Here is a 144,179-nt window from a genome sequence, read left to right as displayed (position 1 = left end):
ATAGAAGTCACTAGCTAAAGAAGGAAGCCTTCTGTGTGCCAGAGTGCCATTAAAGCAATCCAAAACGAATTGCAAGTCCCCTGCCCTTCCCCTTAGCCCTACTCTTGCCACTGCTTCAAATATTTATCACCTTTCTCATTTGAATGCTCCAATAGTTCTTATCTCAACTACTTTGATTGGGAAGAAAAGAGCATATTAAGAATTTTTGAAGCCCGAGGCAAAAATAAAGATAGAAATTTTTAGTTAATATGCTCTTGAGCTGGTCTGTTTTCTTTGAATACAACCTATAGCAAAATCAGAGACTGAAACAAGTGCAGGCACACATTTTGTTTAGCTTCCTGTGGCTTATCTCAGCAACTTTTGTCACCTTCTCATTTTGGGTGGTTCTGAAATGACCTATAGGTGTCTAACCGTCTCCGAGTTATTTTTGAAGCAATTGTATGCTTCCTTGTCACTAAAAAGTGTACTACATTTTGACAGTAAACTGAATTCCTGATCTGTAGTATGTGGTTTGTTTAGCTCCAAGCATCTGTGTTTGGATTTGAGAATACTGATTGGGTCCCTGCCAGGGGCATGGAAAGGTCAAGTCGTTCTTTTACAAGAATTTTTTTCCCTGAGAGTTCAGGTCATTAATCAGGGTGAAAAAGAGTGGCTTGTAATCATTTGGTTCCTTTTGAGGGATCTTTTTAAGCAAGGATTGTGGCTTAGTGTTAGAGGTTGAGTAAGCGTTTGTTAGGATCACACTGTCATGGTAATGACAGGTGACTTGATACTCCTTAAACTGACATTAGTTGTTATGGAGATGGATAGATTAGTGGCCTCAGCGAGTGTTTTGATGACATTTTAATTTTTCATCATTGTAGAGGAAAATAAGGCAAACTTGATGAAAAATTCCTGCCAGATGCTGAAAATAAAATCAGGGTTGTTGCCACTGACTGGTTTCCCTTTGATGCAACTCTGATTTCAGGATTGGGTGTCAAACGGCACTGAAAATACTGCTTTTGACAGTTTAAAAGAGTTTTTTCAACACTAAGTGGTTTGTGTTTGTAAAGTAAAATGTGGCTTCTTTGGTAGCTAAAAGCCATGCCCAAAGATTAACTACCTATAGCAGGAAAGTTCCTGACACACACTCTGAATTAACTTCCCAACCAGGCAATTACCTTTGGGGTCAAATTTTCACCACAGGGTTGGGAACCCAACACCTGGATGAATCCCATGTTCCAACATCGTGCCCAAGTTGCGTCACTCTCACAATGTGATTTTTAAATGTAACTACTCTGATCAGGCAGAAGGAGAGCAATTAGAGGTGCAGGCACCAACATATGGCGGGAGCTGCCTGCCTGACACAGCTGGAAAGACAGACGGTGGCCATTTTGGAACTTCTGTTGCCGAGCTGATTAGAGCAGGCAGCTCCTGGGAAGGCCATGGAGGTCGAATGAGGCTTTGCATGACAAGGTATCAATATCCTGGGAGGTACTATTGACCACAAATTAAACAGAACTAGCCATATAAATACTGTGGCTACAAGCGCTCATCAGAGACTAGGAATTCCATGGTCTATAACTCTCCCCATGACTCCCCAAATTCTGTCCATCATCTATAAGGCACAAGTCAGAAATGTCATGGAATACTCTTGACTTGCATGGATGGGTGTAGCTGGAACAACACTCAAGAAGTTCAGCACCATCCAGGGCAAAGCAGCCTGCTTCACTGGTATCTCTTCCACAAGCATTTAATCTTTCCACCATTGACGGACAGTGGCAGCAGTATGTACCATGTACAAAATGCTTTGCACGGACTTGTCAAAGCTTCTTAGGCAGCACCATGCAAACCCACAATCACCACTGCCTAGAAGCTAAAACCTAGAAACACCTGCACCTGGAGGTTCCCCTTTAAGCCAATCACCATCCACCATTGGAAATATATTGCTGTTCCTTCACTGTCACTGGGTGAAAATTCTGGAACTCCCTCACTAACAGCACTGTAAGTGTACCTACACCTCAGAGACTGCAGAAGTTGAAGAAGGCAGCCCCCCTCCCCCAACGCCTTTGCAAGGGCATTGGCAATAAATGTTGGCCTAGCCCATGATGGCCACATTCTGTAAATGAAGATAATTAAAGGGTAAAGAGCTAACATTTGTGTCAGTGCTAGTTGCCCCCACAGATTTGCTTCCAAGACAACTGCAGAGAAATGTATTTGGGTGCCATGGTGAATCCTACAGCTATGCACAAACATTTATAAAATGGACCTACCGTAAGAAAAAATGAAAATTGTATCTGGGAACAGAGAGCCCACTTATTAAGCTCTTAAAGGAGCATAAGAGGCCATTATTGATGGCATGTGCTTTCCCAGCTCCCCCTGCCACATTGACCTTTTCAAAATTTGGAAGTGTCCCAGCAGGTTCAGGATCTGAATCAACCTCCAGAACAATGATTTTAGCAGCCCACCTACACTGAGCCCCGACCCTGCGGCCGTTTGATAATCCCAACCTTGGCATCAGTGTCTCATGCTAGAGATAAGGGAAAAAAAATCAACCAGCACTGCTGCTGTCAAATTCCAAAACATGTGGCTATCAACTGAGGCCAGAATAAGGCTGATCTGTAATATTCTCTTAAGTTATGGTGCAAGTGTTCCTCATTACCGGGTTTCTAGTGTCTGGATATACACCCAGGAATAATAACACATATTTATGACTGGTGTGGTGAGTTTTCATGACCATTAGCACCAGATATTCATAACAAATATCACAAAGGGAAGGAGATACAAATATACTTGTAAGAATCAGATCTTTGGCTAAGTTGGCTGAATTTTGTGACAGGCTTCAGGATCCTGACTTCTGGACTTAAGTGGGCATCCAAGCTGGCAATTACCAGCAACAAGGCATAGTAATTCTCTGGAAGGCGGCCTCCTGATTGACCATTTCTGAGGGTGCCTCAACATGGAGATGCCCCTGCTGGCCTACACAGCAGTGCAGAAATAAAGGAAATCTGGACCGACAGGTTCCCAGGAATGGAGGGGAGACTCTTCTACTGGATTAGCTCCCACCACGCTCACAGGCTTTTGTGTTGTATCAATGAGGTATGGAGCCTCTACTCTGATAAGCCCTAGCCTGCCATCATTTTCTTGATCCAGCCCAGCCCAACCATCTCCAAACCTACTGGGGCTGAGAACATCCAGCTCAGTAAGTATTAGCTTTGAAAAAAATATATGCTGCTTTTATACAGTGGCAGACTTACAATTTGCAGGCCCCTGCATACACCTTCATTTCTGAGGCATCTCCAGTGATGTCACATCCCTCTGCCCAATGACATCATAGCCCTTCTGACCCCACCCCACTGAACACAAAGGCATAAGTCATAAAAATACACAAATTGATAACTGCTTTAGTGACTTTTAACTTGGAAAAACACACGTGTACGAATAATTGCTGAATTGAAATCCAAACCTTATGAGGATGTTGGTAAAGATGGGCCAATATTGCAATCTGTGTGCCTTGAGACGAGCAAACATGGAATTTGCAGAGAAGCAACAAGATGGAAAAATCAGCCGATGACATCTCTGCAGCACAGGCTATTGCAGGACAGAGTGAGCTGGTCCAATGCAAGAGCAATTGATTGCATCCAATCAACAAGATGCAAATGCTGCTATTCAGTATATTTCAGGGTCTCATTCAGTTTTAAAAGTTAACTTCCTATTTCTGCTCACAAATTAAAGAAGTTATTGCTGTAAATTCACATGAATGGAATGTTCAGTGATTCTAAGTCCAATATCAGTGGTCCTGTTCACAGAATTCCATTCTTTGTCCTGAAGAGACTTTCTAAAGAGCAGTCTTGAGAACAATGATGGTCAGAGCTGCCAGCATGTCACCAACCATTATATCTGATCGGAAATGGCCCATTTTGCAAAACAGGATTTAAATATGGAAGATGGATAGATTTTTAAGATTTTCTTGCTTCATCCTTTGATGGCATGACAATTTAGATAGCTTTTCTTCTGCACTTTTTCTTCACAAAATCATCAATTAGATCATCATAGGTAAAATGTTGTAAAGACACACTGTCAATCATCAATATTGCTGAACTTGTCAAATGTTCCTGACTCATCGTATTTTGCAAATAACTTTTAACTCTTGTCAATACAGAAAAACAATGTTCACTGGAAGCAATTGTGACATGTACTGTTAAAAATATTTTCAGAATGGTTTCCACATTTTGAAAGGGTGCCTACAAACCATCACATACAAGTCAGCTGGTGATCTCAAAGCACAGAGCTCATTATTATTGATTAAATGAATTGTTTCATTTCATCTCCCAAAAAGATTTGTGTCCATGTCCTCCCAGTAGGCCATGGCCAGCACAGCCCTCCTTAGGCTTGGCCTGGGAGTCGAGTTATCACTGGTCCCCTTGATGACAGCTTGCTTTTGGGTCCCAGTTGGCTGGCTGGTTCGCCACCTCTTTCCCATGTGGCTTTTTTTGCCAATTTGCCTGGCCCTAGTTGTGCCTCGCACCTCACTTCAATGGTCTTGCCTCACTGCTGGCTGCCTGGCTATGACCTACCCACCCCTGGGCTGGTGTCCAAGTCACTTCTGCTTCCCATGATGACAGCTTGCTGCTGAGTCCGAACTGGCTGGCTGGTTCACCATCTCCCTCCATCATGGCTTTTTTTGCCAATTTGCAAAAAGGTTAGTTAAGTAAACACAGGAGATCTTTGCCTTGGCTGCAGACTTTCTACCTCCCAGTCATCTCAACATTCACCATTGTTTTCCCGTTCTAAGGGAACTTGACCAAACAGAGTCAATACGGCTCAATACAGAACTATCAGGCTCTGATTGATACCCACAAACATCGGCTGGCACAGCACACCCCCACCTCCCCCCATCTCACCACCACCACCGTCACCACCACCACCACCTTGATCAGAGCCCTGTGTCTAGGCAAGTTATGTTTCATTGTTTTGATTTGATTTGATTTCATTTCATTTATCGTTGTCACATTTATTGGAATAAAGTGAAAAGTATTATTTCTTGTGTGCTATACAGACAAAACATATTGTTCATAGAATGCATATGGTAAAGGAAAGGAGAGGTGCAGAATATAGTGTTACAGTCATAGCTAAGCTGCAGAGAAAGATCAGCTTAATATGTGGAAGGTCCATTCAAAAGTCTAACGGCAGCAGAGAAGAAGTTGGTTGGTACATGATTTCAGTCTTTTGTAACTTTTCCCCGACAGAAGAAGTTGGAAGAGAGTATGTCCAGTGTGCATGGAGTCCTTGATTATGTTGGCTGCTTTTCCCAGGCAGCAGGAATTGTAGACAGAGTCAGTGGATGGATGACTGGTTTGCGTGATAGACTGGACTTCATTCATGACCCTTTGTAGTTGCTTACAATCTTCGTCAGAACAGGAACCATAGCAATCTGTGATACATCCTGAAAGGATGCTTTCTAGGATGCATCTGTAAAAATTGGTGAGAGTCGCAGCAGACATGCCAAATTTCCTTAGCCTCCAGAGAAAGTAAAGGCATCAATGGGCATTTTTTTTAACTATAGTGTTAGCATAGAGGGACCAGGGCAGGTTGTTTGTGATCTAGACACCCAGAAACTTGAAGATCTCAACCATCTCCACTTCATCCCCATTGATGTAGACAGGGGCATGTTCTCCACTATACATCCTGAAATCAATGACTATCTCATTCATTTTGCTGACATCAAGGGACAGCCTATTGTCATTGCACCAATTCACTAGATTCTCTATCTCCGTCCTGTACTCCATTTCATCATTGTTTGAGATCCGACCCACTATGGTGGTATCATCTGCAAACTTGAAAATGGAGTTGGAGTAGAATTTGGCCACGCAGTCATAGCTGTATAAGGAGTATAGTAAGGGGCTAAGGACACCTTAAGGACACCTAAGGGGCCTTGCGTGGGATCATTGTACTTCCGCTTCTGCTTTTGTACCGTGAAAAGAAGTGATATTAACATGTAATCCTATCCTACACTAACAGGCCAGCCACTGCCCACTCTTGAGTGAAATTGGAGGAGTCTGCTGCAGGTGTCTCTTTAAAACTAATCAGGACTATGAAACAAGTTAGTTCTTGTTTAGAAGAACAGCACTGGGTTTCAGACAGCTTTACTTTTAGTTTAGCTAGGACAAATTTGAATTTGTTGATTCCATTTTCGTGGAAATCTCTAAAATGCAAACCTGATTCCAAAGATCTTGTTTTTTTTAATAGAATTTGATATTTTCCAATGACCAGTTATGGTTTGGAGGCATTAATAATGATAAATCTGAATTCACTTTAATCAACAATGAAGTTAGTATCAAGCTATAATTCCACAGCTTGCACTCCACGTAACAGGTGACATGTTACATTCTGGATTGACAAAACGCAGCAGCAAATGGATTCCAGTATTTAAACAATGCCTCTGCTCTTTAAAATAAATGTACTGGATGTACTGTATCCTTGTTATTTCTTAGCATGGTGGTGACTGAATTGCTCGATTAAAAATGAAAGCATTTATGACATAGGGACTGTATCATAAACTTTTATTCCCCGATCATGTTGGAAAATCAGTAGTGACAGGCTAAATGGACCCAGTGGCAATAACAGCATTGAATGTTTTATGTAAGGAGTCAAGAATGCTTCCCCATTTTGGTAAGTATGAAATAAATGGTTAACCTTAATCTACATTTAGCAGTGATCACACCACATCTACATCATCATAAATTAAAAGTGAAAATAAATATTAGAAATAGTACACGGATGGTGTATGACAACTGAACTAATGTGATGATGAGATGGTAGACATGTTTTCTTTTGCCCGAGGAATTTTAGTGAATTTCTACAAGCATGTAAAGCAGCTAAACGTCTCTGAAATAACATACCCAGCATCTGGCTCATTTCCTTTTTAGTGTGGGAATAGTAAATTTCCACTTCAAGCAACCCTATAACAAGAGGGAGAATAAATAAGAAGTAAAGCTCCAGAGAAGACATCAACCAACATCCTAACCATTGAAATCTTTTGGCTGGCCAAAGTCATGTCCAAAAGGGTGGGGCCGGGGTGGTTTTAGTAGAATATCATATTTATTCAGTGAACATGATCATATTGAATAACACAGAAACATCCAAAGCGAAAAAAGGAAGGCAAAGCAATAGATATTTGCCTTCATCACCTAGCTGTAAAGCATTGCCTGGCAAGCTATCATAAGAAACATAACATAAGAACATAAGAAATAGGAGCAGGAGTAGGCCATCTAGCCCTTCGAGCCTGCCCCGCCATTCAATAAGATCATGGCTGATCTGTCGTGGCTCAGTTCCACTTTCCCGCCCTCTCCCCATAACCCTTAATCCCCTCGCTTATCAAAAACCCTTCAACCCGCGTCTTAAAAATATTTAGCGAGGTAGCCTCCACCACTTCAACGGGCAGAGAATTCCAGAGATTCACCACCCTTTGAGTGAAGAAGTTCCTCCTCAACTCCGTTCTAAACCGCCCCCCCTTTATCTTGAGGCTGTGCCCCCTAGTCCTACTGTCCTTTCTGAGTGGGAAGAGTCTCTCCACCTCTATCCTATCCATCCCATTCATCATCTTATATGTCTCAATGAGATCTCCCCTCATTCTTCTAAACTCTAACGAGTACAAGCCTAGTTTATTCAGCCTCTCCTCATAGCTCAACCCCCTCAACTCTGGCATCAGCCTAGTAAACCTCCTCTGCACTCCCTCCAAGGCCAAAATATCCTTGCGTAAGTGCGGCGACCAAAACTGCACACAGTACTCCAGCTGCGGCCTCACCAGTGCCCTGTACAGCTGCAGCAAGACCTCCCTACTTTTATATTCAATCCCCCTCGCTATGAAGGCCAGCATCCCATTAGCCTTCCTGACCATCTGCTGCACCTGCAGGCTGGGTTTTTGCGACTCATGAGGTGATGGGCTGTGGATAGGAGTGGAGAGGATTTTATGTCCACAACCCATGCCCAAATTGCCTGATTTTCCTTAAATTAGTGGATGAAAAAAACAAATGGCCTCCATTATGGCAGTTCAATCCCCCTGCCTGTATTTCCTCTATGCTATCTGTCTTTTGCTGACGTAATGCTTTGTGTCTCTTGACAGTTGAAAATTGATTGTGTTAAAACTTTCTACATATAACAGTAAGGTCACCAGTTTGTGATTTCCTACTGTTAGCTGAATAGAATGCAAAGTCCTAAAACTAGTAAAATGCACAGAATCCAATGTACTGAAAGACCTATTCAGATATGATAAACCAGTGTCCCAATGTGGCAATGATACACTGTATCACGTTTATAGCACATTAAAGAAAGGGAGCCCATTTGACTGCTTCATTTTAAAGGTGAGTTAACTGGTGCATTCTCCATAGCAACACCCCTCCCAATCAGAGTCCACTTGCCATGCAGCATAAATTGTTGTTTCCTTTACATTTGGTATTTCCATGAATTGTACTGATAAGCGCAAGACGAAAAGCTTCATCACCATGGGCGGGATGTTCTGGCTGTGCTCGCCCGAAGACCAGAAAATCCTGCCTGAGGTCAATGAACCTTTGCATGGGCCTGTCTATGATTCCTGGGTTCCTCAGAGGGGTTCTCAGAGCATCTTTGGATGCCCCACCTCCCCTCACCCAGATACAGTGCCTAGATGCCTCGCCTCACCCAAATACACTGCCTCTGGAGCTCAGAAGCCATGGTCCCAGTTTAACAAATTTCTTTTTGGATATAACAAGTAGGTTGGATAAAGGGGAATGAGCAGATCTAATGCATTTGGATTTCCAAAAGGCATTCACTAAGCTGCCACATATAAGGTTATTGCACAAGATAAGTTCTTATTCTGTTTCTGTGATATATTAGCATGGATAAAGGACTAGCTAACTAACCAGAAGCAGAATACAAGACAAAATAGTTATTTTCAGGATGACCTACTGAGTAGTGATGTGCAATAGGGATTATTACTAGGGCTTCAACTATTTGCCATTCATATCAAAGGCTTGGATGAAAGGACCAGCTGTATTGAAGCCAAGTTTATGGCAATGCAAAATGAGGTAGGAAAACAAGTGAGGAGGATGCAAAGAGCTTGCAAAGGGATATAGATAGGTTTAGAAAGTGGGTAAAATTTTGGCAGATGGAATATAATTTTGGAAAATGTAAGGTTTTCAATTTTGGCAGGAAGGGTAGAAAACCAGAATATTTTTTAAATGAAGAGAGACTGCAGAATGCTGTGGTACAAAGGGAGCTCAGTGTCCTTGTACATGATTCATAAGAAGTTAGTATACATGTCCAGCAAGTCATTAGGAAAGCAAATGAAATATTGGCCTTTATTGTAAGGAGATTGAAGTATAAAAATAGGGCATCTTGTTGCAACTGTGCAGGGCATTAGTGAGACCACACCTCAAGTCCTGTGTACAGTTCTGGTCATCTTACATAAGAAGGGACATACTTCCATTGGCAGCAGTTCAGAAAAGTTTCACAAGGCTGGTCCTTGAAATGAGGAATCTGTCTTATGACGATAGATTGAACAGGTTGGGCCCAAACACTTTGGGATACAGAAGAATGAGAAGTGATCTTATTGAAACATACAAGTCACTGAGGGGACTTGACAAGGTAGATGCTGAAAGGATGTTTCCCTGCATGTGGGAATCTATAAAGACTCAGTTTAAAAATAAGTGGTCTCCGATTTAAAATGGAGATGAGGAGGAATTTCTTCCTTCACAGAGTCGTTAATGTTTGCAATTCTCTTTTTCAGAGAGCAGTGGAGAATGTGTCATGAATATATTCAAGGCTGTGTTTGACAGATTTTTGATTGACAAGGGAGTGCCACAGGAAAAGCCACAATCAAATCAGCCATGATCTCATTGAATGGTGGAGCAGGCTCGAGGTGTCCAGATAACCAACCCCTGTTCCTACTTCTTACATTTTCATGAAACATTAAAATTTCATCTGGACAATCAATCCCAGATTTAATTGTGGAATTGAAAAAAGCACCTGCAGAGAAAAAGATTTGCAAGGCTACAGGCTACTGGGTGACATGGTGGCAGTGCTGCCTCATAGTGCCAGGGGCCTGAGTTTGATTCCTGGCTTGGGTCACTGTCTGTGTGGAGTTTGCACATTCCCCCGTGTCTGTGTGGGTTTCCCCCTAGTTGTTCCAGTTTCCTTCCACTGTCCTAAGATGTGTGGGTTAGGTGGATTGGCCATACTAAATTGCTCCTTAGTGTCAGGGGAACTAGCTAGGGTAAATGCTTAGGGTTATGGGGATACGACCTGGTGGAATTGTGGTCGGTGCAGACTCGATGGGCAGAATTGCCTCCTTCTGCATGGTAGGATTCTATGATTCAATGAAAGGGCATGAGTGGGATTAACTGAGCTATCCTTATAGGAAGCCATCATGGACACAACGGGCCAAATGGCTTCTTTCTGTGCAGCAATCATTCTGTGATGCTAAATTAATTGACATCAGGAAAGTTGAAAATTCAAAATGTGAAAGGCTTAAGATAAACTGAGAAAATCTTCGAATGGTACAGCTGACCTCTGCGTTATGACAAACCGTTCAGCTGATGATCCTTCCTCACCAGTAGAGGCAAATCCCCATTTTGACTAAAAATAGCACAGCCTCTAGCTTTAAGTATATTTATAAACCTGATCCCATGACTTGGGGCTGGTCCACCTCATCCCAGATCTGCTGCCATAAGCCCTTTGTAGAATCTTAGAACTACAACATTCAAATGTTTATTTCAAAATAAGAAGTACATTGGTCTGCTGGACCATTACATGGAACTCTTTCTGATTCTTTTCTCCCTATATTTTTGGTATGTCTGTGATTGCAAGGACTGTTTGGGGCCATGAATTTCTCACAGGTAATAAGTGAATAGTTGCAACATATTCACAAAGGTTCATCTTATGTAATGCACAAATCAATCCAAAGCAGCTGCTTTTAGTATTAAAGTCCATTATGTTCCGTGAAGTGTTTAGGATGGGGGCTTGGGTGTTACCACAAGGGCTGATACAAAAGTACTTACCTGCTTAAGTATCTCACTGTAATTAGCTTCAACAAATTGACAACTTCAAAGCATCATTATTAGTCGAAAGGCTGCTCTAGAGTCTGTCAGAGCAATGGAACCGAACACATGCCCTTGAAGTCAGGAAGGGGATGCTCATGATTAAAGATGAAAAGGAAAACTTTGAATGCTGAAAACCTGAAATAAGACAGAAATACTGGGAGTGCACAGCAGGTTAATCAAGATCTGAAAGATGAATCTAGGTTAGTGTTTTGACTATCATCCTTCATTAGAAATCTAGCTCCTGCCAGATTCCCTAGGTTGGACCTGCTGTGCACTTACTGAATTTTTGTTTTAAGGTGCCAATGAGTGTCAGACACTCAGTTCAAAGACCACTCATGAATTTTGTTTCACACTTTAAAGGAGTCAGGCAGAGCTCCTTTTTAATGGAATGCAACAGGAACTGTAGCACAGTGATAATGTTATTGGGTCTGTAAAGCACAGACTCTAACTAATGATCCGGAGTTATGAGTTCAAATCTAGCCACGGCAGCTGTTTTCCCCCAGGGAGTGGACATTTTCTGCTTAGCACTGCTGTGAGGAGGCAGTATTGCAAACCAAGATTTTAGTCCAGTTCTTTTGTCCATGTTTAGACGAAGGCAGTAATGAGGTCAGAGGCTGCCTGGTGGAGCTGAAAGTGAGCATCGGTGAGCAGGTTGTTGCTTAGTAAATGTTTCTTGATAGCACTGTTCGACCACGCCTTATGTCCCTTGGTTGATGAATGAGGATAGACTGATGAGGCCTGAATTGGCTAGGCTTTGTTTGTACTTCTATTTGTGGACAGGACATACCTGGACCATTTTCCACTTTGGATAGATGCCCGTGTTGTAATTGTACTGGAGCTGCTTGGCTAGAGGCTAATTCTGGGGATCAGGTCTTCAGACTTTATTATCAATGTCAGCAATAATAGTCTTTGCTGTATCCAGTATTTCTTGATATGCAGTGGAATGAGTCATATTGGTTAAACACTGATAGCTGTGATAATGGAGATTACAGGAGGAGGACGAGAGGAATCATCTACTTAGCACATCAAGCTGAAGATGATTGCCAATGCTCCAGCCTTGCACTTTGCACTCATGTGCAGGGGTCTGCAATCACTGGCGAGAGGGCTGCTCAAGGAGCCTGCTTCTCATGTTGGTTGTCTAATTACCATTATCATTCATAATAATAATGGTAACTGGAACTCGCTGCTGGGGGAGGTAATGGAACATATACGATAGTGAGTTTTAAGAGGCATCTGGACAAATAAATGAATAGGATGGGAATAGAGGGATACAGTCCCCGGAAAGGTAGGTGGTTTTAGTTTAGTGGGGCAACATGATCGGTGCAGGCTTGGAGGGCCAAAGGGCCTGTTCCTGTGTTGTAATTTTCTTTGTTCTTTGTTCATGACTGGGCTTTGCAGAACTGCAGAGCTTTGAACTGATCTGTGGAAATGATTAGCTTTGTCTTGATGCTGCTTCACGTTGGCACCTCAGCTCCGAGCATGCTCATCGACGTTGCCCTTGAATCAGGCTTGATCCACTGGCTTTATGATAATAACGGGTTGGACTTTATGCTCCCCTGTTGGTGGGTTTGAAGTGGGTGGGCTGGCATGTAAAATCCAGTGGGTGGGCCACCTGCTGCCTACCCTTGTGCCCTCAACCTGTCTGAAGTTTCATGGGGATTGTGGGAGGTGTTGGCAGCCTGTCTGCTCTTGGACTTATTGAGATCTTTAAGTGGCCATTTAATTGCCTCTTAAAGGGCACATCCCACTACTGCATGTATTTTACCCAAAGTGGGCTGGGGTCTGGCAAATTTAGCTGCCCAAGCTGATATCTGGTAATGGAGGGAACATCCTTACTGGACCCCCTTGGCTCATCAGAAGCTAACTGGATTCTTGAAATGACCCTCCCCCCCCCACCCCCTCCTTTTTCTCCTCATGTACTCTTCCCTCACTCGCCTCGCCGAGATCCTGGAACACAGACTTCCCTGAGCTCCTGGTGTGATGGGACTGCCTCTAGTCCCAGTAGTTTTCCCGTGCTCCTGGGACGACAGAACTGTTGATCAATCAGATTGGCTTGAAAAGTTCTCTAAACCAGAACATCCTCCTGAGATAGGGGCAGAAGTTTCACGTTAAAGCAATTACTATTTCTACTAATGTTGAATCACTGCGGGGAAGCCTTTGGAATAATAGGCAGGCTTGCTAATGAGTGCAAAATATGCTGGGTCATAAGGCTATAGATCATGGCGGAAGAAAGCTCTGCTACTTCTGATGGTTTACAAGATCCCATGGATTCCCAGTTTTGAGTTGCTAGATCTGTTTATCACTGTAAGGATGATCTTGCCTGTGCGGCAGTCATTCTTACCAATGCTGTCAGGAACAGAGGCCTCTGCAACATGTAGATTGATGTGAATTGAGGTCAGTTAGATTTTTCCCTTATGTTAGTTCTCTCAATACCTGCTGCATGCCCAGTATGATAGAAATGCACTTCTAAAATCAGCAAGCTCTGTCACTGGTGATACAACTGAGGCACTTTTGGTGATCAACATTAAAATTCTGCCCCATTCTATGCTCTTGTGACCTTCAGTGTTTGTTCCAAGTGGTGTTCAACATAAAGGAGTGCTGATTCATTAGCTGAGAGAAGGTGACATTCAGCAGGAAGTTTCCTCACCTGTGCTTGATCTAATGTCCTGAAAATTCATGGGGTCCAGCATTAATTTTGAGGACTCCCAGTCCATGCCCTCTTAACTGTGTACCACCCTTCTGCCACCGTATTTTGGTTTGTCCTGCTGATGGGGCAGGACATGTCCAGAATAGGTGATGGAGGAATTTGAAATGTTCACTGAAAGAAACAATGCTGTGAGTATGATTAGGTCAGGTTATTGCTAGATTAGTCTGTGGGACATCTCTCCCAATTTTGGCACAAGCCCCCAAATATTAGTGAAGAGGACTTTGTGAGGTCATCTGTAGTGTGCATTTATGATGTGTGCCTTTGTTGACTCTAATGCCTAGGTTGCTGCCAAGTAGTCATAGAATCATAGAATCCCTACAGTGCAGAAGGAGGCCGCTTGGCCCAATGAGCCCATCCATTTGTTTATTCTGGTTAGATATTTGATACAACTGAACCACTGGCTGAATCATTTCAGAGACCAGCTAAGTGTCAACCACATTGTTATGGATCTGGAATGATATATAGATTAGTCCAGGTAAGGCAGCAGATTTTTTTCCCTGATGAGTATTATTGAACTGGATGGGTTTTTACAACTTTGGTAGTTTCACAAGCATCATTACTCAGACTAGTGTTTTATTCTTGATTTATATATGTAACTGAAATGAAATTCCTCAGTTGCCATGATGGGATTTGAACCAAGATTGCCAACCATTGGACTAATGATCTCAGGCCTCTGGATGGTCTAATATGATAACAACTATCCACTACATACTCCAATCCCTGGAAGTACAATGCCAGGCCAGGAATCTATTATCTACGTGGTCTTGGTAGGTTAATGGAGGTGTCCAAATTTACCAGTAATAAAGTGTACTTTCACTTTCCGACTCCTATGAAATTTGGATATTTCCAAAATGAAGATCTCGATTCCTAATCCAACCAAAGGTTAACCCTGCTGCAAAAGACAAACAGATTTACTACATATTTCCATTAGCCTACCATCACTACGTGGAAAATAAATTTATACCCTTTCACTGCACTGCCGGGGATTGGATCCCTCATTAGACCAGCAGCTAATTAAAAGAAGTTAATTGAATTAAATTAAAAAAATAGAGTCCAGAAAACACCTTTGTTGCTGTGGTTCCATCAGTAGACAGTAACTGATTGGCCACAATCCGCCAGTACAGTCAAGAATTTGTAGTGTATGGAGGCCTTTATTTTATTAAAAGTGACAGGTCAATCTGAAGAGATCGGAATTGGGAAAAATGGTTAGTAGACTGTGCATAACTATCCTCCTGGAACTTGAGTTTGAATCCAGTGTATACTGAAGGCAGATTCTCTCTGCTGACATGTGTATCCAATGTGATATAAGTTGGGCAGCTGACTCGATTCCTCATGGACATGGCCACCAGCACGAAAGTGCACAGATTGGCAGAAAGTAAGCCAGAGAAATGAACGCTGTGGGACTTGAAAAACCAAATAAGAATAACACAAGTGGTGTATCAGATGCACTTCTCAAGTTGGGGTTACGGTGATTTGCTGCAGCAGATTATATGATTCTGTGCTTTGCAGTACTTGGCCTAGCTGTGCTTGATCCAACTATAAGCGCTCAAACAAAATACTGTTTAATTCCCCAAAGTAAATATAAGCTAATTTGATGAATTGTAAATATTAACAAAAATTGTGAAGAAAATAATTTAAGACGGCACGGTGGCACAGTGTTAGCATTGCTGCCTCACAACACCAGAGACCCACGTTCAATCCCTGGCTTGGGTCACTGTATGTGTGGAGTTTGCACACTGTCCCTGTGTCTGTGTGGGTTTCTTCCAGGCACTCCGATTTCCTCCCACAGTCCAAAGATGTGCAGGTTTGGTGGACTGACCATGGTAAATTGACCCTTGATATCAGAGGAACTAGCTGGTGTAAATACAGGGAGTTATGGGAATAGGGCCTGGGAGGGATTGTGGTTGGTGCAAATTTGATGGGCCGAATGGCCTCCTTCTGCACTGTAGGATTCTATGATTGTAAGACAAAAGACATGTGTCAGGTTATCCAGACTGGACCAACATTGTTATCATTCGCTGTGCTCTAATTTTTCTAAGTGGAGATAAGTGTAATAAAAATGCTTTCAAATGAATATACTTTGCCTAGTCTAAGTAGAAACTACAGTATAATTGGGCTGTTCCCCACTGTTTCAGTGAAAACAGTTGTTTAAAATTATTGCTGCAACCTTACACAGGAAGCAAACTTATCAGAGCAGCTCACTGACATCAACCAAATCAGTTTGCAACAAAGGCTTTCATACAACAAGTGTAGGTCAGTGGCCTTGTTGGTTCTGAATGCTGATTTAGAAGCATATGGGATGGGAAACTTCAGTGCATGTCAGATACTTCTGTGATATTACTGATGCATGATTTAAGTCATGACCTAACACAACGTTCCAGGGAGAAGGGGCAATAAAGTAATCCCTGTTTTGCTGTAGAGCCAGACAATCCTGCCCTTTGCCTTAGGTGGTGTGTCATCATGTTGCTAGCCCAAGCACCAGGACAACATCAGTGAGTTGTCATTTCCACATTTGAATATGATTACTAGTGGAAAATATTGCTTAGTGTCAAGTGGGTAGGTATACTTTTGGCAATCATCTATTATCAGAGGAAAAGCCAAGGATCATGTATGAATTTCAATGCCTATTATTTCCACATTTCTGGAAGGAGTGTGAAACAGGTCAGTATCACTGAATCATAGAACCCTACAGTGCAGAAGGATGCCCTTTGGCCCATCGAGTCTGCACCGAACACAATCCCACAAAGGCCCCACCCCCATATCCCTACCTATTATACCCACTAATCCCTCTAACCTACACATCCCTGGACACTAAGGGACAATTTCTTAGCATGGCCAATCAACCTAACCCGCACATCTTTGGACTGTGGGAGGAAACCGGAGGAAACCCACGCAGACATAAACTGCACCTAGACAGTGATCCGAGCCAGGAATCGAACCCAGGACCCTGGAGCTGTGAAGCAGCAGTACTAACCACTGTGCTACCGTGCACAGTTGGTATAATGTTGGTATAGTCTGGATAACCTGCCACGTGAAGTGAGAGAGAGAAAAATCAAACTGTGGCATCACAGGAAGACCCTGAAAGGCTTGTGAGTATTGTATCTTTGTTTCCCTTTCTCCAAAGTTGGAAAGTTAGTCTAAGGATCTCAGAAATTGAAATTTTAGTTTTGTTTATAATAAGATTTAAGGGGCAGGATTTTCCAGCCACACTCACCCCAAAACCAGAAAATGCCACCCGAGGCCGACGGACTTGCCATGATCCGCCCCTCACTTGTTACACTTCCTGTGGTGAGCGGAACAAGAAGATTCAACCCTAAGTATTTCAATTAACCTCCCTAAACTGACAAAGGAAGGAAAGACCAAAGTAGCTGATGAGTCTTTCTTTTAAGGAATATGATTTATTATTTAATAGCTAGAGAAATGGCTAGGCAGCTCCAATCCTTAGCGTGCACATCCTTTTCTATGTGAGAATTCCAGGATATTCCCTATGCCCTGAATGAGTAAATGGATAAGAAGTGTCATTGGCTACAACAGCTCAAACTCCAGATTTCTGGGCTTGAACAGCAACTGGCTGTCCATGAATCTTCAACATCTGCGAAGTTGAGAGTTTTGTAAATAGTATATTAATAGATGTGGCCACCCTGCAGCTTAGAAGTGTGCAGGGAGAGGAAGAATTGGTCACCATCAGACAGCCAAGAAGAAGTAGATAGGTGGTATAGGATTCCCCCTGAGTCCATCTCACTCTCCAACCAGTATTCAGCTCCAAAAAAACTGGTAAAAGTAATGAAGTGCAGCCAGAGACAAGTCCATGCTTCAGCAAAGCGACATATATATTAGAAGATTAATAGTGATAAGAGATTTAATAGTCAGGGGAACAGACTGCATTTTTTGCAATTGTGGACATGAATCCAGCACGGTATGTTGCCTCCCTGGTATCAGGGTCAGGGATATCACTGAATGGCTGCTAAGAACCCTGAGGTGGGGGGGAGGGTGAATAACCAGCAATTGTGGTCCACGTTGGAATCAACAACATAGTTAGAAAGATGAATGTTGTCCCATAGTCAGTCCCATAGGGGGTTAGGTCTGATATTAGCAAGTCCAACCTCAAAAGTAATCATCCCTGGATTACTCCTGGTACCTCTTGCAAGTGACTATAGAAATAGGAGGGGAATGCGTGACTGGAGACATGGCACAGGAGGGAAGGCTTTTGTTTCTTGGGACATTGGGATCAGTTTGGGGGAGAGGGAGACCTATGCAGGTTTGATGGTTTTAATGAAAACAACTGCAAGCACACTCCTTTTGTGGCAATTTGCTAGCACTATTGAAAACGTTAAAACTGAGTGGACAGGGGTGTGGGAACTGCAATAATACTAGAGAGGGATATCAAGGTAAAAAGAATGTTGGGAGAGATAGATAGTGCTGGATTATTAAATAGTAAGGATAAGGTACATTCAGCGTATGAGGGCAAGTAATAAAGTCTAAATTAGGGTTACAGTGCACCTGAATGAATGTATGAAGTAAGGTTGGTGAGTTGCAGGTACAGATGCCGATGTGTAAATATGGAGCAGAATTTTACAGTTCTTAACGGGTGAGATTGCAGACATGGGAGGCCCTTCAAATTCCCTCATGGCCTTCCTGTTTGCCCCGATCATGTCACAGTTTTCAGTTTTACACCTAGGCCGGCCCACCTACCCTTGCACTAATTGAGGCCCTGAAGTGGGAATCTAATGACCATCAAGGGGCCATATTCTTCCTAGCCACAAGTTTGAGGCTGGTGGGAGATCAGGGACAGAGGGGAAGCCCAGAAAGTTCAGGCCTCAACTGGGAAAGGACAGGAAGTGGTGGGGTGAGGGGGGGGGCGTGCTCCTTCAACAGCCTCCGACGCACATTGGACGTGTACCCCAAGATCTGACACCAGGGTTTCTCCCTCCGCCTCCCCCCACTCTCTGGCCTCTCCGCAATTCCCCACACCTCTCGCTACCTCTCTGGGACTCATCTCCCCATTCTGCTATGAAACCACCTGCACTTAGCTGGTCCCAGATTCCGGTGTCAGAAACATTTGTCCTCATTCGCAGCTGGGATTTTCCACTGCCGCTGAAAGTGAATGGAGTTTTGGCTGGAACATCAAATTCTCCGTTCGTACTTGCACGAATGAGATTTGAGAATTCCACACTAGGACTTTGAATGTGGGGACTGCTTTTAGTCCCAGTCCTGACCATTGCTGCTTCTGATAACAGTGAGACTATAGAGCTGTCAGCAATCAGATTAGTTGTCAGGTCTCTGAGACAACACTTCCTCCTGAGTGAGGGGTAGATGTTGTTTCTGTAGATTTTTGTTTCTGTCTTCACGGAAGAGGACGTGAATAATTTGCCGGGTGTTAGCGATGGAAAGGTGGTAGGAATGGAGGGTCTTAATGACATTACTGTTACTAGAGAGGTGGTGCTCGACAGACTGGAGGGGCTGATTGTGGACAAGTCCCCAGGACCGGATGGAATGCATCCGAGGGTTCTGAAAGAAATGGCGGAGGTTATAGTGGATGCCTTCGTGGTTATTTTCCAGACGTCGCTGGATTCCGGGGAAGTGCCGGAAGATTGGAAAACGGCTAATGTTACGCCGTTGTTTAAGAAGGGTGCCAGGCAAAAGGCGGGGAATTATAGGCCGGTTAGTTTAACGTCTGTGGTAGGTAAAATGTTAGAATCCGTCATTAAGCAGGAAATTGCGAGGCATCTTGAAGGGAATTGCTTGATAGGGCGGACGCAACACGGTTTCATTAAAGGGAAGTCGTGTCTGACAAATTTACTGGAGTTCTATGAGGATGTGTCTAGGGCAGTGGATAGAGGAGAGCCGGTGGATGTGGTCTTTCTGGATTTTCAGAAGGCGTTTGACAAGGTACCTCACAAGAGGTTATTGCAGAAGGTCAGGGGACATGGAGTTGGGGGTAGGGTGTTAGCGTGGATAGAGGATTGGTTGTCAAATAGGAGGCAGAGAGTGGGGGTCAATGGGTGCTATTCGGATTGGCGGTTGGTGACTAGTGGGGTGCCCCAGGGGTCGGTGCTGGGGCCTCAGCTATTTACCATTTATATAGATGATCTGGAGGAGGGAACCGAGTGCAGGGTGTCGAAATTTGCTGATGACACCAAGATTGGGGGAAAGGCAAATTGTGCGGAGGGTGTGGAGAGTCTGCAGAAGGATCTAGATAGGCTGGGCGAATGGGCCAGGAAATGGCAAATGGAATTTAATGTTGGCAAGTGTGAGGTGGTCCACTTTGGTAGGAAGAATGGTAGGAAGGACTATTACTTACGTGGCGAAAAACTGCAGCAGGCGACGGTGCAGAGGGACCTTGGGGTCCTTGTGCATGAGTCGCAAAAACCCAGCTTGCAGGTGCAGCAGGTGGTCAGGAAGGCGAATGGGATGCTGGCCTTCATAGCGAGGGGGATTGAATATAAAAGTAGGGAGGTCTTGCTGCAGCTGTATAGGGCATTGGTGAGGCCGCAGCTGGAGTACTGTGTGCAGTTTTGGGCGCCGCACCTGTGCAAGGATATTTTGGCCCTGGAGGGAGTGCAGAGGAGGTTTACTAGGCTGATACCGGAGTTGAGGGGGTTGAGCTATGAGGAGAGGCTGAATAAACTATGCTTGTACTCGCTAGAGTTTAGAAGAATGAGGGGAGATCTCATTGAGACGTATAAGATGATGAATGGGATGGATAGGATAGAGGTGGAGAGACTCTTCCCGCTCAAAAAAGACAGTAGGACTAGGGGGCACAGCCTCAAGATAAAGGGGAGGCGGTTTAGAACGGAGTTGAGGAGGAACTTCTTCACTCAAAGGGTGGTGAATCTCTGGAATTCTCTGCCCGTTGAAGTGGTGGAGGCTGCCTCGCTAAATATTTTTAAGAAGCGGGTTGATGGGTTTTTGATAAGAGAGGGGATTAAGGGTTATGGGGAGAGGGCGGGAAAGTGGAACTGAGCCACAACAGATCAGCCATGATCTTATTGAATGGCGGGGCAGGCTCGAAGGGCTAGATGGCCTACTCCTGCTCCTATTTCTTATGTTCTTATGTTCTTATGTTGTGTCCCTGGCCAATTAACACTCCTGGGAGCATTAAATAGATGCAGGGCAGCCAGTGTTGGTGTGGATGCATTCCCTGCTGACTATTGGGTCAGGAAACTCTGCCATCTGGAAAATCCCACTGATGACGTTGTAACAGAAACCTGGCCAATATGGGTGGGACTGGGTATTAAATGTTCCTGGATACAAGAGTGTCCATAAAAGATAGGAAGGGAGGAGGGGTGGCAGTATTGACTATCGTGGTGCTGGGAAGAGTGTGGAAGGCAGTGGCACAGTGATATTCCAGAGACCCAGGTAATGCTCTGGGAACCCTAGTTCAAATCCTACCATGGCAAAAGGTGGAATTTGATTAATAAAACCTGGAATTAAAAGTCAAATGATTGTCAATTGTTGTAAAAACCCATCTAATTCATCAATGTCCTTTAGGAATGGAAGCCTGTCATCCTTAACTGGTCTGGCCTCCATGTAATCCCACACACACAGCAATGTGGTTGACTCTGAAATGGCCTAAAAGCCATTCAGTTCATGGGTAACCAGGGATGGAAAACAAATGCTGACCTTGTTAGCAATACCCACATCCCATGAAAGAATTGAAAAAAAGGATATCCCAGAGAGGTCAAGGATAGAATCTCTTTGATTGAGTTAAAGAATAAAAAGGTGTCATTATACCACCTGATATACTCTATATGATACTAACTAGCAGGAAAGATGTAGAAGAACAAATTACAGAGAATTAAGAGTTTGATACAAGAATTATAGAGTAGTTATAATAGGGAACTTTAATAGGCTGAATATAGAGTGGGGTAGTAGCAGTGCAGAGGACAGAGAGGGGAAAGATTTCCTTGAACCTGTTCAGGATGCATTTCAACAGCTGTATGGTTCCATTTCAATGTAAAGGAAGAATTTCTGGAGCTATGCTTAGGAATGAAGTGAGCCAAATGGGCCAAGTGTCAGTTGGACAATGCCTAAAGGACAATAATCATCCATATCATAAGTTTTAGTCTGGCTATGGAAAAGAACAATCTAGAGTAAGAGGAACAAACTGAGGGAAAGTCAACTTCAATGTGGCAAGAATATGACGTGGAGATGCCAGCGTTGGACTGGGTTGGGCACAGTAAGAAGTCTGACAACACCAGATTAAAGTCCAATAAGGTTTATTTGGTATTTGGAGCCCTGACATTCACCTGATGAAGGAGCAGTGCTCAGAAAGCTTTTGATACCAAATAAGCCTGTTGGACTTTAACCTAGTGTTGTGGGACTTCTTACTGGGGTAAAAATAGATCTGGCCCAGATAAATTGGAGACAAAGTCTGCCAGGCAGAAATATACTTGTACAATTGGTTGCTTTTATAGAAGAGATGGTTCAAGTAGAGTCAAGGTATATTCCGACAAAGGGGATAAGTAACACAAACAAATCTAGAGCTCCCTGGATGATGAAAGAGGTAGAGATTAAAACAAAGCAAAACATGAGTGCCCAGGACAGATGACAGATAGATAATACAATTAAGAACCAGGCCAAAAATAGACGCTTCAGAAGGGAATTAGGAAAGCAAAGAAACGCATGAAAAGAGACTGAAGAGACTGACAGCTAACATAAAAGGTAAGCCTCAGATCTTTTATAGGTATATAAATATGAAAGGGTGGTAAAAAGAGAAGTGAGGCCAATTAGAGACCTGAAAGGGGATTTATGCATGGAGGCCAGGGGCACGGCTGAGATACTAAATGAATATTTTTCATCTGTTTTTACCAAGGAAGAAGATGCTGACCAAGTTCTGTTAAAAGAGGTGGCAATTGAAATGTTTAATATAGATAAGGATGATATATTGAATGGGTGTCTGTATGCAAAGCTGATAGGGCACCAGGAATGGATGAAATGCATTCAAGGATACTGAAGGAAATGAGAGTGGAAATTGTGGAGAACTGGCTATAATTTTCCAATCTTCATTAGAGGTGGAAACTGGAGAATATTACACCTTTATTCAAATTAAGTGTAAAGGTAAGTCAGTAACTACAGAGTAACTACAGTCAATTTAACTTCCAGAAGCTTTTGGAAACATTAAATTGGGACAAAATTAACAGTCACTGGGCAAATTCTGGTTAAGTAAGGAAAAAACAGAATGAATTTGTTAAGGGTAAATTGTGCACAACTAACTTGGTTGGGAATTTGATGAGTTAACAGAGTTTTTTTTTATTCATTTGTGGGACCTGGGTGTCACTGGCTGGCCAGCATTCATTGCCTATCCTTTGCTGCACCTGAGAAGATGGTGATGAGCTATCTTCCTGAGCAATTGATACAACTGAGTGGCTTGCTAGGCCATTTACAGAAAGCAGTTGAGAGTCAACCAGATTGCTATGGCTGTGGTGTCACTTTTAGGCCAGACAATGTAAGGATGGCAGATTTCCTTCTGTAAAGGACATTAGTGAATCAGATGGGTTTTTCTGACAATCAACAATAATTTCATGGTCATCAGTAGATTCTGAATTCCAGATATTTTTTATTGAATTCAAATTCCACCATCTGCTGTGGTGGGATTCAAACCCAGGTCCCCAGAACATTAGCTGAGTTTCTAGGTTATTAGTCCAGTGATAATTCTATCAGGCCATCATCTCCCCAAGTTGATGAGGGAAATTGTGTTCATATGGTGTACATGGACTTCCAAAAGATATTTGTTACACTGCTGCACAATAGATCTATGAGCCAAGTTATAGCTCATGGAATAATAGGGAAATTAGTAACTGGATATGAAATTGGTTGAGTGGTAGGAAACAAAATGCTGTGGTGCATGGTTGTTTTTTGGAACGGAGGAAGATTTATTTTGGAGTTCCAGGGACCCCTGCTTTTTCTGATATCTATTAATGACACAAATGTGGGTGTATGGGGCACGTTATCAAAATTTGTGAATTATATGAAACTTGGAAGCATTGTGAACCATAAGGAGAATAGTGCATTCTTCAGAAGGACATAGACAGTCTGCTGGAATGGGCAGATAAGTGGCAGATGAAATTTAATGCAGAGAAGTGTGAAGTGATTAATTTTGGTCAGACGAACATGGCGAGACAATACAAAATAAAGGATACAATTCTAACGAGGGTGGGTACATGAGCAGAGGGACCTGAATGTATATGTTCACAAATCCTTGAAGATGGCAGGACAGGTTAAAAATGCAGTTAATGAAGCAAATGGGTTCTTAGACTTTATCAATAGAGATACAGAAAGAAAAACAAGGAAGTTATATCAAACATATATAGAACACTGGAGCCTTGAGCCCAGTTCTGGGCACCACACTTTAGGAAGGATTTAAGTACACAGGAATGATCTCCAAAAATGGTTCTACGGTTGAAAAATTTCAATTGGGTGGAAAGACTGGAGAGTTGGGACTGTACGCCAGGGAGGAGATTGAAAGAAGACTTGTTAGAGGTATTCAAAATCATGAAGATCTGGAGACAGTAGGAAGGGCAAAGCTGTTCTCATTGGTGGAAGGATTGGTAGAATAACCAGGGGCACAGATTGAAGTTAATTGGCAAAAGAAGCAACAGTGACATGACATGAGGAAAAACGTTGTGATGCAGCATGCGGTTTGGATCTTGAATGCATTGCTTGACGGTGTGATGGAAGGTGAGTCAATTAAGGCTTTCCAAAGGGAATTCAATCATTATCTCAAAAGAAAAATACTTACAAAGCTGTGGGGGGAAAGGCAGGGGAGTGGCATCAAATAAATTGCTCTGTCAGAGGGCCAACATAAATATAACAGGCTGAATGTCCTGCTTTTGTGCTGTAATTGTTCAATAGTTCAATAAGATTTTTTAGTCTTTACCAGCTTTATATGCTCTACCAGCTTTTTATATCCTTCTGCCGTCTGCCATTTTATTATTTCCTTCTTGCAGGTGTTTGAGTTTTTCTAATTCAATGAAAATCTGTAATTTATACAGTGGGGAAATAATGGGGAGAATTCTGACAAGATAATATGCAGCAAGAAATAAAACTGGAACTAACTGATTCCACATTCAGAACCATACAGTTTGAGTTTCAGTCACATTGCAGTTCCATGCAGTTTTAAAATTACAATTAAAGTTACAATAAAATTGAAGAAGACTGAACACAGTCACAATTCTTTACAGAATTGACCCATTTACGTCATCATGAGTCTAGTTTGTAATGTGTGGGGTAAAAAACTTCCTGATCCCCTCATCATCTAATATCATAAAGCGTTTAGATGGCTATAGACTCCTGTCTGAAAAAACAAGAATGTTGCTTCTGATTATTTTGTAACCTGAAGCAAAATCACATAGCTTTAGCTTATCCAGCATAAATAATGTTAGCAACATTTATACAGATATTATTTTCCTTTTCTATCTGTACTGTACTTCTGTTTAGGTTCAACTCCACCATGTCATGAACCTCTCTCACCAACAAAAAAAAGGCAGGTAATTGGCTTCAAGTGTGCCTTGGTCATTATTGGAAGAAGCAGAAATGTGTATCTCCATTGTTTTGTTCTGTCCCCATTTATTCCAAGTGGATTAGGAACTTCTGCAGAAGGAAATTGTCACAGCAATCCTATGCAAAACTGTGTAATTATTTTATGATTACCCCACACATAATTTGTTGAAATGAGTATGTGGTTTGTGAGCTGTAGGGTAATGGATAATAGCATTAGAAGTAACAAAAAGAATGCAACACCTTCTTGACCTTGTTTAGTCAATTGACTTTTTTGTGTTCTTACCAGCTGTCCTATATCTTAATGTTAAATGGCCTGGTCAAAGACAACCAGCCTAAGTTGGAAGAATTGTAGCAAAGTTCTTTTGGGAAATGTTGCAATTACTTCTACTAATTATGCAATCATTGTTATGAATAGCAAATGAAAGTACTCATTTGAAGTTCTAATATTTTCCCTTTATCTGGAATGTATTTGCGCTCATTAGTGTTCACAATAAAACTAAGAGCACTCAGTATGCACAAAACATAATTATATTGTTGAATTTTCGAGTATGATAGACTAATTAAAAGCTATGCTTCTTGTCATACCTCTACCTTCCTCTTGAATGCCACCTCAGCAGATTATCCCAAACCTTCTGGCTTTAACTGATAAGCCCCTGAAATTCTATCCAGAACATCTTGCTGCATTTTTCCAGTAATTCCCAGTAGGAAATATCAACATTTATGTTCAAAAACTTGGAGGGTGAACATAAATGCTTTTCAGATGTAATTGAACAAATTGAGAAACATAGGTGAAAAGCATAGTTCAGGACCCAGTCAAGCCTGAAAGGGGTTGGAGAAAAGTCTACATAAACTATTTAGGCTGTGTTTAAATGGTTTTTCTTTTAACTCTGTGTGCTGTTTCAGAAGGGAAAACTGGGGGAAATAAGGAGTTGCAATTTTGAGAAAACATGACCCAAAGTAGACCATGGGACAATGAATAGCCATAGCAACACAGCGAGGATACAGACGTCCATGGAGGAAGATGATTTTGGGATTTAGTACAGATTGCAATGAATACCTTATCTCGGATTAACTTTTAAATGTACTGACTTGAACTCCTCAACAGTCCTTTATATTCTGTAAACACTGACTTGACACTACTGACCAATTAAGAAGAAGTTAAATTGTTTTCAACATGCACTGTCTGTGTTCCAGTGACAGACTATTTGAATGCTTCCAAAATGTATTTAAACCCCAAAAATGATATTCTAAATGAACTGAAAAATAAAATGCTTAGCAAAAAGTTAAAATTTTCTGAGATGTTACTTGTTTATTATTACTTTGAACATGTGGCAGGGAAAAATGGAAAAATGATACCATCATTATCACTAATATCAGTATAAACATTTCCATTTGAGTTAATAGCTCAACAAATGTCTCTCCTATCTTTATGAAACTTGGGTGGTATATTCATTGTGCTAATAGGGATAACATAGGAAGCAAATTAGGACAATTAGATCTAATTTACGTATGTAAAGTAGGTTAGTCCGTGAATAGCTTTTCCCCTGAAGTCAAAAACTCATGTCTTTTATATTTATGAAATGTAGAAGCTATATTTATTCAGCTAAAAGGAAGAAGAATAAATTAAATATTCCAAATTGAATCTTGTATACAATTGATGCCTGTAAATTGGGACATCCCAATGGGAATTTGTATATGCTGATTAGTTTCATTACTAAATAGACTTTCCTCTGTGCTTGAAATGCAGCAAAAATTGTTATACAGCAATGTTTACTTTATCCTGTGTAAACTGGACATAACTGATAGTCCTCAGCAGCAATCTACATCATTAGTAGGGCATAGCATAAAAATATCCTTCCTTATGTACAGGTCCATTCTCATAAATATAGTTTTGCTTCAAGTATAAGTGTTTCTTCTTAAAGCATTTTACACAATTCATGTCATCTTGTTTGCAGCATAATGTAGCCAGTGCCAGCGATTGTATTCTGTTCTGTACCTGTCCTCAGTCACAATTTTACTCTGTCTTGCAACCCATCCCCTAGCGAACTGTACTTTTCAGAACCACTTATGCATTGCAAGTGGCAAAGGAAATATACATATTTGTTCTGCACCAAAATAAGGCACCAAAATCGATTGGAATCGGGTGAATCCTTGGAAATTATGTTCTAAATCTTCATCATCATCAAATATGTATTGCAGATGACAAGTCCACAACAAAATCTGAATAAATATCACAGCTGTGAATACATTAAGCTTTAATTAATGCTACATTAAATTACACTGGCAATTAAGAGCCAATAATCTTAATGTTCATTGCAGTAACCACTAAAATAATTGATAGGTTCGAATAAGTTACTAACCCACAGAGAGATGAATATCTACTGAGACCATAAAGCACTATCAAGTTCAGCTGCTGAGGACCTAAGATGTGGAATTTCCTCCCTAAGCCTCTTAACGCTCCCTAACTCTCTTTCCTTCTTGAAGATGCTCCGTAAAAATGACCACTTTCACTAAATATTTGGTCACCTGCCCTAATATATCCTCAAGTGGCTTGGTGTGAAGTTTTGCTTTATACCAGTCTGTGAAACGCCTGTTTAAATACAAGCTGTTTTTGTTAAACAGAAGCAATATAATATGGATGCTGCAAATCTGAAATGAAAACAGAAAATATTCAAAATATTCAACACACCAGACAGCATCTGTGAAGAGAGAAACGCCGTTAGAGGATGATATTCTCCTGTCTTGCCCACTTGCAGAAAATTCAGCAGGCCATTCAAAAGTCTGTTGAGCTTGGCGAGGTGGGGGGTGCGCGCAGCTGGTGGATCCGCCCAATGTTTCAGGCTGGTGTCTTCCATCCCAAAGCAGCATGTCCTTTACAAATCTTGGGAAATAATTCTTATTAGTAATACACAGAAGAGTTTGGAATGTGTGGCAGTATTGTTTGACAAAATGACAGAAATGTTACGGAGCAGAAGGAGACCATTTGGCCCATCATATCTTGCACCAGCTCTCCAAACAAGTATCATGACTTAGACAGGTGTTGGTTCATATATTTCTCCTGCAAAGTGCTATCTAAATTTACAAATGGGGTTTTGTTTTCAAAGGTAATATGGTTCGGTGACATTCTTTCCACATTGGTGTCATGTTAAGGTCATCACATCTGATTTTCTTTAATGGCTCTGAATAATAATTTGTAATACCATTGCTCAGAGACAGTAGGTGAAAGGCAAAAATCATAAAATACCTAACGCACAGCAGGTACATTTGAAGAGAAAGATGAGTTAATCTTTGTAGGCAAGAACCGACATCAAAATATTAACCTATCTTTCTCTTTAAGATGTTGACTACAAAGAACAAAGAAAATTACAGCACAGGAAAAGGCCTTTCTGCCCTCCAAGCTTTCACCAACCATGCTGCCCAACTTAACTAAAACCCCCTACACTTCCAGGGACCATATCCCTCTACTCCTATCTCATTCCTGTACTTGTCAAGATGCCACTTAAAAGTCATTACTGTATCCACTTCCACTACCTCCCCCGGCAACAAGTTCCAGACACCCACCACTCTCTGTGTAAAAAATTTGCCTTGTACATCTCTTTTATACCTTGCCCCTTGCACCTTAAATCTATGCCCCCTAGTAATTGACTCTTCCACCCTGGGAAAAAGCTTCTGACTATCTACTCTGTCGATGCCTCTCATAATTTTGTAGACTTCTATCAGGTCTCCCCTCAATCTCCATCACCCCAGTGAGAACAAACCAAGTTTCTCCAACCTCTCCTCATAGCTAATGCCCTCCATACCAGGCAACATCCTGGTAAATCTTTTCTGCACCCTCTCCAAAGTCTCCACGTCCTTCTGGTAGCGTGGTGACCAGAATTGAACACTATATTCCAAGTGTGATCTAACTAAGGTTCTATAAAGCTGAAACAAGACTTACCAATTCTTAAACTCAATACCCCGGCCGATGAAGGCAAGCATGCCGTATGCCTTCTTGACTACCTTCTCCACCTGCATTGCCACTTTCAGTGATCTGTCTACCTATACACCCAGATCCCTTTGCCTATCAATACTCTTAAGGGTTTTGCATTTACTGTATATTTCCTATCTGTATTAGACCTTCCAAAATGCATTACCTCACATTTGTCTGGATTAAACTCCATCTGCCATCTCTCTGACCAAGTCTCTAACTGATCTATTTCCTGCTGTATCCCTGATGGTCCTCAGACCATCCACAAATCCACCAATCTTTGTGTCATCCTCAAATTTACTAATCAACCCAGTCACAATTTCCTTCAAATCATTCATATATATTACAAACAGCAAAGGTCCCAGCAATGATCCCTGAGGAATGTCACTTGTCACAGCATTCCATTCAGAAACCTACCCTTCCACTGTTACCCTCTGTCTTCTTTGACCGAACCAGTTCTGTATCCACCTTGCCAACTCACATCTGATCCCATGCAACTTCACTTTCTGTACCAGTCTGCCATGAGGGACCTTGTCAAAGGCCTTACTGAAGTCCATGTAGACAACCTACCCTCTTCAATCACCTTCGTCACTTCCTCGAAAAACTCGATCAAGCTCATAGACACGATCTCCCCTTCACAAAACCATGTTGCCTCTCACTAATACGTCCACTTATTTCCAAGTGAGAATAAATCATGTCACGAAAAATCATCTCCAATAATTTCCCTACCACTGATGTAAGGCTCACTGGTTTGTAATTACCTGGATTATTCTCGCTACCCTTAAACAAAGCAACAACATTGGCTTTTCTCCAATCCTCTGGGACCCCTCCTGTAGCCAGTGAGGATACAAAGATTTCTCTCAAGGCCACACTAATTTCCTTGCTTGCCTCTCTCAGTATTCTGGGATATATCCCATCAGGCCTTGGAGACTATTAATGATTTTCCCTTTTTATTTCCCATAAAAGAGAACACAACCAGAGTGTGTGTTACAAAACAATTGCATATAAAGGGATTAAACTGACGACACAAACTGGGCAAAGGAACATTGAAAAATGTATCATCTTATTTTAGTAAGTATAGTTTGTTAAACCTCCAAAATATACTTAGAAAAAGAAGAGCAGCAAAATTCAGCTCAGTGGCAGCGTTTGACTCTGCACAATGGGAGCTCAGAGATGAAAAAAAAATGGAATTGCTCCTAACAATTTCTTGTGCAGTCAATGTTGACCGCCATGTTAGGAAAGACAATGAGTGCTATTTTCCCATCCCGTGCGAGTAGTGCAGTGGGCCACGACATACCAGTGGGAGGGCTGGAACAGGATGGATACCAGTCACGATTTTCTCAGCCATATTTTATGGTGAAATCAGCCTAGCGCCAGGAGAAAGTGCAAGGCGATTTCTATATTGAAACTGACGGAAAAATATGACAGAAAAATCTCCTGTTGGGTACTTAGATGTTTTGGGTGAAAATTGTCCCCCGAGTTGCGCAGTTGTTCTGTGCATGAATGGACAGTGTTTGAAGTTGATGTGGCCTCCAGCCTTTTGTCCTAGACCTCACTGGTTTTGCAGCTTCCACATATTTCCAAATGCGTGTTTAACTTACATGTAAGCTAAAATGCACATCCAGTTGCATGATGGACTCCTCATCCACCCATTACCCCACCGGATGGCTGCAGTCTGGGCACAGGCACAGCATGGCACTCTGGATTGGCAGTGCATGGAGCATGAAGACTATCATCCTGATGGAGCACATATTGCTGGGCTGCTGTGAAATCCTTCAATCCCTTTTGAGCACTGGTATCGCCATGATGGCAGTAGTCTGCATTATATCAAGCAGGGCTTTCACTGCAGCACTCAGAGGTAGTGTTGCTTCTCCCATGTTGCAATGGAAAGTGAGACATCAGCAACCAGATTCTACATCTGCAAGTGCTGTTGTGGAGTTGGCCAGCACTTTCACACTGGAAAAAGTAGGTTCCAAGTTCTGCACAAAACTATGCATCATGTTGGAGCTGGTCTCCTCCCATGTTCCTCATCAGTGACAATGAACTTTCTGGAAAGCTTGCAAATGCACCAATCATTTTGGTGTCCATGCCTTGACTGAATCCTTTGCTACAGAACTCACTTGCAATCTTGTTTTCCAGGGAGTTAGCACAAGAGCTTTCTCCTAGAGGAATGTCTGTGAATATGTTATAATGTTTTTGGGTGATGTGTCTGCCATAACTGAATAGTTTGAAATAGGCGGAAGATGTAAGGTCTGGATGTGAAGATTGCAGTGGTTGTAAGTGTATGAGAGTGAAGCATATGAATGTTAAACTTGAGTCCTGATTATGAGTGACTGCTGTTGGCTGAGTGATGGTGATGTGTTGCACTGAGTGGTGTGTGACATTGATGATGTGTGTGGTAGTAGATGGAATCTGAAGATGCACTCACTGTCTTGGATCATTCATGTGATGTCCCCACAGCCAGACGCTAGCCATTGAATTCTGGGGTTATCTGCTCCCATTCCCTTCTTTGTGAATGTCTGTAGGTCCTCCACTCCATGGAAATATGACCACCCTACACCTTTCCACCTCCTGCACTAAGGTCTCCAGTATCTGAGAATCTGGACCACCCCCTCCCCACCTTGTTTTCTGCTCCATTGTTCTTGTTTTTTCATTCGAGAAACTCATTCAGACTCTTTTCTACCCTCTGCTGCAGTAAAATGTAACATCCTTTTAACAGGCAGATTTAAGAAGTGCAGTCTAGCTTTAATTAGTGCTAGCCTCTAATGAACCTGGGCCCCCTGTTGAGCATGCATTCATTCAGCAGTGAATTTAGTGCTGACTGCAAGCTACAATCATGAAGCTGAGCATGTAGTAAAAAGTTTGCATGCTATTTGCACAAATTCCATTGGGTGGAGAGCAATTGCTCATCATGATCTTCATGTCTGTTAAAGGGGTCTACCGATTTTTAGCCAACAGAATTTTGCCGGCTCCTAGTCTCTGGTTTACGCTGGAAGTGAATCATGGAAGACAGTGACAGATTGTGGGATTTTTACAGTGTCATCACATGGATTGATGAGCAGTAACACAGAGATCTATTTAATTAAATGTTGTAGAAAAATATGCTTTCTAAATATATACCATAAAGATACTTGGCTTGACGGACTCTACTTGTTATAATCTTTTGTCTACAAGAAACAAAAAGTTTGTCGATTCATTTCATTCCTACGGAAGTCAACTTGATGCAATCTATGGCAACAAAGTGAATGTCCTTTTAAAACTAGCTCTGAAATCCGTACTGTAAATTTTGAAATTCAGCTGTCTGCGTTACAAATGTTGATCTATTCATTGTTTTGCTGAAGAGGTCCACTGAAACATTATATTCAATAGACTTACTGCTTGAATTTCACCTATTTACATACCCAAATCAGCATGCTGCTACCCCGCACTAATGGCAAATTCAACGTGATTACATCAGCTTGGCAATGTGAAGTCACCATGCCAGTCTCCGATAATATAGAAGATGTGCCGGCTCCAAAATTGACAACCCATACACCATTCTGAAATCATTGATGAACAAGCTATCACACTTGCTAACAACCCAATTGTCCACAATTTTTCGTTCCCTCCTGCAGTTTTCGGGCTTGGAACGTGGGGAAGTTTGGGGGTCTTTCACACCAGCTAAAACAAGATGGCACAAGGATGCTAGAAGTAAAATAATGCAAATGCTGAAGATCTGAAATAAAAATAAAAGAGTTCTGGAAAAAAATCAGCAGGTCTGACAGCATCTGTGGTGGGAAAGACAGAGTTAATTTTTAAGTTCAATATGACCCTTCTTTGGAATATGGACAGTAGACAAGGTTGAATGAACCAGAAGAAGGTAGCACTATCTGCATTATTTTTATTGACTTTTTAAAAAATCTTGCCGGCACCTTCAATGGCCAATTTTGAGGGGGTCTTTACAACACTAACATCACCCCTCTGCCTCATGATGTTCCAGCCTACAGTGTCGGTGTCGATTCTCAGCACAAGTTATGTATTCATCAAGGTGTAATTGATTTTACAGTGTGAATGTAGCTGCAATAAACATTCAACATTATATTACTTGTTACATGAGCTCAAAGTCACAAGAGTTGATTATATTGTGGCATCTAAAAACAGACCAAACTGGCCCTGAGGAAAAACTGCAAGGTAGGATGAGAACAAAGAGAGAGATTTGTGGTCAGGAAGCAAGTTTCCCTTGCATCGATGAGTGAGCTCCTTCCCATTAAGCCCATGGTTTCTAATTGGTCCGTTCATTGAAACTATGAAAGGACCAATTAGAAACCAGGCAGTAACTAGTGGGGTGCCACAGGGATCGGTGCTGGGACCCCAGCTATTCACAATATATATTAATGATTTGGATGAGGGAACAAAATGTAACACCTCAAAGTTTGCAGATGATACCAAGTTGAGTGGGAGGATAAACTGTGACAAGGACGAAGAGATCCTTTAGAATGATCTGGACAGGTTGGTTGAATGGGCTAATCAATGGCAGATGCAGTATAATTTGAATAATTGTGAGGTTATTCACTTTGGAAGCAAAAACGAGAAGGCAGCTTACTACTTGAATGGCTGTAAATTGGGAGAGGAAAATGTGCAGTGGGACCTGGGTGTCTTTGTGCACCAGTCACTGAAGGTAAGCATGAAGGTACAAAACCTTTATTGTGAGAGGTATGCAGGTGCAGCAGGCAGTAAAGAAAGCAAATGGCCTGTTGGCCTTTGTTGCGAGAGGTTTTGAGTACAAGAGCAGGGATGTGTTGTTGCAATTATACAGAGCCTTGATGAGGTCACTCCTAGAGTATTGTGTGCAGTTTTGGTCTCCTTTTCTGAGGAAGGAGGTTCTTGTTCTTGAGGGAGTGCAGTGAAGGTTTACCAGGCTGATTCCAGAGATGGCAGGACTGATGTACGAGGAGAGATTGACTAGGTTAGGATTGTTTTCACTGGAGTTCAGATGAATAAGGGAGGGATCTCATAGAGACGAATAAAATTCTAACAGGTCTAGACAGGATCAATACAAGAAGGATGTTCCCGATGGTGGAACCAGAGGTCACAGTCTGAGGATTCAGGTAGACCACTTGAGAAAGAAGTGAAAAGACATTTCTTCACCCAAAGAGTGGTGAGCCTATGGAATTCATTACCACAGGAAGTAATTGGTGCCAAAACATTGAATGCATTCAAGAGATTGCTAGGTATCGCACTTAGAGTGAATGCGATCAAAGGTTATGGGGAAAAAGCTGGATTTGGCTATTGAGTTAGATGATCAACCATGATCTTAATTGAATGGCAGAGCAGGCTCGAAGAGCCAAATGGTCTCCTCCTGCTCCTATCTTCTATGTAATACATCACTGACCATACATGGATGACCATTACAAAGACTTGGGATGAAATGTGCAACAGAATTGATGACTTGAAAAAGATCACTAAAGTAAGGCAAGCACATTTATTTTAATAAGGGGCTTAAGGAAATTCCATCTGCATCCTTCATAGGGTTTAACGATGTCTAAAAAGAAATTTTGTATTCAAGTGTAATTGATGATTTTATCAGCAGCCCAGATAGTCACACTTCGGAAGCATTATTTGGTGAGATGGGAGAGGTAATCCAGGATCATCCATGGATCATTGGTGATGATGGAGATGCCGAGAAGATGTTTATTAGGAAGACAACAGATACAAAATGGAAGTCCCATGTTTCAAATGCTGTTACTATATTGAAATGCTTTGAAGCACACCAGGCTAGCTTCAGAGGCCGCACGACCAATGTTGGGAGAACACAACTCCATATTCGTAATAATGCAAGGGATGGACTAATATTTGGATGCATTGTACTTTACCACTGAGCAGGGAGAAGCATAACATTAGTGGAAGCTGGAGTTCTGGAGAAAATAGACTCAGCAGTTGAAACATCTCTCATCATGCTCCCACCACTACTGGCGATGCTACAAAGTTATCCAAATGGTAACTGACACCAGCTTTGACTTACCTGGACAAGTTTTATAGTCAAGGATTCAAAAGCTTCACAGTGGCCTGTGTATTCCAGATGAAAACAGATTATCAAATCTTGAAAATAGACAACCTTCTAAATGTGAAGATTGAAGGAACAGTCAATAATGTCAACATCTAGTCCTAACTAACAGCTTGCAAGTACTATTTCGAAAGCAATGAGCACTAAATTACTACTTAGTAGGGCATTCTTGGCATTGTTCTAGATCGATCATGTTTGTCCCAGATGCAAGTAACTGGCCTTTTTAATCCAAGGCAGCTTGCCAGTTGGCTGAGCATTTGGCCACAACTTTGGGCCCATGGAAAGCAATACGTTGAAGTACACTAATCACAAATAAAATCCTAAACAACAAATGCTGATATATTTCTACAGTAGCACTCCACACTCAATTACTGAATAAAATTGTCATTCGTTATATATATTAAAGTCTGACATTCTTTTATTCTTCAGATGTGGTTCATTCTTACAAAAAATAGATCTAATTAAACATAGAAAAAAAACAGTTAAAAGTATATAGAAATTTCAACTTGCAAATATGTTCAACACAAACTTGTGCTGCTGAGCTCTCTTAAAAATTTAGACAGGGCAAAGGTTGACTTGTACAACAATTTCTCATTGCTCTTGTTTTTCACAGCATAATTCTTTGATTTTCATGCATTTCCATCTCTCTCCATTCTATAGTGAAGCTTCTGTTCATGGTAATAGTACGAGTCATGCAGCCTATTCCTGCAATAAAATGAAAATGCTCAACAAGTCTGGCAGTAACTGTGGGGAGAGAAACAAAGTTAAGGATTCAGTTTGTTGATCTTTTATCAAAGTTGGAAGAAGTTAGAGAGCATAGAATCATACAATCCTACAGTGCAGAAGGAGGTCATTTGACCCATTGAATCTGCACCAACTCTCTGATAGAGCATCTTACCCTGGCCCGATCCCTGTAACCCCACGCATTTACTCTGCTAGTACTCCTAAACTGCCCATCTTCAGACAGTAAGGGTCAATTTAGCATAGCCACTCCACCTAATCCATAAATCTTTGGACTGTGGAAAGAAATTGGAGCACCCAGAGGAAACACACACAGTCATAGAAGAATGTGCAGACTCCACACTGACAGTAACTCAAGTCCAGAACTGAACCTGGATCCCTGACACTGTGAGGCAGCAGTGCGAACTACTGTATCACCGTACCATGATTCAAACGCATTATTCTTTTTATTACAGCAATACGCTCGCAGACAGAAAACCCCAATGAAGATTTACCACTATCTTAACACCAGGATTTCTCACTTGGGAAAACCCAGTTGCAAATGGTTTTCTTCCGGTGAATTATTAAGCATTCACAAAATGCGTTTTCCCCAGCTGGCATCTCTCCCTGAGATCCCCAAAACCATGTTCTAAATTCAATATTACTTCAAATGCAGAGCAAACACATTAAATCCTTGAAGTTAGCTGCTTTACTCGAGAACTTGGAACTCCTGTCTTCACACTCTGAACTACAGTCTCTGAACTTGTTGTCTTTCTTTCCTTGTGTCTCTGTGTCACTGGACCAGGCAACAACACAATATTTTCTACTTTATGTTTTAAAATGCATTATACAAACAAAACCAGAAAACGTGACCTTTTTACTAGGGGACCCTCCACACCTCCCAGCTCCAAGCTCACAGAAAAATCTAAGTGAAACTGAAACTTTGGGTGGGATTTTTTTTGCCGGTTTCTTCTGGTTCTGCCAATGGTGACCCCTGAGCATGGGTTCTCCAGTAGCTCGGGGTGTAAACAGTGACAAATCCTGTTGGCAGCAGCAAGGCCAGAAGATCTCACCTCCGGCCAGTGGTGGGCTGGCTCCACCACTGCTGCAGGGGAGTGGAAAATCCAACCCAATATTTCACTTTTCTTAACATAGACCATAGGGTGGCACAGTGGCTCTGTGGTTAGCGCTGCTGTCTCACAGTGACAAGGACTGGGTTCAATTCCCTGCTTGGGTCATTGTCTGTGCGGAGTTTGCACATTTTCCCCATGTGCGTGGGTTTTCTCTGGGTGCTCCGGTTTCCTCTCTCAATCCAAAACATGTGCTGGTTAGGTGCATTGGCCGTGCTAAATTCTTCATCAGTGAACAGGCACCGGAGTGTAAGGACTAGGGGATTTTCACAGTAACTTCTTTGCAGTGTTAATGTAAGTCTACTTGTGATACTAATAAATAAATTTAAATATAAATTCAACTTAAAGTTATTCATTGTTCCTAACAAATGGGTGCCAAGAATGAATGTCAGAGGAGAGGTGAGACTAAGTCTAGCACATGGAGCCCAAGCTAAACTGAAAGCTGGAGTCAAAGGAAAAGACTTGAATAGTTAGAGTCATGCTTGATGCATGAGAATATGGTCAGAATTTTTGCAGTCCCAGCTCATCGTTATAGCGATTTCACAGATCGTATCATAAATCCAAATATATTCAGTTGCTTGATCAATAATAAAATGGCATGGTGGCACAGTGCTTGGTACTGCAGTATCACAGAGCCAGAGACCTGCGTTCAACTCCAACCTTGGGTCACTGTCTGTGAGGAGTTTGCATATTCTCCCCGTGTCTGCTTGAGTTTCCTCTGGGTGCTCCCACGGTCCAAAGATATTCAGGTTAGATTCATTGGCCATGCTAAATTGACCCTAGTGTCAGGAGGATTAACAAGGTAAATGTGTGGGGTTATGGGAATATAGTCTGGGTGGGATTGTGGTTGCTGCAGACTCAATGGGCTGAATGGCTTCCTTCTGCACTGTACGGTTCTATGATTCTATGGATTCCCTGAATGATCTTTAGGTTTGCCAGTGATCATGTTCAGCTCAATTTGCAACTTTCTTAATAATGAAGTAGCCCACACCAACCTACCATAGGACTTGGAAAACATCTTGGCTTATTCCAGGAATTGATGACTAAAATTCATGCCACATATTATCAGATAATAGCCTCCCCTTTGGTTTATTCTCTTTGCTGCTGCCATATGCCTTCGGGTCAGCCACTTACATGCAAGTACTGATGAAAAGCTATTCAGCCTTTCTTGCCTGAGATATAAGAAAAAAATGCGTCAAGTATTCATCAGAGAATTGCTTGACACTGAAATTGCCACGTTAGCATTCCAGATCAAGGAACACCTTCAGTGGAAAATGAACAGATTTTCTCTTGCCTTCAAAATGTTTTGTTTGACCGTCAACATCAGGAAAACAAATGTCATGGCCAAAATGTTGCCATATAGCCATCTATCAGCAATGACTGTGTGATGCTGGAGGTTATTGATAATGTCACATATCTAGTCCTATCAATCACCTACAATCTGTCGCTTGATTCTGAAGTCAACATGTACATTGCAAAAATTGTTGTTGTTATTGCCAAACTCAACAAGAGAGTATGAAACAACAGCAGCCTGACTGAGAACATCAAACTTTGAGTCTAACAAGCCTGCACCCTCAGTGCATTCCTCTACAGAGAATTGAACAAGAAATGCAAGGCAGGGGAAAAGGCTGAACAGTTTTTTGCCATCTCTGAAATATCCTTTACATGTGTTGACAGGATGAGATCACCAACTCAGAGGTCCTAAAACATGCTAATTCCACTAGTGTATGCTCATTGCTAAGCCAACAATATTGCATTGTCTTGACTATGTTCATCAGAAGGATGACAGCTATATATCCAAACTCCTGTGTGGTGAACTGGTCACTGGGTCACAACCTCCTGGGTTTCCGTACTCCTGCTGCAAAGACACCTGCAAACAAGATATGAAGATGGTTGACACTGACCAGCCAACTGGGAGACAGTTGCTGACTCTGTGACCTCTGCAGGGTGACTGTTTGGAAGGGCATTGGAAGAAATGACAAGTTAGCTAGCTGAGAAAGGGACCAGAGAAACAAAATCACCAAATCCTGCACCTTTTCAACCCAATGTCTTCATCAACTGTGAATGCAGCAGAGACTGCTCTGCTGGAGTGGGCTGGTGAAACACACCATGCTATTCTTAACACAGAGTTGACACCACGGCTCCAACCATTGTGTTTTGAGATGGAAGGCTCCCACTGTTGTCTCCAGCAAGAGCATTCCCTCATGGCCCAATTGTAAAGGTTGTTGCCTGCTGATTGTGCGTCTGATGTTCTGAATAGAATTCAACTCGGTCGTCCTAAGCTGCATCTTAACTAATTGCACTGAATATTCAGGCCACAGACTTTGTAAATGAAACCGCTACATATTTTATCACACAGTTAGGCCATAAGATGTCAGATGGCTGCATTTTTGACAATCATGTTCAAACTATTTACCCAAGGACATAAATATAAATATAGGTTTGATCAGCTGTGCAGATTTGTAGGAACCAGAATGGTCTTTGTGTAAATCAGCTTCGGAGCAAAAATAAAATTAGGCAGCTTTATTTTAAACTGACTGCTTCTAGTCATTTTTAATATTATTATTATGCTCTATATCGCCTCTGTGAACTACAGCAAGATGTATTTTCACTTGTTAGCATAAATTGTACTTTCCAAAAGTGATATAATGAATTTGATGTAAAAGTGTTATAAAGACTTTGATGAAGAATGGGTTACAATGGACTCTTTTGGATTGATGGCACTCTCTAAATACCTTTAAAATATGCTTGGCTTGTCATTTTAGTGATGTGGTGCATAAATGCTCCAGTAGGCCTTCCAAGGTTAATGCCTGTCCTTGTAGTTGCTGTGGAATCTGTTGCCAGGATGCTATTCATCTGGCTTTGCTATAAAAGTAGCTGAAATTGCTTAGGTGTTACTAGCTGTTACTTGTACCAGTTCATTTATCAAGCTAAAATGAATTATACTTCTAAATGTAAGAAGGAAATGGCCACAATATATGGTGTTCTGCAGCTTTGGAAGCTGGATTCTTCAAATTGTAAAGGCATTCAGTATATTGACGCACAATGCCACAAATTAAAATGTGCGTTCGGAGTACATTTTAGAACAGTTACTCATTTTTTGTCAAGGGCTGTAGTCCTGAGCAGTGATTTACTTAAGGGCCATTCAATGAAAAGCTTCAACATGTCACACCACATAGTAATCAAACCCACAATTCCTCACACTGGGAGCATGTGCCAGCATTGAAATTTCAATCACCATGAAGCGTAGAGTTGCCAAGTGTCAATTTCATTTGCACTAGTAGCTACTTAGATCATCCTTCTTTCTAATTTCATTCTTCTGTTTTTACCAGAATACTAGAATTACAGCTCTAAACATCCCACAGCGATATGAGTGTGAGCAAAAAACATAAGAGCACAGAGCAGCAGGTGAATCAAAGGCCATGGGGCGATATGACCAAAAGAATTCTAAGTGCCGAACATATGTGAAAAAAGGAGAGATTGTGCCTTTTTTTGGCGAGTTAAAAATCGAATCTTACCTCACTCTGAGGAAAAAAGTGAAGCAAGATCTGTTTCTTGCCAGTAGGTGGAGGGGGCAGGGCCTCTTTTTGCCAAAAGCTGGTGAGCTGCAGATTACCTGCATAAATGAAGGTTGTAAATTGAGAGTAACATTATACCATCATAGAATCTGTTTTGTCAGCTCCTATGTGAGACTGAAATTCATCCATTACTACTTAATATGAAACAGACTTTCCTCTATGTCCTTGTCACTAGTGGCTGTGCAAAAGGGGTTGCAATGGCAGAGTGGTATTGTGGCTGGACTATAACGCAGAGACTCGGCGTAATGTCCTGGGGACCTGTGTTCAAATCTCACAATGATGGATGGTGCAATTTGAACTCAATTAAAATCTGGAATGACAAGAACTGATTACTGATTGTCATAAAAAACCAGTTAATGCTCTTCAGAAAAAGAAATCTGCTGTCCTTCCCTCTTTTGGTCTGCATGTGACTCCAGATCTACAGCAAAGTGGTTGACTCTTAAATGGGCCAGCAAGCCATTCAGTTCAAGGGTAATTAAGATGGGCAATAAATGCTGATCCAGCCATAATGCCCAGATTAAAATTGTTATTTCTATCAAACATATGAAAGTCTGTGCAAATCAGCCCCGCATGTTACAACTAAACACAACCCAAATTGACCATTGAACAGGTTAAATTAGCAAATCTGGAAAAGTGAGTTTTGCAGACTTTCAAGGCACCATTTTCATTTACTTGTTTCCTTTACTGGGCTTGGTGTACATTTATTCTGTGATCCGTCTGGTCAGGTTCCAGTTTGTCACCGGATTGTTGTGGAACCAGGCAGTATCATACAGCTGTTGATCATACTCTAATCTGCTCTGACCATCTTGAATAAATTCAAGCTTGCTTTAATATGACATTCTGGGGTAACTTTGCTCAAAACTTTGTTCACCAAGAGAATTGTGTATTCCCACGATTTCCCTCTGTTGACTTCAATCATTTGGAAATCTCAGGGTCTTTGCAACCCAATTCCATTGGAGTGCAAATTTATAAAGTTACCCCTTCTGTTCAATTACCAGTGAGGTCTCAATGCCATTTGGGTTTACCAAATGCAAGAACATGGAACTTTGTTGAAAGATTTGAGACTCATACTGAACACACGAGGCCTATATGTGCCTCAATAACTTTATTTGTATAAGTTCTGTACTAGGTGACAACATACTTATTGGCAGGTAGCAGAAAATGACTATTTCATTATTTAAATCTTGTTATGTTGTATATGTTTCCATATTCCACCTTCAACATCTGCTGTGAATAAAAATCACAGGCTGTATATTGACATTGTTTAACAGAAGTGGAGATTTGCAGTTATTTTTGTTTTGTGCCAAAACAGGCAGTATGCAGTGAAACAGAAATCATGGCTCAGTTGAGGCAAAGCAATAAAATATGGAATTTAAGAAGTCAATGTTTTGTCACGTGTTTGGGGTCGAGATGGGGTTGTTTGTGGTTTGTCCAGAATCCCCAAGTAAGTGACTCAAGACTGTAGTTTGCTAAAACCATTATTATTTATTGACAGCTTAAGAGCTCTGCACTAGGTTGGGCTTCTCCTCTCTCCGGACCTCCGTTGCTTAATGATGTGTCATTACATCAGATGCTTCTGATGTCAACCTTATACTTGTTTTATTAAGCTGCATTTTGTAAATATTGTTTTGTTGGATGACGGAGAAGTAGCCACTAAGGATAACTATCATCACACTGGTATAGAGCAGAAGTGAAAGATATGGGACAAATAGAAAGCAAATTAGACATTCAAATTCAGGTTGAAGTATACAGGTATTTCTCACAGCTTGACAAGATCATAAAAATAAATAATCATAAGTCTTTAGGAAACCGACCAACAGCCTGAATTAGTGGAGGCCCATCAGGGAAGATGACAATCTACTTCTTTGGTTGCAATTGCAGCATTTCCTAGCCATGAGTCTCGAATGGTCTGAGGAGGAAATTAGTTTCAAACATCCTAACACCTAACAAGGAGAGTCACCGGAAATCAATTTAATGGCACTTATATTTCTATAGATATAATTCTTGGGGCTAAAGGGATCAAGGGATATGGGATAAGGGGAGACCGGGATATTGAATTTGGTGATCAGCCATGACGAAAATGAACGGCTGAGCAGGTTCGAAGGACTGAATGGCCCATTCCTGCTTCCAGTTTCTATGTTCCTATCTTAATCAAAAAATGCACTTCAATGTAGTCAAAGTGCAAACAAAAAGCAAATCTTGAAGTCTTGTTGAATCTAAGAGAAGGGCAGTGACCCTATGGCTGTGCTAAAGGGATAAAAAGGTACTCAATTTCCAGCCAAAAATATTGCAAGATTAAGGGTCGATTAGAGACATCCACGTAAACTATTTTCAGGTTCCGCTCTCATTTCAATTTTAACTGTGAGCTGTGGATGCCAAATAGGTGGTTGTGGACAAGTGAAAATCAACCATTCTCTGCAATGAGTTCTTTGAAAGCAGATTGTGAATTTTAATAGCACACTAGCAACAGTTAGCCTGATAGGCAATTATTTTGAAGCAGTTTTATAATTAAATGTATTAAAACAGCAATCAATTATCATTCATTTCCCAGATTAAACCAAAAAGAAAGAATATGCATTTAAATAACATCTTTCAAAATCTCAGGATGGTTAAAAGCATGTCACCAGCCAAATAAGGACTTTTCAAGAATTATCACCGTTTTAATATAGAAAAGGGCAGCCAATTAGCACACAGGAAGATCCTGCATGCAGCAATTAAATTAATAACCACACCATCTGGTTGAGTGATAAATGTTTAGCAGGACATCCTACCTTTCTTCCAATAGTACTATGGAATCTTTCATATCCACCTGAGAGTAAAAATGAGTAATCTATTTAAAAAATATTTGGATAAGTACATGGATGGGAAAGGATTAGAGGAATCTGGGCCAAACACGGACAATTGGGACTAGCTGGGAGGGCACCTTGGTCAGCGTGGACTGGTTGGGCTGAAGGGCCTGTTTCTGTGCATGTTGCTCTTTGACTCTATGAGAGGGGACTAATCCGCACAAATGAAAGGTATGTATTTGGAAGGTCTAATAAAGATAGGAAATATATAGTAAATGGCAGAACCCTTAAGAGTATTGCTAGGCAGAGGGATCTGGGTGTGCAGGTACACAGGTCACTGAAAGTGGCAATGCAGGTGAAGAAGATAGTCAAGAAGGCATACGGCATGTTTGCCTTCATTGGCCGAGGCATTGAGTTTAAAAGCTGGCAAGTCATGTTGCAGCTTTATAGAACCTTAGTTAGGCTGCACTTGGAATATAGTGTTCAATTCTGGTCGCCACACTACCAGAAAGATGTGGAGGTTTTGGAGAGGGTACAGAAAAGATTTACCAGGATGTTGCCTGGTATGGAGGGCATTAGCTATGAGGTGAGGTTGGAGAAACTTGGTTTGTTCTCACTGGAATGATGGAGTTTGAGGAGCAACCTGAAGTCTACAAGATTATAAGAGGCATGGACAGAGTGGATAGTTAGAAGCTTTTTCCCAGGGTGGAAGAATCAATCAGCAGGGGGCATAGGTTTAAGGTGCAAGAGGCAAGGTTTAAAGGAGATGTACGAGGTAAGTTTTTTACACAAAGGATGGTGGGTGCTAGACCTCCCTGCCGGGGGAAGTTGTGGAAGCAGGTACAATAGTGAGTTTTAAGGTGCGTCTTGACAAATACATGAACAGGATGGGAGTAGAGGGATATGGTCCCTGGAAGGGCCGGGGTTTTAATTCAGTCTGGCAGCATGGTCGGTGCAGGCTTGAAGGGCCAAAGGGCCTGTTCCTGTGCTGTAATGTTCTTTGTTTTAACGGGGCCTCCAACTAAACAAAGCCCAGTATAAATGTTAGCATTGTGCAAGAAAAGTACAATTTATTTACTATGATATGAAACAGGAAATGCTGAAAATACTCGACAGGTTTTGCTGTAACTTTGACAAGAGAAACTGAGTTAAGGTTTCAGGAAAACTGCCTTTCTTTAGAACTGAACAATTTATCACTCATTTGTGATACAAAAGTTCCATTGAAGAAACAGACAAGCTACAGTAAAGGGACGCAGCACCTTACCCCAAATTAACACCTACTTTAAACCTGCCAATCCTTCCTCTTGTGGACTGAATAGGGAAATTTAATCCACAGAAGCTGAGTCCACAGCAGAATCCAGTAGCCATGCAGCTGGTGCATCCGTTCGAAAGAAAAGCCATTGGCGAAAACACTGAACACTCACTGGTAGAGCTGTCAAGTAGAAAATAAGGCATTAAATTCTTACTAAAAATTAAGAGAGGGGTGAAGTCTACAAGATCAATGTGCTGTGGTTATGTCATGCAAACAGTGCATTTACCATTTTCAAAACCTGAGTAGCAAGATCATGACCCCGGTTCTGACATTGTGTCTCATGGTTATGACAATGGTTTTACATCCTACCAGGCTTGGATGCTTTTTATAGAAAATCGAGACACGTTTCCACATGATCACAAAAATAGGAATGGTGAGTTGAAATTCTGCTGATGGCTGTTGTTAGCAAACTGATTAACGCACTTGTGTTAAATTTCCACTTGTACTATTTGAACAAAGCTCTTAACCCATTTATTTCAAATAGATTAATTACAGTTAAAACACTGTGCGGAGAATCTTTACAGAATCAAATTAACCAGTGTGCTGAAAATAATGCTCAATGGAATTTCAAATCCCGTATATATTTATTTTATAAACATGACACTGTTTAATTGGACAGAATTGTATAATTTGAACATTTTTAAGATGGGTTATGTTAGTGAGTCATTGTTTGGTATGTCAAGGAAGGAAGATTCCTTCCCATGTGGGGGAAGAGCTATTGACTCAGGAAATTAGAAAAGGGTGGGAAAGCAGAAAGTGCTGAAAATACCAAGGACAGAAACAAAGACCATAAGATGAAAGAGCAGAAGTCAGCTATTCAGCCCATCGAGTCTGCTCCACCATTCAATGAGATCATGATTAATCTGATATGATAATCCTCAACTCCACTTTCCTGCCTTATCCCCATAACCCTGATCCCCTTACTGATTAAAAATGTTCATCTCAACCTTGAACATACTTAATGACCCAGCCTCTACAGCTCTGTGTGGTAAAGAGTTCCACACATTCACTACCCTCTAAGAGAAGAAATCCCTCCTCAACTCGGTCTTAAATGGGTGACCCCTTACTTTGAGATCTTGCCCTCTGATCCTAGGCTCTACCATAAGAGGAAACAACCTCTCATCATCCACCTTGTCAATCCCTCTGAAAATCCTATGGGCGGGATTTCCCGGCCACACTCGCTCCAAAACCGGAAAATACTGCCTGATTTCAACGGACCTATGGATGGTCTGCCCCTCACCTGCTATGATTCCCCTGGTGGGCAGGATGGGAAAGCTCCCCTATTTATGTCTCAATAAGTTCGCCTCTCATTCTTCTAAACTCCACTGAGTACAGGCCCCACTTACTCAACCCCTTCTCACAAGAAAATCCTTTCATCCCTGGATCAACTTAGGATGGTCATTCTCTGGACTGCCTCCAATGTCAGTGTATCTTTCCCTAGAAAAGGAGACTAAAACTGTTCACGGGGGAAGATCTGAATTGGATAGAAGGCAGAAAAGATTAATGGTAAAAATGATGATGCAAGACAAAAGGTGATGGTAATAAAGCATGTAAAGAAACAAGGAATGCAGGCATAAAGACATCCACTGTCCTTTAGACATAAAATATTGATTCTGCACCTCACTTTCAAATTTAATATTGAGAGAGATATGTGGCCTTTGTTAACTCTTTGCCCCCAAGTATTTTGATTGTATAACTTTTCCTCTGTAGAGCTTTTTGTTAAACTTATTAGGACCATTTAGATGAAATTAAGTCAAATATAGAAGCAAATCTTCCATCACATTTAAAAACAAACATAGAATTGGCACTATTCCACTTCATAAACAGCTATAGGTTCAGCAAAATCTCCATTTAGCATCAGTCTTCATAACCCCCTGAACTGCACTATAGTGAACAATGTGGACATAATATCCTAAGGGAGTATTTGAGATTTAAGTCTTTCATGGATAATTTAAAATGTTGCATATGATTGTTGCTAAAATCCATGGGATTAAAGGGACAGTGGCAGCTTTGGAACAAAATTGGCTAAGGATCAGAAAACAGAATGTAGTGGTGAAATACTGTTTTTCAGACTGGGGGAGGGGGATGGAGTTATACAGTGTTATTCCCCAGGGGTGCTATTAGGATCAGCACTCTTTTGCGTAAATAAATATTACTTGGCCTTAAGTATACAGAGGAAAGTTAGAAAATCTGCAGGTAACATAAAACTCAAAAATGTTGTAAGCAGTGAGGAGGATAGTAATAGACTTCAAGAGAGTGCAGACTGATGAAATGTGCAGCAGGCAACAGATGAAATTTAACATAGAAATTGTGAAGTGATACAATGAGCAAGATTCTCCAATCTCGTCTGTGGCCACCCCATGTGAGAACGGAGGATTTGGCATCCCAGCCAAAACCCTATCCACTTTCAGTGGCAACAGAGAATCCTAGCCGCGAACGAGGAAGGAGATTTTCGGTGATGGGGTTAAGAAGAATGATGAGAATAATGTAAACCGGATGATACAATTTTAAAGGAGGCACAAGAACAGAGGGAGCTGAGGATACATGTACACAAATCTTTGACAGTGGCAGGGAAAATTGAGAATAACCTTGTTAAAAAATCATATGGAATCCTTGACTCTATTAAAAGAGCAATGAAAGTAAGGAATCATGATAAACCTTTAGAAAATATTGGTTAGCCTGAAGTGGAGTATTGTGTTCTTTAATGAGGATGTCAAGGTCTTGGAGAAGGTGCAGAAGAGATTGTATAGAATGGTACCCAGGATGAAAGGCTTCAGTTATGTGGAGAAACTGGAAATGCTGGTGTTCTTCTTCTTAGTCCACCACACATCAAGAGGATATTTGATAGAAGTGTTCAAATCATGAATAGTTTTGATAGAGGTAATAAAGGGAGGCTGTTTTCCAGGCAGAAGGATACATAATCAGAGGACACAGATTTAAAGGGAGGAATTTTCACATCCTCCCAATGTGGGTTTCATGGCAGACAGGGGCGATGAATCTAACAGGAGCCAAAACATCAGAAACCTACGGCGTAAAAACAGTTTGCAATTTTCCCAAAGGTAGGCTAATGGTGGTTTGGATATACCACTGATTAGTAAGGTGAATGCCATTTGCATTCAATAATATCTCATGAATCTCCTAAAATCACTGGAAGCCATGATGTGGAGATGCTGGTGTTGGACAGGGGTAAGCAAACTAAGGAGTCTCACAACACCAGATTAAAGTCCAACAGGTTTATTTTGTAGCACAAGCTTTCAGAGCACTGCCCCAAATAGGGCATGTATAGACACAAACCCAATTTACAAGCTAATAGTTGAAATGTGAGCCTTTACAGGTAATCAGATCTTAAAGGTACAGACAATGTGAGTGGAGAGAGAGTTAAGCACAGGTTAAACTGATATGTATTGTCCCCAGCCAATGATATCCCAGATGTCCCGAGGCATGGTACACTGGGTAGACTGTGCTGATGCTACGATGACAGATGAATGAACACCACTAGACAATCACCAGGCAGGAGTGTTCTTTTCCTGTCAGGGATCACTTCAGCAGTCACGGGCATTCAGCCTCTGATCTTCGGGTAAGCATTCTCCAAGGCGGCCTTCGTGACACATGCCAACGCAGAATTGCTGAGCAGAAACTAATATCCAAGTTCCACACACATGAAAGTGGCCTGAACCGGGAACTTGGGTTCATGTCACACTATCTGTAACCCCCACAACTCGCCTGGGCTTGCAAAAGCTCACTAACTGTCCTGGCTGGAGACAATACATATCCCTTTAACCTCAACCCTTTCTCCATTCACAGTCTATACTTTTAAGACTTGATTCACTGTGAAGACTCACATTCCAACCATTATCTTGTAAATTGAGTTGTGTCTATATATGCCCTGCTTGTGAACATAACTCTCACCTGATGAAGGGGCAGTGCTCTGAAAGCTAGTGCAATAAAATAAACCTGTTGGATTTTAACCTGGTGTTGTGAGACTTCTTACTGTGCTCACTGGAACCACGTGGCTCTTTTCAATCTTGCATCACACGAGTGGGAAATCATGTCAATCTGACACATTTGTCAAAGGATGGCACACAGCATTCGAACTCACTTCGTTCACGACTTCAAAGTGAGAACTGCATCCGTAGTCTCCCTGCCACAGCACTGCACTGGCCTCATTGTGAGACTTCTTACTGTGTTTACCCCCATCCAATGCTGGCATCGCCACCTCATTGTGATAACAGTGGAATGCCACATTGTTGGAAGTGTAAGGTTGGTCTGCTCCCAGTGGCAGCCTCTTGGTCCAGAAAGACAGCACTGTACAGCAGTACTCAGTCAGGGCTAAACATTCAGACACAGACCAGTATTTTGAGAAGGATAATTGATGTAATGTTGTTATAGTGACAGAAAGGCATTCAAAGAGGTTGGGGGCAGGGGAAAGTATGGAAGGCAAAGTAATAACTGAGCGATGGGAAGCTGCATCTGACAAAGAAAAAAGAAATGTTGACAAACAAGGGGATGGATGGGATCCCACAAGTATGAATGGTAAGGGAGGTACTCAGACTCCAGAATAGGAAAATGGGAAGATGTGCCTTAGTGTGGCACATGAGTAATGGCTCACACTGAGATTCACAGTGATTCTTTGAATGCCATGATGAGAGTTTGAAATTGGAAAGAGTTGAAGGATGACTTAGCCTGGTGAAGATTATCAAATCATTCATTCGCTTCTGGCACTGGATGGCATTATGGCATTATGGAGGCATTGACTCCTCTGCAGTGGTCTGTCAGACCAGAGTGGTGAGGCTAGTGTGCATTCTGGAGCACATCCCTATGAGCATGCACTTCTCTCAGCAAGGCCTGGAGGGTGTTGTGGCTGAAGTGGGGTGCAGCCTTCTTCCTCTAGCTTTCAGCTGCCGTCTTCTGGTTGGCAGACATTCTGTGTGTTTCTTGGAGGCAGCTGGGCTGGAAAGAGTGAGGTGGGTGTGTGTTTGGGTGGCGTAGAATAATGCCTGGGCATTCTGCTTTGCCAGATAAAGGAAGCATGGCCGACTCAGTTCTTGACTTGTCAGGTGATTCAGACAGATACTCGCTTATGCGTATCTAATGAGATTCCAAGCATGGAATTGGACATGTCACGAAACCCATCCACCACTTCACTTAGTTTCAGAAACGTAAAATTCCACCACAGGTGTTTGACAAGAGACGACAGATAGAAACATTTTTTTACACAGCGATCTGGAAGGCATAAAATGGTGGTGAAAGGAGATTCATTAGTAATATTCCAAAGTGAATTAAAAGGAAAACAATTTACCTCATTGTGTGGAAAGAGCAAGGGAGTGGGGATTTTTGGATAATTTAGCTTATACCTTATGGGAGCCACGGTGGTACAGTGGTTAGCACTGCTGCCTCACTGCTCCTGTGACCTGGGTTCGATTTCTGGCTTGGATCACTAGCTGTGTGGGGTTTGCACCTGGTCCCCATGTATGCGTGGGTTTCATCCGAGTATTCTGGTTTCCTCCCACAGTCCAAAGGTATGTTGGTTAGGTTGATTGGCCACGCTAAATTGCCTCTTAGTGTCCGGGATGCGTAGGTTAGAGGGATTAGTGAAGTAAATATGTGGTGTTACGGGGATAGGGCCTGAGTGGGATTGTTGTTGGTGTAGACCCGATGGGCCGAATGGCCTCTTTCTAGGGATTCTATCCCTATCATAGAATCATAGGGATTCTATGATTCTAACTCTACCCAAAGAGCCAACATAGGGACTGTATATGAAATAGTCTCCTTCTCTGCTGCATCAATCTATCATTCTATAAACTAGTGTAAGGTATTTTGTCCAATATCATCACAAGTTCAATATATTTTCTGAAAATTTCAGTTGATTTAGTTTGCACGATTTGGGAATTGCATTTCCATTGCATAATAAAAATGCAATTTATTTGGTGAAACTTGGATAAAAGCCCATTGGGGATTTGGAATTTATAGATAGACCAAAATGTCCTGTCTTTGCTCGTGGCTGGGATTTTCCAGTGTCGCCGAAGTAAAAGGAGATTTGGATGGAACGCCAAATTTTCCATTCTCGCAGCGGGTCTTGCCACGGATGAGACAAGTCAATGCCATTCATGTTATTAGACTGCAGAATCTAACCACTGAGAACAGATTGAATGTGACGAGAACCCCAGGAATATTCAATTCTGGCCAGTGGCACTTCCTTTTGGTGAATCTAAGGCATGGGCTGCGCTAAATGGGGAAGACAGGAAATAGAGAAATTCCAATTGGCTGTCAGTCTTTCTGAAGTAGGTTTAAAATGGTGGGTAGCTATGCCGATGAATTGTGCAGCTCCCTATCTTACCCACATGAAAAGAGTGGATGCAGAGCTAGTTCAGTCGCAGAAAGCAAATTCAAGAGCCTTACATCATTCTGTATTATTGTTTTAATGAGTTTAGCATATCTGATTCTTGTCTGTATGTATAAATCATTATCAGATATTTTGCCTGGGTTCGTTCAATTAAAGAAAGCTGATTCAGTAAAGTATGGTGCTCTAAAACTGTTACTAATGAATTCCTTCAAGAGGTAAATCTATTCAGCATTCAGGTGTTAATTATTCATGTAAATGTGGAATAGAGATGTCTGCTGTGTCACTCTGTATTGAATCTCTTTCAATTTGTGAGATAAATTCAGATAATTAAATTATTGAAAACTTATGGGTAGATAAATATGATTACAAGGCAGCATTCGCTCTAAGGCGTTCATACAATATTATGAACCTAGATGAGATTACAACCTAAAAATTACTCCCATGGTATCCAAAATGTCTTACACACAACAAAATTCATCACACTGGTTTCATTTCTTTATCTTGTCTAGCTAACAGTCATTTATGATCAGTGAGCATTGTGTAATAACAGTGGGAGGGATCCTCCAGTCTTGGCAGATGTGACTTCCCCCCCTGTGGCGGGATGAGCGAGGTATGCAAAGCACCATAGGCATCAGAGGGACTGGAAGATCCAACCAGCGACCAATGGTGAGCTGCATCAGCTGCTGGAATAAAGACTGCGGTGATTTGAAAATCCCGCCATATGTTAATCAACAGTTCTCTGTTGGGCAAAACTATCAGCAGAATAGAAAATAATTAAAGATTAAATGTTACACCACGAGATGATGTTATGCAATGGATAGCATCCCTGTCTCTGAGTCAGAAGCTCTGGCTGGGATTCTCTGACCTTGCCCGCGGCTGCAATTATCTGGTCCTGCCACTGTGGATGGAGTTCTAGCTGAGCGCCAAATTCTCCATTCTCGCTGGTAGTGGTAGCTGGGTACGCAAAACTAGAGAAGACCAGCCTTTGAGTTTGAGTCCCACCCCAGGACTTGATGGCCAAGAAGGAAATGTTATTAATGTGGTCAAACAGGTTGAGGACCAGCATGCACATCCTTCCAACACATGCCAATGTTTTAAGTTTCCTTTAGTGTCACAAGCAGGCTTACGTTAACTCTTCAATGAAGTTACTGTGAAAGTCCCCTAGTTGCCATACTCCAGCACCTGTTCAGGTCCACTGAGGGAGAATTTAGCATGACCAATGCACCTGACCAGCACATCTTTTTGGACTGTAGGAGGAAACCGGGGAGGACAGGGGAACAGACACAGGGAGAATGTGCAGACGCTGCACAGTGATCCAAGCTGGAAATCGAACCCAGGTCCCTGACGCTGTGAGGCAGCAGTACTAATGATTGTGCCACTGTGGTAGGCAGTAAAAGCAGAAGATATTGAATTATGCAATGGAAGGAAGGTTGGTGGCTCTACCAGCACCATTCATAGCTCCAGACCACAAAACGCACGTTAGAAGTGCATGACACCACAGCAACTCAGGCTCCATGAGTGACCTGTAATATCCCACCATTACCTGACATTATACAACTGAGTCACAAGCCCAGATGAATGGGATATGATTAGAAGTTGTCTTGTCTTTGAGGAATTTTTGAACAATTCTTTATTTTAAAGTTGGAATCATTCCATAAACTGCAAGATGATGGGAAAGCAAATATTTCCCTTTCTTAATTTCTGCAAAAGCATCTTACAGCTATGTAAGCAACAGAGGATGGAGCAACTTTGTCTTCAGGACAGTCAATAATGTTTAATGGAAAACATTGAGCAGATTTTTTTATCCACTTAGACCCTGTTGGAACCTTTTTGGATCAGAAAACAAATTTGCTAACTTTACCAAAGCTCTTTCCCAAAACAACATCATTAACATCCCACCTCTGGACTGCCTGATCAGTTCGAGAGGGCAAGGAGATACATGTCCAACTGTCAAATGAAGAATTTCCAATTAAAGGAACCATGGCATAGGTTAGAATGCATAGCATAGAAAACACATGGTGTTTTGAGTAAAGCATTAATAGGAATAGAGACAAGATCTGGAAGTCTACTCCCCAGGTCTCTCACTTTTACCTGGAGGTCCCACTGCAGAATCCGAAGGGCTGCAGTGCAGTGAGTTTTCCAGAGGATGAGAAACAGAGGACAGTTCTCTCCAACTAAGCTGCTTTGGATGGAAGTGACTGACGAAGTCTGTGGCAGGAATGTGGTTGCGCCCCCACCCCCACCAACCTGGAGACAGGGCACTAAGAAGATGCAGGAGCTCAGGAGGGTGGGAAAGATGGGTGGCATAGAGATTTCAAGTGCCAAATCCCACACTCTGACTTTCTCAGCATTCTCCTACATATCAGTTAACAAACCTTGCAGCTCCACCCATTCCTTTCTCTCTCCAAAACCTCACATTCCCATCCAAAAGGTAAACACTCACCCTCAGTCTTTTGCTCTCTTGCACCAATGCCTCATCCTCCACAAATGGTGTGCTGCCTTCCTTTCCACATAAACCATGACAAACAGTCACACCGCTCTGCTTTCTCTCCTGGCAGGAGAGAAAAAGGGTGTGATTCAAGGGGGTTGCACGGTGGCCCTCCAGTTAGAGGCAAATTGTTGGCCGTTGACAATGTCTGCACACCTGCTCAACTGGGAAGGAAATCTTGTTCCAGGAGGCTGCAACAGGAACTTGCCATGAGAACTAAAGTGCTGGTGCTCAGGCATGTCAAAAGAGCCTGCAGAGCCTGTGCTGGGGGTCTCCTCTCCATCCCGCTGGATCTGAGTCTATACCATCTGCCATTTGGGGGAGCATGCAGGTGCTCCTGCTGGTGTAGCATCTGCTCTTGCCCCTCAGCAGAGGTACAAAGTGGAGCTGTGTAAACCCCTCCAATACCATGGTAACAGGGAAATGGAGCTGAAGATAGTGAAGTACTAGACAGGTACTGTCACCTGTCCAGCAGTGAAAATACACTCTTGGAAAGGCTTTCATCAGTTACACTGAAGAGCTTCAAGCATCTCAATGGCCGTTGATGAAAGCCTTCCCAGCCTATTGAAGAAGTTATTTTCACTGTGTGCTTGCCTCTGTGATCCTGGCAAGGTGCAACCACAGCATGAAGCTGTGTCCTGTTGGAAAAGAAGGAATTGATGATTAAGAAGGCTTTCAATCACCTCAATTGATTTCCTGCTAATCATAGGGGTTTCCAGTGGAACTCCAAAGCTATTCCAGGTAAAGCTGGAAGAGGTCAGGATGATGCTTGGGAATTGACTCTGTGCCATTTGCCAGGGCTTTTCCACTCTGCGTACACCAGAACCTACCTTCACCTGGTTGGGAAAATTCTGCCCATTGATGCCACAGACAAACTAACTCCATTTCTATAAGCAGATTGATTCTGAGATGTGTATCTGTGGATTTATGTAAGAATGATCAACTGATTCCACACATGAGGTTTGTAAGCAAAATGAAACTGCCAGGGATTGGGAGTAATATGTTGGCATGTATTGAGGATTGGTTAACAAACAAAAGAATAAAGAGTAGGAATAAACAGATCATTCTCAGGTTGGCAGGCTGCGATTAGTGGGACACCATAAGAATCAGTGTTTGGGGCCCAGCTACTCATAATCTATATCAATGAATTGAAAGTGAGACCAAATGCAATTTTTCCAAGTTTGCTAATGGCACAAACCTAGGTGGGAATATAGGTTGTGAGGAGGATGCAAAGAGGCTTTAAGGGGATTTAGGCAAGTTAAGTCAATGGCCAAGAACATGGCAGATTAAATGTGAAAAAAAATGTGAAGTTATTCATTTTGGTAGGAAAAACAGAAATGTAGAGTATTTCTTCAATGGTGATAGATTGGGAAGTGTTGATGTCCAAAGGGACCTGGGTGTCCTTGTTCATACATCACTGAAAGCTAATGTGATGGGACAGCAAGCAATTAGAAAGGCAAATGGTATGTTAACCTTTATTGCAAGAGGATTTGAATACAGGGGTAAATAAGTCTTGCTGCAATTGTATAGAACATTGGCGAGACCGCACCCAGAGTATTGTGGACAGTGTTGGTCTGACTGAAGGAAGGATGTACTTGCCATAAAGGAAGTGCCATGAACGTTTACTGGACTGATCCCTGGGATGGTGGGATTGTCCTTGGAGGAAATATTGAAGAGATTGGGCCTGTAGTCTCTAGAGTTTAGAAGAATGAGAGGTGATCTCATTGAAGCATACAGAGTTCTGACAGAGCTCGACTAGGTAAATGCAGGAAGGATATCTCCTCTGACTGTGGTATCTAGAGTAAAAAGTCTGACAACACCAGGTTTTAGTCCAACCTATTTATTTGATAATATACTCACAAGCTTTTGAGGGACACCCTCTTCGTCAGGTGAATGGAGAGTTCTGGCCTCAGACAGAGCATATAAAGCACAGACAGTTTAGAGATTCCTGATTAGAATGCGAATCTTTACACCTAACCTGCTGTTCAAGACCTGAAGTGGCTGATAATGTATCTAGAAACAGGGGACACCATCTCAGAATAAAAGGTAGGTCATTTAGGACTGAGATGATGTCGAACATCTTCACTCAGATGATGGTGGATCTTTGGGATTCTTTACAAGAGAGGGCTGTGGAGGCTCAGTCATTGAGTATGTTCAAAACAGAGATCTATAAATTTCTACACATTAAAGATATGAAGTGATATGATAGTGTGAGAAAATAGCATTGAGGTAGAAGATCAACCATAATCAGTTTGAATGATGGAGCAGGCTCGCTGGGCCAAATGGTCTCCTCCTGCTCTGTTTCCTATGATTGGGAAGCTATCATTGTTATTCTGTTGGCGGATAACGCTGAGGAACTATCAATTTTGATAAAAATAGATGACTGAACAAAGTGTTCTGATATCTTTAAATATTCCATTGTGAAAAATTGCAACATTTAAATCTTAATCTCAAATCCAAGCACAGTGAACATTTTCGTTTTTCAAAGTTGCTGAATTAAATTGTAGCAGCAAACATGACACAAAAAAAACACGCACTATTCCTTCAGTTTTAAAAGTTCAGATCTGGGATCACAGGTGTTAGGGCCAGAGTTGTGCAAAATCTTTCTTCAATCAAATTATTTGAAGTCTCATGGCAGCCCAGCTTGTAATCAATCCTCTATAACAGCCTCTCCCTATTACAAACCATTGTAAGAGTTGTCCAAGCAGTTTTGTCACACAGAAGAGAATTAATGGAAAGCACTCTCAATGTGGAGGTAAATAATCCTGGTGCCATTATGAATGCAACTCTTAAATCAAACTGTGCAGCAAATTGATCATTGAGCAGGGATTTTAAAACAAACATCCCTCACTTAATGAACAATTTACTGAGCAAACTGAATATGCAATTTTTACTGCTCAGAGAAGCACGTGCTTCTTATATTTGCTATGAGGCAATTGTCTGTTGTGTGCCTAAAGAGAATGTGTAACAGTACCATAGTTGAAATTTGCACACACATCTGTGATTTATTCATTGTTTATTTGAATAAAGCAAATTGAAATCTTGGCTTTCAAACATAGTGTTAGTAACAAATTCTGTTAAATACTCTTGCTTAAAAAAAAACTAGCAATGAGTTGCTTATGGGAGTTTGAAAAGTCTATATATTTAACTGACCTTGTAACTTACCCTAACAGTTCACAGATATTACTTCTGGGAGCCAGTCCAGATTAATATCACTGCTAGAAATTGAAGGTTGTCACAGGAACAAAGCAGCCTCTGGTTGAGGGCATGCAGCACAGGCTTTGCCATCTGATTAAATGTTAATTCAAGTCAACAACTGTGCTTCTGATTGGCCAGTGGTATTGCACTCACTTAGAAGCAGTATTCCATGGTCCTGGATGACAAGTTGTAAACTTCTCGAACCTAGTGTCATATTTTGAGCCATTTCATCCAAGCTATTTAGTTGCTAAGATATTTGTTGGAACTTTACCGCCCCTGGGGAGGGTGCGGCTTGCAGAACAGAATTCTCCATTGGCCTCGGGTGGGATTTTATGAGCCTTGCCCGAGTGAGGTTGTAAAATATCGGCCAGGATATCACTAATATTGCACAAGTAATGAGCTCTTTGATAAATCTCAGCTTCAGCTTCTTTCTACAGGGGTGAACCAAAATTGTAATCCTCGTAGAAATTGGCTCAATTAGTCTAAAAAAAAGATTTTCAGCAGCTCAAGAAACATTGTGAAATCACACCTTATGTTTTTATAATCTTTACAGAAGCCCCGAATGCAAATCTCAGGCACATCAGCGTTTTGACTCTTCTATGCATCAGCTGCCAATGTGACATCATTTAATGACAGAGTGAAAAATGTTAGATGATGTGGGCAAACAGGCAATGCTTCAATCACATCATCCTGCCATGCCTTCATTCATGCAGTCCCATGTAAAGCATGACATGCTGTGTTTGCAAGGCTTGTGAAGAACTTTCCAGCAAAACGGTTAGACAGGATTTCACATCTCACCAAATTCCACAGGGATATTTGCTGACACATCCATTATTGGAAAATGAGTCTCCATCAACAATGTCTGTGCAAGTGTCAAGGGGTATGGACGTGAGGGCCCAAAGCACCTCTCAGGGAGCCTGACTGGTCAGGCATTCTTCTCCATGTCGCTTTTACATCCACATATATTCATATAAATGATTCCTGGTGGCAAACCATTTTGTGGCAATAAAGGGAACTTGGGGAAAATGCAATAAATGATTTCACTGGACAATAAAAGCATGAAGGCTGAAATGTCAACTAGAAACAAAGCAAACACAAGAAGCCTTCTAAAAAGCTGAATGCTTTGAAAGAATATGGGCCCCTCATCCTTTCCCCACTGCGCGCCGTCCCCCCCATCACCCCACCCCCATATTTCCCTGGCATGCTGATCAAGGGGTATCAATCTGGAATTAAAATAGAATGGCCAGTCTGTAACTTGTTCTCATGTTTTGCCTTCACAAAGTCCTGATCCTTGTTCTACTACTAACATAAAAGCAAAATACTGCAGATGCTGGAAATCAGGAAGAAAACTGTGAGCCGAGTCTAAACTAGGACATGGACCACCAAGGTAATTAACTGTGCTGGTGAAGGGTGCAGAAGCACTAGGTGATGTACTGTCATGATGCTGCATCCTCTCATGCTTCTGAGTCCTTCACTCTCTGAGCTCAGGTTGGAACTAGTTCTGTACCTCATCTCTGTTGTTGACCAACAATTTTTTTGCTGATAGCTGGAGCAAACAGAGGAAGATTTAGTGATTGACTAAGCAGCTCCTTAGTTAAAGCAAATGTGTTATTCTGTGGGCACAGTTGACAACTGTAGACTGGAGCCATCTTCAATGGCTTTCTGGGGCAGTCCTATCTTGTTTTCCATACAGGCGTAGTCCTTCTGCTTCCTGGCTATCTAGGTATCTTACTCCTCATACAGGGTTTTTAAAATTTAAAATTTGACCTCAGGAAGACAGATTGTCATCCCAGTGGTTATATGAGCATCTCAGGAGCTTGCATGTATATAGCTGCTGCTGAGTCCTCCCCAGTAATTAATTAAGAAGCAGGATGTCCTACAGTTTATGAATGATTGAGGGCGTGAATTGACTAGCACATGTTCAGTACACAGGTCCTATCTGCTGAGTCCTGCAATCCAAACTCCTGTCTGACATCCCTGTGCATGCACAGATTCAGACTGCCAGACTGTTTTATGATAACTTATCTTGGCAGAGCACAGGAGATCATTCATTCTCTTCCTGAACTGCTGGGCATTTGTATGGAGAGTCCGATGGGTGCTAAGCTCCATTGTGCCCTCTGTCCAGGCCGCCATGATCAGATGAGAGGATCTCCTGTTGTAATTCCTGGGAAGCAGCGACTTCTGTCTTTCCTGGATGGCCTCGAGGGGACTCTCCAAGGAAGCTTTGCTGAAATGTGAGGCTCAGGGATATTCTCATTAATGGAGTCTTCAAGGACACCAGACTGATGTTCCTGGGCTGCAGTGGATGAACGGCTGTCCGGGTTTTGGTATATCCTACACCGGGACTTTCGACCTCATGAGGTAACAGCAGGATCAAGGACTTCCTCCCCATTACAAAATTTGGCAAGCTCCTTCCTTTCAGGAAGAGGATGAATGATCTCCTGTGCTCTGCCAAGGTAAGTAATCATAAAAACAGTCAGACAGTCTAAATCTGTGAGTGCAGATAGGACCTGTGCACTGAACATGTACTGGTCAATTCACGCCCTCAATCTTCCATAAACCGTAGGACATCCTGCTTCTTAATTAATTACTGGGGAGGACTTAGCAGCAGCTATAGACATGCATGCTCCTGAAATGCTCATACAATCATTGGGATGACAATCTGTCTTTCTGAGGACAAGAATGCCTACATCAAATAGGAGAGGTCCAAGAACAGAGATGGCATTCCAGATGTTAGTGTCATCACCTCAAGAAGCTCAACACCATTCAGGACAAAGCTGCCCACTTGATTGGCACCCCATCCACTACTTGCAACATCCACTCCCTACAATATTGGTGCACAGTGGCAGCTGTGTACACCATCTACTAGATGCACTGCGGCAAATTATTGAGGCTTCTTTGATAGCACCTTCCAAACCATGACCTCTGCCACCTAGAAGGGCAAAGACAGCAAATACATGAGAACACTACCATCTGCAAGTTCCCCACCAAGCCAAGAAGTGAGAAGTTGAACAGCGCAAGTCACATGTGGTCAACCATCCTGCCCACCCAGCAGAAATCACTCCCACTTCTGTGCCCTCTACCAAACCTAGGCTGCAGGACAGAAGATTCTGGCCTCTCTTTAAGAAACCTGTGTTGAGATATCTCCAATGTTTTGGAAAGCTTTGTAAGAATGGTAGTGTTGGGAACTTTCCAAAAGAGTTGGTTCCAATATCTGTCATATTAAAGCCAGAACACCGAGTAAGTATTGAAGCTCTTGTTACCTCAGAAGGGAATTTTGATGATTAAATCTCCAAAAAAAAAGGAGCGCTGCCAGTGCACCCTATTCAATTTTTCATCAAGATTCTGTACCAGAATGAGAAAATGTTGAATTGGAAGTAACCTGTGACATGAGCCAATAATTAGTTGCAAGATTGGAGACAGACAGTAAGACTAAGGGTAACATCCTCTGACTGGTGAGAGGTAAAATGGTATTTCCCAGGGATGTACACACCAACCTCAGTTTTTCAACCTTGGATCAGAGCATTGTTTAACTTTGTTTGCACATGAAACTTTTATATATGAAGTATTGTTCATAGTCTTAGGATATTCCAAAGCACTATACAAATCAAACGCTCGTTTTAAAGTGTGGTCTTTAGTGATGTAGATAAGAGGAATCAGCCAATCTGAACACAAAATGGCAATGAGAGACATGTCCAGACATCTGTTTTACTGATATTGGTTGAAATATAAATAGTGGCCAAGACAGTGGAAGAATTTCCCTGATCCTCTTAAAACAGTGCCTTGGGATCTTTTACATCCACCCAAAAGGACACATATGACCTTAGCTTTACATGTTATCCTGAACTGTCAACTAGATTACGTGCTCAAGTCCAACAACAATTACATTTACATAGAAAAATGTCTTAGAAGTATAATCAGACAAAAATTGATACTGCGACAAAGAAGGAGATGTTAAGAAAAGTGATTCATGAGATAGGTTTTAAGAAGAGTCTTAAAGTAGGAGTGGGAGGCAGGTAAGATTTAGGGAGAAAATACCGGATTGTAGGGCTTAGAAAACTGAAAGCCTAGCTACCAATGTGTCCAGAACATTGAGATGCACAGGAGCGTTGGACAGTGACAGATTTCCCAAAGTGTTGGCAGATTGAAGGAGTTTATAGGTTAAGGGTGAGGCAAGGTTATGGCAAAAACTGAACATACATGGACAAGAATTTGAGTTTCAAGGGGTTAGAGTGAGCCAAGGCTGTCATCGGAATTAGGTGGCATTGTAGGTTGAACAGATGGAAGCAGGATCTTACAATGGAATATTGACAGTGAGTGGGCAAAGCTCTGGCAGATGGAGTGACATGTAACAAAGTATAAGGTCATGTACTTTGGATGTGAGAAAGACAAATTGGATTTGTTTCTTAATGGTGAGAGGATATGAGCTGTGGAGGAGCAGAAAATTGAGGTGTTCATGCATATCGACACAAAACAAATTCCAATCGTTACCTCAAGAGTCAGGCATCATTTGTGAAGAGAAAAACAGTGTAACTGTTTCAGGTTGATAACCTTTGAAAGGCCATCAATCTGAAACAGTGCCACTGTTGCACTCTCCACCAATTTTGCCTAACCTGCGTGCGGAATACTTCCAGCATTTTCTGACTTCATTTCAGTTTTTCAGCATCCATACGATGTTGCTTTTGTTTATGGTACGAGCATGGGAATCCATAATTGATAAAACGATGCGCATCATTTTAGGTGGATGTATGGGCCTTTGCTCACATGCCACCTAGAGGATCACGTTAAAGTTTAGACACCAAACATCAGGAAACAGCATTGGCCTTGGAAAGTATAGAATCCCTAAATACAAAGGAAGCCATTTGGCCCATCAGGTCTGCACCAACCACAATCCCACCCAGTCTCTATTCCAGTAACCCCAAACATTTATCCTGCTAATCTCCCTGACACTATGATCAATTTAGCATAGCCAATCAACCTAACCCGCACATCTTTGGACTTTGGGAGGAAACCGTAGCACTCAGAGGAAATCCACGCAGTCATGGGAAGAATATGCAAGCACTACATAGATAGTGATCCGAGGCCACTATTGAACCCAGATCCCTGGCACTGTGAAACAGCAGTGCTAACCACTATGCCACCATGCTGCTTTTTTTTTCCACACAGAAGTGTTTGAATCTTAGAATCATAGAATCCCAACAATACAGAAGAAATCCCTACAATACAGTAGGATGACAATGCAGATTCACCAAAATGGTGCCGTGGCTTAAAGGGTTAAAATATTTTCAGTTAGATTACATTTGAATTCTTTTGAATTTGGGAGGTTGAGGAGTGATTTATCCAAGGCATTTAAAATTACAAAGGCATTCAATGAAAATAAACTATTTCCTTGGGTGGAAGAATCCAAAGGGTAAAATCTTACAAGTTAGGTTTATTAGTAATAAAATCAGGAATTGTATTTTTATGCAAAACGTAGTTGAAATCATAGAACTCTCCTCAAAAGGCTGTGGTTGCATGGTCATTTTAAATTGTTAAGACAGCAATCAATATACTTTTTGTGGGATAAGGGTAAGAAGAAATGTAGGGCAAAGGGGTAAATGGGGTTGATGTGCAGATCATTTAAGATACAATTACAGATGCCGTGATCTAACTGAATGGTGGAATAGACTTTAGGGGTTTAATAGCCTGTTCCTGTTCCTACGTTAACTGTTAATTCTTGGGTCATGCTGCACTGCAGAAACAGATTACATATAAAGTACAGTTTCGGGATCATAGGGGACAAGGTTCACTTAGAGGAGCTGCTGTGAAGCTGTTTTGAAAGAAAACAGTTCCCTGCTGTTGATGAAATGCAAAAGAAATGCCACTTTAGTTGCATGCCTCTGCAGTTTGAGTGGTCCGTGGCATCTTTATTATGACCTGAAAACAGCACAGAATGCATATCAATAGAAACAATATTACAACAAATATAGCAACACAGTGCAAGGCCACCAATGGCTGGGGGAAAAAAATGTCAAGAGTTTGCAAGTCAGGCAGCACAGTCCATGAAAAATGTCAAATAGGTGTGAAATGAGGTGAAATTACTAGGGAGAAATTTCTCCTCAGCATTAAAGTGGAGAACGGAGAAATCACTGCTGACACTCCACTAAGCTGCACTTCTAATTTTAAGCCAAATTCATCTCTGACATGCAGCAGCCTATGTGAAGGTGGAAGCAAGCAGCTTTCCACTCTTTTTTCTGCCAGTCAAATTATGTCATCAGTGAAGGATCACTGGTTTTTAATGATATGGCAGCCTCCGACCTAAGTTGTAGGTCCCAAGCAGAGCGTTACATGCCACCAATAAACTGCCCGTCACCAAATTACAATTGACATCTAACATCACTAAATCTGAAATGTAATTCTTTATGACAGGAGTGGTTATATTGGAAGAAAATAATTTACTTCAAGACTGGGGCTTTGCAGTGTATACCTGAAACGCTTTTATCCAAGTATGAGTCATGTCAAATTTACTGTAGTTGAAATAGGCATATATACAGACCAATCATAATTTATCCAAATTATACAGGTAATAGATATCATTGCGCTGCATATAATTACCTCTATTGATTGCTCAAGATATCCAGAATTTCAGATACTCACTACTGTTCAGCAGGCTGCAGTTTTAATATCTTGTTTATTGTCTGTGACAGTCAAATTATGTTTGTGTCATGTAAAACAGCAATTTGTTATTTAGGGAGCCAATGAAGTTGGGATCATTTTGAAATATAGTGGTACGGTAATTGCTTTATTTAAATATGATTTTGCAAGATAATCATGAGGTAGATTTTTTTCCTCTATTCATGTACAGTTGTTGCTACATTTTATGTAAGCCTGCAATCAAAAAAAAATCAGGTTACATAAAGTTCTTCGTCTATAGTACGTCACTGCTGCACCTTGAAAATCTATACCATGTGCGAATGAATTGGTTATCGGAGAGGAATAGGGTAATTCCTGAATATTCTGTTTTTATTTCTGCTTTCCAGCATCTGCAGTATTTTGCTTTTGCATTGCTTAAAGAGCAGACAATCATTTAGACTATCTAATTATGCTCTAATACTGTGTAGGCAACGGTAGGCCAAGATTAAAAGAATGTTTAGAAGTAATTTCTTATTGAGAAAAGCCCAATTTTAAATCCAGTAAATCTGGATTCAATCAGCATCGGGTTCTGAATATTAGGCATCTGCTAGTCTGCAGTAATTCATGAAATAGCCATGGGTTATGTTTCATTTATTTTACAAAGGGATTTTCTTCCCTGAAGTAGCTTTTAGATTCTTGAGACTAGGCTAATTGTTTTTAAACCTGGGTTCTGATCCATTTGCTATACATAATTGTAACTTAGGTGAATCAGACTAAAAATGTCAGATTTCCTTTACTTCCCCAAAATAAAACACAGCACTAAAGCCCAATCATTGCTTGCATGACTAAAAACATTTTTGGTCTGAATTCAAATGACATCCTTCTGATGTCGGAATGCCAATACATTAGATTAAAAGGTAATCTAAAATTCGAATGTTGCACGGTGTTGATTTTCACAATGACAATTAGATGTTGTGGGCTGTGCTTTCACATTTAAGACTTACGGTTCCTTGTTTACTATCCTTCAACAATTGGACACCCATGTCTAATACAGAGTCAGAGGTGTTAGGTTACAAGACTAATTCCAAACTGTCTGAGATTTGTGGTTAGCATTTTTGTACCACAGCCAAAAGTATGACAAATTCAAAATTTGTAGCTGCAACCAGTCACTGAGGAATGTTTTGCACTTTATTCACTTCTCACATGTTTCATTTTATGATTTTGTGAATGTCACAAAAGTGCAACTGGAAGATAATCAGCAAGAGGTGACATTCCAGTCCTGTACAGGGGAATTTAGAAATCAAACGGCTTAGCTTCCTTGAGCCTGTGGATTGTACTCTTGCTAATCACAGTGCTAAGAGTGAATTGGTGACAGTTAATACATGCACACGTTCTAGCCTGCATATTAGAGGACACTTAATACTGACATGTTCTAATAAGTCTTGCAGGTAAGTAGCATTCACTATGAGTGTGTGAGTCAATGAGAAATTTTAAAACTGATTGCAAGCGAGATAATTTTTTTGAATAATGCCACTTCATACATTGGTCCCATATCTATCTGTAAAATATAGGATGTATTTAGTTCTTTGGGTAAGAACTCTGGACGCAAGTGATTCTGCCTTATATTTTTGCATAATACCCACTCTTGTATTTTTCTTCTCTTGGGATTGAGAAGCTTTTCTGAATGTCATTTTATCATGTGAAATGGATTGAAATTACATAAAATAAATTCCTTTGCCTGTTCTAATTTTATTGCTCAAATGCTCTCTTGGAATTTTTCACCAGAATTTGTGCTAATTTGAGTTACAGGTAAGTCTGAACAGAGCAGGACACCCTGATGGCTTAAACATTCCTGCAAGTTTGTATTATGCAGCATGTAAAAATTAATTAGCTTACGTTTATCTACAAAAATTGATTTTCGAACAAGAAGGGAAAATGATTGTCTCTTTTTCCAAGGGAAAAGAAGTCTGTTTTTAGACATTAAAGAGATCAGTACAAATAAGTATTAGGCACCATTCACAGCATATTTGCTTCCTAAACAAATTCCACCATTTGGCAGATTGAATATGGGTGTTTGTGACTGTAAACATAACAGACAAATTCTTTATCAGTATGAGAAAATTGCTTTGGCTTTCTAATTTAGTAAGGAAATTGTTGAGCTAAGAGTTATAATACATAAGTACTGTCAGTTGCTAGTCTCTGAATTTTATTGGTTTATCAAAGATTGGCATTTAAAGAATTGCGCTATGCCAATCTTAGAGTCAGCCACTCCAAACCTGCAGAAGGAGCCACCAACAGTACTTATAAACATATATAACTGTGACAGAGCTAAAAGTGCAAAGTCTTTAAGGAGCTGTGCTCTTCAGAATTATGTGGTTTGACTGCCTTGTGAAATGGGACTGCAAAAAATTCATTTCAACTTTGTCTGCAGGCAATTCACCTTTGGCCTGCAGATGATATGAGTCTCTTTGCTGATGGGTAAAGTATAATAAGTCAGGTCAGGCGGTCTGTGGATGGCGAAGGCCTATTTATTAGTTGAATGAGGCAGGTGTAGTATTCAGCGTGAGATTAGCTCATCTCAGCATGATAATTACCTTACAGGAAGCCCTGAAGGTTACATATCAGATAGCACCAATCCAGCTGAACCACAGAACCCATTCCCGAAAATGGAGTCTGTAATATAATCATATTTTCCAACTCAAAACTGACAAAATACTCCAGGAAATAATCAGTGTTCCGATTTGGACTGCTAATGTAGTGTTAAACAGCAATTGTTCTGTAATTTTTTTTTAACAGCCAGGAGTAGATGTGAAGAAAGAAAGCTTTCTCAGTGTGTCATCTTAATTAAGAATCAGCAAAGTAATATATATTGTAATGTTCAAAATTTATTTTTCATAATGCTTCTTAATTTTTTTAAAAAAATTACAGATACTTATTTTGGGCTTTAAAGAAGGATTCTTATGACTTTTTACTACTAAACATGTGGGGTTTATTTAACATGTAAATGAAATCTAACTGTTCCATTTTGTTGCAATGAAATTATAGGGTGTTATCAAAGTGTGCAGGGAAACTGCAAATCAGCCATCTTGCATACGTTTAAGAAAGAAATACTTAAAGACCCCAACACTTTAACCCCCAAGGGACTAACCTGAGTCTGTTTGCACCACATCAAAAATCCCCTATTAATTTTCCCTGTTTCTTCACAGAGTATTACATGACTAATCAATCGTACATCGCTGAACAAAAAGCAACTTTTGGCAGTATATTGTGTATTGAAAGACATGAAAGGATAAGGATGGTTAACTACTCAGAATTTATTTTTTTCAAACCATCATCTACCGAGTTCTACACAAAACACCAAAATAGAAAACACTGCGGTTTATGCCAGCGCTATTGGCACAAAATAGTACTTATCTAATTCATGTCCCGCACTAGCTTTTTCAATAATTATATCATTATTTGTATTTTTACAGTTGAAGCAGTTTTTGGATGTGGCTTTAACAAAATGACAGTTCCTGCAGTGAAATGTTTTCTGTGTAACTAATTTGGCTCCTTTGTAAGGAAGCTGGCAGAATTATTAAAGCTTAGGGAGCAGTGCCAAAATGTGTCTCGGCAGCCCCTTGCCATGTATGGAGTGGTCTTTTTTGCATTTGTTCCGGATTTGCCGTTGCACTTACTTTGCAACAGCTTAGACCAAGAGATAAATTGTCTATAGCTCTTTATTTGAGGTTGCCTTTCAGTCGCATTTTACTACATAATTGATTTAACCCCTCACCCCCTCCCACCCACTTCTTCCCAGACCGAAAGATCTTTATGGCAATATAGAGCCACAAGTATACTCTGTCCTATAGTATCATAGTAAAGATTTTCTATAAGTGTGTAGTCTTGATTATTTCAAGCCAAATTAAAGAAATACAAAAAGTAAAAAAAATGTTTCTTTTGGAGCACAGGTTTTTAAAATATTTCTACCATTCTTTGAACTAATTAATCTTTCTCGTGTGACCTACAACAGTCATCAAAGCTTAAGAAATTTGATCTGGTAAATTATTATTGGTGAAATCAGCAGATTAATATATTCATAAGGCATTCTTCTGTCCATTCTTTTGACACAGGTATTAGTCCATTTATTTTAAATTAGTGAACAGCCTAGCCAAGATAGTGAACAGTGGAATGCCATACAAACACAATATAGATTTAGCCATTAAATGTCACTCATTATAATTTGTGGATTGTTATGTCAATGTTTAGAAATAGTAGTGTATACAGAAAGAGGCCTGTAAATAATTCAACATTTTCACACAGTGTAATTGTAGTTGACCATTGCATTTTTTTTGATTGGGTGTTGTTGTTTCATTTGACATTTACTAAATTAATTTAAGTTTTTAGTATAAATTAATATCCAGCATCTCTAACCCTCATAGCATGGTTTTATAGAATTTGAATTATTCATAACTAACACTTAAAAAAAATCAAAAACAGATTGTTGTATATGCTACTTATTATAGCAGTATACTACAGATTTCAATATGGTTCATGATAAAAAAAATCCTGTTCAGTCAAATTTATAAGAAACAAATCAATTTTAGATAGATTGCACTTCAACATGGTTGGGTTAAGCATTTTACATTTCAGTAAATACAATCAAATTTTGAGCTTACACATATCTCTGAAGTTTACTGTTTTAGTCTGATTTGGCAGCTTTTTCAATACCAGTAAGAAGCACATCTCTCCACTATTTTCTGAGCATGTCTACATATAAGCCATCAGTTATTACTGATTTCTATCAAGCACTTCAGAACTTATGCGACTGTTAAATCATGTGAATTAGGTAGAGTATCGCATCATGAATAGAGATTATTGCTTTACTTGTACTCTTTGAACAATGACATCCTATTAGCAGTAAATGCAGACTGAATGCACGACAAGAACGAGTGCGCTGTTTATCTGCAGTTTCCAAATTGGGTCCGAGGAATATTAACCGAAACACCCCCTGAGCACAACTTGTTCTTTTTAATCGTTTAAGTGTTTTGGTCGATGTTTTCAAGTCCATAGATGGCAGCAGCATTTCAGGTAACTACAATGTTTAGTTACCATTTTAACTGGTGCAGCGATCAATATGTGGGTGAAGTAGAAAATGTTCCAGTGTAGAATTTAGTTCTCAAGTGCAAGCAAGTTTGGTACGCATTAAGGCATCTCCCTGTTGGCTTTTCAACATGCCTTCAGTGACCCTGAACCTATCCAATGCAGCTTCATATTGTATGCCAGTTCTGGAGAAATTAACTCTCAAAGCCTCCAGCTTTAGTTAACTCTTTTCCTAATTAAAAGTATAACCTAATAATAGGTTATACAGATAGAAAGTAAAATCTACTGCATGTGACTATTGCAAGTTATTGGCTTTCGGAAGCATAGCCGTTACTACTTTATTATTTACAAAAATTTAATTAAGTAGCTATAGTCTTTGAGTGCCGGCCAAGTAAGCAGTTAAGTTCTGAATTCAAAACACAATATTCATGTAATATTCCTGCAGAGAATTAGATGTTTGTAGATTGTATTATGGATCTGGATTTATTGAATGCAAATAAAAACATGTGTCCCTTCACTTCTGAAAGTATAGATCACACAATGTACATTAAAGACTGTGCATTAATAAAATCTGGTGGAGTTCCAAGTATTTTTATTCCTCATGCTCAAAGTTTGTGTCAGCTCAAAAAACATGTCTTAGATGTCCAGTTATTCATTCAAAAGGATCAATTCAGAACAAATATTATATCCATGTGCTCAGAAATTTGCATTGCTAACTGTAGTACAAAACAAGCTGTGTTCTCATCAGGTGGTAAGATGGGTTTATTAGAGATGAGCATGGACCTGGGCCAAAGATTCACGGCAATCTGAATTTGACTGTTTCAATCAGCCTGGCCAAAATTGAATTCTACTGAGAGAGCTTCAAATTATTATTATTATTTTTTAAATGATACTTCTTTCACAGTCTGGCCAGCAATTTGCCTTTCCCTCGAGCAAGCCAGTGAGAGCGCACTGTAACAGGCTCTGTATTTCAATCAGGTGACCTCAGTTCGTAGCATGTACGGGGCCACATGACTTAGAGATTACATCATGATTTGGAGTTTTGCCCTTGGTAGAGACAGCACTGTGTATGGTGCTTTGTACAATTACAATGATTCAACATGATTTCTGACCCAACTTTGAAACACGTTTTTACATATTTTAGGTCAGTAGTTAATGTCCAGCAGTAGATGCTGAACCGATCAATTCAGGTAAACTAATGGTGGAGATAATGGGTAACTCACAATAGTGCTGTCATTTTGAAAACCAGTCAGAGAGCTCATTTAGAAAATGTACTATTTCTGCTCAAACATTGAGCCTTGTGGCCACAAATCAACAGCTAGCATTTTTATCAGTATACATAATAAGTGTTGAATCAGTTTCACTGCTCACTGAAGGCCATAGAGCATGCCAAATGCTTTCAGAATGAAAAGATGGTATCAGTGCATTGTCTGATGGAGAGATGATTACAAGATACTCATCTGAATTTTTCTCACTGGTGCTGCAGGAAAGCAACGTACTCCGTGACAACTGATTACAAATTCAGTGATTAGTGAAAGTGAAGGGACATTTTAAGGAGTTGTCAAATATTTCAGGTGTGGGAAGGAATTCTCCAGCCGTTCACTCCGGCGGGATTCTCCGGTCCCGCAGACAGTGCACCTCCTCCCATGGGTTTCACGGCGTGACATCAATGGGAAATCCTAATGACAACGGCAGTACCAGAGAATCCTGCCGCCATTGAACAGTGCATCACCTCCCGCTGCTGGGGAATACCCGGCTGGGGAGGCTGGAGAATTCCCCTGCATGGTAAACAATTTACTTGAACTTAAATATGATCTTTGATACGTGAGGATAGAATTTCACCCTAACTATCTGGGTATTAAGCTGAAGTGGAGCCAAGACAGGAAAAGATGTGAGGCAGGTTTCCATTCCCCTCACAGAACCTTGCTGATTTTCATTCCATTCTTTTCAAAGGAAGAAAGTTCAGGTGGGTTATTTTAATAACACGTAGTCCTCCACGTTAGCTTTTCAGTTCTGCATTAGACCCAGGTGCTACTTAACATCCTTAAGGATACCAGAACAAAAGTTGGCTATTCAGTGAGTAAACCTATTCCACCATTCAGTTAGATCGTAGATGATCTGTGCCAATTTCTCACCTCCATTTGTCCATTTTCCCAGACTCAACTCAATAAAAATGTATCAATCTCAGTTTGAAATTTGAAATTGACCAAACATCTGTGGCCTTTTGGTCTACAGAGATCCAGATTTACCTTTGTGTAAAAAGTGCTTTCTGATTTCACCCAAAGTGGCCCAGCCCAAATGGTAAGGACTTGGTGGAGAATTCTCTCGGCCTGCTAGCTCCTGGTGGAAATAGTGCTGGCTCCCAGGCTGCAATGCTGACCCCGAATGGGTTCTTGGCATTTTTTCCAGGTAATTCAAATTGCCTCTTTTAAAAGTGATTGGCAGGCTTAAACCCCAATTCAATTCCTTCCTGCTTTTCACCCGCACTCCTCAGCTGGATCTGCACTGACTGTAGTATAAATCCTGACAATCGTGGACCAGGTGTGTTGGACACTGAGGAGGGTCAAGGAAGTAAGTCCAGTGCCCATGTGCCCTCTTCCACTGCCAGGCTGCAGGGTCCTGGGGATTGGGGTGGCTGAGGTTGGGGACAAGAGGTTAAGGTTGTCAGACAACACAGTGATTAGTATATTGCCTCACAGCTCCAGGGACCCGGGTTCAATTCCAGCCTTGTTTGTGTGGAGATTGTGCATTTTTTTAAAGTTTATTTATTAGTGTCACAAGTAGGCTTACATTAACACTGCAGTGAAGTTACTGTGAAAGTCCCCTAGTCACCACACTCTGGCATCTGTTTGCGCACACTGAGGGATTTAGCATGGCCGATGCATCCAACCAGCACATCTTTTGAATTCGGGAGGAAAGCAGAGCACCCGGAGGAAACCCATGCAGACACGGGGAGACCACGCAGACTCCGCATAGAGAGTGACCCAAGCTGGGAATGAAACCTAGGCCCCTATAAGGTAGCAGCGCTAACCACTGTGTCCCCCCCACCCCCTCCATCTATGTGGGTATCCTTCAGTTTCCTCCCACAGCCCAAAGATCTGCAGGTTAGAATTGGCCATGCTCAATTGCCCCTTAGTATCCCGAGATGTGTTGGTTAGATGGATTAGACATTGTGTGGGATTACAGAGATGGTGCGGGAGAGAGGGTCTGGGTAAGACACTCTGTCAGAGAGTCAGTGCAGACTCGATGGGCCAAATGGTTCTTCTGCACTGTAGGAATTCTATGATTCTGTGATCTTAGCACTATCTTCTGGGATGGGAATCCCATGGCTGGACTGCCCCTTCTGATCTTGAAAAAGATGTTCAGTTCCAGGACAGTAAATTCCGACACCATCCTGGGGTCAAGTACTCATTATTGTCTCTGTCCTCTAAAACCATTCAAGTTCCCTGGTCACTTAAATCTCCATGCCATCTGGACAACCAGAAATCACACAGCACTTTATTCAGCAGCAGGGATTCCTCTTTCTCTCTCTCTAGGAAGCTGCAGGTTTGAGAAGACCACTTTTAAGTCCTCTGAATGTTAGAAGTTTGTCACTTTCACTAGGGGAGGAATTCCCATCTCTACAGCTATTCACTCAGCCTCATTACTATAACACGATATTCATTTCAAATCTCTGAGCCTTCATAGAAAGGTAAGAGCCTTTGACATACCTTCAAACCCTCTCAAAACCTTTGTTTCCATTCAATTTCACACCAGTCCTTTGAACTGCCACTTACATAGAACATAGAACACTACAGCGCAGAACAGGCCCTTCGGCCCACAATGTTGCACCGACCAGTTAAAAAACAATGACCCACTAACCTAAACCAATCCCTTTTCGTCCATAAACCTATCCACGATCTCTTAAACGCCCCCAAACTAGGCGCATTTACAACTGCAGCAGGCAGGGCATTCCAATCCCTCACCACCCTCTGGGTAAAGAACCTACCCCTGACATCCGTCCTATAACTACCCCCCCTTAATTTAAAGCCATGCCCCCTTGTGCTAGCTTTCTCCATCCGAGGAAAAAGGCTATCACTATCCACCCTATCTAAACCTCTAATCATCTTATATGTTTCAATAAGATCCCCTCTTAGCCGCCTTCTTTCTAGCAAAAACAACCCCAAATCCCTCAGTCTCTCCTCATAGGACCTCCCCTCCATACCAGGCAACATCCTGGTAAACCTCCTCTGCACCCTCTCCAAAGCCTCCACATCCTTCCTGTAATGTGGGGACCAGAACTGCACACAGTACTCCAAGTGCGGCCACACCAGAGTTGTGTACAGTTGCAACATGACGCTGCGACTCCTAAATTCAATCCCCCTACCAATAAACGCCAAGACACCGTATGCCTTCTTAACAACCTTATCTACTTGATTCCCAACTTTCAGGGATCTATGTACACATACACCTAGATCCCTCTGTTCATCCACACTATTCAAAGTCCTCCTGTTAGCCCTATACTCAACACATCTGTTATTCCTACCAAAGTGAATAACCTCACACTTCTCCGCATTAAACTCCATCCGCCACCTCGCGGCCCAGCTCTGCAACCTGTCTAAGTCTCCCTGCAAACCATGACACCCTTCCTCACAATCTACCACACCTCCGACTTTGGTGTCATCAGCAAATTTACTAATCCACCCAACTATACCCTCATCCAGATCATTAATAAAAATTACAAACAGCAGTGGCCCCAAAACAGATCCCTGAGGCACACTATTCATAACCGAACTCCATGACGAATATTTACCATCAACCACCACCCTCTGTCTCCTATCTGCTAGCCAATTCCTGATCCAATTTCCTAGACTACCCTCAATCCCATACATCTGCATTTTCTGCAGAAGCCTACCATGGTGAACCTTATCAAACTTGATTGACAGCTTAATGTTTTTTATGCAGATGCAGTCAGCTGTGTCTACTTACCTTTCCCTTGACACTTGAATGTATCTCAAGTATCCCTCCATTGTTCTTAACTACAATGTTTATATGAAAGAGGAAATAAAAAGCACATAACTGGTTTGAAGTTGCTCGTAGTTGCATGCCGTGTGAACATGATACCCATGTAATGCATAGGCTGCCTACAGGTGAAGACCGTCAATGTCCCTAAATTTAAATTAATCACACCCTCAGTCCACCTCTGCCAGAACTTCCCTCAATGGCTCCGGTGAAACTAATTTATCTACCTTCAATCCAGGCTGGAGTACTATTCTTCCAGCCTGGGCCTCCCGGAGTACTGGAAAGCCACAGCCTCTGATTGGCTGGCAACTCTCAGAGGCGGAAAAATCCCCCAGGAGAAAATGAGAACACTGACTCCAACCCGGTAAGAGCCTAAGTAACACTAAATTGAATCGGGGACACACAATAGCCATGGAAGGGTTGATACCAACTTTCCAGCTGGTGATTGCCCCACTGCTCTGAGTATTAAATTCTGCGCATCATCCCTCAACCTTCTAAAATTCCAGGGAATGAAAACCAAGTTTATTTGACCTGCGCTCAAAATTTAATTTTTAAGTCAAAGTGTTGTTCTAGTAAATCTACTCAGTATACATTTGAGACCAATACATCTTTCCTACGATTCAATGCTGAAAACCAAATGCTGCATCCCAGGTATCTGAACACAATTCCTACAACTGAAATATCACTTCCTCACACTTGAATTCCGAATCCACAGAGATAAAAATCAATATCCATTAACCATTTTGAATTATATCTGAAGTGATACCCTAGTCATGGACTTGCATCTTTCTCTAGTTTCCTTCCTCGTGTCCTCTCCAAGCTTGCCTTTTCTCCAGTTTATATGTTTGAACATGGACAACGGGACAGATTAAATTACCACCAGCACTAAATTAATAATATGTAATGTGGAAAATGCAGGTAAATGGGCCTTTTGCCAGCTCTCCTTGAGCATAAAAGTTGCCTCAATGTCAGCTCACCAAACAAAAGGTCCCAGCGATTATATTCGTTCAGCTTTTCTTGTTTTGGGGTAGTTTACATCAATATGAAAATTTGAATGAAGTCACTTCAGCCATTTGTATCTTTTGGACTCTTTTTCTCTTTATTTATACATCTACATGTTCAAACATACAAATGATCTGTAGGGAACTGAATTAATTTTTCAAAATATTTCTTCACCATTAACTGATTTCCTGTTCCACCTCATTCTATCCTGGGACACAGTCAGAATGAATTGTCCAATTCATCATCTAGAAACAGCTGCATTACGGTCTGTACAGAAACAAGGATAAAATCAAATGTACTATTGCTTGGCTTTATTGGGAGAAAATATCTATTTGTGAAACTTAGAAACAAGGTGGCAGGCAAACAGGATTATGGTGCTACTTGAGCATTCGTTTATGAGCGGATAAATATACATGAGGGATTTGAGGGATAAAAGACTAAGTCAACATTCCACTGCTCATTGGACTCACTCTGAAACACTGCTGTGACACTGAGTTCCAGTGTAATATTGAGATGACAAATCAGAAACACTAAAGATTGTTATGCCACCTAGATTGCATGTTTCATTCACAGAATACTGCATGGATGTAGAATTTGAATTGCAACTAAGTAAGAAAGGATCAATCCACACTAAAAACAACCAACAGAAGGTGACCATTTAAAGCCCTTCAGGCAATAAAATTGACTTTCTCACCCACTAATAAAATGAAGTCAAATAAAGGAAGCATTTCTCTGTGACTACCTGTGTTCCAGAATGTGCAATAGAAAATTACATAAAGATTGTAGGGAATATACAACAGTCTGAAGGGCCTTTATAAATACTCCAAAAATTATTAATGTGTGTAAAATTCACTGCCATGTTTGCCCACAAGATGACATTGACATCCCTCCAAAAGTAAGAGACTGGCTGAGAAAATCATCCTGTTGGTTCTTAAGGAGGTTTAGCACTCCTATGCACCATTTTCTGTTGCTGCATGGCGTTTTGTCAGGAAAATGGCACACATGACAGCGTTCCCAGCATGTGTTGCAACTCTATGAATCAGTGCCCTTTTGACATTGCACTGCTCAACTGACAGAATTTGGACCAGAATGTTCCAGATAACGTAGTCATACATCACCCTTGTTAACAAACGATACACAGATGCAAGACTGACTCTGTATTTGTGGTCACAGGACCAGATGAACAAATTGCAGATAAGGTCATTTTTAAGAACTTTTGCTATTGCGAAGTGTTTGGACAGGGTGTGGTGAGTTTCTGGATTTGCTGGAGTGTGTTATTTCATCATCACAAGGAGAGTCGTGGATTTAGTGACCTGTCAACACAAAAGCTGACACAGATATGTGGGCAGCAGAGGCAGTTAGTGCAGCATATACTACAGCATGACAGGAAGATAGAGCAGAGGCTACAGACTATATAAGTCCTGCATGACTCTGCCAACTTGGATCAGACTCCTCCGTACTCATTGACAGTGACAGGAAGCTGTCTGACAGAGCAGCCAATGCATCCATTGATGCACAGGCCCACCAGTGCTCTCCTGGATGCTGCACCATTTAGGTCACCATCTGAATCATTTGCAGCAGTACCTGTCTAGATCTTGTCCTCTAATCAGTGGGTAAACAAACTATCCTTTATCTCTGGTTGGCTGCAGCCCACTCATGTCCAGATGACTCACCATGTGCTGATCCCAACTTTGTACTAACCTCCAAGGTATGTGGAGTGCCAGTGTGTGAGCTGGTGGCTGCGAGTGTCAGATAAAGTGATGTTAATTATTGCTGGGCTGTTGATCACTCCCTTCCTCCTTGGGCTGTATGGCTGGGCATGTGGCACTTCTTGGATGTCTGAAAACAGAAAACTAGAAGGCGAAGGTTGAGTTGAGGGGAGAGGAGGTGTAGGGGGAAGCAAGAGGTCCGTGGGCACACCATCCATTAGCAGCTCATATATCATGCCAGATGCTGGATGAGGGTGGATTGGGAGTTGAGGTGGAACACAAAGTAGGAACATACCCAACCTGTTCAGTGTTCTCAGGAACGCCAGATGATGCAGCCCTATCACTGTTAGTTGACAATGCTGATAACTATCTTTCACATAGTACTCAGGAATCAGAGGCATTCTTATCCCCCACCAACTCTGCTCCCTTACAGGCAAACCACCCTGTCCTGCAAGTGAATGGGCAGAAAGTGTGATAAGGATGACTGCCTTTAACATCAAGGCCATATTTCACTGAGTGTGGCATCAAGGAGCCCGAGCAAAATTGGAGTCAATAGGAATGAGGAGGAAAGCGTGCCACTGGTTGGACTCATACCCAACACAAAAGAAGATGGTTGTGGTCATTGAAGATCAATCATCTCATCTCCAAGACATCACTACAGGAATTCCTCAGGGTAGTTTCCAGGGCCCAACCATCTTCAGCCACTTCATTAATGACCTTCCTTCCATCATAAGGTCAGAATGTTGGCATTCACAGATGACTGCACAATGTTCAGCATCAGTCCTCAGCGATTCATGTCCAAATACAGAAAGGCCTGGACAATATCCAGGCTTGGACTGAAAAATGGCATAACACTCATGCCACACAAGTGCCAGGAAATTACTTAAAGTCTCAGAGGCAGGCGAGCTACATATATTGTGTACACGACACCCCCCTATACAATTATGTACCTTGTGGCAATACTCCTCAGATGCTGGAGCTTTCACATTGCAGTGAAGTGATGAGCCATGGTTGCAAAAGCTACTCTTAATTACCCACGAACCACCTAGTTACATGAGATTCTTCATTGAAGAGATCACATAGGGCAGAATTCTTGAGGACAAATACATCATGGTACTGCCAGCAAATTTAGCACTGACATGTAGAATTCTTTTGGGCACATACAATCTATATGTTCCATGAATAGAAGCCTTTTCTATTCAGAAACATAGATTGTTATAGGTGCTCAAATTGCAACCTGATGATCATTTATTGTACCCTGCAGAGACTGATCCATCAACTTGATATAACAATATGGTTCAATTGTAATGCTCCACATCAAACTGAATGATCTCCTGTTGCTAAAAAAACGGTGTCAGTGCATACCCAGATAGCACCTGAGGTGATATTAGGTCCTGCGTGGCTACTTAAAATAAGTCACTGATGTAAAAATTGACTGCCATGGGAAAGTGATGACAGATGCAAATCTTCCTGCAGAAGATGGCATAGCTTTCTGTTGGCTCTTTGGTTGAAGTGCACTTTTCTCACCTCCCAGAGGTTCCCATGAGTGGCCTGTGAATTCCTTGCGGGTGGGAATGTATGGTCCACCTGCTATAGGTTACATAGTCCTCATGCCTTTCCTATATTTTGTAAGTGTTCCTCCGCCAACTCTGTTAAAATAACAAATGAAGGGATTTGTATTGGAAATCCCATAACATTCACTCAATTGAGCAGCATGGTGGCTCAGTGGTTAGAACTACTGCATCACAGCGCCAGGGACTCGGGTTCAATTCCCCCTTTCTCCCCCTGTCCATGTGGGTTTCCTCTGGCTACTCCAGTTTGCTCCCACAGTCCAAAAGACATGCTGGTGAGGTGCACTGGCCATGCTACCCCAGTGTACCCTAAGTGTGGTGACTAGGGGATTTTCACAGTAACTACATTGCAGCATTAATGTGAGCCTACTTGTGACACAATAAATAAACTTAAGCAATCAAAATATTTTACCTTGTGATGGTGAATAAGTTTCTCAGAAGCCTCACAAGCCATCAGGTTTTCATTCTGTTCAGGTGCACAGCAAAAAAACACTGCTTCAGAAACTCTGCTTTCGGTATCAGTAGGTCCACCTCTTTCATCTCATTATGAATTAAGCTTTGTACAATAGGAGAGTTAATCATGGGGTTTGGCCATTTACGTGTACTCCAATGTAGGCAGCATTAGCACATTGATGGTCAGAAGGCCCAAGCCTGATTAAAAATTGCATGACAACCATTGTTTGTAACCTAGCACAGGATCCACTCTAATTTAAAGGCCTCAGCAAGTAAAACCTACAGTCTAGCACCAAAATGTACGTGCAAAAGTCCAGAAAACACATTAGATTAAGTTGGATTGACGTGCTGTGTTGCTCTATGACTCTATGATCTAATGTGGAAAAATCTGAAGTAATAAGACTGTCGAAGACAAAGATAAAACAAATGGTATTCATCTACAGGATAAAATAGAGGAGTGACCGAATATTCATGGATGGTTCATTGAAGCTATCACCATAGTGCATTGGCGCAGTAATAAAAGCAAGAAAACTCCTAGCAATGTAATCAGTGGGGTACAACGTAAATTACTGGAAATAATGATAAACATTAACAAATCACTTGTCTATTTGTATCTAGGACACTATTTAATTCTGGTCAATGAACTACAGTAGGATCAAACAGGTATTTGTAAGGACAGTACACGTGAAGGGACAACTAAATCGACATCTTGAACAAGGTGCCTCAGTTATTATCAGAGGAGACAACCCAAACTGGGAATGTTCACACAGGGGAAAGAAGAACCAGGAGAAATGTTAATGATTTCTTTAAGGGGTATAGGTAAATTGAAGCCTCATAATGTTGAACTTTATAACAAGGGACCACGCACTTAAGCTGAGGAAAGAGAAGGTACACAGACAGTTGTTTAAGTTTGGTAAATATTTCGAACATACCATCCAGGGAGACACTAAAGCTAGCTGTAGTCAGCCAATACAAGGAATGATTGAACTGATAGCTAGCAAAGAAAACAAACGGGGTCTATAGCATTAAAAATAGTGCATTTTTAAAATCATTTAGGTTAGCCATAAATGAGTGAAAAGCTTTCGACTATTCTGTACTTTCCTACAACGTGGTAGATAGCTCCAGCTAGTTGGCCAGCAATGTTGACAGCTACTCTTCACCTATACTCTGTGACTGCTTTCTTATTTCCATTACAACATTAGACACGTAGCAAGGGCTTTCATGTGTGAGAATTTTTTAGAATCATACAGCATGGAAAGAGGCCCCTCAGCCAATCGTGTTCGTCCAGCCATCAAGCACCGATCAAGGAGATTTTCGCCGTGACTTCATTGCAATGTTATTGTAAGCCTACTTGTGGTACTCATAAATAAACTTAATTATTCAAATCCCATTTCCGAGCATTTGGCCTGTGGCCTTATATGTTATGGCATCTCAAGTGCTCATCTAAATACTTCTTAAATGTTGTGAGGGTTCCTGCCTCTACCATCCTTTCAGGCAGTGAGTTCCAGGTTCCCACCATCCTCTGGGTGAAAAGGTTTTTTCTCAAATCCTCTCTAAATTTCCTGCCACTGATCTTAAATTTATGCCTACTAGTTATTGACCCCTCACCAGCACCTTATACACTGCCAGATGACCTCCCTGTTTTTAAACTCCATCTCTCTGGCAATGAAGGACAAAATTCCATTTGCCTTCTTAATTACCTGCTGCACCTGCAAACCAACTTTTTATGATTTATGCACAAGGACAGCCAGATCCCTCTACACATCAGCATTTTACCATTTAAATAATAGTTAATAATAAATAAATAATAGTAAATAAAAAGTAGTGAGAATGTGAAACTCGCTACCATAAGGAATGGCTGAAGTGAATTGCATCAATGCATTTAAGGGAAAATTGGGCAAGCATATGAGGAAGAAGGGAATAGAGGGTTTGGATGGCAGATTGAGATGAGAAAAGGTGGGAGGAGGCCTGAGTGATGCATAAACTTTGGCAATAACTGGTTGGGCCAAACAGCCTGTTTGTCTGCCACGTATCCGATATATTCCTGTGCAGTTTGCTGCCATGCACTCAGCACTAATCTTTACAGATGAAATGAGTGTGTATACTGGAAGGAACTGGATATTTATTTCCAATTGACATGATAGCCTTTCTTTCTGCTAATGTTTGAAATTTGTCAATTTTCTTTTACATATTCATATTGTGCTTCCGTACAGCCCAAAGGCAATGTTTACATAGGTTAACATAAAACTGCACCTGCTGCATTAATACAAACAGCACCATCCCTGAGCTCCACTTGAAGAGGCCCGGTCCTGATTGCTGGGGAGGCATGACAGGCAGAACAGCTGTATATCATTGTCATTGTGCCGACATTACGCACAGACAGCACATTTTGATCAGCGCATTGTGATGCAAATTGTGTCATCTCAACAGTGTTTGGCGAGCACCAGCGAAAGACTTTCCAACCATGTTTCAATAATCAGGGCGATGCATTAAAAAAAAGCTAAATTCAAGTGAAAACTGATTTGTTTGTAATATATTTGGAATAACCTGCAATCAATTAATATGTGAAATGTTTGTATTTGTTACAAAATTGGAGAAATATATTTGTAAAGAAAGGCTGGAACTCAACTACTGAGATTAAATCTGCCAAAGTTATGCACTATTCCCATTATTTTCATTGCTTTTAATCTGAGAGTATCACATATGCAACACCCTAAAATATCATTATTTTGGTATTGGGATTATCTTGCACAATTTAGTAGTTCTAAACTTGTTTGCACTTGCACAGCAGAATGCTTGAGTTGAAATGTTTCCTTCATAAAGGTTTGATTGTATTTGTATAATGCATGATGATTACAAAATTCGTTACACAGAAGCTAAAGTTCATGATTGTTGTGGTGAAAATATGAGCACTGGATCTCTATTGTATTTGGTAGTGTGTGAGGGAAAAGGATTTAAAGCTTGAAAAACTTGTTGTAAATTGCCTAATCACTGTTTTGAAAGCACAATATTAGCTTTCTGTTCTCTTTGTGAATACTTGCAGTTAACCTTACAATTACACCAGAGCTGATGAAGACAGTTAGCTGACAGTAGGTGGAACCTAATCTGTAGGCCTCAACATGCTGCCAGTGGGGTCATGTCAGCTTTACTTTCTCACCTAGACTGGTTTGACAAAGAGCACATAACCTTATTGCATCATTGTCTACCTCATTTGATTGGTAAGCATAGTTCAAAGTCACCTTATCTCAATATTAGCTATAACAATAGCTCGCACATAAGCACCATAGCCAGAAATCATTATCCATTTGGTTATTTGATTTCTCAGTTTATTTTTACCAAATTATAGCTTGTGTGTTTGTGTAATTATTACAGCAATGTTCCTCTCACCAAAGGACAAGGAAATTTCAGGTGTGATATTATTGTGGCGAGGACTATAAGATTTATCCTGCCCTTTGTCAGTAAAACTATTCATTACTACAGTGCTCAAGCTTTTTTGTCACAGAGGTAAGTCCTGACTGTTTGATCCCTGGCCTTCTTTCAGTGTGTTTTTGTGCAGAAAATTTAAACCTTTGATTATTGCAATTACTGTTTGTTCGCACTTTCTCACCTTGAAGTATAAGGGCCAAAGGCAAGTCCCAGATCTTATTACAGTCTTTAAGAGGGAACATGCATATGGGAAAAAAAGTTCTTATTCAGCTTTCAGGGTTGTGAATTAAGATTGAATAATGGTTTATCCTTTTTCTCATTGTGTTCTGATCCCTAACATTTACTACAATTTTCACCTATGTAGCATCTTTAGCAAAGTAAAACCTTCCAAAGTGCTTTGCAGGAATGTTATTGAACAAAATTTAATGCCAAGCCACATCAGGAGATTTTAGAATGAGTGACCAAAAAGTCGGTCAAAGGGGTTTGTTTTAAGAAGCATCTTAAAAAGGGGACAAGAAGTAGAGAGGCATACCAATATATGAAGAATGGTCTGTTTTGTCCCTAGAATTTACTTAATGTAATTGGGACTTTGATCCAAATTCAGTCAATCATTTTAAAATATTTAACATATTACATACATTGAGGGTCTTAGATACATCTCTACAATGTATTCATTTTTACTCTGGTTTTTTTTATCCATGATTAGGAAAGCACAAAACTGTAATATATTCATTCTTAAATCTTTGTATTTGATGACAAAATGGAAAGAGTGTAATCAGCTGATTCTTTCTGGAAAAAAATATGAAAATTGAATTTTTTCTGTAGCCAAGGAGGTTGCACTAAATGAACGTACTGAAGGAGAGGGCTGTTGGAGGATTGCCTAACAGACAGCAATTCCTCCTCAAATGAGGAAAAGATAAAACAACTAAAAGGACAGGAAAGTATTTCTAACCATTTGTCTAGCAATGTCAATACTATAAACATAGCATCAAAGAGGTACTGATCCACGATCAGTTCTTGCCTCTTTGCTTATTCCCAAAACAGATTGGTAGAAGATGATTACACGTTGCTCAGCTCAACTATTCCCACTTCCAGTGGGTGAAGCAGGTTCCACAACTGTTGAGATGTCATCCAGGCTGCCAAGTCTTTGCATCAATATTACATTTCAATACATTAATACACAGTGCAGTTAAAAGTCATGTTCAGAGATTGATCACAAAAAGCAACAACCCAGTATTCAGGCTCTCAAAGTTAATTCCAAAAAAATGACTGACTCCCCTGCATATCAATTTAATAAGCAATGTAAGCTGTTGATATGTTATCCCAACAAAGTGAAAAAGCTTTGAAGAATACACCCTTTTGCAAGAAGAGATCAAAGTTAAAACTCAATTACCCATGCAACAGTCTTTATTGTGTATCATTCCAGGTTCATGGAAACTGTAACAAATTCAGAGCTTTGGCAACACAACCCATCACTTTACTATTCCTGCTCCTATTTCTTATGTTCTTATGTTCATTATTTATCTTTCAAATAAGTCAGTCATGAGTTGCAATGTTTTCAATCTTCACTTTCTACAGCACAAGAAAATGGATTTGGTGTTTTACCCATTCTCAGATGGGTGGAATTTTCCCATCCCGCCTACTGTGGGAATCGTAGCGGGTGGGACACAGACCATGCAAAGATCCGTTGACCTCAGGCAGGATTTTCCGGTCTTGGGGTGAGTGTGGCCAGAAAATCTGGGGCAGTATCTGAAGAATAATTAATACTTAAGCCAAGTTCTTGCCACTGTACCTCAAGCTTTTACAAAATCTGAAAACCTGTGTAAAAGCAAAACCAGCTCATCAGTATCTAGATATAGTTTCACTATGCCTGATTCACATGTTTATTTTTGACAAAAATGCTTATCTTTTCTTAATTGGCACAATTTGTTTCTAAACCAGCCAAATAAACAATAAATAAATAGATCAGTGACTCTGGTTATAAGTTTAAAAAGTTGCTTCAGACGAAGCCTCAGTATAACCTCATTGGCTTAGACTAGGTGCAAAATCAAAAACTACACTTGATCTTAGCCAAAATGTTTTTCTTTTAGTTATAATCAAAATCCAATTCAAAGTCTTAAACAATGAGACATTATCGATCCAAGCTGACATGACAGACTGGCCTCTTTCTGTCTTCGGCCAGATCTACATGATCCAAGCTGATAGGAGCAGGCATTGCACCCCTCCAGTGCTTGATCTCAGTGCTTGATTTGGATGTTTTAACAATTAGTTCACAGTGATACAATACGAAAGCTGCTGTTGTAAATCATCAATATTATAGAAATATGTTAATGTTGAAAAGTTCTAGAAAAAAAGTTGAATAACTCATTGACATACATTGACAGAAAAGGCCTTATCTATTTGCATCAGGTCAACAAATCAGGGAAAGTAAACTAATCAACTCATTTTGTTTGAAGCAAGTGTTACTCATTAGGTTTTTTTGGCTCTGTATCAGAAAATTCTAGAACTAGCTGTTCTTTCTGTAGTTTTGACAAAACCATCAAAGGCAAAAACAAAATGTTGGTTGCATAATAGCAACCTGGAGTAACGACTAGATCAACCTAAATAATGAATGACATGATGGAAGCAACATACTGCAAAAACAGACATGAGATAAAGTTTTTTCTGATGCTACTGCCAGTAATACAAACATTTTAGCTTTTGGCTAAGATCAAGTGTAGTTTTTGATCTGACACTTGATAAAAGTCAATGAGGTTATACTTAAAAACAGCATCTGGGCCTTTTGGCTAAGATGCAAGTGAGATCAAGCACTGGAGGGGGTGCAATGCCTGCTCCTATCAGCTTGGATCATGTAGATCTGGCCGAAGACAGAAAGAGGCCAGTCTGTCATGTCAGCTTGGATCTATAACGTCTCATTGTTTAAGACTTTGAATTGGATTTTGATTGGATATAACTAAAAGAAAAACATTTTGGCTAAGATCAAGTGTAGTTTTTGATTTTGCACCTAGTCTAAGCCAATGAGGTTATACTGAGGCTTCATCTGAAGCAACTTTTTAAAGCCATCTGGGCCTTTTGGCTAAGATGAAGCTCAGATCAAGCCTGGGAGGGGGTGCAATGCCTCATCCTGTCAGCTTGGACCCTGTTTGATTGAGCCCAAGATGGGATTTATGTCCTGTTTTGTCAGTTTGGATCTCTTGAGGAGACTCTGATTGGGCTAAATTGGATTTCTAATTGGAAATAAAAGCACCAAAAGGTACAAAAAATTTATTGCATTTATACTGATGGGTCAACTTGTATTATGCAATAGTAGCATTGGAACAAAAATGTTGTTGTTACACAGGCAATAGATTCATTAAAATGGCAGTCTATCACAGAAGTACATTAATGTGTTCATACATTAATACAACATTTCATCATTTCACACAAGAGAAAACTATCAATTTTCCCTATTTCCAGTAATTTGTTATTTTAAACATCAGTCATAGCAACAGGAAAACAGTCTTTGTTTTGGTTCAAGTGTCAGTATCATGCAACCTCTGTTCAGGCATAACATCAGTTGGATGCAAACCACATCACCTTCTTGTTAACTTCACCCAAATTTGGAAAGTCTGCTAGTTTGCCTTTCCTCATTTCACATTTTTATTCCTTTCTGAATAAGATTGTCAAATTGTAAACCGTCTTGTACTGGGAACCTATGTCTTTAAGAACCGGTTTAAACTGATCAAGCATAAATCATGTGGGAGTTTTGTAACCAACAGAGAGAACAATCTGGGTTGGTTTCAAATTGAAAAGTGAATGGATAGTGTGCTAAACCAAAGCACTATTAATTCACTGTTAATGTGTAGTTACATTTTATTGGGTAGGTGAATAGTACAAGAATAAACAATCACAGGGAAGAGTAATAGGTGACAAGAATGGCAGACTAAATGTTACAACATGTTAAAAGTTAAAGGAGAAAGATGCTTATTGAGCAGCAGTCGATGGGACAACAGATATGTTAGAAGGTTGATGCCACAGAAAATGGCAGTAAGGCAGGTGTGTTTAAGAAAGCAGTTCCAGGTGGCGGGAGGGTAGTGACTGAAGGCTTGACTGCCAATGATACAACAGAAGGAGTGAAGGCAAAGTTAAAAATTTATGATGAGCATGATGCATGCAAAGATAAATGTTTGGAGCAGATCACTGAATACAGTGAAATGAAACCATGGGTGAATTTGAAAGTGAGGGCAAACATTCATCACTGATGGCCATACTGTCAGCCACCTAGATCACACTCTGAAATTTCCTTCCCAAATCCATTGGTTTAATTTTCAATCGCCCATGGTGGCAAAGTCTGTGGGTGTCCTTTGAAAATAGTGCTCTAGGATGGCCTGTCAGTCTACTGATGCTTTGGAAGGCCCTAAAGCAAGGATGGGGTAACTGGCACACCCAATTAAGAGTCTTTTAAGCTCATTTAAGAGCTGGAGAGGGACAATGTTAAATTTTCAAAGATAAGTACAGGAAGAGGAAACAGTTCAGGTATGTTGACATCAGGAGCACAATGAGGAACACTTATTGATTGTTGCTGTTGCTGTCTCAGGAAAAGTCAAAATGAGGCATTCAAGCGGTGGCACAAAGTTGTTATCGCTTGAGCAGAGTGGTTTAAGTCTCTGATGAGAGAACATTTGGGCAATTTGTTTGCACTATAAAGCTGCTGGCTTTCTGCTGGCAATGCAAGCTTGGTCACAGTTGCCATTTGCCTGCGAGAATCACCTTCTAAAGCCAATTCCAGCCTCCTTACAATGCCCAATGCCACTAATTGGGCACCAAACCCACCTCCAGTCTAATTAATGTCTTTGCAACAGTCAGGATCCAGAAATAATCTGGCCACTGGATTCCTGACACTGGATTGAAAATCTCTTTGCTCTATCTCGTTTCAAAAAATGTCCAAGAATTTGTCCTTCTTTGGGTCTTGGTCTATCTGGAAAACTTTCCTTAGCATTATTGTGACAACCCAAGTGAGGATTGTGAAGGGGAAATAAGGACAGGCAAAAATAAGCCTCACTGTCCCATTTTCCCATTATTTCCCTGGAGTATTTCGGCCAATGTGGGGGATGTTAATAGATGAAGCTCTGAGTCGCTCAGTTCAGGAAATTTCATCCATTAATGTCTCAAATCAGTTTGAAAAGGAGCCTTTCTACAAAAATCATGGACAAACATATCCAAATTTAACTTATGATTTACTCTGAGAGACAAGGACATTCTAGACATAATGCTGCACCCACTTCCCACACCCTCCACCGCTGCCCCTCCGCTTATAGTGTGTTTTGTGGTGAGATTTCCTAGTCCCACTGCTGTCAACAGGGTTTCCCATTGTTTGCTCCCTCTGCCACCACTGGACCCCGATGGAGGGGGGAGGGCATCAGTTGGACTACAAGATTCCATCGGCAGGAGTAGCCAGAAAAAATCTTGCCTAATGAGTATCTGTGACACTCATTGCTATCAGGCATACCGCATGGCCAAGTGGAAAGCTATTTTCTTGAACACTTGTCCATTTCTAAAGAAATACAGAAAATGCACAGATGTCACGATAAAAATGTTTGTTAAACTGTTTATATTTGAGCAAAAAGAAGAGTTATGCATTATTCCCACCACAATGCTCTCATATAGAAATAAGATAAGATGGTGTACTTGGCTTGTTTTACATTGTGAATGTTTGAAAACACATGAAAACAGCCATTCTCCTTACTTTTTCACAAAGACCTCTCTATAGACCTGAACTTAGTTTCTTGATTTCTGCAGAGCCCTATGGTCAATGACAACCAATATAAGGACTGCTCTCACAATTTGGAGTCATTTTGTGAGATGAGCTTCACCACAACTGTTCTGGAATGTACAATAATTTACAACTGGCTTTTAAAGATATTGGGAAAAGAACACAAATATGGCTCTCAAATAGATCAAAAGTACTTGACATATGGCATTGCAGAACTCCACAAGTTCTAGCTCTTACATGTTCAGAGCACAGTGTGTGAATATACGCATTCCACAGGAGTTCCTACGCAGCAGAGAGACAGGTGGCTCAATTAGAGGAAGCTTATCTGCCTGGGTGGGCAGATCATTATTTTAAAACTTACTTTTATAGAACTTATCTCTCTCATAAGTATGTAATAATCATTTCCATTACATCATATCACTCGAGCCTGTTGTCAGAGTGTGCACATTGCTGCTCCTGTGGTCCTGCTATTTGGGGGAGGGGCGATTGTTTGAAATCCTCCACACCACCCACCCCCCCCCAACTCTCAAGTAGCTAAAGGCTTGGCTTCATTCTCAGCTTGAATGTTTAGAAACCATCACTGTTAAATACCTCACTGCACTACTTAAACACCAACAACAGCATTAAGGGGCCTTGCCAACCTTAAACACGTCTTTGTGTTGTGAATATTGTATTCTGCCACAATTCTGTAGTGTAACCCAGGCTCACTTACTGCATCAGCTTTCTCTTCCCCTTCTCTCGGTCTCCTTTTTTTTAAGCGTTTACTGAATTGAGTCGAGTCTCTTTTTGTTTTTTTGTCTTCACTTCACCCCTGAGTGGCCGATGCAGCCATTCTTCCAGCGGAGCGTGTTTAAAAGCAACCAGAAAAGAAAACCAAAAGGTGCAGCTTAGGCCCATAATTAGCCTTGATCCTTGGAGTCTAAAATATTTTAACGCCAGGTTTCTGATTGCACTAGGATTTAGGAATGCGGCAAGTAATTAGGTCTGTGCATTGAAGTGTGGAGAGCTTTTAAAAATGAATGGGTGGTTACTACATTCTTTTCAGGCTTGTTTTTTATCTTTTCGTGATCTGCTGTTGTTCTATGTGATGGGTTTATTGCAGTTTTCACACTTTAGAGGTGGATGTGGCATTATTTCTTAAAGTTAGCTCTTGCCAGTTCTGTTCAGATGGAAGGCCAAACAGTCCGATAGAAAGAGTGGTTTAATAGCAATAGGAGAAAGATCACAAAAAGGAAATTTTTTTTTAATTGAGAAGCTTCAGTTTTAATTTCTAATTTTTCCCTTGTCAAGAGCTTTCTCTGGTGCCTCCTGCACCAATTCTCAGCCAAGAAGAATTGTGGTTGCCCATCCACCAATATCAGTCTTAAACTTGCTGCTAAAATGAATGAAAGAATGAAGTTAGCTGCTGTGTTTACCCTGATACACTTTGTCTCATTTGGGAATCCTTCAGGTCTGGGAACTGCTGTTTGGGAAGTTGCAGTCAGTAATTTGTATATTTGTGTTGCTCTGGATACTGATGCACTGGGGGTAATTCATCTCTGATGGTCACACAAATGTGCAATAGTGTATTAGCATCCCATTTTACAATCCACCTGATGTTTCTTTTTATTGACTTCATTGGAAAACAAAATTGAGTAAAGCATTAATCAGGTAGGCAATGTATTATCACTTGCTTTACATTACTGCCGAGGTGAATTTCTACACAATTTTCTTTCCTGAAAATTTATTTAAGTCCAAATATAGAACTGGCCTGATGTCTTGAGGATGAAGTTGGGAGGCTGGGAATGAACTGCTGTCCTAAGAGGCAAGTATTACCCATGTGGACTCCAGCCATCACCACTCTATCGGATCCTGGATTGGTCTGTCCAACCACTGGGAGAAGTAGACCATATGAAATTATTCCATCACCTATGGATTTGCTGCTTGTCCATCATCTCACTTAGATGGAAGGATGCTGTTAATCGATTGGGTAGGCTAGGTGGACCAATGGCATCCACTGGATTCCCAGAATCCTGAGTCACCCTGGTTAATATATGCTGGGAGCCACTCTGTTTGCTACAATCTATTTGGTCTCCTATTGCCGCCAGAGCTGTAATCTGTATATAGAGGTGAAGACAAAGAATGGTTGCCTTGAAACTCTGAGTTGAAAAACTGATGGAGATTTCATTGAAGTTGCCATTGGCTGCATTGATTTTAAAGTGTTGACACAAGTTTGGTGTTCTTTGTCAGGAGAGCATGCATAGTTTTTGAGACCTTTGACATCAAAGCTGTTGGCACCATTGTTAAGTGGCATTGCAGAGCTAAAGTGGCACATCAATCAGATAAAGTGAAGGAAGGGATTTCAGTTCTGTGAACGTAATAATTGTAATTGGGGAATTGAGTAGCTATACTACAAGATGCTGAATTCAAAACTCTCCTAAGCCCATAAACAGCATTGTGACGGATTAGTTGCGTAAATATTGGGAAGGTAAAGTATGTACTCAGAGGCAAGGAAGAAAATGAAGTCCAGTGTGTTATTGAATTTCCTTTGGTGAGGTCATTAAATGTTTAACAGCATTGTTCAGCAGTCTTGGGAGTGGGGAAGTTGCCATTCCTTCTCTTTCAATGACATAATCAATGTCACTGGTTGGCATGGTGGTATTACCATGAATCTGTTGTTTCCTATTTTATCTTCCTCAAGGATAGTTGGAACTCTGAAGTCAAGAGATTCTGAGTTTAATCCTACCTCCTGCTTAGAGATACTGTCCTCTTGTTCTAATTGTTGATGTCACTGAGGTAAAGTTTGGAATGCATGGTAAATTGATTGAGACATGCAGCGAAGTTATTTACCGTGAAGTGAGAGAACCATCCCTTCCTTGCTTTATTGTCTCCAAGTGTGATGCTGAAGTGACCATTGAGTGTTTAGGATATAAGTATTAGTTTAGTAGTAGGGAACTTGAGTATTTCTAAGAAAAGAGAAATGCCAAATCTTTTGGTCTTGCACTCATCAGGACACTTGGCAAGGATACTAATATAAAGGGAAAACAATATTGATGTGATATGAGATTGGTTGACAAGTGGACTCTGATTTGTAGGCATGCTGCTGTAGAGGATGCATCAGTGAATAATGACCGACAGTTTTCCCCTCCTATTAGTATCATGTAGGTGTGCTAAATATCTACTTCATGCTATAGTTCAAAGAAGCCCTGGGAGCTAATTGGTATAGCTTTCAGCCTTGACTGTGTGGTTTACAGCTCAAGGAGGTCCTGTGAGTTGTTTGGTGCATTTACGGCTTAAGATAAAGTGCTGGAAAATTGAAAGGTGTGAAAATGTGGTCACTGTTCCATCCTGAAAAGGGTTAGGCCTCAGAAGAAACATTGAGAGCCACTTATTGTTCAGTGCAGCTGAAAGAGTTAATATCAGAGAAACCCAGGGCTTAGTGAAACAAAAGTGAAACAAAAGTGTTAGAAGCATGCAGATAATTAGAGACAGGAGTGCAGTTTTGTGAATCCGAAAGAGTGCTGTCTCAGAAGGAGAGATTGAACTATCAGTAGTTGAGCAGTCGGTGAGGCAATCTGAGTTGGAAGAGCTTTTGAGGGAGTTCAGAGGCTAGATCTTCAAATGGGAAGAGTTGACATCCTTCATGAGGAAGGCAGAGTTTTAATGAGATAATGTGACTCACAATGGTCATTGACTTCTGGAAATATTGCTGAGAAATCTATGGGACCTGCCTTGGTCACATCTGCCATGTAATGTGCAGGGTGATGTTTGACCACAGTTTGCCTTTTAATTCATACTTGCAGCATGGTAATTCTGAATGTTGAAACATTGTAAGTTGTTTTGTCTTTCTGACTTTGTATATTCAAGTTTATTTTGCTGATTTAAAATCATGGAATCTTGTGACTTTAGTCTCTACTGGATAATTGGGGTTTAAACTTTGTCTTTTAAACAAAATGTTACTGATCCCTAACTGATCATAACAAATTGTGAAGTAGGTAAAACATCTACCTGTGTTCAGAGCAAAATAATCACTTTTTCATAAACTAGTTAATTTTGTGCAACTTATGCTTCACAACCGCTATTACAATAAGTGACAATAAGTGGAAGAATGCATGATATGATGATACTATGCTATTATGTTCTATTTTATCTTTAAGGTGGGGCTGCTTTAATAGGCAATGCTTTGTTTCAAGAATAAATTTGTCTGGGAAAACATGCAGCTCAAATGCTGAGAGTTTAAGATAATAGCAAATTTTAGCTAGAATGTGTTACTTTGCAGAGTTAATGGACCTTTTGTTTACTTATGTTTCCCTGGGATTTTAGACTAGACATGCAGAGTCATAGAAGTTTTTGATTTAGTTGATTGACAGGGACAGTATCATGTGGTTAATGGGAGGAGCTAAGCTTACAAGAAAGAACAATTTCATTTTCATTTTAAAGTCACGACCAACTGCTGTCTGGAGCTAGTTGAAGAAAGAGGTGTCTCTCTGTCTCTGGCTCTCCAGAGGTTTTCTGATAACTCTAAGACTGGTAATCTAAGTCAAAGTAAGTATGCCTGCATTTTGCCAATTAATTTTAAAAAGGGGTTAAGTCTATATTTATTGATTGCAACTAATAGTGATAGGTTAGCAGTTAAGAATTGTATCTTATCATGTTTAAGTATTGTTCAATCATTAAAAGTTAAGCTAATGAATTTCTTATAATTAAACTAGGTTGTTAAATAAAATGTGTTTGTTAGCAGAATCATACCTGGAATGAAACATCTTATCATATTAATGCCAAAATACAAAGATTGTTGGGTCTAGTCTGGCTCTATAGTATGCTTTGGGATTCCTAATCTAACAACACAGGAACAACATTAACCAGAAAGGAAGGTATTTTGCACAATGATTGACAGAATAGAAATATAGCACTTAATTTTCATGGGTCAGTATAGTTTCATAATTATTCACAGCCTTTGATATATGCAAGAGCATACTAGTCATGGGAACAAAAAAAATTGAGTGACAGTGCAAATTTAAGAGGAAGTGGACAATTAAAGGGAAATGCCAGAATAGAAGGACAAAACATCTTATAAGTTATTGGAAGAGTTCAGAAGTCATATCAACCCATTGACAAGCTATGCCAAGGTTGAAGGCACAGTGAGTTAAAAAATGTCAGACAAAATTGAGGGGAAGGAAAGCTGAAAATTACAAGCCTGAGTCCGCAGGTATGTAATGGAACTGCTTGGCACCTGGCCCCTATTTGATGGCCACTGAACTGGAGATGGTATTGCATAAGGATTTGTAAGAAGATGATCCTCCTTTCCACTCTATGGGCCATTTGCAAGGGCCATCATTTCAACTTTCCTGGAAAGAAATAGTGGCAGTTCAGAGATCACAACTGATGTTGCATTCTGTCTGAACTGGTCCTTTATTTTACAGTAGCTGCAATTACCCTTGCAACGGATGGCACATTTATATTCTGTGAGGTACCAAGACCTTGCACTGTATATTTTTTGAAAATATCTCCAGATAGGTTCCTTGCTATTTCTAAAATTCAGAAACTGAACAAAGACCTTTCAAATTATTGAACCTATGTCTACCTGTAAATCATGGACAAAAGAAGCTACTTGGCTGATTCAGGAAAACACTCACTTCGTTACCTCGGAAGAGACACTGATGACAACCAATTTTGTGATTTCTCAATTCTCCTTGGAGCATTTTCCTTGTGTGCTATTTTTAACAAAACTGTAAGCACATTTATAAAAAGCAGCTTTATGACTCTATAACAAATGGCACAAAGGAAATCTTCCCTCAATATTTGCATTGTACACTTCCACAGTTTAGTTTTTGCAAACAAACCAGTCAGTCAAAAGTGTTCAAAACTCTGTTAAGCAGACAGTAGAATCAGATCTGCAGAAAATTTAATAGAAAACAACACTCCCTTTATATCTTTTTATTTTAAAGTTGCTTATCTAGGGTATTTATCTGAGGTATTAGAGTCAAACTCTGTTATCATTTTCTGGCTATTGTTGGATATTAATCCATTGGGAGACTTCAATAGCCTTTTCTCATTTCCATATTAAAATTAGCAATATGTTGGGCTAGACTGTCAGATTGGTTGTATGTTTCTGGTTTATAATCTAACTGTTCATCTGTTTAGTCTCATTTTTTCATTAATGAGATTGAAAGTATGCTGGCAGATAACTCCTAATCTTGTGTGGCCAGCGTTAAGCTGAGCTGAGGAGCAGCCCAGTTAAATCATTCACTAGTTCTACTCATTAGGAAAGAAGGGTGGGTGGAAAGTATTTGTCTTTTTTTTAAGATCTCTACTAGGGCATCAATGTGAAAAATTATTGGGACCAGCTTACACTCCACAATACAGAAGTTAGGAGCATCAATACACTATATTGCTGGACTGATATGTCACAGATATGTGCATTACATAGTGAATCATAAGCATAATTATGGCCCTTTACAGAGTGGGGTTTGAAACGGCAGTATCTCTGAAATATATCTTTATCACTCATTAATATTTCATTTGGTACAACTTTTAAATGTACAGTTCTAAATAGTTTAACATCATAGTAGTTTGTTGAATAATTCATTCAGAGTAAATGCAAACATGTACGTGGAAAGTTGATCCTGTAATGAGATTACTCAATGTGATTTGACATTCTGTTGACTTAAACCTTGATTGACCATTTCAATATATTTATAATGCTAGGAAACTTACACATGCATCCCCTACCACACTGTACATCATATTGAATCCATAAGAGTCATTTTGAACTTTTCCCTCTTGTTCCTACAGCAAATATACTTTTCTATATACTTTTCCTTCCTACTTCTCCACTGTGTTGAAATCAAGGCTTAAAGTCTCCTACATGAATTCATTTTTTTCCCAGTACTTGGAACAGTAACTTATCTTCATCTGTCTTTTCTCATTTTAGAATCCTCAGCCTATAAAAAAATAAATTCTGTCAGCTAATCACAGCTTCCAGACTTCTGTCATGACAACAAAACCAGTATCTAAAATTTCAACTTTTGTACCATTTCCATAGAGACTACTAACATTTAAAAATAAATTCAAATGTCCAATTAATAGCTGAAAAAAATTACAAGATAAGATTTCACATTTTAAAAAATATTATTGTAACAAATGACTAAAAGCGCTGTTGACTGAACATTATTTACATTTTTTTATGCAACTTACACTTTAAACTACAGAGAGGAACATTTATACTTATCACCCATTGCATTCTTCCTGAAATTACAGTACTTTAAATAAACAATTCATACTTGGTCCCAGATTCCAGTGGTTTCCTGTATTCGCATTTCATTAAATAGTTGCTTTAAGTGATTCCCTCCAAGTGCTTTCCTTAGTTTTCACAGAGTTCCTTAAATCCATTACCAGCAGTAAAATCTGTTCCAATGATTCTTCGCCCTGTACCAATCATGCCGCAACAAATCTCCCAGAACCTGTAGTGGTGTGCAGGATGTGCCTTTTTCACTAGATACCATCTCCCTCCTGAACACAGCTGTGCAGCCTTTTCCCTTTGCCACCTATGTAGAACCTTTGCTGTCAGCCTGTGATCCATAGGAAAGTTTGCAACATGATCTCAAAAATACCCTCTTCCACATGGTGAAACATTAACCTCATATCCAGGTAGAAATGCTAAATAGCTATTGTTAAGATCTAGGCCAAAAACTCTAAGATATTTTGTAAAGTTAGCCTAGACCCTAAATTTTACATTTGATTTTGGCATTGGTAAGCATAAGAAGTTTCACTCCAGGTATGATTGAAGTGACCTACTAGGAAGTTTTTATCAAACAAATTTTATTTAAGAACACAGTTAGATTGTAACAAAAATAATTGGCATAACTTTTATCAATTATAAAAAATAAACATGACATGGTATAACTCCTAAGAGCTAGCTATCTCTTGTTCCAAGTTAAAGCAATATTCGATAGACATACACCCTTTTAAAGTATTAGTCAGTTCTAAAACAATAATGCTCACATGATGCTGGATTTTCATGGAATTTTAACAATTCTGGACAGCGAATCCAACAACAGTTTTCAGAGAAGGATATAAACTCAGAAAGATAAACCTAGTCTCTGACAGCTTCCAAGATCAGTCACCTGGACAACAGAATCTCCAACTCCAGAGAGGGGGACAAACACTGCTGTCTCTCTCAGCTTTGATCAGCTTCTGAAAACGAAAACTAAAACTGGAATATTCTGTTAAATATAACTATCCCCACTCATATCACTTGACCTGTCAACAACAAGCTCTACTCTGCAATCCCAGAGGAACATTAAAACTACAGAACACATTAAAACAACATTAAAGAACATTAGATTAAAACAACCATGATGTCAATTATACTGCTTCCTCAACAACAAAGGACACCAGCTACAGACAACGCAGTGCCAACAAAACACTGGGGGGACTGCTAAAACAACCTGCAGAGAAACATGATTAAAATGCATTTCTTAAAGGCACAGTGCCATCACACTATCTTTGATCGTAAGTGGCCATGAATTGGTACGAAGGGTATGAGAGATCATGGGTGACATGAAGGATAGGAGGGCTGTTTGTGGATGGGAGCTTTGAGTTGGCATGGAGGATGCGAGGGGATATTGGGCATGGATAGTGGAACATGAGTTGGCAAGGAGGGTATGAGGGCCCTGGAAGTGGTGTGGGGAATAGGTGGGGGGGAATGATATTAAGGGGTGAGAGCTAGAAAGCCTAAAATGTAAGTAAGCAATTGTGGATGAAGTCCCAGAGAAGCAGGAAAAGCCTCTTAAACAGCTTGTCTCAGTGGTCAGGCCACCCATTGGTCGCCTTCAATCTGCTTCCAATTCTATATTGCTCCTGCTTCCCTAGAGTGAAAATTGAGTCTGATGGGACACTTTCTACTGAGTCAGGAAATTTTCTGATCTGACTATCTCTATTTTATATTCCTTGATTTCTTTAGCTCTTTTAAAAAGAACCATCTTCACAATCTTAATGCTGGTGTCTGGTAATAATTTGGCCATGGGTAGTCAACAAAGTCAACACAGAATAAAATTGGGTATGTGTGTAACATTCAGCCCAGTGGCTTAGGTTAAAATAAATCTCCCCACTCCTTCCCATGCCCAGCACTCCCCCATGCCTGATTAAAATCCAATCTGCACTCAGCCCATTCCCAGTATGACTGTGTCCCTACCTATGGTGGGCCTATCCTGTTGGTAGAGGACAGGATTAATGCTCCACAGTTAAATACCTTAAGCTCTAAGCTTACAAATGAAGAATGACCAATTGAGCATGATATATTGCTGCTCCACGGCAGAGAGGGTGATTTGGTTTGAACTTGATTTTTCTGAGGAAATATATACTACATGTATATCTCCAGAGGTCACAACATGCTCCACGCTTGTCACATCAAAATTTTTGCATTTCTAGCGTAAGTAAACGTAAAAGGAATTCAAAATTCAAACTCACTACCTAAGCCCACTTGGGGCTGTTCTCTTCACATGGTCTGTGTTTCCTTCCTTGTTCATGGAATAAACTGTTGCGTTTCAAACATGCCAAAAATACATTTTCTGTTTTGCCAAACAAAACAACTCCGTCACAAATTGACTGTTTGGCCATCCAAAAGCGTAATATGGAACTTGGACAAAACTGGTCGCAGAAGTTAATTGTCCCTTTATTGTTATGGAAACTGTATTAATCCACATCAAACTAGATGGAGACAGTGACCATTAAACGCCCAGTGAAGAGTCAGTTGTGCAGGGGATTGAGTTCCACTGTGCCTCAAGCTATTTATTTGCAAACTAACAGTGCTGCAAAAAACACTTCAGTGTCATCAAAGATGGTGCCTAATGGGAGTGCAAAAATAACAGACTTGTACTGTGATTTTTCATTTATGAATAATACTTGAACCCCAGCAGAATAGTAAAGGGACTCATATTTTCCAGATTTTTCCCCCAAGCAGTACATCTTTTTGATTGACAATAAATGATGTTAAAATGTCCATATGTTATGAAAAATAACAGCATTTACATTTAGAAGTGGACCTTAAATTGTAGATCATCCAGGATGTCATTTAGTTCTACATTATAGACGTGATGTCATCATCCTTTATTTATACATTTTCTCAGAGCACGTTGCACAAGGCCTGCTCCACAAGCAAGTTCCAAAGGCTAATCTATGTTGACATAATCTAATACTTGTGTAGTTTGAAATGAACCATATTTATCTTTGAACCACAAAGCAATAGAATGGAAAGCTAGTTCTTCTTGACACCTCAGTGGATAGATGCACCATCCAATGTCCCAAACTCATTTCTTTTCCTTGGCTTCTTTGACGATATCTCACAAACCCTAGAAGAACAAGCATAGCAGCTTCATGGAAACACCATGGATGTTAAATTACCCTCCAATTCATGCACAATCTTAACTTATATATAGATTGTGGCTTCTTCATCATCACTGTGCTAAAATTCACTCCAGATGCCTACCTTTGTTCCACATTACTTGTTAACATTAATTAACTCGGTCCTGAAAATTTAAATTGACCCAGCAATCACAGCATTTGAGCAGGATCTAGATTTCTACTGCTGTTTGTGTGAAATGCTTCTTAACATAATTGTTGACTGGCCTAGGACTGGAATTCTCTGGCTATTCACACCAACAGGATTTTCTGATTCAGCCAGTAGTGCACCCCCCTCCTGCAGGCTTCCCGCCAATGTGGGGTGCCTTCAATGGGAAATCCTATTGACAACGGCAGGACCAGACAATTCCATCACCAGCAATTGGCACGCCACTTTCCACCACTGAGAAACATGCAGCTGGGAGGGTGGAGCAACTCACCCTAGGTTTAATATTAATCCCTCAACACGGGAAATAGTTTCTCTATATTGACCCTATCATCTTGAATTCCTTTATAACTTTAAACAAAGTAACGAGATCACCCTATAACTTTCCAAATCCTAAGGAACATTAATTATGTTTATACAATCTGTCCCCATAAGCTAATCCTTTATGGTCTGATATCATTCTGGTCAATCTGTTCTGAACCCTCTCTAGCCCAGTATATCCCTCCTGATGTTTGATGTTTAAAACTGAATGCAATATTCCAGATAGGATCTGACCAAATCTCTATACAACTGAAGCATCAATTACTCCTTTCCTCACTATTGTAAAAAGAAATACTTGAATTCCATCCATTGATTTCAAAGGAATAAAAATCAAGTGGATTTGCAATGTAGCTGATCCACTACTGCGGGCTATCACCCAGGCAGTGACGTTAAAAGTTGTCACTCATTGTCCACAGTTTTCTGACACAAACAGTGGACTACATCATGGACTGATGATCCAATAACATTGCACTATTTGGCCCCTCACAAATCTTTAAAGTCATGGCAAAGAAAACATATTTTAAATTTGAACATAAAGACATGTATTAATGTCTTGATGTTTGGTTTAACGTGACTTGGTGGTTAATTTTTCTTGCAGTGTCAATGCCCACTGTGGTCTAGACCACAATTAAAACTGGATAATAAAGAAGTCTAATTTTGGAATAGTTTGACTTCACTCTTAAACTGACCTTCAGGCATTCTTAGTAAACCAGAGACTGTCAGACTTATATTCAACTTTACCTCTTACTTTTGATGTGATGCTGATTTCTCCAACATTCCCCAAGGTGTTAAAGTGAGATCACTGGATGTTTAGGGTTTTTGGCACAATGCCCTAATGGAGTTCAGCTTGTTGCCAAGAGTTAAATGCATTAAGATTATCAGCTCAAAAAATGCTCAGATACTGAATCCTGCACTGTCTGAGGACTCGTCCACTGGAGCTTTTATGGGAAAACAAATGCTTATGCAAACAAAGCCTGCACAAAATATCCCACTTGGCAGCTGAGGAGAGATGTGAACTGCCCTGGGGCAGCTTGAGTGTAAAATTACAAGCAACTCAGCCTATCTTCTGTTTACTTAGAAAGCCTTTTTTTGTGAGATAGTCTTACAACAATTGCAAGTGTTCACCTCATAACAACTCAGTAGACAAGATAAAAATTGCATGTATGCATACAAAAGGATCCCAGATACTCACCTGGAATGACAGTCGGGGCTTTTCTGTATAAATCACACTCAACTTTATACATCTGGAGGATAGTGTTTCCCTATGTTACAGTTAGCATCAATGATCATTTAATAGCTGCTAATTATGAAAAAAAGGATTTCTCAACCATCTATTAGAGATTGAAGACACATAAAAGTGGCATTTTTACTAGGAAATTACAGAATCCTAGTTTCCCCATTCCCTTTAAACTGCTCTGGCAGGATCTCTGCTGTCAAGGGCCTGACATTTATTTGCATCAAATGCACTGCCTTTCAGACACTAACTTACAGTTCTCCAGAAGGAATAATTCTGATTAACATATAAAGCCATAATACATGCATAATGTGTCTGTTATTTGTTTCCAAATGGAGGCCAAAAATTTAAGGCGATACTGAAATGAAATATGATTGCCAATGTCTGTAGGCAAAGATTCCACAGAGAGCATAGCAAACCAGCATCATCCCATTTATCATTTCTTCACTATCTTTATAATATATCAAAGGAAGGCAAGAAACAAAAAAAGATACAGAATGGAATTAAATGATATGTACAAAGTGGGAAGTATTACTGTAGATTACACTTCACATAGCATTAGGTTCACTATGGCTATTTGTCTATGTCAGTTCTGTATATGGGTGTCTCTAACCTATACTTGTGTTTCTCCTTCCATGTCTGTGTTGTGACTTTTGTATGTCTGCATGCCTCTTGAATCTGGGTGTTTGTGTCCCGTGGTAATCTGTTTGTCTTTCTCTCTCTCTCTCACTGTCTCTTGAGTATCTACCTGTCTATATGCCTATAAGTTCCTCATGACCGCCTGCATCTGTCAAATTTGCCTATATGGACAACTTAACATAAGGTCAAAAATGTGCACTTGTGACTGCGGAATGACCATCATGTGCCAATCTTGTGCCTGAACCCAAAGGCCTTAGGATCACCTAAAATTAAATTTACACCTTACTTCAATCTTACTAGTGAGCTGCATACATCAGAGACAGCTCGCTAATGTGAAGGTTTCCCAATTGTGCTAACTGCCTGGCTGACAGTAGTTTGAACAAAAAAAATTAATTCAAATGGGGGGTATTTGTCAGACCTCCCTGATCTATAGTGCCAATAGGCTGTTCAGAAAATTGGATCCACCTCATCAAACATGATCTCTGTTTTCACAAAGCCACTTTGAGTACAACACAATCCAACCCAAGCATTCTAGATTATTGTTATTGACATCCATAGTGATGCTTTCTATTTATTAATTTCACTACTAAGGTTATTGGTCTATATTTGCCAGTTGTGAAAACAGTCAAGAGGGACTGTGTAAACAGCGACAAGCATGCAGAGGTCCTAAGTCCTGGCAAGGTCCTGGGATTAACAGGCAGAAACATATCATTGGTAAAAACAAGGAAGAGCATTCACCAGAGACTAGAGACCAGAGTGCTGTACTTGTACTGGATGAATGGGAAATCTGATCACAGTCTCAACAACATGAGTGGGAGGAAGGACAAGGATTTGGCCAGAGATCCAAGAGGCGGTTTTAATGTGAAAGGCCCCAGGAGGTGGACTGAGAAAGAGGAAACAGAAAGGAAGCAAAGAGTAGAGATGTTTGTGGAAGTAGCAGCGGAGTGGATAAATTTGAATTCAAGTCAAATTTACCTGATGGTAACAGGGAATAAAAGATGAACTAAACATAGATTACCTACTGGGAGCTTAGAGAAATGCTGCTTGGAGAAAAGAGATCTGAGAGATGGGAATTGATAAAACAGTGGTGCTACCTATAGCTTGTATCTAAGAGTAAAAAACAGCTAAATCTGACAGACTATGGGGCAGCACGATGGCACAGTGGTTAGCATTGCTGCCTACAGTGCCAGGGACCAGAGTTCAAATGAGGCCTAGGGTGACTGTCTGTGTGAAGTCTGCACGTTCTTCTTGTGTCTGCGTGGGTTTCCTCCAGGTGCTCTGGCTTCCTCCCACAGTCCAAAAAAGACATGCTGGTTAGGTGCATTTATCATATTAAATTCTTCCTCAGTGTACCTGAACAGGCGGCGGAATGTGGCAACTAGGGGATTTTCACAGTAATTTCATTGCAATGTTAATGTAAGCCTACTTGTGACTAATAAATAAATAAAATTAATAGATAAATAAGGAAACCATGTCAAAAGGAAGTGCATGTGAAGCAGCGGACTTTTAAAATATAAGCATAGTGCATTCAGCAAAACATATAATAAATAGAAAAACCTTAAAACGTTATTTTATTTCAATAATTTCGTCTATTTAAAGAGTAAGGAGGGTATGTACAATATACTTCATTATATCAGCTCTATCCACATGCTGCTACCAGAGTAGGTTCAAGCTGCAGGTGAATGGGTGTAAATGGTTGCAAACTGATCATACCTCCCATCTGAAAACAAGTTTGTGTTCATTTTTTTACTGTTTCAGAAAATACAAGCATTTAACTTTATTTAGCAATCAATGATTGATCAGAAAGTTCCTTAAAATTTCAGAAATCTTGACATTTGTGAGAAGTTATTTTTCCAAGTAACACACAGAGAGCTTTGGGAAGCTGGGTAAATTCTAGATGTGATGCAGCCACAGATCAGGACTTGAATTTAGGGCAAAGATAATTAAAAATACAATAAGCTACAGTTTAAACAAATGTGGGTGGCTGGAGTTGTCTATTGATTTTTTTCTTGATGACCTTAAATCATACAACTTTGAAGCTGTCCTGCACGTTTGCAATACCATATTAGATTTATTTGATTTGATTTGTATTGATTGGATTTGATTTGACTTGATTTATTATTATCACATGTACTAGTATACAGTGAAAAGTATTGTCTCTTGCATGCTATACAGACAAAGCATGACGTTCATAGAGAAGGAGAGAGTGTAGAATGTTGTGTTACAGTAATAGCTAGGGTGTGGAAAAAAACAACTTAATGCGAGGCAAGTCCATTCAGAAGTCTGATGGCAGCATGGAAGAAGCCATTCTTGAGTCATTTGGTACGTGACCTCAGAAATTTGTATCTTTTTCCCAATGGAAGAAGGCAGAAGAGAGAATGTCCAAGATAAGTGGGGTCCTTAATTAGGCTGGCTGCTTTGCTGAGACAGCGGTAAGTGTAGACAGAGTCAATGGATGGGAGGTAAACTGATACTTGCACCCCTGGACATGATTGTGTTCAGTTTTGGATCTGCATTTTTACCAGTTGCCTGATGTCTGTAGCTAATATTATTCATCTAAGACAAAAGAATGGACAATTTTGAGGCAATCAATGAATTTTTACTGATTGGTAATGAACAAGGTGACTAACCAAGTGTTAGAAATTGGGATTAGAATAGATAGGTGCTTGATAGCCGCTGAGGCAGAAGGGTCACTTTCTATGCTCTATGACTCTATAACTTTAATTCATTGCAAGAAAGCAATAGGATATATTTAAACTACTTAATATTTCAACTCTGCAATATGTTTTATATTTTCCTATGGTTTGTTTTCAAATTAACTGCGTGTTATATTGAATGCTTTATTTCTCAATAATCTGTATGACATCAAAAATAGTTATAACAGCACCTAGTCAGACAATAAGCTGAATCTACACATCTCTTGTGGTGCTGCAAGTGGAGGCGGGGAATTAGATGGGAGACATGGTGCCCCAACGCAATTCGGCTGCCTGAGAAATAGTGGGCTCCGATTTGATTGTCCATTCATTGCCTAGAGGTGGACAGGGAATTTAAATAGCTCAGGCCACATTGGTGGCCCAGGCAATGGCCTAGTGATATTATCGCATGACTATTCATCCAGAAATTCAGCTAATGTTCTGGGGACCTGAGTTTGAATCCCACCAAGGCAGATAGTGGAATTTGAATTCCATAAAAAATATCTGGAATTAAGGATTGACTGATGACTATGAAACCATTGTTGTTTGCTGTAGAAAACCACCTGATCCACTAATGCCCTTTAGGGAAGGAAATCTGCCATCTTCTTTACCTGGTCTGGCCTACATGTGACTCTGGAGCTACTGCAATGTGGTTGATTTTCAACTGCCCTCTGAAATTGCCTAGCAAGCCATTCAGTTGTACCAGTAATTCAAGAAGGCAGCTCAACGCCATCCCCTCAAGGGCAACTAGGGATTGGCAATAAATGCTGGCCATTTATAAATGCCAGCCAGTGACACCCATGTCTCTTGAATTAATAAAAATATATTAAAATTAGGGCCAATTTTGCAGTGCAGTCACTAAGTGGAGGCACTATCAGCTCCATGGAGGTGGTCTCCCTGTGGCAATCAAGGGAGTTAACAGAATCGGAGACACCATCCCCTAAAAGACAGGGTGGGGACAGTGGTTGGCATGGGAAGGAAAAACATACCCGGTGGTCTAGATCATCCAACTTGAAAGGTTTCCATCTAGTTTGATGGACCTGCTGCCTCCCCACAACCCCTCCCAAGGTACAAAATTATTTTTACACCTTTGAGAAGCTTCCATTTTGAGGGCCCCATATGTTTTCACACCTGTCTCAGCAGTGCCCAACTCTCTCAGTGAGGCTGCTGAAACTTTACAAGTGCCCTCTGTCATTGGGCTGACAGCATTGGGAACCTTCCCTCCACCTATGATAGGGCAGTCACACAGAAGTGCCAATTAGGCCAACTCCCAGAAGATTGCGCCACTGATCTAGCTCTCAGCAAGTCCGAGCTCACGGCTCCCAGTTGATCCCAACAAAGGGATTCTGAAGCCTACGGGAAATTCTTGCCCAATGTCCCTCAAGATAACAGGCACAAGAGGGAATTATGCGTACAAGCTCGATGAATGAATACAAAGAAAATCAATATCAATACTAGTAAATCACAAAGTGTAAGTAGGTCACCATGACGTATTCAGGTTAAAGCAAAGGACAAAACAAGGTATAGAACAAACAATTACCCTGACCTGAATTGGAGGAGGGGTGACAGTTTTTAAACTGCAAAACAAACTCACACAGGAAACAATCATCAATTGAAACTGCATCTCCATTGTGTTATAAATCTTTGAATATCTAACTGTGTTCATTCTCTATGTTTGGGTTTAGTCTCAAAGAGTAGGAGCAGTGCCTGTATTAAAGTCCATTTACACAGCGGGTGGAGACTAACTTATGAATTGCAATGTATTTGCTTTACACATAACTGCAGCTCACAGCAGCAAACCGTTAAAACGAAAGCTAGCTCATTACTCAAGATAGGTCAAGAACTCTACAGTAAAATCAATTGCAAGAAAGAAGTCCTACAAAAGTATGCTGTGAAATATCCTATATTCATGAAACAATTTTAGTCATTACTCTAATTAACAGAAAAATATAAAATTGCCTGGGATTTTTTCAATCAATGAGTTTTTCCTATTTACACCTATCTGAAACAATGATGCCCACGAGACCTGTGACTGACTTAAGGAAGGAGTCTGAGGCTTGAGTCACTGAAGACAAGGAAACAACTTGCATTTATGTTGTAACTTATCACAGTTCGCTGAGGAGTAAGTCGGGCTGGGCAACCCAGGAACAGAGACAGGCTTGGTGCAGAGGCCTGCTTCTCTGCACTGACATTTTCTCAAAGATTTTAAAGCATAAATAGTCTTCATCCCTCAACCTCTCTACCCACCCCATTGCCTTTCATACCCTTCATGCCAACCTGTGTCCTCCACCCAGCCTCCGTGGCCCTTTATAATGTGTGCCAACTCATGCCAACCTATGCCTCACTGCCCTTTGCCCTTACACCTATTGTGCCAACTTACCCAACAGACCTCAGACCCATGCTGAGATTAAAATAAAGTTCAAAGTGTTTATTGCAAATTGCGTTCATTCATAAAGCCCATTAACTATATTAATATACCTTCAATTGCATAGCCTTTTATAAAGCTCAAGGCCCAATTTACATGACATAATATCATAGGACAACCCTCTCATCCGAGGAGCCAACAGAATGAGCATTCACTGTGCCTCCTGCAAGGCAAATATATATTTATGATCTCTGTGAAAATGATAACTGTAAACAAAGAAATTCAAACTTACAGCTGATAGCTGAAAAGTGACACAACAGGATTTTACACTTAAAGACCTTTAGAGTAACGAAAGACTAAAAACACTATTGACTAAACATCGTCTGGGATTCTCCAGACATTCATTTTCTGCCACTATTCCCAGTGAGGACAAAAACTTTGGTGCTCAGACAAATCTCTATTCAGTGCAGTGAGAACCCCATTGGCATGAACAGCTGGGGACTCCCACCCATTGTCTTTGTAGGCAGCCTATATTTAAACCACAAAACAGAACATGTTTTAGCCCAACCAAAAACACGCTCACACATATACTTTACAATGTCCCTGAAGTGTACACTTAATTCTCCCAGAACCAGGCCCAAGTGATTCTTAGTGTCTAAATGTTTACTTCTAACTTTTTTCAGCCTGGAAACTTTTAATCTCATTACTGTCTTTCACAATAAGGGTTTCTCCTTGAATATTGTTCCTCTAGCATAGGCAACCTCGTTTTAACTCCTGAATGAAAGCAAATGACCGCGGATGCTGGAATCAGAAACCAAAAGAGAAAATGCTGGAAAACCTCAGCAGGCCGGGCAGCATCTGTAAGGAGAGAAAAGAGCTGACATTTCAAGTCCAGACAACCCTTTGTCAAAGCTTTGCTTTGAAACGTCAACTCTTTTCTCTTCCTACAGATGCTGCCAGACCTGCTGAGATTTTCCAGCATTTTCTTTTTTGGTTTCTTTTTAACACCTCATGACTTTGGTCTTTTCAATCGGGGCAGAAGCTCCGAGCTACATTCCTGCATGGTGAACCATAGAAACTTCCTGCCTGTAGCTGCTGTCCCTCTCCCAGATTCTGGAATATTGCCCTTGACCATGAGTTCTTAGGGATAGCTTAGACTGTCCTCCTCTCAAAGACCATCTCCATGGCAATGTGTATCACAAGGGCATTGTATCAAAATGGATATGATGATTAGCTATCCTTTCGAGCCAAACTCATCTTCAACAGTTTAAAGCATAACTCTTACAACCTGACATTCCCAATACATATAAGAGACTTTGGAAACTCACAGTCTGTGCATTGTTAGAGCACATGAGAGAAGCTTATCATTTCCCCTTGACATCCAACGGCATTACCATTTCCCCTTGACATTACCATTGGCATTACCATTATTGAATCCCCTTCTATCAACATTGACTAGAAACTGAATGGGCTAGTCGTTTAAATACTGTGGCTACAAGAGCAGATCCACAGTTGGGAATTCTGCAGCAAGTAACAGAGCTCCTGACTCCGTAAAGTCTGTCAACCATCTTCAAGGCTCAACTAAGGAGCCTGATGGAATATCTTCCATTTGTCTGGATGAGTGCAGCTCCAACAATATGAAAGAAGCCGGGCATCATCCAGGGTAAAGCAGCTCACTTACTTAGCACAAGAACAGAAAACGCTGGAAAATCTCAGCAGGTCTGACAGCATCTATAGAGAGAGAATAGAGATAACGTTTCGGGTCACGATGACCCGCGATCAGAGCTGAAGACATAATTTGTACTGTGAGGAGTTGGGAGGAGTGGGGGGCTGTAATTGATAGGAATGGCTCAGACAAAAGGACAAATGGAATGTAAATGGTTATGACAAAAGCTGAGAAAGGTGCTAAGAGCGTCCATTGAGAGATCGGAATGTGTGAATGGCCGAACAAAAGTGCAGAGTGTAGGAATGCAGCTTGGCCCTAATGAAGTACGGGAGAGCGGAAGCAAGATGAAAAGTGAGAGTTTAGAAGTGGAAAAATAAAAATAAGAATATAAAGTAATAAATCTGGTGAGTGGCCAGCTTAGTGGGGGGGTGGGGTGGCGAGCTCTTGGTGTAATGCTTGGAGAGCAAACATGTCGGAAGAAAGTGGGGCTGCCACTGAGGATTGTCTCCCCTCTTCTTCCCCGCCCTTTTAAACTCTTTTCAACAAAAGCAGCCTACCCACTGCCACCTGACTGCCCACATCAATTATATTATGACATGGGCAGCATATTATCAGGGCCATTTGGCTTGTTAACCAGTTCAATTGATCCTTGATTATTTATCTAAATATGGTGGGTAGGCTGCCAATTTTGGCACCCACCCATTTACCATTTTATGATGGGAACTGGGGGATGGGTGGAAAGGTGCTGGGGTGGGCACCTGGCCTATTTTACGCGCCCTCCCACTGAAATCATGCCTGCTGGGGGGCATACCTAAGTGTTCAAGCATTCTCGTAATACTGACTCTTGTTGGCAAAAGCTTTGTACAACACTATCTAGACTTGGGATTTCTCATGTTACTATGTTTAGTAGGAGGAAATAACTGATCAGCTGGAGCAACAACAAAAATAGAAAATTTTTAAATATATCAGATGTGAAATGGAAGAGAGGTCAGGTCAAAAATCCTGGAGGAGGCTCGTTAACTTCACATTGAAATTAGATGATTTAACTACCACCTTAAAGAGGCCAATTTGTGGTTTCTAATCTATTAGATAATCCCTTTAATCCCTAAACCCTTTTAATTTTGTTTTCCTTTTCACTTAGTGCATTGAATTGATGTCACTGCTTTCCATTCAAACTATAAGGTCTGTTCAGGACTGTTATTTGCTTGACTATTGATACCTGGCTTAGTCATGAAAATTGATCATGAACTTTCAAGCTGCTTTATTTGACATAATAAATTTCCTGAATTTTTCCAAGCTCTTAACTTCCACCAAGTCTCTGCACTGGCCCTGCCTTCAGTCTTTAGAGCTGGACAGGTGCTTAGTCTCCACTTACATATTCAAGGACAAGGTTACCTGCTCCCCTGGTACTCAAATATTCCTTTAAGCTTTTCTTTATTCTTTATTGATCCTGATAATGTTCACTGAGTCACCAAGGATTTGACTTTAAAAACATATTGAACGATAAACCAGAGTAATTGTCAACATCTAGGCTGGTGTTGAGGTCTCCCTTCTTCAAGCTTCTAAACACTAAACCTCACTTCTGGATTTGAGCTCAATGACTCTTAGCCATTAGTACTACTTATGGAAAAAATGTGGGCAGAAATCCAAGGGAACTGCATCCCAGTTCAGTATCCCACTCTAAAATGCAACCAAGATCAATAGTTTCTGATTGTGGTTCTTGGAGGTGAATGTTTTACTAAAAACAGAATGAGTCAACAATGCCAAAAGTCTGTTGGACCTGGTCCCAGCAGTTAGAGCAAAATCACATTTGCTATTGCTGTCCAGCAATGCCTGCCCTACAGTTTGCAGGGTGAGTGGAATGGCATCTCATTTGTATGAGATTGATTGTTGATCTGGTCTGTTGGCCTCCCCCTTCGAGAATAGTTCCAATGGGTCTCGTAAATCAGTTTAGTTTTATTTATTAATGTCACTAGTAGGCTTACATTAACACTGCAATGAAGTTACTGTGAAAAATCCCCTCGTCGCCACACTTCGGCGCTTGTTCGGGTACACTGAGGGAGAATTTAACATGGTCCGTGTACCTAACCAGCACGTTTTTTTGGACTGTGGTAGGAAACTTGAGCACCCAGAGAAAACTCACACAGACTTGGGGAGAACATGCGAACTCCACACAGACAGTGAACCAAGCCAGGAATCAAACCTGGGTCCCTGGCCCTGTGAGGCAGCAGTGTTAACCACTGTGCCAAGACATCCTAATCAGCTGAATAGATTTGACAAGAGTAAGTTCATCTTTGGCTTAGAGAAGGTCTATGGCCAAATTGTCCATGACCCCCACTACAATTCTGTCTTGGATGAGTTTGGATTTCTACTCATTATATGCATATGGTAAAAAACTTGGATGAAGGAATTGAAAGGCTCACAGACTGCAGGATTCTCCTGTTAAATTTGGCACATTCCAGGATCTCAAGTTGAAAAAAAGGTCAAAAGATTTTAAAACATCATCAAATTTTACAGACGATTCATTTATGGCTTGCCAGGCAATGATAGCATCTGTGATTGAACCAATGGAATAAAGTAGTGTGCCAACTTGTTCTACCTCTGACTTTTTATTTAATTCTGAAGTAGTCCTATACCTCAGGAATCTTTTCTTCCAATAACTCCAATTGTGAGATTGGTTAGAGCCATAGAGAAGGCACATTTGAGCTTAAGTTCTGCCTTTTTTTTACTGCTCGGCTCTCATGTCTCTGAATTTTTCGGGATGAGTTTTCTCAGCTTGTTGCTTTTTGAGTGAGATTGTTTCAGAGCAGGATAATTGCTGCTGTCCTTTCCTTCATCGTTCTTTGTTCTTTTAAAGAGGATGAGAATTTTTATCCCTCACTGACTTGATTTGGTTTGATTTGATTTATTATTGTCACATGTATTAGTATATAGTGAAAAGTATACAAACAAAGCATGCTGTTCATAGAGAAGAGAAGAAGAGAGTGCAGAATGGAGTGTTACAGTCATAGCTAGGGTGTAGTGAAAGATCAACTTAATGCAAGGTAGGTCCATTCATAAATCTGATGCCAGCAGGAAAGAAGCTGTTCTTGAGTCAGTTGATATGTGACCTCAGACTTTTCTATCTTTTTCCTATTGGAGGAAGTGGAAGAGAGTATGTCTACGGTGCATGGGGTCCTGAATTATGCAGGCTGCTTTTAAAGTTTATTTATAAAGATTTATCAAGTTATAAAGTTTATTTATTATTCACAAATAGGCTTATATTCACACTGTAATGAAGTTACTGTGAAAATCCCCTAGCCGCCATACTCTAGCACTTGTCGGGTATACTGAGAGAGAATTTAACATGGCCAATGCACCTAACCTGCACATCTTTGACTGGGGGAGGAAACCCACTCAGACACAGGGAAATGTGCAAACTCCACACAGACATGACCCAAGCCAGGAATCATACCCAGGTCCCTGGCACTGTGAGGAAGTAGTGCTAACCACCATGCCACCCAAGGCTTTTCCGAGACAGCAGGAAGTGTAGACAGAGTTAATGGATGGGAGAGAGGTTTGCATGATGGGCTGGGCTACATTCACGACCCTTTGTAGTTTCTTGCGGTCTTGGACAGAGCAGGAGCCATACCAACTTGTGACACAACCAGAAAGAATGCTTTCTATGGTAAAACTTGATGAGAGTTGTAGCTGACATGCCGAATTTCCTTAGTCTTCTGAGAAAGTGGAGGTGTTGGTGGGCTTTCTTAACTATAGTGTCAGCATGGGGGGATCAGGACATGTCATTGATGATCTGGACACCTAAAAACTTGAAGCTCTCAAGCCTTTTCTATGTTGTCCCCATTGATGTCAACAGGGGCACGTTCTCCACTATGCTTCCTGAAGCTGATGACTAGCTCTTTCATTTTGTTGACATTGAGGGAGAGATTATTGTTGTTGCACCAGATTCTCCATTTCATTCCTGTACTCTGTCACATCATTGTTTGAGACCTGACCCACTATGGTGGTGTCATCAGTAAACTTGAAAATCGAGTTGGAGGGAAATTTGGCCACACAGTAATAGGTGTACACGGAGTATAGTAGGGGTATACTGCCACCATGATCTGGTCTGCTGTTGCTATCCATGACATTACTGCTTGGACACAATGAAGCAGTCTTCTTGAAGTTACAAATAAGTCTTTCTTAACAGTACAGATCTATGTACATATGTACAATAGAGTAGCAACATGTAAGGATCTAGTGTGGGGTCCTCTATACTAGATCCTTACATGCTATCTCTAGCCTGGCCTTAGCTCTAGGTCATGTGCCTTCTTACATCACCATGTGAACGGTACTGTAATCAGTTAAATACCATATCTTTCTACTACAGTGGTCGCCTACATTCTTATTCTCACTATCATGGATTATCACCTGCCCTATGTCATTAGCTCCAGCATTGACAGACGGCCCCCACCCACTTCCCACACCACTGCTGAAAATAAAGGTTGTCCAACGTCAGGAGTTTGGGACATTTCCTTGGTCTAAATTCCTTCCCCGGCTCCCAACTAATCCCCCACCTCCCCTGATTCCAGTATGGCCCAGTCTTGGACCCATTTTGTTGGCAAAGCTGAATTTCATTGTTCCATCCCTTGAGAAGGTGAGGAATTGCAGGGTTTTGCTCAAGTGTTACAGAAATAATCGTGATGTATGCCTAAGTCAGGAATGTGTGTGACTTGGAAGGGATCTCAGAGTGACAGTCTTTACTATAGTGTTGAATTGTTCAATTTTTTAGTGCTTGATTATGTGTGTCTGTTAACTGCTCACAATGTATGTTTAGTTATGCCTGGGCATGGTCACAGAGAGAGAGAGAGAGAAAACTGAGGATAGACTCTGTAAGGACAGAAACTTAGAAGCATAGAAGATAGGAGCAGGAGGAGACTATTTGGCCCTTTGAGCCTGCTCCGCCATTCATTACGATCATGGCTGCTCATCCAACTCAATAGCCTGATCCTGCTTTCTCCCTATAACCTTTGATCTTATTCACCCCAAGTGCTATATCTAGCTGCCTCTTGAATACATTCAATGTTTTGAAAATGAAAACCGACATTTTAAAGCATTGTAAATAAAATTCCTGCACACCAAGAAACTGGTATATCATCTCTGCATATCCCCAAGTCATGAAACACAATATTTCCATGCAGCTGTTGCTTAAGTCCTTCTAGGTGGTGGATGCCTGGGATCTAGTATAAGACTGAAGGCCTCAATGTATGCTCATCTGATTAAGCACAGCATCTTCAATCTTATGCTGAATTTCTTATTTCTTGGGAAAATGATAACTGCTTATGAAGAGAGCACCCCACTTTTCCTCTCAGATGCGGTGGGCCTTTTATGAGATAGGGTCTTTCATATCAAATGGGAAATTCAAACTGAGGTTTGTACTGGCATATTCAAACAATTTTGACAAATCGCCAGAATTACACCAGGAATCCACAGGACAGCAGAAGAAATTTAGTTGCACGATGTTAGACAAAAACATATGCAGTTTTGAAATGAGTAAAATCCCAACAGTAGCACCTTAAAGAACAAAATCACTGCTCTGGGACACCCAGTCGTCATTTTAAAAGAAATTATTCAGGTGCAACATTATGAAACAGAGAATAGTACAGGTGAGTTATGTTCCAAGTAGTCCTAGAACAAGCTTGCTACTTTAATTTTATTCATCAGCTTTCTGGATGGTTTCTAGATTTCCCTGCTGAAGTAGAATATGTACATTCAAATCTTTGGTCCCTAAATCTGTTTCATCTATAAAGTGTTGTTTTGTTCAAATGCTTGTGGTTCAATGACATGCTGTTTATTCTAAATGAGGCAAGGAAGAAGTTCCCCTGACTGAGAAACTGGCTCACTTCCCTCCATGTTTTATCCCTGTGCTTGAATTCCTTCAGGGAGCTGAGCCAGGATAAGCAGTGCTTGTGAGGAAAAGACTAAAACTGACTTATGTCACTTCATAACACTTTAGAACTTGAATCAGAAAAGAAGATACATGCATCGTCCTTGTAGAGTGCAGATTATCCTCACCACTTCTGCAAACCACTCTACCAGAGAGGGAAGTGCTTCCAACAAATTGACTCTGACTCCTTCAGCCACATTTCAGGATTTGATGATATATTCATAATGATGTGTTGAGGTTGTTGGTTCTAAATTCTGGAAATAAGAGTTTCAGTTTAGCTAAGTGTTGCATATTTGTGGTGAATTTAATCAGGATTACCTTGCTAATCTGAAAGATTTTGTTAATGAGTCTGTATGTGTTTACTGATTTTTGTTTAGTAGAGTTGGCATCTTCTTTGGTACGTATTTTTTAATGTATCTTTGTTATTTTACAACTTCAATGTATTGGAATTTGAGGTAGAGAGCAGTTAATGAAAATTCTGATTTGATTTTCAATATGGGTCTTATGGTCTCATAGAGGAATTCTATTTGGATATGTTCACACAGAGCTATTGATCTGACTTTTTCTTATCTTTCTCTGTTATGCATACTCTTCCTCACCTGCCCCCATTGATCAAATGGCATCAGCAAAAGTGAAATTAACTTTCCTTTGATTTCAATCCTGGAATCTGTTCTAAGTTGCACGTTGGATTGTGATTTGGTCAACTTCATGCAGTTCCAGTGTCATAACCGGAACTGTGCACTGTCTTCCTTTCCCGTTTCCCATGTGATGGCAATTAAAATTCTAAGTGCCAGAGGCATGCATACAAAACATATGTGATTCAGCAGCAGGGAAAGCTTTTCATAGGTGAAACTGGCTGACAATGGACAATGCAGCATATACAAATGGGCTATAACAGGATGGGCTATGATAGAAACAGAGAAATGCTGGAAAATCTCAGCAGGTCAGACCCAGGATAAATGTAAAATACTGAGGATGCTGGAATCCAAATCAAAAACAGAGAAATGCTGGAAAATCTCAGCAGGTCAGACCTGACCAGCATTTCTCTGTTTTTGATTCGGATTCCAGCATCCTCAGTATTTTACATTTATCCTGGGCTATACAGGGTCGACTGTAACAGAGTAGCCTGGTCAAACAAAAGTGGTGCATTGTGCCACAACCTTCCTGCACAGCTTTATATCAACAGTATTGTAAAACGTGAGAGCACAAACAGAGTAAGCAAGTGATTTTCAAAACTAAATTTGACTTGTAAATTTTCAACATGACATTGGTTTCTCTTTATTCATATATAAGACTAGCTTTGTTGGGGAGCTTAATATACTGGCATGCCTTGTGACTAGCATTCATTGATGGCTACACGGGAGTTAGGGGCATTTCCTTTCCTACGAAAGAAACAATGTTGTGTGATTTTGTTCACTGTTTATTGAATCGTCATGTTAGTGTCCAGTGTTGGACTCACCACGCTGTGGGACATGGCTGAACTTGCAGTCTCAAATGGTCTTCTTTTCTATTGTCTGAAACCACTCTCAGTGGGGATAATTGGAGTGTTGTGGGTGAACTCAAAGCCCTGTAAGGACTCTGCTAGCCAACAACCTGAGGTTGGCACACATTTGAACAGTACCACACTACTCCTTTGGCACCTCATTTTCTTACCTCAACTGACTGTCCTCAGCCCTTTACCAAACCAGACTCTTTCAAAGTTTATTTATTAGTCACAAGTAAGGCTCACATCAACGTTGCAATGAAGTTACTGTGAAATTTCCCTAGTTGCCACAGTCCAGCGCTTGTTCGAGTCAATGCACCTAACTAGCATGTCTTTCAGACTGTGGGAGGAAACTGCAGCACTCGGAGGAAACCAACGCAGACATGGGGAGGACATGCAAACTCCACACAGACAGTGACCCAAGCCAGGAATCGAACCCGGTCTCTGGCGCTGTGAGGCAGCAGTGCTAACCACTGTGCCATCCCCACCCGCACCCCCCCCGCCCCCCAGTCTTCCATGCCCTGAGCCCACTCCACACACAACAAACTCATCCTTGCCAGTCCTAAGCCTCCATGCAATATTCCAATCTCCTATTTCCCTTCCTTGTGCTGTAAAGTTAAGCAAGGAAAACTGCTAACCATACACAACTGCCTAAAGCCAACTGATGCGTGCCACTTTTAAACAATTGGGAACCAGGCGCCAAGAGACTTATGTGTGCTGCTGACTTAATCTGAAAGGTAGGACATAATTTTTTAAAAGTTTTACATTAATTCTTAACTGTGGCATGCAAATGTATTAGAAGTATGAACCCACTCATGGCCATGTAATGCTCAGTAAGAAGTCTCACAACACCAGTTAAAGTCCAACTGGTTTATTTGGTAACAAAAGCCATTTACTTTTGGAGCGCTTGCTGCCCCTTCGTCAGGTGAGTGTGAGTTCTATTCACAAACAGGGAAATAAAGACACAAACTCAATTTACAAAATAATGATTGGAATGCAAGCCTTTGCAGGTAATCAAGTCTTAAAGGCACAGACAATGTTAGTGGAGAGAGCGTTAAGCAAAGATCAAAGAGATGTGCATTGTCTCCTGATGGGACAGTTAGTGAGATTTTGCAAGCCAAGGCAAGTCGTGGGGATTACAGATAGTGTGACATGGGCCCAAGATCCCAATTGAGGCCTTCACACATGAAGACGGCCTCAATCGGGATCTTGGGTTCATGTCACACTATCTGTAACCTCCACAACTTGCCTGGGCTTGCAAAATCTCACTAACTGTCCTGTCTGGAGACAATGCACATCTCTTTAACCTGTGCTTAACGCTTTCTCCACTAACGTTGTCTGTACCTTTAAGACTTGATTACCTGCAAAGACTCGCATTCCGATCATTATTTTGGAAATTGAGTTTGTGTCTTTATTTCCTTGTTTGTGAACAGAACTCCCATTTACCTGATAAAGAGCAGCACTCCGAAAGCTAGTGGCTTTTGTTACCAAATAAACCTGTTGGACCTTAACTTGGTGTTGTGAGACTTGTTACTGTGTTTATCCCAGTCCAACGCCGGCATCTCCACATCATGTAACAGTTGACATGCTGCAAACACAACACTAACTTTATCTCTGCATTTCAATCTGCTGTTGGCAAATCAAAATTTTGCATCCTGCCTAATTAAGTTGCCCTGGAAGACATTTTCCCATCCTGCCTATCACGGGAATTGTAGCAAGCAGGATGGAAAATTCAGCAGACCATGTAAAGGTTGACCTTGGGCAGGAATTTCTTGTTTTGGGGATGTGCAAGATTGAAAAATCCTGCTGACTATGTTTCCTATTCTTGTGGACTCTATAAAATCCCTGCTGAGTTTAAAATAGTGACCCTAAAGTTACAAGTTCAACTGTGACTTTTACCTTTAGCCGGATAAGCAGAAGTACTGACAGAAAATCATTCTCTCCATGATTACTTTAGAGACAATGCCAACTTGCATTCGAGAATAGCAACTTTTTTTTATTCATTCATAGAGTGTGCAGTGTGACTGGCAAAGCCCACATTTGCTGCCCTTACCAAATTTCTTGGAAGAAAGTGGTGATGAGTGAACTTTTATAATACAACTGAATGACTTTTTAGGCCATTTCAGAAGGATGTTCAGAGTTAACAACATTGCTGGGGCTCTGGAATTACAATTAAAACTTTAAGATAAACTATTTAGTTTGCATTTTACATTTCACTGCCAGGCCAGGTAGCGGATTCCCTTTCCTAAAGGGAAAGTCTTCATCGGGCTGAATGGCCTTCTGCTGTAGTGAATCTAAGGCTTGTGAGCCAGATAGGTTTTTACAACAATCCAATAGTTTCATGATCACCATTACTCATACTAGTTTTATTATTCCAGTTTTATTTAACTAATTAAATTTAAATTTCCCAATTGCTATAGTTTGAACTCATGGTGCAGAAGGAGGCCATTCAACCCATTGAGTCTGCGCCAATTCTCCAACAGAACATTTTACCCAGGCCATATTCCTGTAACCCCACATATTTACCTACACATCTTGGAACACCAGGGGGCAATTTAGCATGGCCAATCAACCTAACTCGTAGATGTTTGGAATGTGTGAGGAAACCTGAGCACTCAGAGGAAATCCATGCAGAGATGGGGACAATGTGCTAACTCCACACAGACAGTCACCCAAAGCTGGAATTGAACCCAGGTCCCTGGTGCCGTGAGGCATTAGTGATAACCACTGTGCCACCATGCCACAATCTATGGGTTACTACAGATCTAAAATATAATTATTATTTAAGTTTTAGATATTGATCCAAAACATTCTGTGGAAGATTCCATCTAGACAATAATAGTGATGGCATCCTTTCCAAAGAGTTTCCCCACAGCACCCTCAGTTTGCTCTGCTATTGAAGACATCTGGATACCTTCCTATGGGGAAAAGTTGATTCTGCCCTTTAATTTTCTCTCCTACCAGGCAAATGGATTCCAATGGATTGAAATAGGGCTCTATGTTCAAATGCAACAAGCTCTGAAAAATATCCAGGCTTGGGCTAACAAGTGGCAAGTAACATTCACACCACACAAATGCCAGGCAATGACCATCACCAATAAGAGACACTCTAACCACTGCCCCTTGACATTCAGTGGTGTAACCATCACTGAATCCTCCACTATCAACATAAGAACATAAGAAATAGGAGCAGGAGTAGGCCATCTAGCCCCTCGAGCCTGCCCCGCCATTCAATAAGGTCATGGCTGATCTGTCGTGGCTCAGTTCCACATTCCCACCCTCTCCCCATAACCCTTAATCCCCTTGCCTATCAAAAACCTATCAACCCGCGTCTTAAAAATATTGAGCGAGGCAGCCTCCACCACTTCAACGGGCAGAGAATTCCAGAGATTCACCACCCTTTGAGTGAAGAAGTTCCTCCTCAACTCCGTTCTAAACTGCCCCCCCTTTATCCTGAGGCTGTGCCCTCTAGTCCTACTGTCCTTTCTGAGAGGGAAGAGCCTCTCCACCTCTATCTTATCCATCCCATTCAACATCTTATACGTCTCAATGAGATCTCCCCTCATTCTTCTAAACTCTAACGAGTACAAGCCTAGTTTATTCAGCCTCTCCTCATAGTTCAACCCCCTCAACTCCGGAATCAGCCTAGTAAACCTCCTCTGCACTCCCTCCAAGGCCAAAATATCCTTGCGTAAGTGCGGCGACCAAAACTGCACACAGTACTCCAGCTGCGGCCTCACCAGTGCCCTATACAGCTGCAGCAAGACCTCCCTACTTTTATATTCAATCCCCCTCGCTATGAAGGCCAGCATCCCATTCACCTTCCTGACCACCTGCTGCACCTGCAGGCTGGGTTTTTGCGACTCATGCACATCCCTGGGGTTATCATTGACCAGAAACTGAACTGGACGCATCACTTAAACACAGTGGCTACAAGAGTAGGTCAGAAGCTGGGAATACTGTGGTGAGTAATTCACCTCCTGACTCCCCAGAGCTTATCCACCATCTACAAGGCATGAGTCAGGAATGTGATGGAATACCCCTCACTTGCCTGGATAGGTGCAGTTCAAACAACACTCCAGAAGCTTGACATCAACCTGACAAAGCAGCCCACTTAATTGGCACCACATCTACAAACATTCAATCCCTCTATCAGTAGCAGCAGTGTGTACTATCTACAAGATGCACTGCAACAATTCACCAAAGATCCTTAGACAGCACCTTCCAAATCCATGACAACTTCCATTTAGAAGGATAAAGGTAGCAGATAACCGGGAACACCACCACCTGCAAGTTCTCTTCCAAGCCACTCACCATCCTGCCTTGGAAATATATCACTGTTCCTTCGCAATCGCTGGGTCAAACTTTTCGGATTTCCTCCCTGACAGCATTGTGGATCAACCCATAGCACATGGACTGCAGCAATTCAAGAAGGCAGCTCACTATCACCTTCTCAAGGGCAACTAGGGATAGGCAATAAATGCTGGCCAGCCAGTGATGTCCCTGTCCCATGAATGAATTAAAGAAATTATGCCTATTTCAATATGAAAAGGATGTTGATTTTGCATGTTTAAATGAACTCCCTTTACAAACTAAATTATATTTCAAATTAAATGACTTAGTTTCCCTTGTACTGCATAAAGTGAAAAAGGATAAACTTCAGATTCAAGGAAATACTTTGGGACCAAATGAGCCTTGATCTACTGGAGACAATTTTCATTGCGTTCTCAGTGTCAGTGGAGCAACGGCAGGGTGAAAATCACTCTAAAGATAATGATCGATTTACCACGTGGAAACATTTTCTGATCTTTGGATGCATTTCAATTCAGGCAATCTGAATTTTGCCTGAAATCACTGGGGACCAAATAATAGGTTAAAAGTCATATGTCATTTTTCAGATCAAGGTACTAGTTTTAAATGAATCAGCTCATCTGCCACTGCTTCTCTGGCTCACTCTTAAATGATAGGAAGTACAGGGAAGCAACCATTGGCTGTGTTAGTTAGAGGCACAATCAGTTGTAGTCAGGGAAGCTGTAAGTGAGTCTCATAATGACTTTTTCTTCATTAGTTTTGGAACTTACGTTCAGATTTGGCTCAGCGGTAGCCCTCTAAGTCAGAAGGTCATGAGTTCAAGTCCCACTTCAGGGATTTGAGCACATAATCTTGGCTGACACTTCAGTGCTATCCTGAGGGAGTTTTGTACTGTCGGTGGGGTGGGGTGAGGGGAGGGGGGCTGCTATCTTCTCGGATAATATAAATCTGCTCTTTCAGGTGGATGTAAAAGGTTTCAAAGAAGATTAGGGGAGTTTGCTCAGTCTCCTGGATAATATTTATCCCTCAACCAATGAATTATCTGGTTATCATCTCATTGCTGTTTGTGGGACTTTGTGATGTGAATATTGACTGCTGTGTTTCCTACATTATAACTGTGACTTCAATTCAAAAGTCGTTCAATGGATGCAAATACTTTGGGCTATCTTGAGGATGTGACAGGAGCTATATAAATGCATCATCATTGTTTTTTTTTCTTTGACTTTTAATCCTTTAAGATTCCCTGCTGCTGGTTTGCATTTCACTGCCAAATCAATTACCCCATCCCGATGTTTTCAGCCCTCTCCTTAAAATGCCAACAGTTGTTTCTCTGTCAGATTTCATGTGCCCATCACAATCCCAGTTTGTGGTCTGCCTCTAAGAGTTAGCAATGGATCGACATTCAAAATTAAATGAGGCTTGAACATAAAATTTATTAGGCCTCCAGCCATTCTGATAGGGAGAACAGAATGGACACTGGACAGAATAGATACTGCACCTATCGCGCATCTCTCCTCCGTTTTGGTAGGGAATGAATATAATAATCTTTCTATCCCAACTGTGAATGATTAGGATTCAAGAGAAGCGGATTTGTCATCCAAGCTTCTAAATCACATTACTGAACTTTTCAACTTAAAACCTATTTTAGTCTTTGGTGTTATGCTGTTAACTCCCACATCTACATCTATCTTTGCCATAGCTCCATCAGGTTTTCACCCTGCTACTGGTGCACAATACTTTGTCATCCTTCTTCACTTCTTTGAAGCTATTGGTATGGTTAACAATGTCATACTGTTCCAACATTTCCTCTATTGTCCATCTCAGTGGGTCTGGTCACCCTCTATCCCAGTCTTACTAATCCAATTCTGCCGAAGCACCTCAATAAACAATATCTCTTCATGTTCCCTCACTTTGGAATGTCTGGAGTTCTCTCAGACTCAATACCTGGCCCTCTCCTTTTCTTCATCTACATGCTCCTCCTTGGTAATTTACACAAAAACTTTAGCTTCTAGTTGTACACTGACAAAATCCAGCTCTATCCCCCATTATCTGTATCAAACCCTCAGCTGCAATTGTGTTGTCAGGCTACTTAACCAACATTTAACCCTTGATAAGTTGCAATTTAAATATCAGGAAGACCAAAGCGATTATCTTCACTCCCTGCCACACACGCCCCATCCTCTCCAAAGATTTATCTCTTCCCAATTTCTCAGGTTGAAACAAGCTCTTTACAACATTTGGCATCCCATTTGGCTTCAAGCTGAATTTCTAAATTCATATCCTATTCATCACTAAGATCAGTAATTTCAATTTTCATAACAGTACCTGTCTTTCCCCTGTTGCATCTGTTGTGATTCATGATAGAAGTGTGTACATTCACATCAGACACCATTTTGTCCCCAGATGGACCCATCGCTCCCAAAAAATTGATGCTAACAAGCCCAAATTTGTGCTTAGTATATTTTGTCCAATAGGCTGGAATTTTACCCATGGAAAATGGAAATGGGTGAGGGGCGGACAACAGAAAGGTCCATTGACCTTGGGTGGGATTTTATGATTTTGGGATGAACGAGGCTGTAAAATCCCACCCATAGTTTATATCCAGATAACTGCTGCTAATAGATATTAATATCCCTGCATTTTAACAATTGTTAATACACCACTTGTATCTTTATTAATCAATAAATATACATGTAAGCATTTGTCCAATAACAGTCAATTTTGATACCAACGTAATTTTTATTAATCAATAAATATACATGTAAGCATTTGTCCAATAACAGTCAATTTTGATACCAACGTAATTTTTATTTCAGTTATTTTTTCTATTAGGTGATCCAATTATAAATATAGATGTAACAAGTTTTACTATTGGCTTCTATTGCAATCCATTATGTTAGATCTGATATTAATAGTGTCTATAATAAACCATAGCTATGAATCAAAGTATTCTGAAGATACCAACCTTCAGCAACTCTTTGAAATCCTGGATAATGCAAACAAAGACACTCCTTCCTGGAATATACTGATAAATAGTTCAATTTAACTCCATGGAATTGTCTAATCTATCTTTAACTTCCGCAAAAGGTTCCAATCTAGTTTGCAGGGTTTGTTTATTATATGGCTTTTTGCCAGTACTTTCAGACAAGGACTGAAGTTATAAAATACAAATGTTTTTAAATTTAGCTACCTATGGAGTATGAGATTGTTGGCAATGAGCTCTCAGGGTATATATGATTCATTGATAATGATAATGTCATGAATTGTTAGCTTGCGAACATAACAAACTTGCTCAATTGAGTCATTCATTTCAGTGGCAGAAATGCATTATTTTATAATATTTATTTGACAGGAATTTTTAGACCCATGCCATCCTAACCTATCATTTGCAATAAAATTTATCTATCCATTATTTTAGTATATGCTTTAAAACATCAATGAATTTGGCGTAATAATTGTATCAACTATCCTTTGGTCCTTTAAGAGGGGATAAACATTTAGAAGCAGAAGACAAATTATAGGGGGTGCAGGACAATGGGAGTAGCTTTGAACTTCTCTAGCAAAAAGACAGCTCAGACCATAATTGAAAGAAATGGCCTCCTCTTGTGTTATAAACCCTTGTAGTTCTTTGGAAAAGTGGTCAACATCCCTTCATCTGCAAGAAAAGACGATGTATCATCCAAAAGACAGGAAGGAAAATATATATCTTCATCAACCTGGCTACTTAATAATATTATTTATTTATTTAGAAATGGGCAGAGGGTACTCTGATGTGTTTGACTAGCCATGATTCATACGAGAGGAATTTGTAGCCTTTAGAAAACAAGCAGGGACCTTGTTATCATTAAAGATGTACTAATGCTCCCCCATGACAACAGAATATTAAATTCCAAAGAAAAGCACCAACACCCTTGACACTAAGACACAGCTGGCTATTGGAAACAGCGGGTGGGATTTTATGGCCTTCCTTGTCCAGAAACTGTAAAATTCCACCTGAGGTCAATGAACCATTCCATGGTCCGTCTCTCGTCCACTCCGCTTCCTGCAGCGGGTAGGACGTTAAAATTCCAATGAGTATGTCTGCAAGGACCAAAAGAACCCTGACTCATCTAGTAAACATCTCAAGATTCCAGACTTAGGCAAATATTCTTTGTCCAAAACCCAAGAGAGGAAGTGGGAGGTATGTCACATGACCTCTCCCAAGCTGCTTGAGCCTGTAATATTGCCATGTGCAAGTGAATCCTGGCATTCTACATTTTTGCTACCCTACGGGTAGCAGCAGAAAGAACTCTGTCCAGATAAATTGCCTGTCCCTCATCTACACTGTGTGCTACTGGAAACATCGGAACTCCTGATTCAGTGTCTATAAGACTAATTCATCACAGCGTGCCTTCTTCCATCATGAAAGTCCCTGCTTCTGGAAAAATGGATCACCCTGCTAACCTCTGAAGTGATGCACCATTAGACTTTTGATTCTGGGCTCATGTGGAACAATGTCTTGCCCTGTGTCCCTTTCTTTCTCTTATCCCTCTTTTATTGTATGTGTGAAAAAGACATAGGCATTGCAAAATCCTTTCCCATGTTTTATGTGTGTTTAAAATAAACCAAGATTTTATTTTATCTCAGGTTTGCTATGAGATTATTAATAGAGGATTGGATCACTCCAAGCTGGAAGGTTGGGGAAAATACACCACCACTTATGAAGGGGGAAATAAAAGATAAACATACCTTTCTGTTCACAAACAAGTTGTAAGTGGAGAAATCAGGGCTGCTTAAAGTACTTCCCCTTCCGTCTGTAACAAAAATAATTTAGCCTCAGTTGGTGAGTTCAGATGAGATCATCTGCTACACTTTTGTGGCTAAACAAGTCAATTCTGGAAAAGCAAAGTTCTCCCTTGTTGTGATGTGGAATGATCTCTGCTGATGCCTTTTTGGAGGGGTGGCATCTACTTTGGAGGTTTTGAAACTATAGTGGCAAATTCTCACCCACAGCTGATGTTGCCATACTGTTAGGAACTTGGAGAGTTAATGAGGTTAACAGTTGAACTTGAAATGAAAATACAATAACAAGCAAATAATAAGATTAGCAGGTGTCTGGACGAATAATGAGATGTGATTTGTCCAGTAACAAGATTAGCAGGCATCCAGAGAAATTGAGGTGAAAATTGCCATGTCGGGGAAACTGTTTAGAAGTCTGACAACACCAGTTTAAAATCCAACATGCTTATTTGGTAGCAAAAGCCACTAGCTTTCGGAGCACTGCTCCTTCATCAAGTAAGTGGGAGTTCTGTTCCCCAACAGGGCTTATAAAGACACAAACTTAATTTACAAAATAATGGTTGGAATGCAAGTCTTTACAGGTAATCAATTCATGTCACAGTATCTGTAATCCCCATGACTTGCCTGGGCTTGCAAAATCCCACTAGCTGTCCCGGCTGGAGACAATACACATCTCTTTAACCTGTGCTTCACCCTCTCTCCACTCACATTGTCTGTACCTTTAAGACTTGATTACCTGTAAAGACTCACATTCCAACCATTACTTGGTAAATTGAATTTGTATCTTTATATGCCCTGTTTGGGAACAAAATTCCCACTTACCTGATGAAGGAGCAGTGCTCTAAAAGCTAATCACTTTTGCTGCCAAATAAACCTGTTGGACTTTAATCTGGTGTTGTGAGACTTCTTATTGTGTTTACCCCAGTCCAACGCTGACATCCCCACATCAGAAAAACTGTTTCCCAGAGATCGGTGGGGCTATACAAATGATAACTTCTAAAGACAAGGAATTTGAGAAATGTGGACAGTCATAAGAACATAAGAACATAAGAAATAGGAGCAGGAGTAGGCCATCTAGCCCTTCGAGCCTGCCCCGCCATTCAATAAGATCATGGCTGATCTGTCGCTGCTCAGTTCCTCTTTCCGCCCTCTCCCCATAACCCTTAATCCCCTCTCTTATCAAAAACCCATCAACGCGCGTCTTAAAAATATTTAGCGAGGCAGCCTCCACCACTTCAACGGGCAGAGAATTCCAGAGATTCACCACCCTTTGAGTGAAGAAGTTCCTCCTCAACTCCGTTCTAAACTGCCCCCCTTTTATCTTGAGGCTGTGCCCCCTAGTCCTACTGTCTTTTTTGAGCGGGAAGAGTCTCTCCACCTCTATCCTATCCATCCCATTCATCATCTTATACGTCTCAATGAGATCTCCCCTCATTCTTCTAAACTCTAACGAGTACAAGCCTAGTTTATTCAGCCTCTCCTCATAGCTCAACTCCCTCAACTCCGGTATCAGCCTAGTAAACCTCCTCTGCACTCCCTCCAAGGCCAAAATATCTTTGCGCAGGTGCGGCGCCCAAAACTGCACACAGTACTCCAGCTGCGGCCTCACCAATGCCCTATACAGCTGCAGCAAGACCTCCCTACTTTTATATTCAATCCCCCTCGCTATGAAGGCCAGCATCCCATTCGCCTTCCTGACCACCTGCTGCACCTGCAGGCTGGGTTTTTGCGACTCATGCACAAGAACCCCGAGGTCCCTCTGCACCGCCGCCTGCTGCAGTTTTTCGCCCCGTAAGTAATAGTCCTTCCTACCATTCTTCCTACCAAAGTGGACCACCTCACACTTGCCAACATTAAATTCCATTTGCCATTTCCTGGCCCATTCGCCCAGCCTATCTAGATCCTTCTGCAGACTCTCCACACCCTCCGCACAATTTGCCGTTCCCCAGTCAATCCATAGGGTGGAATATTGAAGAGACTGAACAATATAACTGCTGTTATATTGCTATAACATCCTCACTGGGGAACCAGACTAGTTTTCTATCCAGCAGTCTGAGAGAAACCTGTTCTTTCTAACATTTAGAGCCATGGTAGATTGCAGACATTCTCTTCTAAGAGACATATTTCTGTGCCTTCACAGGAAAAGGTGTTTTCATAGACTTGGTCATTTAATCTGTACTTTGTGGTAACTCTGAGCTGGAATTGATTTATAGAGTTACTAAATTCAGTGGTGTTTAGGAAACAATGTTGTTTCAGTGAGTTCTTCTTGTCTTGTGTTTTTCTTCTCCTTTACTATAATAAATACTCTTTATTAATTGTTTACACAATAACTGGGCTGGTTTCTCATTGGCTTACATGCAGTTCCTCACTTATTCCAAACAAATATATACCACTAAGAACCAATGTTTCAAGTCATCCTTCATGACTTTGAAGCATTCTTACAGGTAAAACCAGCCGCATTCTTAACACCTGTTTCACTAACCACCTCAAAGACAGATAATTATTTAATAGTCTCTTTAAGCTGTCAATCAAACAGTGAACTTAGAACCTCCTACTGAGATAGTCATAGCTTTTGAAACTTAGCCAAGCATTCATAATGACAGAATCGTCCTTGTGGAAAAGTCAACAAAGAATTCTATTTAAAACTGCACCAACAGATGTTCCTGTTTTTATTTTCCTAACCTATGCCTGTCAATCAAATCACTCTAGTTGATTCTTTAATCTAATTAAATTAAGGTCTGCAGACTATATTTAAAGTTTAAAGATCACAGAATTTAAAACTTCCGATCATGACGTTATGCAGATCTTAACCACCCTTCAAGAATGTTTACCTCTGAGCCATCAATTTGTGATGCCCACACTGTGGGTTAAGGACTTTGCAACAGTCAAAATGGGATCCATTTCAAACTTTGATCATTTTTAACTGGACCAGCAGATTCATGATTTGAGCCTATGTGAATCCCTTTCTCCTACCAGCAAAAATAGTTTAATTCTTAAATGGGCAGGACTTGCAAATCTGACTCCTGTCTGCCATTTTTAAAGCTTTGCAGGGTCTTCCTGACTCTGTGACATTCGATTCAAAGGCTAGAATTTTACTGCCCTGCCTACCACAGGAATCAGCGCAGGCAGGGGACAGACAATATAAAGGTCCGTTCACTTTGGATAATATTTTACAGTTTTGGGATGAACAAGGCCATAAAATTCTGCCCACAGAAGTCATTCAATGCATCACGTCCATGATGGCTCTCTTTAGCGTAATTCAGTGAGTCCCATTTCCTGCTCTATCCCAGTAGCCATGCAAGTTCTTTGAAGTGCTCATCCCATTTCCTTTTGAAGTTATTGATCATTGTCTCTTTCACCATCCTCATAGGCAACGGGTTCAAGGTCATTATCACTCACTACATTAGAAAGTTCTTTCCTATACCCCTCCCATATCATTTGCCCAAAATTTATATCTGAGAGATAATGTGGTATGCAATTTCCATAGAATCATCAAATCTCATCTTTTCGACCATCATAGTGACAGCAACTCTTTGAAAAAGCTTTCTGCTCCCCTTTTGCAACGTCATAGGTCTATAATATTCTCCCCATCAAGTATTTATCTTATTCCCTTTTGAAAGTTGCTATCAAATGTGCTTCCAAACCCTTGCAGTTGTGCATAATTATTCATGTTTAAGAAAATTTCACATCATATCTCTGGCTGTATTGCCAATTACTATAAACCTGTGTCCTTTGGCTGCTGACCTCTGTATTACTGGAAACTATTTCTCCTTTTTGATCCTATGACGATCCTAATGATTAGAAACACTTCTATTAAATCTTTCCTTAACCTTTCTGAGAAGCACAATCCCCGCCTTCCTAGTTTATCCAGGTAACTGAATTCTCTCATCCCTTCCCATCAAATTTCTCTGCATTCTCCTCAAGACCTGTTGGTTTAATTCTTACTTATATCTCACTTTCAACATTTGCACTTTTAGTACCTAACATGTAGCATAACTTGAATAAATAATGGAAGGTCATGGAACATCATGTATATCACACTTTGGATTCTGAACGGAACTTTTGCTAGTTCTCATCTGATATAATCCATGGATTCCATGATTCCTTACTGAATGTTAAATAGTTTATTTTATTCATTCATGGAACATGGGTATCGCTGGCTGGCCAGCATTTATTGCCGATCCCTAGTCATCCTAGAACTGACTGGCTTGCTAGGACATTTCAGAGGGCAATAGACAGTCAACCACACTGCTGTGGTTCTGGAGTCTCATGTAGGCCAGACCTAGTAAGGGCAGCAGATTTCTTTCCTTAAAGGACATTAGTGAACCACACAGATTTTGCGATAATCGACAATGGTTTCATGTCATTAGTAGATTCTTAACTCAGATATTTTTTATTGAATTCAATTTCCACCATTAGAAATGGTGAAATTCGAACTCAGGTCCCAGAACGTTAGCTGAGTTTCTGGATTAATAGTCTAGCAATAATACCATTCGACCATCCCTTCCCCACAACTCATATTAAATCAAAACAAAATTGTTAGAATATGATGAAGCAAAATTAATGTTGATTTTCTATTAAGAATGAGAAGAAATTGTAAGAAATTTACACCCAAAAGGCCTCGGAGGTAATTGGATTATGTGAAATATGAAAACTAAACTGCTCTGATGGAGGTTGGTATTAAAATAAAAAAGTTTTAAACGTAAAAATTTAAGAAAGAAGTAGCAAATGTTACTGTTAGAATACGTAGTGGCTATACATAGATGTACTTACAACATATTTTTCCTTTAGCCTATGATGTGACAGCTCCTAAGCATTAGTTAAAGACTTTTGACTTGTGTTTGACAAAGTGTCTTAATGCCACAAAGTAATCAGAACATGTCTCATCATAGGAATTCCATCTTGCCTCGGTTCACACACTCCACCCTAAAATATTTACTTGACAGTCTACTTTAGCTTAAGTAAACCTCTGGCTATCAAGGAAACACAGTGTGCCCCAGAACCTGAGCATGTCATATTTTTGGGGAAGATTTACATGAAAACATTGACATAATTTATGTTTTACTGCTGACCCAGAATCGAGAAGCAGCAGGTATGAGTCACCCACTATTTGTCTGTGTGTGGTAAAGGAGAATAAGATGTGATCACAGAATGATTTTCGTTTCCTTGTTGATGTCCCATTTGACCTTATGAAGTGTGTGAAATTAAATCCTTGGTTCAAATTTGCTGTGAGTTAAAAGAGCTTTAACAAGAAGCAGTTACAGGTCAGCAAAAGGGAATGATTCTTCCCCTTTGTTAAACAAAACACAGTTTACAACTAATTCAAGCAGGCAAACTATTTTTGTTGAACCTTTTTTGACATATCATGAACATAAGTTATGTAAGTTGATAATAAGAAGGCTAATGGGGAAAAATAAGTCAGCCTACGAAGACACTGTAACCTTGACTGCAAGGAGGAAAAAGTACTCTTGAAAAGAAAATAAGTCAAATGTGCTGTTATCCATCAGACCCTGGAGTTAAGAGCATTTAGAATGTCCACTTGTAACACAGATCCAGCAATTCCTGGTTTTCCCAACTTTAATTTATCCATATAAAACATATATTGACTGTGTTAATTGCTGTCAATTAGTTGTGGATCATTGATCAATAATTGACTATAAATTGATCTTTCAGTGTGACTGTCATTACCCCGCAATGATATCACAACACTTATTAGTGGCACTTAAAATTAGTTGAGAACAAACTATAATGACATTGTGCACTTTACAGCATTATGCTCTAAAAATATAATCATATCTAAATGATACAAAATTGAGTGAAAGGGGGATCAGTCTCCAATTTTAACTTGCGGAGGGGAGCGACAAGAAGGGAGGGATCACTGGAGGTTAATCTGTCCAACACATGGATTCTCCTTAAGTAGAGTAACTGTTCAGTATGTTATCAATAATGCATTTAGTAAAGTGATTATTTAAAATTGCTCCTGCTGAGCTTATTTTAACTTTAATTGGAACAAATCTGTATAGTAAATTACCTCAGAATGCGCTTTTATTAATCAAATTGTGCATGTAAGATGCACTGAAGATACTAAATCATTCTTTACTGTGACATTAGCTCAAAATATTCATTACATTCAAAAGCTAAGTTGGCTTAAGAAAATTAACTTACTAATTTGAGCAAGGTCTTGTGATCTGCATATTTTATGATTCAAAGAGCACTGAATAGAATTGAATTTTCTTAGCAATGGTTAACTTGAATAATTTAAACAGCAACAGTCACTCCAATGATTCAGAGAATTCTAGTGCTGTAACACCTCATTCATTTGTTTTTTTTTGCTAACCAGCATGCCAACAGATGAAATTTATTTCTCAATTTAAATCATTTCAAATCTCCCTGTGCTACTTCTTTTCGGCTTCTCTGTCTCCCATTTCCGTAGCTTTTTCCTTTAATTATCCGTACATTATTTTCCTTGGCTTTGGTCTTGTTTCCATTATGACGTGTTTGCGTTTCAAACAGTCCCTGTTTCCTACTTATCATCACTGGCTTATTGACATTTCCTATCCCGGCACCCTCTGCCTTCTACGCACTCTCTGTGTGTATTCTCCATTTAGTTAACTGTATCCTCACCTTCACAACTCATTTTTTTTTTCAGAGAAACAAGCCATTTCCTATCTCATTTCCCCTCACAGAAGACATTTTGGACAAGCTCCTGAAAAAAAATCCTAGCATTAATTTGTGCCCAGTCCAAGCACAGAGTTCCAACTGGGCACAGGTCCAGCTGTGTTTCATCAATCCGGCCTTTCTGCCTGCGCTGGAGGAGTAAGGTTGGCTTTGTAAATCATGTTCATTACTCACTTAACATTCCTAGCGGGCCAGGCCAGTGGTGACATAGTTGGTGGTGCTTGTCCCCCGTGGCGACAGCTCTGAGCTTCATGTTTTCAAACATGTTGTGAGAGGCTGCAGTGCTCTGATCTGAAACTCTGAACTTCCCTCAGATTACAAGTGGAAAAAGGCTGCAGCGGCGAAGAGAAGAATGTGCTGCTGACTCAGCGTGCTTTCCGCCAGCAAGGTCACGCTTTTTAGCCTGTTACCTTCATGAAGCTTACTTTCTGCTTTTCAAAGCCCTCCCACCTCCATTTTCCAACAGGTCTAGCTGATCTAAGTGGTGTGATCTCATCTCATTTTGACCACTGTGGATTCCTGTGAGATTTTCTGCTTTGTATCACAAAGGGAAAACAAATATTGTTACATGATGAACATGCTGAACATCCCTTCTCGCAGGAGTGGGTCTTAACCCTTTTGCATTATCATGTGACCAGTGCTCTGAAAGCAAATTATTGTGAAATCATTTATAATCATGTTATTTGCTGTAGCAAACAATATTATGTGAGGAGTTTGACTGTAACTGGAGCCAGCTCATTGCATTTTATTTACTGGCAGTTTGATGAAATAATGAAAGCACAGAGTTCAAGTTCAGTTACAGTAAATGGTCAGCTTAACATGACATTACTACATTCTTGGCAGTGATTCAGAGACTGATTCAATGAGTGTGATTCAAAGAAACTGCAGCATTCTCTTTTCAGTTTGTGAATCTGTCCCTGAAACTACTCTTTGTTAAATTGTTAGTGATTGTGAAACTGACAATTTCCCATAGCTGAAACAAAGGGAAAATGTTGCAGGTGCTGGGAAATTGAATATATAAACAGAAAATATGAGGAATACTCAGAAGGTCTGACAGCATCTGTGAAGAGAGAAACAGAGGGCGGGAATTCCCAATAGAGATGGATTTCCCACTGTTCCCACGGCATGTTTTGTAGTGGCAAGATCTTCCAGTCCCACTGCTGTTAATGGAGTTTCCTGTCGCTTTCACTCTCCATTGCTGGTGAACCCATGGCAGGGGCTCACCATCAATGGGGCCAGATGCTTGCACCAGCGGGAACAGCGAGGAAATCTCACCAGAGTTGGTGATTTGGTTCATCATATCAGGTTTGATTTACCTGACCTTTCTTCATAACTGGAAGAAATTATAAATGTAGCAATTGCAAATACCCCACTGTACCATTTCTTCGCTCCTGCCCTCCAGCCTTTAGCATCACTATTATTTCCTCCATAAACCAGTACACATCCATCCATTTCCTCACAACCCCCAGTTTTCCTGTATCTGCACTTGCCTTTAAACTATTAAATCCTTAATTTCTTCCTGTTCTGATGAAAGGTCATCGAGTTGAAACATTGGCCAGAATTCTGCCATCCTGTCCACCACTGGAATGTTAGCAGGTGTGTTGCGGACAATGTGGAATCCTGTTGACAGTCAGGTGGGAATTTCCAGATTTTTGACAAACTTGGCTGGAGAATTCCGCCCATTCTTTCCCATTGATTCTACCTAGCTTGCTGAATGTGTTTCCACAATTTCTGTTTTCATTTCCAGTAGCTGGACTGGTATGAATGCTCTAAAGCCTACTAATTTATAGAATCAGTCTGCATGTGTTAATTATATGCTTTATGACTATGTAACAATTGTTATTCAGTAGCTCATTTTAAGTGGCTGATAGTTTAATCATAATATAAATACAATATATTAATTTCATTAGTTTATTTGCATGTCTCCAGGGAAATGTAAATGTTTTACCATTATAAATAAAAATTAACAATATAATAAATTGAAAGAGGAAATGCCAGAATTATTCAGCAGGTCAGGCAGCATGTTTGGAGAGAGAAGCAGAGAGAGGAATTCCATTCCATCCACTAGCTGGAAAGTCAGCAGTCGCTACTCTATAGCCATTCTGAACCCTTCCGACCTAATCTAGTTCAGTCAGGTTCCTCCTGGTGGATGCCTCCGAGAGCTGCCTACCAATCAGAAGTTTGCAGCTCACCAGTTCCAGCAGCTCCATCGGGAGCAGAGCCCATTGCCAATTCTGTAGGAGGCCCAGGTGGCAGGGTCGCCGCTTGAGTTTGGCATGAAGGTGGATAAGGTGTGACCAGCCGGGGAGGCCCTGGCAAATGCAGGGAAGGTGGTTAGTTTTAAAAGCAGGTGGAGGTCTCCACCATGGATGCCCTCTTCACTGGCTGAACTCACAATTGGGCATAGGCCACCCAAGTGGGAAGTCACTCCCACCAGGTAACAGACACACCAACCAGGGTTTAGTTGACAGGTTGCCCACATGGTGCCCACCACTAACTGAATACCAGCAGGAGCAGGATGAGGCACTTAAGTGGACCTGAAGTGGTGAACCCAATCATGATCATATTCTCAACGTCGTTCCTCCAGTCTGCCAGTAAGGAGGTGGGCTCTGAAATCAGAAGCTTACCTTACATTTGAAATAAGCACTGAAAGATTGATTAAGATACTTAACAGTCCAACTGACTGCTAGAAAACATCACCATATGATAGTAGAGTGAGTTCATGGGAACAACGGTCAGTGGGAATAACAATCAATGGGAATCATGGTCTTTTTCAGGGACTGATGAAAGGCAGATATAAAGTCTGGAGGTGGGTCTATGCATGACTTTAGCAAGACAAGCTGCTAAGAGTTAATCATTTGAGATTATTTTAGTGGTCAGATTAGATTCAGGGCTATCCTCAAGGGAGGGACAAGAAGATTGGTGCTGTGTTCATCTTTGAACACAATACCATTTGTTGTGTGGAATGGTGTTCCCAATGGGCATTGTACTTTCTGTAGGAGGCACCTCCTCCAGTGAGGAGGAGAAGAGAAAGCAGTGTAGCAGGAGGAGGTTAGCTGGCCAGGAGGTGGAGCGACATGACTGCAGGAAGGTAGACGTTGCTGTGGACCCAGGGGCTGTAGAGGGAAGACAGCAGCAGGCACACATACCTAGGCCAAGTCCATACCCTGTCACTCTAGGTACAGGATCTGAATGCCCTACCTGTACATAATGGACTGACTCCACCTTTCACAAGAGACTGTGTGACATGCTAGCCGCTGAGACAGCCTCCAACTGTGTGGGCGGCCACTTGATGCCTGTGGCCTTAAAAATGACTTTTTTGCCTTTTGATAATTTCAGGTAGGCTGTGTGAATCTCAGTGCAATCATCCAGCCTGCAGTCATCACTGCATAATGGTCTTCGCTGATGTCTTTTTAGGTGTGCACATCAGTATACTTCCTTTACAGCAGACAACAGTCAAGCAGAAAGAGCTAGAAGCTTACATTCAAGGCTGGTTTACCACAGGTAAAAGAGATGGTTGATTTTCATTCTTTCACAGGGATATGTGTAACACTGGTTAGGCCAGCATTTATTGCCCATCCCTAATTGCCCTTGCGAAGGTGATGGTGAGCCACCTACTTGAACCGTTGCAGTCCATGTAGTGTAGGTACACCCGCTGTGCTGTGATGAAGGGAATTCCAAGATTGTCACCCAGCAGCAATGAAAGAATGGTGATATGTTCCAAAGCAAGATGGTACGTGGCATGGAGGGGAACTTGCAGGTGATGATGTTCCCATGCATCTCCCTATTGGCGGTAGAAGTTGCTGGTTTGGAAGGCACTGTTAAACAAGCCTTGTTGAGTTGCTGCAGTGCATCTTGTAGGTGATACAGGCTGTTGCCACTGTGCATCAGTGATAGATGGAGTGAATGAGTAAGGTGGTCGATGGGATATGAGTGAAGTGAGCTGCTTTGTCCTGGATGCTGTTCTTAAATGTTGTTGGATCCGCACTCATCCATACATATGGAGAGTATTTAATCGCACTCCTGCATGTCGATAGTGGGAGTCAGGAAGTGGGTTGCTTGTCATGGAGTTCCCAGCCTCTGACCTCCTATTGTAGTTACTGTATTTATATGACTGTTCCAGTTCAGTTTCTGTTCAATGGTAAACCCCAGAATGTTGATTATACCCATGTAGCCATCAGAGCACCAGCAGGGCTGCCAGGGACGTTGATCAACCGCAACGGATACCGATCCATAAATGTACAGATTATGTGATCACAACCAAAGAATCATGCAGGTGTGTGCAATGCACCCTAAAGCAGCCATGACACTTTTATCATCAGTCACTCCCTGGTGCCAGGGATATTTACAGGCCCTGATGCCTTGGATAGATGGCTGCTCGGAGACTAAGGATATGCATTGTAGTGATGGCTGATGACTCCAGTACGAAGTCCGAAGACAGAGCCTGAGTATTGTTACAATGAAATCCATGCAATGATCAGGTCCATCACTGAACAGATCATTGGTCTATTCAAGGTGAGATTTTGACACCTTGGACAGATCAAGTGGCTTGCTCCAAAGTGCACCAGCCAGAGTCTCCCTCTTGGCAGTAGACTGCTACACAACTTGCTCTTCCAGAGAGGGGCAATCCACAGTTCACAAACTATTTGAAGGAGAATGGGATTCAACACATCCAATGCACTCCTTATCATCCTGCCATAACTGGGTTGGCAGAACGTTTTGTACGGATGATGAAACATTTATTGAAAGTAACTACAGAGCACAGTTCATTGTCTAAATGATTAAGCCAATTCCTTCTGACGTACAGAAATACCGCTCACTTAACAACCCAGGTGTCTCCAGCATTGCTCATGGTTAAACATCAACAATGCACAGCATTTGATTTGCTTAAACCAACCACAAAAAGAGAAATTCTCAAGAAGAAAACAGCAAGATCAGGTTATAAAACAAGAGAACAAGACACAACCTCATGTTTCTCATCAGGGTTAAGAAATTCTGGCAAGGAACTATACCACAAATGAAAATTTCCATCATCTTAGCACAGACAGAACAGGTTGCCTACACTGTACAAACACATGATGATGTAATATGAAGAAGATATGTGGATCCACTTTTGGCAACAGGAACCAATCTGCCAGAAACAGAACCAACAAAGTTCTCATCAAACTGTGCCAAAAGAAGACCCTGCACCTTCCTGAGAACATGACGCTAACCAAACCAATTGAGGAAACAATACTTCAGTTGAGAACATTTCAACATTGAGACAATCTCACGGTACTATGTTGACTATGGGTAGGACAACAACGCACAATGTCCAAATCGAACCAAAGACACCAGAAGTTGCAGTAAACACGAAAAATTAGATAATTGAGATTCATCAATGGCCACACAGAGAACAATGGCCTCTGAAACATCTGACCTATTGACTGTTGTTGTTTATTAATTGCTCATATTGCTAATTTTGTTTGTTAACATTATATTGTTAATGATTTAAAGGGGAAGGAAAAATGTTGTGTATTCTTATTATTTCTAGTGTTTCCTTACTAGCAGCTTTGTAGTGAAACAGGAACATATGAAGAGACCAATCACATGATGTCACTGATGGCATTGTTGGCCATTTGCATGGGCAAATAGGCAATCTACCTGGGCAGCCTTTCATTTGTTTAAACCTCTGAGGCCAGCAGCCTATCTTTCAAAGCCACCATGGTGACTTCCTTCTCGGCCATGGCCTGCCCACCTTGTCCTGGACATATTGGGCACATTGTCCACAATTTCACAATGCTATCTGCTAGCTCTCCACCAGATGCTCATAATTGGCTGATACATGGATTATGCTCTGTCTTTCAAACGTAGGTCTGAGAGTTCGCAATCCACAGACTTTTGGATTGGCCTCTTGCCTGGCTCTGCGCTTTGTATTTTTCTGCGGGATGTATTTTTCTCAACACTTAACATGGTCATAGTTAGTTTGAGACCCAGGGGGAAAAAATGTCTCTGTACTTTTAAATAACAGCAATAAATGTGCTGTAAACATTACGGGAAAGAAAGATGCAACTCCAATAAAATGTCCGTGTGAGATAGGGCCTAAGTTCACATGTGAAATGTTGTACTTTCCACAGGATAGAAAGTTGCATTCCTCTACTCTTGTGTACCTCATTGTGATCTGTTTGAGAACAGGATTGATGGAGGCCTGGATGCAAGTCACCATCCATTTCAGTTTGATAGTACAGGGAGAAAAAAGATTCAAGAAACGGGGAGGGCAAAAAAGTATTTTCAATAAAACGTCACCAATAGTTATGCGCAGAAGCACAAACATTGTGGTTCCACAATGTTGTGATCCCAACCAAGAACCTGTGCTTGAAGAGAACCTGGAACAGCGATTGGATCATGACATTGTGGCCCTCTGATTCTCCAACACACATGTTCTTTAATTAGGCATCCTACTTGGATATTAGAATAATGAAATAACCTATAAATCTCTAACCCTTTCCTGCGGGTGGCAAGTGCACCAAAACACATTGATCAGGGATAATTAGGATTGAGAATAAAACAATAGTGTTTGCCAGGTTTCGAATGAGGCAGACATGTGCCTACACCTAGAAATATGGAATTACTGGGGCATTTCTCAGCTTTCTCTTCCATTTGCTCTTTAAGAAACAGAAGGATGCTCATCTTGAAAAGTATCCAAAGAACCTGATATGGGGCTTTAATCTTAGATTGAAAGATCTATAGGGGTTAGGTTGCTGCACAAGGGAGGCCTGAGAAGGGAAGTCGTAACTTCTTTTGAAGCCACCCCATGGATTTACTTGTCTGATGCCCTGCTAACTGCTGTCTTCATCTTCAGCTAATCTATAGTCAGGAAGAATGAAGCTCAATGTAAACTGGAGCAACAGCACCTCATCTTTTGATTAGGCATTTTATAGCCTTCCAGATTTAACACTGCATTCAATGATTTCAGACCATAATTTCTGCCTGTGTTTTGCTCCTTTTTTCCCCACATATTTCAGCCTTACTCTTATTTTTCTCTTATTTTTGCTTTCACATGCCCAACAGGTTGCTGTTATTCTGTCACTCACACTGCCTCTGGACACATGTCTTGTTTCCTTATCACTACTATCTTTGGCCCTACAACACCAAACTCTTTTGTCATTTGATTTCTCCTGTCTTCCGCCATGTTACAAACATTTGAATCTTTGTCCACCCTTCCTCATTTTACCTGCTTAAAACTTATTACATTTCTAACGCAAATAAGAACAAAAATCACTGGAAAAGCCTCAGCAGGCCAAGCAGATTTGCTGGGAGAAAAAAGAGTCAATGTTCTTTCAAAATCTGTTCTAATGAAAGCTCATTGACTTTTGTCCCTCCACTGATGCTACTTGACCTGCTGAATTTTTCAGCATTTTTTGTTCTTATTTCAGATTCCCAGCATCTGCAGTATTTTGCTTATGTACTTTTCTAACTTTTCCTAGTTCTGACTGAAACATTTTTGTCTCTGTATCTCTCTCCACAGATGCTGCCTGACCCACTGAGTATTTTCAGCATTCTCTATTCGCATTTCAGGTTTCTACATCCACTACATTTGATATACTGTTAAAGTATTCATTGTTCATTAATGGACATCTGGAGCATCAGGCACCAGAATACATATTTACAGTGTACAACCCAGGCCACATATTATTTTGTATATGTGGTCACAATTCAGTTCACTGGTAGTGTGGGCTGATCATTTTCACTGTGCGCTGTAGGAATTTGGAGAACTCTCAAATTGTAAACCAGCCAATTACCATAGTAACATTTTGAACTGGAGGAGGGAACCGAGTGCAGGGTGTCGAAATTTGCTGATGACACCAAGATTGGGGGAAAGGCAAATTGTGCGGAGGGTGTGGAGAGTCTGCAGAAGGATCTAGATAGGCTGGGCGAATGGGCCAGGAAATGGCAAATGGAATTTAATGTTGGCAAGTGTGAGGTGGTCCACTTTGGTAGGAAGAATGGTAGGAAGGACTATTACTTACGGGGCGAAAAACTGCAGCAGGCGACGGTGCAGAGGGACCTCGGGGTCCTTGTGCATGAGTCGCAAAAACCCAGCTTGCAGGTGCAGCAGGTGGTCAAGAAGGCGAATGGGATGCTGGCCTTCATAGCGAGGGGGATTGAATATAAAAGTAGGGAGGTCTTGCTGCAGCTGTATAGGGCATTGGTGAGGCCGCAGCTGGAGTACTGTGTGCAGTTTTGGGCGCCGCACCTGCGCAAGGATATTTTGGCCCTGGAGGGAGTGCAGAGGAGGTTTACTAGGCTGATACCGGAGTTGAGGGGATTGAGCTATGAGGAGAGGCTGAATAAACTAGGCTTGTACTCGTTAGAGTTTAGAAGAATGAGGGGAGATCTCATTGAGATGTACAAGATGATGAATGGGATGGATAGGATAGAGGTGGAGAGACTCTTCCCGCTCAAAAAAGACAGTAGGACTAGGGGGCACAGCCTCAAGATAAAGGGGAGGCGGTTTAGAACGGAGTTGAGGAGGAACTTCTTCACTCAAAGGGTGGTGAATCTCTGGAATTCTCTGCCCGTTGAAGTGGTGGAGGCTGCCTCGCTAAATATTTTTAAGAAGCGGGTTGATGGGTTCTTGATAAGAGAGGGGATTAAGGGTTATGGGGAGAGGGCGGGAAAGTGGAACTGAGCCACAACAGATCAGCCATGATCTTATTGAATGGCGGGGCAGGCTCGAAGGGCTAGATGGCCTACTCCTGCTCCTATTTCTTATGTTCTTATGTTCTTATGAACTGTTTTTAGTTGTTAAGGATAGCATGTGAATAGCCACAAGGACAGCATAGTACCTTTAAACCAGTGGGCAAGTAAATAATTATAGCACCCAGATTTGTTCCAAACCTTTAATTCTGACTAATGTTTGAAGAACATTCCTGCAATTAGACTGGTGTGTGTTGATAGTAGATCTTGCAAACTGTTTCACCAGACTGGAGATAAAGAGCATATAAGTAATGTTGTTGCCTATTATAACCAATAACTTGGTTAATAGTTTATTTAATACTTGCACAACCTTGGTGAATGGCATTCTTCCTTCATGCAGTAATTTATGTGGATAATACGATGCCTAGTAACATGTGCCAAAGCAATTATTTGACAAATTAATCATACAGATCCTAGAGGTGAAATAATTGCTGGTGCTCTATAACCTTTCTTAAAGAAAATTGTAGGTTCCAAAACTCTTACTGCACTTGTGAACAGAAATGTGACTCTTTGTACAATCCATTCCTGCACTTATGATATATTTTGTAGCCCAAAACTCAGCAGTTAGGCATGGATAAATGGATAGAGTTAACAATGTGCTCTCTCACAAACAGTCATAAGCTCCTTTATCAATTTTAACCCATTAATTTTTTAAAGTTTATTTATTAGTCACAGTAGGTTTACATTCACACTGCAATGAAGTTACTGTGAAAACCCCATTGTCACCACACTCCGGCACCTGTTTGGGTACACTGAGGGAGAATTTAGCATGTAGTGTAATTTCAGTTATTCTGCATCTGTAAAGTACAGTTCTATGGACTGAGAATATGATGTGGGACTTTTGTAAAGATACTATGCCTTTATATATATCATGTTTCCTTTAAGGTATGTTTAAAATTCAGATCTGTTTTGCAAGGTTCTGATTTGTCTAAAAAAACCTTTTAAATTGGTAGCTGGGAGATCAGGATAAGTACCAGGGTATTAGTTTTAAGCTAAGCTGTGTTTACTTAGGTTTACTGTGGGGTTTTGATTAGGTTGATTGACAGAGAGAAGTTGTATACTTAATGGGAGGATGCACAGTTTTGCTTTTTTTTAAGCAAGCCTCGTTCTAAAAGAAGCAAGACATATATGTCTCTCTGTCTCTTCTCCCTCTCTCTCTTTCTCTCTCTCCAGATGTGTTCTGAAAGCTCTAAGGCTGTTAACCTGAAACTAGCAAGTAAAACTGTGTTTTGCTTATTAATTTTAAAGAGGGGGTTTAAGTCTATAAAAGGAATATTGGTGAACTGGAATTCACAAACCAGGATTTCACCTGTTCACCCCACACGTGAGAGCTGAGAAATCAGGATCACACCCAATTTCTTGACCATTGTGACTTTATGAGAGCTAGTTTTCCAGTGAGGTCAGCCTCTCACCAGAAATGGACGAGAAGCTGAATAATTTATTCAAATTTATTTAAATAAAGATTTGCATCTGTTTAGTGACCCCAGCTCTCAATCATCCAGGCTTATTTGCCTTTATGGCCTCACCAGGAGAGGTTCTCTCCGGTGAGTAAAGCACCTGCTGCCCACAGATGGTAAGCAGTCATGTTGGCCTCGGTAGTGGAACCGAAGCCATTGAGACCCCCCCCCCACCCCCGGGAGACCAAGGGCAAGGCTGGCAGTGGTCTCCTAGCACCTTGGCACTGCCAGCATGGCACCTGGTCAATGCCCAGAGGGCACTTTGGCACTGCCCACTGGGCAGCCCAATTGGGGAGGGGGAGGCCACTGCACACTATGTAAATACAATCAGATTGGCGGGGGGCGGGGGGTTACTGTGCACTCTGCAGATGCAATCTGATTAGGCAGGGTGATGCATACTCTGCAGATGTGATCAGATTGAGGGGGGGGGAGGGTACAATTGGTCTTAGCAGCGGGGAGGACGAGGGGATGCTAGATGTCCATGTGTTGTGGGTCTCATGATTGGCCATAGGCCCCCATGAACACAGAGGATTGAGGGGGCGGAGTTTGTTGAAGCTGCCTGCAGCAGCAGGGGCATGACAGCTCTGTCTCTGACTGTCAGACACCTGCTGTTGCAATTGTACATCAGCAGCATCAGAGGTCTGCACAGTAGCTCTCTTCACAGGCTGCCTGATGTATTAAGCCCAGCCCACAACCTGCAGCTATGAGAAACATTCTACACCACTTTTTCAATGACTAAGCATGTGAGTTAGGGTGTGAATCTTGCCCAAAAAATGGATCAAGCTCTCCCATTTTCACGCTACCTGGACACTTAGAATCATTGCCGTAAAATTCTACCCATAGTCAGAGGCTAGCAGTTAAGAGTTGTAATTTACCTTAGAATCATAGAATCACATAGTGCAGAAGGAGGCCATTTGGCCCATCAATTCTGCACTGACCACAATCCCACCCAGGCCCTATCCCCATAACCCCACTTACTTCCCCTATAAATCCCTCTGACACTAAGAGGCAATTTAGTGTGGCCAACCAACCTAACCTACACATCTTTGGAAAGCACCTGCTCCCCACAAATGGGGAACAGTCACATTGGCCTTGCTGATGGAACCAGAGGCCATTGAGGTCTTGTTTAAGTATTGTTCAATTATCAAAAGTTAAACTAATTCATTTGATGCAGTTAAACTGTGTTGTTAAATAAAATTGTTTTGATATAAGCTTCCCCGTATGTCAATAAAATCATGCCTAAGTGAAACATCATATCCTCAAATTAATGCCAAAATAGCAAATTGTTGAGGTCCAGTCTGACTTCATAATATATATTGAGATTTCTAATCTGGTATCCTAACACTATCAAGTGTAGGAAATGACTCTACAACTGATGCGATTGTCCAAATGTTAATTTGCTGTCTATCCCATGATGCAGCTGAAGTATCTTTGTAACATTTCAAATGCTTAGCCCCATTTAACTCGGGTGGGAGGTAGCATCCAAAATGATGCTTTCCCTCATAGTCATGCCATCACTCTCCATAGTTGAAACTGCCTGAGCTTAGACTCCAAAAGACCAATCCTCAACAAGATGCCCTATTCCCCAACCCCAAAAAAGCATTGCTGTTTTAAGTGTAGCCAGCAACCCTCCACTTGCTGCTGGATGTGATGATGTAGACCCCCATCTCCTTGACGATCCAAAAGCATCATGTGCCAAGTGTTTGGAGTGCAATGACATTATTAAATCAGATGACCTTTCATGATTGAGTGAGGTCACAAAGCAGGCCCAGGCTGGTCTAGCAATACTTCACTTCAACTCCATAAGCAGCCCTAAACTATCAGCTTTTGTGCAATGTTAGCACTCTGAACTCTGAATCAGGAGGTTGTGAATTCAAGCTCTATTCCAAAGACCAAGTGCACAATTGATCTGGTGCTTCAGTGCAGTATGTTTGGAGTTTAGGAAGGCCAGAGTTCCTGCTTCCAATGAGACAGTAAATCGGGGCCCTGTCTGCCCCCTCCAATGGACATAAAGTATCTCTGTTTGACGAAGAATAAGAAAATAACCATTGCTCCTTGACATTTGATGGCATCACCATCAGAAAATCTCCCCCTATCAAAATCCTGGTAGTTACTATTGACCAGAAACTGAACTGGACTAGCCATCTAAATACTGTGGCTACAAGAGCAGGTCAAAGGCTAGGAATTTTGCAGTGAGTGACTCACCTCCTGACCCCCATAAAACCTGTTTACCATCTACAAGGCACAAGTCAGGAGTGTGATGGAATACTCTCCACTTGCTTGGATGAATGCATCTCCAACAACACTGAAGAAGCTCAACACAATCAGGGAAAGGCAGCATGCTTGATTGTCACCTCTTCCATAAACACTCAATCCTTCCACTACCAATGAACACTGACAGCTGTGTTTACCATCTACAAGTTGCACTGCAGGAGCTCACCAAGGCTCCTTAGGCAGCACCTTGCAAATACACAACAACTACAAGAGCAGCAAATGCCTGAGAACACCATCACCTGGAGGTTTTCCCCCAAGTCACTTACCACCCTGATTTGGAAATAAATCATCGTTGCTTTACTGTCACTGGGTCAAATTCCTGGAACTCCCTCCCTACCAGCTCTATGGGCGTAGCTATACCTCAGGGACTGCAGTGGTTCGCGAAGGCAGCTGACCACCATCTTCTGAAGGTCAACTAGGAATAGGGAACAAATGCTGGTCTAGCCAATAACACTCACAACCCACAAATGAACAAAAATGCTTTATTTAAAATGAAGTAATGGCAGAATAAAGTGATTATTCACCTGTGAACCATGACAATTTATTTTGACGCTCACTGATTATCAAGTGATTGCATGTTCTTGTTCCTCCAAAGATTCCTATATCCTACAGGAAAGCCTGTTCTTATAAATATGAGAGCAAAATGTTGATGTTATCTCTTTCCATCAGTATTTTGGTTGCCCAAAATATCTCTGTTTTCTTGACAGTCATTTTATTGAGGGGTTCAGAAGTATAAACCACAAGAATGAAGCTAGAACAGTTTCTTACTGTCATCTAACCTAGGAGATGAAATAAGATTACAGCCTTGTGATCACTCCAGAGTATCAAATTTGTGAAGGGATACACTGTGAAGAATACAGGGGTTATTTTATTGTGTGTTGGGCCACATTTTTTGACGATGTCAGGTGCTAATTATGAATTTGCCCTCTGCCAATGACTTGTGATGTGAGACACACTGAAGATTAGCGACTGTGATACAATAACTGCAAATTATAAGCAACATTAGATGACCTAGAAACAATGGGGTCATAATGCAATCAGAATGGTACCGATGTCAGAAACATTGTGAATATTCTGTACTCATCTTATCACTGGATATGATGACTTTCAAATCAGACCCCTCCCCTTTCCTTTCTTATTGGGGGATTGGGGGTGGTGCAGGGGATATATCAGTCCCTATTTTGACACACAAAATGCTCCAAAATCTGGCTCAATACTCTTTCATCCTTTACATTATCTTTACCAATCTGATGGAGTTGTCCAATTTCTCACCACACACTAATCGATAAGCAAGAGCAAAGCACCCTCTTGACACTTTCATCTTACTGTCTACATCCGAATGAGGTTCCAACCTGTAAAAGATATGGACCTCCCACCACTAACTTCAGGCACGGCTGTTCCAGCAACTAGTGCCACTTTGGGCCCATATTTAAATTACTCAGCACTATCTTTACTATACTATACGCATATTTTATATATATATAATATAGATATGAGATTCTGTAATCCAAACTTGGCTACCAATGAGTACACCACATACACACGCATACAATCATTTTTTCAATTATTTCATGGGGCATGGGTGTCACTAGCTTGCCAACGTTTATTGCTCACCCCTAATTACCTAGG

The 144,179-nt window shown here is 40.9% G+C and overlaps 1 long non-coding RNA gene across 1 annotated transcript; it reads right to left on the bottom strand.

Annotated features, from left to right (window-relative positions):
- Nucleotides 1-35,690: 35,690 nt before the first annotated feature.
- On the bottom strand, nucleotides 35,691-130,739 carry LOC145343469 (uncharacterized). The gene is made up of 3 exons (XR_013886711.1): nucleotides 130,255-130,739; nucleotides 44,772-44,922; nucleotides 35,691-35,981 (listed from the first exon to the last, which is right to left on the bottom strand). It is a non-coding gene; the product is annotated as an uncharacterized LOC145343469 (long non-coding RNA).
- Nucleotides 130,740-144,179: the final 13,440 nt, after the last annotated feature.

Source organism: Carcharhinus amblyrhynchos, chromosome 5, assembly GCF_965287045.1.
Source record: "Carcharhinus amblyrhynchos chromosome 5, sCarAmb.v2.hapA, whole genome shotgun sequence".
Lineage (NCBI taxonomy): Eukaryota > Metazoa > Chordata > Chondrichthyes > Carcharhiniformes > Carcharhinidae > Carcharhinus > Carcharhinus amblyrhynchos.
This window is presented reverse-complemented; position numbering and strand designations above follow the sequence as displayed.